The 137,795-nt window shown below is 43.9% G+C and overlaps 1 protein-coding gene, 1 long non-coding RNA gene and 2 pseudogenes across 3 annotated transcripts; 3 read left to right on the top strand and 1 right to left on the bottom strand.

Annotated features, from left to right (window-relative positions):
- The first annotated feature begins 16,110 nt into the window (after window positions 1–16,110).
- On the top strand, window positions 16,111–16,717 carry LOC113936916 (annotated as a pseudogene).
- A 13,463-nt stretch (window positions 16,718–30,180) lies between these two features.
- Window positions 30,181–39,528, bottom strand: LOC113936917. Its single transcript, XR_003524414.1, has 3 exons — window positions 38,726–39,528; window positions 31,391–32,167; window positions 30,181–30,620 (listed from the first exon to the last, which is right to left on the bottom strand). It is a non-coding gene; the product is annotated as an uncharacterized LOC113936917 (long non-coding RNA).
- Window positions 39,529–39,684: 156 nt separating this feature from the next.
- On the top strand, window positions 39,685–67,840 carry B3GNT2 (UDP-GlcNAc:betaGal beta-1,3-N-acetylglucosaminyltransferase 2). Of its 2 annotated transcripts, none has more exons than XM_027620439.2 (2): window positions 39,685–39,942; window positions 65,343–67,840. In XM_027620439.2, exon 2 carries the CDS (start codon window positions 65,352–65,354, stop codon window positions 66,543–66,545), a length of 1,194 nt encoding a protein of 397 aa, XP_027476240.1. In that variant the 5' UTR covers window positions 39,685–39,942; window positions 65,343–65,351; the 3' UTR covers window positions 66,546–67,840. The 2 variants fall into 2 exon arrangements, with proteins under 2 accessions (XP_027476240.1, XP_027476241.1); XM_027620440.2 differs by lacking the exon at window positions 39,685–39,942 and adding an exon at window positions 59,144–59,244.
- Window positions 67,841–71,776: 3,936 nt separating this feature from the next.
- Window positions 71,777–72,522, top strand: LOC113937788 (annotated as a pseudogene).
- The last annotated feature ends 65,273 nt before the right edge of the window (window positions 72,523–137,795 follow it).

The following is a 137,795-nucleotide window of genomic DNA, read 5'->3' as shown; positions in this document are numbered from 1 at the left end:
ATATTCCCCTTCCCCATAGTCCTTTTCTCTATTCCTTCCCCCTCAGATCCCAACTGCTTTTTGTTTCTTAAAAGCAGTCATTTTTTATTCCTGATGGAGGGTAAGGAGAGTGGAAGGTGGAAATTTCTGGCCACTTTGGTCTGGCCTCTTATTCAAGCATCTAAAAATAACCAGATCATTCATACTGAGCCAATTAACCTCCTGCTGGCATCACTCCTGTGTCCTTGTCGTGCTAAAAGAATATCTATCTGTCCCTTTTTGGCTTACATTACAAAAAAACCCTTTTCCCTTAGCTTCACCTTGATAGGCATCATTATCATTATTTCTGGGGACATTGTTATGTCATAGTCAAATACAGGTGCTTTGGAGGGAGCCAGCAATTTTGGATTGAATTCTGACTCTGCTACTTATTAGTTGTGTGGATTAAGGAAAAAGTTAGTTTTAAAAAACTATCATAATTACCCTTAGACGTAACACAAATTTGAGCCCTTTGGTCTAACCTGAATATTCAGGAAAGTAGAATAAAGTCAAAGGCTTTAACAAACCATCTTTTCTTGCAGGATCCACTGTTCTTTTGGGTGACAGCACAGACCACTGGTTTGGTCTGGCTATAATTCTGAACTTTTCTGGTTAGGGTTTTTTTAATTCAAGGCCACGTGATTTAAAATTCCTCTGTCCCCAGTATTTCCTATAACCAGATGTTAGGCCTAGTATCTTGATTAGCTCAAATGATACACTCAGCTCTTCCCATTATACAGAGTCATATTCTATGCTTTTTTTTCATAGCATTTATCACAAGTTATTTCTGGATTTTTTTTTAATTAATACCTGTCTCACTTACTAGACTATAAATTCCTTGGAGGCAGGGACCATATTTGTTTTTGCTTACTGTTGTATCCCCACCACCTAGCATGGTACCTGGCTCCTTTAGCAGTTAGTAAATATATATTGATGAGAAAAGGTGCTACTTCCTTTGTTAATCTCCTTTAGGGCAGGAACTGTCTTACTGATGCTTGTGGCCTCAGTATCTAGTTGGTACTAGTCCCCCCACAAGATTTTGTTGCATACGTACACAAGTCCTATGGTATGAGAAAGAAAGGCAGGAGGATAGGCCTACAGGGAGGCCAACCAGATGGAAAAACAGATCTCCATCACCTGCGAACTGTTCTTGCCAGAAGTGTTTAACCTGAATCTAATCAAGCCTCCAGCCCTAACTTCTAGTTTATAGGAAATAAAGAGAAGAAAATTTGGTAACACTATGAGGAAGCAGTCAGACAAATCCAGAAATTGTAGAATATTCTGCAAGACTATTGGCCTAGACAAAAGGTCATCAAAAGAAAAAGATGGGAAGATTATCCTAATTAAGAAAGAGATTGAGGAGACATAACATCCAAATGTATTAAATGATCCTTGATTGGATCCTGGTCAGAAAAAGGCAATTACAAAAGACATTTGAGTACAACTGGAGAAGTTGGAATATTGACTATATTAGATGATACTTTGGAATTATTGTTACTTTTCTTATATATCTTACATAGAAAAATGTCCTTATTCTTAAAAGATGTATGATAAAATTTTTAGTGATGAAGTGTCATGATGTCTGCAACTTATTTTTAAATGATTCAACAAAAATAAAATACATATATAGATAAAGCAAATGTGGTCAAATATTAACAACCACTGAATCTGGGTAGAAGGTATACAGATGGCCATTGTGTAATGGGTTTTTTTTGTTTATTTATAGTTTATGAATTTAGGGGGATCAGCTTTATTGAGGTATGATTTACATAGACTAAACTTCAATTTTAAAATTTATATACTATAAAGTATTATGAATTTTGACAAACACATGCAATCGTGTAACTACCATCACAATCAAGATCTAGAATATTTATATCACCCTAAAAATTCCCCCTTACCTATTTATAGTCATCCCCTCATCCTAGCCCCAACCCTGGGCACCACTGATCCATTCTCCATCCTTGTAGTTTTGACTTTTCTAGAATGTCATATAAATGCCCTTGAGTCTACTTTAACTTTCCTGGCTTTGCTGTAACAAAGTACCACAAAGTAGGTGGCTTAAGACAACAGATATTTATTACCTCACAGTCTGGATGCCAGATGTCCAAAATCAAGGTGTCAGAAGGGCCATGCTCTCTGAATAGCTTTGGGGAAAAATCTGTGCATGTCTTTCTCTTAGTTTGAGGCATCACCAGCAATCCTTGGCATTGCATATCTTGCAGCTGCATGAACCCCACTCTCTCCCTCTGTCATCCCATGGTATTCTCCCTGTGTGTTGCTTCTGTCACTGCATGGGTTCTCCCTGTGTGTCTCTTATAAGGACACCAGTCAGCTGGAGCAAGGGCTCACTCTACCCTAGTATCTTAACTAATTATATCTGTAATGACCCTGTTTCCAAATAAGTTCACGATTTGAGGTGTTAAGGGGTTAGGACTTAATATTTTCTGATGGGGAAACACAATGGAGCCCATGATGTCTAGCACAGTATGTTTGAGATCCATCCATGTTTTCCCATGCATCAGTAATTTGTACCATTTTATTGCTGTGTAGTAATCCCATTGTATGGATGTACCACAATGCTTATCTATTTATCAGCTGAAGGACTTTTGGTTGTTTACAGTTTTAGGCAATTATGAATAAAGCCACTATAAATATTTGCATATGGATTTTTGTGTGAACACAAATTTTTACTTTTCCTAGGTAAATACCAAGGAGTGGGATGCTTAACTCTTCTATAAGAGACTGCCAAACTTTTCCAAAGTGGTGGTACCATTTTCCATTTCCATCAGCAACATATGAGAGTTTCTGTTCTTCACATTTTTTTTTAAAGATTTTATTTATTTGACAGAGAGTGAGAGACAGCGAGAGATAGTGAGACAGGGAACACAAGCAGGGGGAGAGGGAGAGGGAAGCAGGCTTCCTGCGGAGCAGGGAGCCCGATGCGGGGCTCCATCCCAGGACCCTGGGACCATGACCTGAGCTGAAGGCAGATGCTTAACGACTGAGCCACCCAGGGGCCCTGTTCTTCACATTTTTAACAAGGCTTGGTGTTGTTAGTTTTTCTGATTATAGCCATTTCAGGGCATTATGGTGTCTCATTATGTGTTTTAATTTGCATTTCCCTAATGACTTATGATGTTCAGCATCTTTTCACATGCTCACTTGCCATTTGTATATCTTCTTTGGAAAAATGTCTGAGTCTTTTGCCCATTTTTATTAGGGTATCTGTTGTCTTATTATTCAGTTGTGTGAGCTCTTTATATATTCTGGATGCAAGTTCTTTATCAGATAAAAGTATTTTCTCCCAATTTGTGGCTTATCTTTGTCTTAGCAGTGTCATTTAAAGAGCAGAAGTTTTTAATTTTGATGAAGTCCAGTTTATTTTTATGGATTCTTTTGATTGTCATTGTACATGTTTTTCAACTTTTCTGTGGGTTTGGAATTTTTTCTTTTTTTTTTTTGGCTGCTGAAGAAATGAAACTTTTTATAATAAAAAGTTGGAAGAAAAAGGAAAGCATAGACAGCTTACAAAAAAGCAAATAGTTATTAAAAGGCAAACAATAACAAAAAGATAAAGTTCTTTTTTTTTACTCTCCCAGTTTGCTCCTTTTCACCCTTCAGTCCTTCACAGATGCATCCCTTTCAAACCCTCTGTTTCTTCTTCAGCTTTTTTTTTTTTTAAGATTTATTTATTTGAGAGAGAGAGAGCACAAGCGTGGGTAGGGAGGAGCAGAGGGAGAGGGAGATAGAGTCTCAAGCTGACTCTCTGCTGAGCACAGAGCCCTGCATGGCTCAATCTCATGACCCTGAGATCACGACCTGAGCCAAAACCAAGAGTCCAATGCTTAACGGACTGAGCCACCCAGGCACCCCTCTTCTTCAATTTCTTATTTAATCAGTCTCTGAGAGTTAGAAAGACAGGGTGGAATGCTTCCAGAACATGCCAGAGTTCATGACAGGGAGCTTTAAACCCTTCCTTGGAAGTATCCCTGAGACTAGAGTGGTAATGACCCAGGCTCCTCAGCCTCAGCAACTAAAGTTCATTTTGGCTGTAAAATAAATACTCAGTTCTCATTAAAAGTAAACTCTGAGTTTCCAGAGGGACAGTCAACTCTGCTGGTCTCTGGGGTCTGACTTGGTGCTCCCTCAGCCATTATCCAACCTCAGGCCTCCCTGCCTCAGCCAGACCTGGTGAGAAACTTGCTGAAGTTGCAGAATGTGTGGCCTGAGAAGTAGCCCTCAGGATAGCAACTAGTAACTATTCGTCTTGTTGCATGTAGAAGTCCCCCCAAAAGGAGGATGAGCAATGGGAATTCCAACCTCTGAACTGGCTTTCTCTACACCTTCCTCCCACTTATCTTCCTGCTGTACACATCTCTCCTGGGCAGAGATTTGTCTATCACATCCTATTCAGAGAATGTTGGCCTCTTCCTCAGTTCACCATCTCTGTGATCCTGTGGCGTTGGTTCCAAGGGATAATAAGAATCTAGGACAGGCTCCCTGTAAGGTGTTTTCAATGTAGTAACCCAGGTAGGGAAAGACCTGAGACATTTTTTGGACTCTATGTCATGACCCTCTGGTTTCTCTTGTTTTCCCTGCTGCTGCCAAAGAGAAAAAAGTTGGAAACAGATGGAAGGTTAACTCAGTTTGGGTCCTAATTTTTTTTATTTTTTATTAAAGGATTTTATTTATTCATTTGAGACACAGAGATACAGAGAGAGAGAATGGAAAGCATGAGCAGGGAGAGAGGCAGAGGGAGAGGGAGAAGCAGGCTCCTTGCTGAGCCAGGAGCCTGATGCGGGTCTCGATCCCAGGACCCTGGGATCATGACCTGAGCCGAAGGCAGACGCTTAACCATCTGAGCCACGCAGGCGCCCCTGGGTCCTAATTTTTTGATATCTGGCCTGAGCCTACATCAGAAGTCCTGGGTTGGCCCTGTAATAGATTCCAGATGATCTTTGGAACAGGTCCTTCTGGATGGTCTTTGGAAGACACCAGCCTACCAAAACTATCTTAGGTTAAGCCCAACATTGTCTCTAAAGTAGTCCAAAAGAGGCCCTCTTCCCAGGGCCACAGCTAGCCTCGAACCCTGCTGGCTACCTTTAGTATATGGGTGATAGACAGATGGAAAGGTCCTCCAATGGTCTCCTGATGGTTTTTGTATGTCACTGGGTTCCCAAAGTTTTTGCCCTGCAAATCAGTCACACCCTATCTCATGCCTACTTCAGCCATGTTGGAGTTTCCCTGTGGCCCATGTTCTCTCTTCCCCAGTCAGCTTCGGGTACTTCCCCAGCACTGCCAATTCCTGATCCCGCAGCACCTACTGAGTACAGCCAATCTCTACCTCACTACTGGTACATGGATGCTGCTCCCATTTGAACAGTTGGTCTTCGCATAGCACTTTTAGAAAGCAGCACTAGACACAATCTTACTTAATGCTCACCCTAACCTTGTGAGGTAGGTACTATTATTACCATTTTTCAGGTGAAGAATCTGAGGCTCAAAGAGGTGAGGTGACTTATCCCTGATTGCACAGCTCGTTTTGAGAGGGACAAAACTGGAATTCAAACCCAAGCCCTTCTAAGGAAAATAAGATATATGTCTGTAGTTGCTTTTATAAAATACCCACCTGTTGGGAGAAGAGAACTGGGTGGTAGAGGGACAGGAATGCCAGGGAGGCTTCCTACTATATACAATTCTGTGAATCATGTTACTGTATTATCCATTTAAACAAACAGAAAAGCTTGTCCCTGCCTTACTTCTTTAGCCTGATCTACTGACTCCTCTGTCAGTGACCAGCATAATAAGCCGCTCAGCTGAGTTGATAAAGACAATATGCTTCTGGAATTGGCAGTATTTTTGGTTTAAAATTCAAGTACTGGTTTCAGTCTTCCATCATGAATCCATTTTACATTATCTAACATATCCACTCTCCCTTAGAGGGGAAAAAAAAGATCTATTTTCCTAGTCAAGGCAGACCAGCCCCCAGCTGTCTGGGCGGTGCACTGCTGCCAGCCTACTAGGTTGCCAAGACAGCAGGGAGGCAACAAGCACTTCTAGTGCTGGCCACGGCTACAGGGGATCTGGGATGATCCACTGTTCGAGGAACTGAGAATTCTTTGGCAGGCTGGGGGATTTTCCCCTCTATCAGATTCTTGGTCAAATCAAGAATCAAGCTTGAGGGGTTGGGACTTCCAGAATGGCAGAGTAAAGAGCTCAGTACACCTTCTCCCCAGCAAACAATTTGGTAAAAATTAAAGTCTTTGGAAATTGTCCTTGGGGCATACTGCAAATGAAGAAACATTCATCCAAGAAAATCTACTAAATCTCAGTAAGAAAAAGAAAGGCTATGGCATTTGAGACATGGACCAGCTCCTATACCCCTTCTCCCAGCTTCAGGTTCTGGAAGTTCTGCCTCAGGCTTATACTTCATACAAGTGCAGCCAAGAAAGTGGAGGCTCCTCTCCAGAATCTCTCAGTCTGGGATCACAGTTTAACCCCAGCAGGGACAGCTGCCAGTTTTCTCACCCCTCTCCCACAGCCCCTTGTTGCAAAAGCTCCACAGCAGGCAAGCACAGAAAAGGGGACCAGGTCTCCCTTCCCCCACTCGGTCTTCACGCATAGAAACTAGATCACTCATACGTTGCTGGAAGGAATGTAAAATGATACAGACACTCTGGGAATCGGTTTGGCAGTTTCTTAAAACTGAAACATACAACTACCAAACAACCCAGCAATTGCAATCCTGGGCATTTATCCCAGAGAAATGAAGACATATGTTCAAACCAAAACCTGTACACATATGTTTATAGCAGCTTTATTTGTAATAGCTCAAAACTGGAAACAATCCAAATGTCCTTCAACAGGTGAATGGTTAAACAAACTGGTACATCCATACAAGGGAATATTCCTCAGCAATAAAAGGAAATAAACTATTGATCATGCAACAATCTAGATGAATCTCCAGAGAATTATACTGAGTGGAAAAAAGCAATCCCAAAAGGTTATATACAGTTCTTGAAATGACGAAAGTATAGAAGTGAAGGACAGACTGGTGGTTGCCAGGAGTAAGGAGGGGTAGGGGCAGGAGGGAAGTGGGTGTGGCTATAAAAGGGCACATGAAAGATTGGAGGGGTAATGGAAATGTTCTGTATCTTAACTGTATCAATGTCAATATCCTGACTGTGATACTGTAGTAGTTTTGCAAGATGTTACATGGGGAAAACTGAGTACAGGATATCTAGAATCTCTCTATTTCTTACAGCTCCATGCAAATCTACAATTACTTCAAAATAAAAAGCTTAATTTTTTGAAAACTGGAAAAGATTTGAATAGACATTTGTCCAAAGAAGATATACAGATAGCTAGTAAGTATATGAAAAAGTGCTCAGCGTCATGAGTCATTAAGGAAATGTTATTCAAAACCACAATGAGATAAGATAGCTAATAAGCAAAGCCCGACGGTAAGTGTTGAGGAGGATGCAGAGAAATTAGAACCTTTTTACACTGCTGGTGGGAATGTGAAATGGTATAGTCACCTTTGAAAACAGCTTGGCAGTTCTTCAAAATCATAAACTTAGAGTTATCACATGACCCAGTAACTCTATTCCTAGGAATATACACAAGAGAAATGAAAATATAGGAGCACCTGGGTGGCTCAGTCGGTTAAGCGTCTGCCTTCAGCTCAGGTCATGATCGTGGAGTCCCAGGATCGAGCCCCACATGGGGCTCCCTGCTTAGTAGGAAGTCTGCTTCTCCCTTTGCCCCTCACCCCGGTCATGTTCTCTCTCTCTCTCTCTCAAATAAATAAATAAAACCTTTTTAAAAAAATGAAAATATACATTCACCAAAAACTATCTTTCAGCAATAAAAAGAAATGACTGATACACGCCACAGCATGGATGAACCTTGAAAACATACTAAATAAAAGAAGCCAGTCATAAAAGACCACATATTACATTTACATTTATTACATTTATAATTATATTTAAATGACATATCCAGAACAGGCAAATCTATAGAGACAAGGTAGATTAGTGGTTGCCTGGGGGCAGTCTGTGTGACTGCTAATGGGTAGAGGATTTCCTGGGGGAGAGAATGGAAATGTCTAAAATTAACTATGGTGATGGTTGCACAAATCTGGTTGCACAAACAAAGAACATTGATTTTTACACTTTAAATGGGTCCATAATATAGTATGTGAATTATATCTCAATAAATCTTTAAAAAAAGAAGAAGAATCGAGCTTGAACCCAAGCTATCTCTTTTGCACTGTTTAAAGCAAAAAAGAGCCTTTTTATTTGAAAAAAAAATTCTAAGTTACAGAAAGTTGCAAGATTCACCGATCATTGAAGTTTTGCCTATTTTTAAGATCAAATTCCATCATCAGCTTTGGGTTGATGTATTCATTGACTGTTTTTGTAGGTCTTGGTGTTGGATTGTGTTACTCTCTAACAGTGGTTCTGATCATTCAGGGCATTTGGCAATGTTCGGAGACACTGGGGCTGCCACTGTCTTCTAGTGAGTACAGACCCAGGATGGTGCTAAACATCCTACAATGCACAGGGCAGCGGTCCCAACAAAAACTTATCTTGGGGTGCCTGGCTGGCTCAGTCTCTAGAGCGTGCAACTCTTGATCTTGGGATTGTGAGTTCAAGCCCCACACTGGGTGTAGATATTACTTAGAAATAAAATCTTAAAAAAAAAACTTATCTGGACTAAAATGCCAACAGTAGCAAGATTGAGAAACTTGTTGTACTCTCTTAGTGTGTATTTATCAAAAAGAGAAATATTTTAGTCTGATCAAAATAGTCTGGGGATTTTACTCTCCAGTTAGGGTTTTGGATCATAGTTTGTATATCTCATATGGTTTATTTATTAGTCTTTCAATTGGTTCTCCCACCATAAACCTTTATTTGCCTGTTGCCTAAGAGGGCAGGAGCCAGACATAAAGTGCTATAGCATCTGAGCAGCACTATAAACTAATGGGCACTTAAGTATTTGGAAAAGATGATGGGGCTGCAGCTGGGAAGTCAGGTGGCAGCATTAACATGGCCCAGGGGGTCAGTAAAGCCTGTAGCTTGGGAGATTTGGTCCCAGTTTGAGGCAGCCCTGTCATGGCACTGGGATAAACCACAACCACAAAACTTAGAGAATCTGAGAGGTCATTTGGAACCTATCTTCATGCTACTGTGTTTCCTTCATGAATGGTGGCACTGTGGCCATTCCCAGAGGCTGAATGGTTGAGGGGGTGACTACATGCTAGAATATCCCTTCATGCAACTAGCCAAGGCTTTTCAGAGGATATGGCTCTCCCACTTTCACATGATGGGCCTGTGCAGGGTTTCTATTATCTCCAGAGAAGATGGGAACCACAAAGGGAATCTTAGGTCTTCTGAAAGGCCTTTGCATAGAAAGTTAAAGCTTTTACCCACCACTAAATGAATATACGTGCTGTGATGGGACTTGGGTGTGTATGTGAAGGGTTGCTGGTCATGAACTCTGGAGTCCCTTATTTCTGCATATTCCCAGAATGGCTGAGAAGAGTCTCCTGTGCAGAGAAGGCACTCAGTAATTTTTAGTAAATATTTGAATCTCTATTATGGTTCCAGGCACTGTATGAGGCACATTAGTGGACAAGAGAGACAAGGTCCCTAACCTCAGGTAGCATGGATTAACAGGAGTACCTCGATATATGTTTATTCATCAGCTGATTTTTCTCTCTGAAAAACTGGCTTCATCACATCTTTGCAAGTTATCGTCAGAAAGTTTTTGAAATGAATAATGTTTGTCTGTGGGAGCAACAGAGGGACCATCTGTTGAATTTTCCAGAAGGGTTAATAGCCATCAGCTGGAGTCATAGACTACTGGAAAATCCTTCTTAAGATGTTTATTTAAGTGGATAAGCCACTAAAAGCTCAGTAATTGAAGAATGAAATAGTGAAATGGAAAATATGGGCATATAAATTGAACCTAGAATTTTGAAGACATCATATGGGCAATTCAAATGATAGCTTTCTAAAAGAGTATTGTTGCAGCTGAGTATCAGAAACTAAGAGCATTCTTTAAAGCAAAATATAATTGTTGTGGTTGATAAACACAAATTTGGCCATATCTATTTTTGCTGCTCCTTTTAACTAACTAGTTTTAGTTCTGTTGGTCCTTTTGTTGTTCTGTTATATATAGGAAAATATTTTAATTTTTAAATTTCTTCAAAGCCTTTTTGGAATAGGGTGGGGTATAAATAAATACTTTTTAGCAAAATCAGAGCAGAGTATAGACAATAGATGTCCCCTGGGGTGAAGGTCAGGAAGGGCAGGGGTGGAGAAGGGTATGCCAGGAAGGCCAGAAAGTTCCCTGATAGAATTATGCCTCTATGAGATCCTGAGCACAGTGTTCTGTGTCATTTCAGACAAAATCGACCTTTGTCTAAAGCACTTTTTTTTTTTTTTTTTTTTTTTTTAGAGAGGAGGAGAGAGAGAGGGGAGGGGCAAAGGGAGGGGGAGAGAATCTTAACCAAGCTCCACACCCAGCGTGGAACCTGATGTAGGGCTCTTTCTCACAGCCCTGAGATCATGACCTGAGCTGAAATCAAGAGTTGGATGCTTAACCGACTGAGCCACCCAGGTTCCCCTAAAGCATTATTATTTTTTTTTTAAGGCTAAATATTTTTGGGGCACCTGGGTGGCTCAGTCAAATAAGCATCTGCCTTCAACACAGGTCATGATCTCAGGATCCTGGGATAGAGCCCCTTGTCTGGCTCCCCTGCTTCTCCCTCTCCCTCTGCTCCTTTCTTCCCCCTCCCCCCCTCATGCGCTCTCTCTCTCAAATAAATAAAATCTTAAGAAAAAAGCTAAATATTTTTGATATATCAAGGTCATCTATTCCTTAGATAACCGAGATTCGATAACTGTACAGTCCATATTCACAATTCTCAGTAAATGGAACTTCATGCCCTAGGCTTAATACAATAGACAGAAGCTGAGGACAGTGAGAACTTGGATGATAATCTAGGGCTCTTCTTTAACAGCTACTAGAAAAAGATAGGATGCTTTCATTTTGCCACAGGTGGGCCTTTGTTAGCTTTGTCCTATTTCTTTGCAAAACACAGGCAGAATCTGAAGCTCTTTTTGGAAACCCAGAGAGTAAATGCCATTCTTTTTACCTGGAGTTTCAAACAGCCAGACTGGATCCAATCATTTCCTTCCCCTACCCTTCCACAGAATTGTTGGGTTGTTGTTTTTTCCCCTTCTGAACTCCACAGAGATTTCCCTGACACGGGTTTCTGTTAGGGACTCAGGGTTTATCATCCAACACACAGCATTACTGGTGAACTCACAGGGCTTGTCAGAATGACTTGGGAGGAACTGGCACCCTCTCATACTCTGGTCTTGCTATCCAGTCCTTGCATGTAAGCTGGGTTTCCTCCACACGCAAAGAGCCTAACGTGGAGCTGGGCATACAGGCAATGTTAGCCAGTAGGTACTGACTCAATTGTTTTAAAATATTTATGGCTTTCCCAAAAAAAGTATGTACACATCTATCAGAATGACTGAGACAAAATAGTGATAACACGAAATGCTGGCAAGGATGCGGGAAAACCAAATCACTTATACATTACTGGTGAGGATGTAAAATGGTACAGCTGTTCTGGAAACCAGTCTGGCACTTTCTTACAAACCTAAACATGCACTTACCATATTACCCAGCAATTGCACTCCTTGAATATATATCCTAGAGTGATAAAAACCTATGCTCACACAAAAACTTGTACATGAATGTTTATAGCAGCTTTATTCATAATAGCCAAAAAGCAAAAATAACCCAAATGTCCTTCAACCAGATGAATGGTTAAACAAACTTAGGTTATTCTACATCATGGAATACTATGGAACAATAGAAAACAAACAGACTATTGTTACAGAGAACAACTTGATGGATCTCAAGGAAATGATACTGAATCCAAATAAAAGCCCATCCAAAAAGACATACTGAATGATTCAACTTATATAACATTCTTAAAAAACTAAGTTTTAGAAATGGAGAACAGATTAGTATTTGCCAGTGATTAGGAATATAGAGAAGAGGTGCTGGATAGAAATAGATATGATTGTAAAAGGAAACAAAAGAGATCCTTGGGGTTCTTTAACTCTTTTGTATCTTGACTGTAGTAGTGGATATATAAATGTATTCATGAGATTAAACTGTATAAACACATACACACAAGTGAGTAAAAGTTAAAGAAATCTGAGTAAGATTGGTGAATGTATTAATGTCAATATTCTGGTTTTAATATTGTTTTGCAAGCTGCTAGCACCGGGGTAAACTGGTAAACAATACATGCATCTCTCTGTATTCTTTCTCTCTTTCTTTTCCTTCCCTCCTTTCTTCTTTTTTTCTTTCTTTCCTTCCTTCTTTTCTTTCTTTCTTTCTTTCTTTCTTTCTTTCTTTCTTTCTTTCTTTCTTTCTTTCTTTCTTTCTTTCTTTCTTTCTTTCTTTCTTTCCTTCTTTCTTTCTTTCTTTCCTTTCTTCTTTCAAGATTCCATTTATTTATCTGACAGAGAGAGAGCAAAAAAGCACAAACAGGGAGAGCAGCAGAGGGAAGGGAGAAGCAGGCTCTCTGCTCCACAGGGAGCCAGACATGGGGCTGGATCCCAGGACCCCGGAACCACAACCAAAGCCAAGCTGAAGGCAGACGCTCAACCGACCGAGCCACCCAGGCTCCCCTCTCTTCCTTTCTTTCTTCCTTCCTTCCTTCCTTCCTTCCTTTTTCTTTCTTTCTTTCTTTCTTTTCTTTCTTTCTTTCTTTCTTTCTTTCTTTCTTTCTTTCTTTCTTTCTTTCTTTCTTTCTTTCTTTCTTTCTTTCTTTCTTTCTTTCTTCTTTCTTTCTTTCTTTCTTTCTTTCTTTCTTTCTTTCTTTCTTTCTTTCTTTCTTTCTCTCTCTCTCTCTCTCTCTCTCTCTCTCTCCCCTTCCTGCCTTCCTTCCTTCCCCTCTCTCTCTCTCTTTCTTTCTTTCTTTTAAGATTTTATTTATTTTTTGAGAGAGAGGGCATGAGTGGGGAGGAGAGGGAGAAGCAGGCTCTCTGCTGAGCAGGGAGCCCAATGCAGGCACCATCCCAGGACCCTGGGATCATGACCCGAGCCGAAGGCAGATGGTTAACCAACTAAACCACCCAGGTACCCTCTGTATTCTTTCTTAAAACTGCATGTGAATCTATAATAAATTAAAATTTACAACTGCCATTCATGATAAACTCAGCAAACTGGGAATAAAGGGAGAACTTAAGTAGGCTTACCATATGAGCCAGCAATCATGCTCCTGACTTGAAAACTGATGTTCCAACAGATTTGAAAAATATGGCCACACAAAAACCTGCATGCAAATGTTTATAACAGCTTTATTCATAATCACCCCAAACCAAAAGCCCATCAAGAGGTCCTTCAGTGGGTGAATAAACTAAACAAAGTGGTACATCCATACAGTGGAGTATTAAGCAGCAAGAGAATGAAGTGAGCTGTTCAAGATATTGATGAATCTTAAATGTATACTGCTAAGTGTAAGAAACCAGTCTGAAAAAAAGCACATATTGTATGAGTCCAATTATACAACATTCTGGAAAAGGCAAAACGATACAGATGATAAACAGGTCAGTGGCTGCCAGGGGTTCAGAGGAGGGGAGCCTTGAAAAGGTGAAACACAAATCATTTTTTTTTAGGGCAGTAAAACTATTCTGTATGATGCTCTAATGGCGAATACAAGACATTAAGCATTTTCAGAACCCATAGAACTTTGCATCACAAAGAGTAAATCTTAATGTATGCATATTTAAAAAAATCATTTAGGAAGTTGGAGATCCCACAATGGAATACATAATGTGACCCAAGAATATAAATATATCTCAATAACTTTGGAAATGAGAGGAATTTATAAGACTAACAGCAAAAGGAATTATACATAAGTACCATTTCCCATGGGGGTATGGGTTAGCAATTCTGCAACCACTATATATGTATACTGGAATTGAAGAATTAAATGAATGATGGGTGATAGGAGCCAGGTTGTTGTTGGAGTGGGATGTTACAGATAAGGAAGGGGAAGAAGCTAGAATTAACTCTGTTGTAATGGGTTAGAGTTGGAAATATCAGTATGAACTCATATTTAGCTTAACATTGATACAGATGATTACAGATAGAAATATTTATAGATATGTGTATATATAGGTTAGTATACACACCTATATTTATTTGTTCTGTCAACTGAAAGGGCTTAAAAGAAATGACACCCCAGAGGCGCTTGGGTAGCTCGGTTGATTGGGTGTCCCACTCTTTTTTTTTTTTCCTGAAGATTTTATTTATTTATTTGACAGAGAGAGACACAGTGAGAGAGGGAACACAAGCAGGGGGAGCGGGAGAGGGAGAAGCAGGCTTCCCGTGGAGCAGGGAGCCCAGTGCGGGGCTCGATCCCAGGACCCTGGGATCATGACCTGAGCCGAAGGCAGACGCTTAACTGACCGAGCCACCCAGGTGCCCCAAAGGAAGTGTTTTTAAAAATTTAAAGTAGAGCTTTAACGACTGAGCCACCCAGGCACCCTGGGCGTCCCACTCTTCATTTCGGCTCAGGTCATGATCTCAGGGTTTTGAGATTGAGCCCTGCCTTGGGCTCCATGCTCATCGGTTAGTCTGCTGGAGATTCTCTCTCTCTCCCTCTGCCCTCTGCCCCTCCCCCTGCTTGCACACACTCTCTTTCTCTCTCTCTCTCTAAAGTAAATAAATAAATCTTTAGAAAAAAAAAAGAAGAAGAAAAGAAATGACACCTAGTAGCATGGAACACACCTAGAGCCCAGATCTTGGTTATTAACACCATTATTCAAAAAAAGGAATCAGGGCCCCTTGGAGAAAAGGCTGATTCTAGGAATGGGACAGGAAAGATACAGTTTGATCCTAGAGCATCTAGTAGTGCCAGAAAGTAATAGAGTGCTAAAAAATCCAAAAAACCAACCTCACAGTGATGGTCATATGGGGATATAGGGGCCAACTGGATGAGCTCCTAATGGCCAAAGCTGGAACAATGTGAACAACACAATAAATAAAATAGTATTGTATTGTAACCCCAAGTATAAAATAAATATGCATGAGTCCATACAGATATAAATAGGTGATTAAGTAAATAAATAAATTGAGGAGATTAGAGATATCTCCCATGCAGAACTGCAAATAATTGATAGAGATGTTCTACCCTTAAGGGTGTGAAATATAATTCCCCATTCCTTAAATGTGGGCTGTGCATGGTGACTTTCTTCCAAAGAATACAGTATGGAAAGAAAAAAAAGAGAGAGAGAGAAAGTTTACAGTAGAGAATTCTGACGAACACTATCCCAGCCAATTGATCAAGGGTAAGTAACGTCAGCAGTGATAAGTCATGTTGATAGTATGTACCCTTGATATGATGTGATGATAATGGCGCTTTTTCTCTGTGGTCTTCCTCCCCAAAACACATTTCCCCAGTCTAATCATGAGGGAACATCAGATAAATCACAATTGGAGGACCTTCTACAAATATCTGACCAGAAGTCCTTAACTCTCAAGTGTTGTCAAAAACAGGGGAAGTCTGAGTAATAGTCACAGCCAAAAGGAGCCTGAGGAGACATAACTGCAAAACATCATATAGTATCCTAGATAGGATCCTGATATAGACAAATGACATTAGTGGAAAACTGAGGAAATCTAAAGTATGAACTTCAATTACTAAGAGTGTATCAAGATTGGCCCATTAATTGCACCATACTAATATCCTAATGAGAGATGCTAATGGTAGGGGAAACTGGGTGTGGTGTATATAAGAACTCCCTGTACTATCTAAATAATAAGTCTGTAAATCTAAGACTGTTCTGAAAATAAAAAATTATTTTAAAATAAAGGGAATAGACGTGTCTCCTCTACCACTCCCAGAGAGAGTTCTGGTGCACCTGTGCCTGGGCTAGAGGTACCTTCCTTCACACCTTGGCCTTTCAATTTTCTCTCTTTACCCCCACCCTCTGCAGTGCTTGAACAGAGGACTTAGTGCTGAGACTGCCTAAACCCATCAGGAAAATGGTGGAAAATTCACTATCATCATTGCCAGAAAGAGTGATTTATGGCTTTGCTCTTGAGCTCCCAGTTTGGCTTTATACGATATCTTGTATGGCCTTTTATTCCTGAATCTTGACTAGATTCCTTAGGCTTAACCTTTTGGCCTCAGAAATATTGGGCACTTGCCTTGCCTGTTTACCTCCCACAGTAATCAACTATGTCCTTTTATTTGGAGTTTACATGATGAGCACCTCTCCACTAACACCATTCCTACAGGCACAGATATAACTATGCTAAAAATCAGCAGCAGAAAAATACCAAGAGGCCATCCCAACATTAAGAGAGATTACTGGGGTGCCTGGGTGGCTCAGTCATTAAGCGTCTGCCTTTGGCTTGGGTTGTGGTCCCGGGGTCCTGGGATTGAGCCCCGCATCAGGCTCCCCGCTCCACGGAGGGGCCTGCTTCTCCCTCTTCCACTCCCCCTGCTTGTGTTCCCTCTCTGGCTGTCTCTCTCTCTGTCAAATAAATAAAATCTTAAAAAAAAAAAGAGAGAGAAAGAGAGATTACTGTTAGTAACATAAACCAAATATTCTTTTTTGCAGCCAAAGAACTTTACACCAAAAACTGAATTGTATGTAGATATACTAACACCAAATATTTATTTGTGATCTTTCATGTAATAATTTTGACTATAATTATTTTGACTACCTTTTATTAATACCCAGTATCAAGATGTTAAAAAAAGTAAGTTGAACTTTTCTTAGATTAAGTTCTATTAATATTGTAAATGTTTTTAAATATTAGTTATTAATGGAAAGAGTAAATAAAATGCTGCCTTACCGAAGAAAAATTAAAAATAAATAAAGAGAATGAACTATTGATACATGTGACAACTTGGGTAGATCCTAAGAGAATTATGCTGAGTTAAAAAAACCAACTCAAAAATTACATTTATGTATTATGTAGCAATTTATATTAAGTTTGGAATAACAAAATTATTGAGAGAGAGAACAGACCAGTGGTTGGCAGGGGCTAGGGATGGAGGAGAGGGAGGGCATGAGTAAAACAGGTAGCAGGAAGGACACCTGTGATAATGAAACAGTTTTGTATCTTGATTGTGGTGGTATCTGTATGAATCTACACATGAGAAAATTGCATAGAACTATACACACACACACACACACACACACATACACAAACACACACAAGGGCATGTACAACTGGTGAATCCTAAATAAGCTTTGCGCATTGTACTAATGTCATTTTCCTGGTTGTGATATGGTGTAGAGTTATACACCACAGGGCGAATCTGAGTAAAAGGTAAATGGAATCTCTCATTACATATTTAAAGGCATTAGCTGCTGCTTTTATTCATTCTTTTTTGAATTGACATATAATTCATATAGCACAAAATTAACCTTTTTGAAGTATACAATTCAATGGGCTTTAGTATATTCACAGTCCAATTTAGTATATTGGTCACATATATGTAACCATTACCACTAATTCTAGAACACTTTCATCACCACAAAAGAAACCCTATCCTCAGGAGCAGTCACTCCCCATTTCCCGCTCCTTTATCCTCTAGAAACTACTAATCTACTTTCTGTCTCTGTGGATTTGCCTATTCTTGAAATTTCACTTTCATGGAATCAATACAATATGTGTTCTTTTGTGTCTGGCCTTGTTCACCTAGCATGTTTTTGAGAATCATCCACATTGTAGCATGTTTGAGTTTTACATTCCTTTCTGTGATTGAATAATATTCCATCATATAGACATACCATATTTTGTTAATTCATTCATTACTTAATGGACATCTAGGTGGTTTTTGCTTTTTGACAATTATGAATAATATTGCTATACACATTTATGTCCAGGCTTTTTTGAACATATGTTTTCAATTTTCTTTTTTTTAATTTCCCTCCCATATCACATCTGCTTCATATCATCTCTCTTCTCTCTCTCTCTCTTTTTAAGATTTTATTTATTTGACAGAGACACAGCGAGAGCAGGAACACAAGCAGGGGGAGTGGGAGAGGGAGAAGCAGGCTTCCCGCTGAGCAGGGAGCCCGATGCGGGGCTCGATTCCAGGAGTCTGGGATCAAGACCTGAGCCAAAGGCAGACACTTAACCAACTGGAGCCACCCAGGCGCCCTTGTTTTCAATTTTCTTGAGTATGTACCTATGAGTGGAATTTTTGGGTCATATGATAACTCTCTTTTAACTTTTTGAAGGACTGACACAGTTTTCCAAGATGCGGCCCCATTTTACATTCCCACCATCAGTGTATGAGAATTCCAATTTCTCCACATCCTCACTAACATGTTATTGTCTGTCTTTTTAATTATAGCTATCCAAGTGGGTATGAAGTGATATCTCATTGTGGTTTTGATTTTCTATTTCTTTTTTTTATATTTTATTTATTTAAGAGAGAGAATGAGATAGAGCATGAGGGGGGGAGGGTCAGAGGGAGAAGCAGACTCCCTGCTCAGCAGGGAGCCCGATACGGGACTCGATCCCGGGACTCTAGGATCATGACCCGAGCCGAAGGCAGTATTTATTTGAAAGAGATAAAGAGATTTAGCATGAGCAGGGGAAAGGATAGAGGGAGAGGGAGAGAGAGAGAATCCCAAGCAGACTCCCTGCTGAGCACAGAGCCCCACTCGGGGCTTGATCCACAATCCAGAGATCAGGATCTGAGCCAAAACCAAGAGGGGGATGCCCAACTGGCTGAGCCACCCAGGCACCCCTGATTTTCTATTTCTTACTGACTCAATTTCAGTGGCTTTTGTCATTCTAGGAATTTATCTACGGTATCTATTGTTGGTATACAATTGTTCTTAATTTTTACTTACAGTCCTTTTCATTTTTGTAAAGTTGATAGTAAGGTCCTCTTTCATTTTTGATTTTAGTAATTTGAGTCTTCTTTCCTTTTATCTTCATCAGTCTAGCTAAAGGTTTATCAGTTTTATTGATTTTTTCAAAGAACCAACTTTTGGTTTTCTTGATTTTCTCGATTGTTTTTCTATTCTCTATTTCATTTATTTCCTCTCTAGTCTTTTTTTCTTTCCTTCCTCTTGCCTTGGATTTAGTTTGCTCTTCTTTTTCTAGTTATTTTAGGTGGGAAGTTAGATTACTGATGTAAAATTTTTTCTTCTTTTTAAATACAGGCATTTCTGGCTTTGTATATTTTTTTCAACTTCATGTGAATCAATTATTACTTCGAAATAAAAAATTTAAGAAAAAAGTATGTACTTCTACTATGCCAAGGGAGCTGTGTGTGATGATGACTTGGCCATTGTACCTATCCTCAAGGAGGTTAGTCTAGTGGAGCAAGGTACCAACAGAATGATCTGGAAGATGAGGAAATGGCTGCCTGCTGCAGAGATGAGAGAAGACACTGGGAGATATGGAGGAGATCCCCATGAAGGTACAATTGAGGGCTTGTATGAATTGAAGACCTATGCTTCTACCATGGGAGTTCCATTCTCAGGCCAGTCCCTGACGAGGTTGCCACTTCTTTCTTCTCAGATCTTCAGGGACCACAGCTGAAGCCATTTGGGACAGGGATGGAAGCTTACTCTGATTAAGACTAATATTCCTAGCTGAGGGCTTTTCTCTGCAGCTCAGAATTCTTAAATATACCCCTGTCTCCTACCAAGTCATTCAAAATGTTCAAAATGTGCCTATTGACTTCCTTTATAAAAGATAGGAAGAATGGTGTTAAAACAGGAAGGGAAGGCTAGAAAATTTGTTGGGGTTACTAATAGCGAAAACATTTCAAAGAATTACTATATACCCTCAATGAACTTCCTCAGCTCTACCAAACATTAACACTTTGCTTTGGGTTTCTAACACTTGTTTAACGTTTATTTTGAAATCTTTTTGATCAGACAACACACATTCTTTTAGTTTTTAAAGAGAAATTGTATAAAGAGGTACACAGGTGAAAAGTCTCGTTCTTGCCTCTCCCCTTCCTTTTTTTCTTTTTTGAAGATCTAATTGACTTTATTAAGTGAATCATGAATTGGGCAGCATCCCATCTAGCAAGTAGAGGAAGCCCATCGCCTCTGCCCTTTCTACCCCATTACGCTCACACCTCACAAACACTCACAGGTGACCATCTGTATTTTTCTTTATGCAGACATAAACAAAATATTTTCATACCTCCTCCTTTTCTCTTTCTTCCTGCCCCCAAAAGCTAGCATCCTATGCATACTGTTCTGGACTTTGCATTTATCACTTAACAATGTAGCTTAGAAAGATTCTAGATCAGAACATAGTAATGCTTTAAAAAAAAAATGGTCTTCAGCCCCCTGCCCTCCAGCATCCCCTCAGACATTGCTCATGCTCCCTCTCTTTCCTGTTTAACCTCAATTGTTTGAATCCCAAATTCCCCAAGCGTAGTTCATTCTCTGTGCTAACAAGCTCAGGGCTTACACAGACCCCAGGCTGTGTGACTGGGGCAAAGCCGCAAACCCCCTGTGCCATCAAGACCACAGGGACACATTCAGGAGTGACAGCAGCAGGGTGATGATTGCCTCAGCATGAGCGACACCCCAAAGAGATCACTCTGGGCCAAGGAGAAAAGATGATCGGGAACTAGGCCTTGTTGCTAAGCAACCCCAGAGGGGATGAAATTAACTCAGTCTGTTTTTCATGTAACTGCATCTCAAATGAAAGCTGAGGCCAGAGTTGATCCCATGCAAAATTAATAATTACCACATGATTCTTTCTTTCAAATGGCTGTTGCCAAAAGACGGGGAACTAAAGGAACCAGTCTACCCCTTTTTTAAAGGGTAAGGGGGGGCAGAAAAAGAGAACAAATACATGCAGATCCCATGTTTTTCCATTTGAGTCTTAGGTAGGAAATCAGGCCTTTCTGTCTTAGACTGCTGTTGAATCTCCCTGGTAGGAAACCTGCTTTAAAAGCAGATGCCAAGTAGACAAGATAATATGCACTGAAGAGCTGAGGGAGAATGTTTTTCCTAGAGGTGAGAGAAAGCTTGGATCATATGAGACCCTTTTATAGAAAATTTAAAATGTACTTTTCCCCATTAGTATGTTCAGGGAGGATAAATTGTCACAAAAATAAAAATCTCCCTCCCACCTACTCTGCTGACCCCAGCACCAATAGCTGAAAGAGGGGCACAGCTTGCTATTCCCAATAACTCTTGCTTTTCAAGGGCTTACCACATTTAAAAGGCAAAAATGACATAGAAAAGTAGCTTCCCCCACCCACCGCCCCCTGCTTCTGCTGCATTAATTTGGGTAAATTAACTGTGCGGTCAGAGAGGAGCGGTGGCCTTCTCACCAACAGAACCTTTGATTATTATTTTGTAGTTGTGCAATAAAGCGTAATTCCAAACAAAGGTTTTTTTAGCCAAAGAAACTAATTTTATCTGAGAAGGAAAGCTTTCTTGCCTGACAGAAGGTGAGACTTTGTCCTGGGCAAGGTAGCGACCAGTGGCCTTCCTCATTTAGCATTTATGCAATGTATTTGCTGGTGTTGAGACAGGAGACTCCCTGTTCCCTTCTGCCACTCCACCATCTTCACTTCATACTAGGCCAATTTGAGCAAACCTCCTCCTCCTCTGTGAAGCGATGAGTATTTGCCAACAGACTGGAGCAGAATGTACTGGTACATGGAGAAAACCAGATAGCAAAATGTACACAATTGATTTTTGGAAACTCTGTCAGTCAGGGTCTCAGCAGGAAACAGATGCTACCTTCAAATCGGATGCTTTGAGGAGCTTTTAATAAAGGGGTTACTTAGAAAGGTTGGTGGAGACACCACAAAGGATGGGTATTACCTGGGGCTGATCACACTGGATGGGGAGTCACTCCCATGCCTAAGCCTGTAGAATGAGAGAACTGGCAGGCAGAGAGATGGGATAGAGAGGGCCACCTTACACAGTGTAGCCGTCAGTGGGGGGAGGGATAGCCCTATATCACTTGCCTTCTTCCCTTTAATTTCTGGGAAGGGCTCCCCATTTGGCTGAACCCCACTGGAAGTCCGAGAACCAAGAAACCCTTGAATATAGAAACTATAGGTCAGCCTCCTGGGGCATGGAACCTCAGGTAGAGAGATCGTAACACACAGAAAACAGAATGCTAAACTTAACTTAATCTGCCTGGCTTCTCTCTGTTCATTCAGCCAGCACTTAACTGATCACCAGCTCTGTGCAGGCACTGAGCTAGGAGACACAGCAGTAAGCAAGGCAGCCCTCATGGAGCTGACAGCCCCTCTGGCCATGTCAGGCCTAGGCAAAACTGCAAACTACATCCAGACTGAACGCTCAGGACCACAAGCCCTCCAACTTGTACCATGGTTATTGCCTGACTCCCCTTATCCTCTTTCCTCTTGGTCAGGAATAAAGATTTTCTCGTTATACTTTAAATAAATACAGAGGGGTGCCTAGCTGGCTCAGTTAGTGGAGCATGCGACTCTTGATCTTGGGGTTGTAAGTTCGAGTCCCATATGGGGTGTAGAGATTACACAAAAATAAAATCTTAACTAACTAACTAAATAAATAAAAATTCAAACAAGCAAAAAAAAAAAAAGATTTTCTTGTTACCATAACTACTGGTAGTGTGTATGAGTCAGTGTGTGTTAGGCATGGGTATTAGAAGGGCACATATACAGAGGAACCCAGAAAAAGGAAGGTAACTGGGCCTGAGGAAAGGCAGAAACAGAGGTAAAGCCAGGTCTCAGGAGCTTCTCTACAGGGCATGGACTTGAAGGACCCAGCTCCTACCCATATGTCTGCCCTCTGCCTCCTCCATTTGCACCCAGATTCTAGCTCTTCTTCCCATAGGTTTGGACCAGCTCATCTTTCTATGCTGGCCCACAGAGGCCACTGCCTAGCCTATGGGGGTGGCCCTTGGGCTAACCACCTGGCCCCAGCCTAATAGTGGCCATTCCTGGACATAGAACAGCTTGGTGTTATCTCTCTGAGCAGAGTGCTCTAGGTGGGGCAGTCTCCCCTGTATGGGAGACACCGGGTATGGCGGAGCCCCTGGCTGACATTCCCAGGGCTCCCCTACTACTAGATGACAAACTCCTAGAGGTCAGGAATCTGGGTCTTACATTGGTTTTCCAGTTTTGGAAAATGGCATTGTTTCTTTTAAGTCAGCCACTCAGTCAGTATTTACTGAGTAGCCTGGGCAAAATAACCCCTAAGTTGCAACTAGCTACCTCAACTACATCTGTTCCTGGGAATCTTAAAGCACAAAGACACCTGACATTTGTTGAGAAGGACTTTGTTGATCCACAGGCAGAGAAGCCAACCCATGCTGGGCTGATAAATAGACAGGCTGGCGAAGTGTGCATCCTGTTGGGGACAATGGCTCCCTTTTTCCTGAAATGCCTCCCAGCTGTGTGTCACCAAGCGAGGGCTGGGCTCAGTTCCTTGTACTAAGAAATCTCTTAGTGTAGCCTGAGAGCAAGTGAGGCACTGCCTTCCTGCTATGGTAACCCTCTTATTCCATTTCAGCAATATGAGCTTATTGACATTGTACAGAGAGACTGACGCCATCAATTCTTCCCAGGACAAAGCTAGCCCTTCTGATGGTGAGCATGGTACTCAATGCTGTGTATCAGAGAGGTTTTCTTCTTGATTGTTTTTGAGGGATAGAATTCCTTCGCCTGATAATTGGAGGTGTGAGCTAGAGTAAAAGCTGCTAGTAGAAATGTTTTTGAGGGGCACCTGGGTGGCTCAGTCGGTTAAGCGTCTGCCTTCAGCTTAGGTCATGATCTCAGGGTCCTGGGATCCAGCCCCTCATCGGGCTCCTTGCTCACGGGAAGCCTGCTTCTCCCTCTCCCTCTGCCCCTTCTCTCACTCATGCTCTCTCTCTCTGTCAAATAAATGAATAAAATCTTAAAAAAGAAAAAAGGAATGTTTCTGTGTTTTCCTGCACTGGCCTAGAACCTTTAAGGCAGAAAACAACTGGTTCCCTTGCAGGGACATTTGGCACTTTCCATGTGGCTTAGCTTTCTAAACTAAATTCACCAGTCCTTGGGAGATTTGCTCATCCAGAGACTCAGCGGGATAACAACTTGAAACAGCAGGATTGACCCTTAGGACAGGGGAAGGTTTTAATTAACTTCATCTGAGAACTTTCCAAGGCCTTTTCAAATGTTTTTAGAATGTTGTGTTCCAAGCTGTAGAGGTTAAAACTTCCTTTTTCTGGTATCTAAAAGTGACCTTTAGAAGCAAAATAAGAACAGCTTTTGGCCCCTGATGCCACCGCACATCAGCCAGGCCTGAACCTGCCACTGAAGAAGAGAAACTGTCTCTAGGTTCTTTTTAGGGCCAGAATGGCATGTTTGAACTTAGACATGAGGACCTGGAGGTCTTCGAGCAGACTGCTTGATTAGCCATCAATGCTCGAGTAGGCTCTGGGTCTTTTCCCAATGCCTGGGACATTGGGGGACAGCCAGTGAATGTAATAGCCAGCTGGGCACTGTTGAATATCTAGAGAAGGGAAATGGTGACCCTTGGGTACCATGAGGCCTGGTCTTCCTGACATCTTAGAGCAGAGATTACCTGTTGGGACTAATGGATCTAAAAAAGTCAAGGGAAAGGGCATGAGAACTTCTTTTTCACCCGAAAGGATGTGCTGCATCTTTTCTTTACTTTTTTTTTTCTAAAGATTTATTTATTTGACAGAAAGAGAGAGCAGGGGGAGCAGGCAGAGGGAGAGGGAGAAGCAGGCTCCCCGCTGAGCAGGGAGCCCGACGTGGGGCTCCATCCCAGGACCCTGAGATCATGACCTGAGCTGAAGGCAGACACATACTGAGCCACCCAGGTGCCCCAATGCTATATCTTTTCAAGAACGGACATCTCATTTTTTTTTTTTTTATAAGATTTATAAGAGAGAGGGAATACAAGCAGGGGGAGCGGGAGAGGGAGAAGCAGGCTTCCCGCCAAGCAGGGAGCCCGATGCGGGGCTCGATTCCAGGACCCTGGGATCATGACCTGAGCCAAAGGCAGATGCTTAACAACTGAGCCACCCAGGCGCCCCAATGCTGCATCTTTTCAAGAATGGACATTTCATTCTTTCATTCAGGAAGGCTGACTGAGTCTTTTCTACCCAGGCACCATGCTGGGTATTAGATGATAGAGTAGGAAACAGTCACACATTTTTTTTTTAAAGATTTTATTTATTTGTCAGAGAAAAAGAGAGCACAAGCAGGGGGAGCTGCAGGTAGAGGGAGAAGCAGGCTCCCCACTGAGCAGGAAGGCTGATGCGGGACTCAATCCCAGGACTCAGATCAGGACCTGAGCCCAAGGCAGACGCTTAACTGATTGAGCCACCCAGGCACCCCTGCGACTGAGGTTCTATGTTTATATCAAATAGCACTGGACTGGGACCCTGAGCTCTCAGTTTGACTCCAGGTTTTGTCAGTAACTAACTGTTCCCTTAAAAGAGTCTCTCAGACTCTGTTTATTATATCATTTGTGAAATAATTGTTGATTCGATTATCTCTAAGTTTCTATAAATTGCCCTGACCCATAGTTGAAGAATAAATATTTACTTGGTTAATCTATTTTCTCTCTCCACCATGGTTCTTACACTTTCCACCTTAAAGACCTACCCATTTTACTGTTTCTCATTACCCAGCCCTCCTATTCCTCCCTGTAGAAAGAAGTGAAATGTTCCCTTTTCCAGTTGTTCATGTTGGTGAGCGAACTTGCCATCTCACTTCTTAGTGGTTTTTCGTGCTCTTTCTCTGTGCTCGGTCTGTTGTCTTCCCAGGCTTTTATCTGAAGTGAGGCCTCACAAAAGCAGGTTTGCCTCTCCGATCTATGGCTTTTACTGACATAATTAATTAACAAGTTTTTATCGGGCACCTACAATGAACAAAGCACAGCTCAGTGCTGTTCAAAAGAGAATATAGGTTTAAGACATGTTCTCAGCCTTCTAGAAGACAAGATCTCTGAGGTTGCAAATGCCTTAGCTGGCTTCCGGTCCACCGCCGACCTCCGCACCAGGGCCGATAACCACCCTGCCATGCTGGGCCCTTTCTCCCCTGGGCCGCTGCGTCTCTACACCTCGTTTTCCTCCTCCCCGTCTCACTTCTTCTTGACTTCCTTCTGCTGGATCCTCCCTTGGGCCCATTCCCTACATCTGGTTCCCAGGGGCTCTGTCCTGGGCCCTCTTCTCTTCTCAGTCTCTTCATTCCCTGGACCATCTCTGCCATTCCCATGACTTCAGTTACCATCTATATGCTGATAATTCCCCCAGAATATGTCTTATCATTCATATTAATGTGTCTGCAGCAGCACCTACGATCAAACACATTAACTTATGGGTAGTGAAACAGAATAAATAAAAACTAGAACCACCCTCTCATCAGTTCTCGTCAGATTTTGTTGCCAGTTTAGTTTTAGTGCCATCTCGTTTTCCAGGGCTGTGTGGATTTTGGGTTTGCACAGGATTATGGACCTATATGAGGAGGGGCGGCCTTTGTCACTCCAGAGAGGGAAAAAGGATAAAGAAAAGAGAACTGTTTTGTATTCCCCCTTCCACAGAACAATGAGTATCCACAAGAGGTCTCCACTGCTAGAATGAGGAGTAAGTACAAACTTGCTTTTTCTTGTTAAAATAATAACAAAATAATAAAGTTCTATCACATCTTGGCTCCCCACTACACTGGTGAAGCGCCTCACTTTACTTAGAATTCCTCACTTAGCAGAAACGCTTAGGGTTTCTGTAACACATAGTGTCTGTACTTCCTGCCCTTATATACAACACTCACACTTATGGCTTTAATTCTTGGGTATTTAATTAGGTACATAACAATGAACAAAGTAAATTTCCCAGCTCCTTTCAGTGATGACTATTTTCATACCCTAGCATAACATTTCCTATGAGCTGGCCCTATAGCCAGATAGGTAATAGAGTTAGAGAATGTTCAAGAAGCTAGGGTTGGGGGATGGTGGGACAGAGCCGCACCGGGAGGCCGAATAATACGTTATTTTAGTATTTTCAGGGAGACAGAGAAAAAATTAATGCAACTATCTATACCCCCCCCACCTCTTTTTGTTTTGCAAAGCCTTTCTTTGTCCAAGACTCAATTTTGGATTAGACCCTTGTTGACTATGTCTGTTTAAGTCCTAGATAAAGGCTTATTTGTTTGACCCATCATATCCATAATTGCTCTAACTGCTCGTTTGGATTTTCTTATTGTGTAGACTACACTAGGAAGCTTGGCAGGAAGCACACGGTGGAAACGTGAAACTGAACAGCTTAATGTGTGTAATTTGGGAAGTTCAGCAGATGCTAGGGCTTAGCAGGCTCTCGGCTTGTTCAAGACTAAGCCGGTGGATTTTCATTCTTATGGGCATCATGCCCCTTAAGTCTGAAGGCTTAGGTCCCACCCAAAATCAGTCCACACATCCACCTCCCAGCTGTCCTACTCTTGAAACTAGGCTGGTAGCTGACAAAGGCTCTTCTATCACCCCTTCCAAAGGAACTGGAAGGGTAGTGAGATCACTGGGTTCCAGAGATGGTCCTGGTAAAGGCCGATATACACTGTTTTCTCTGGACATGAGTGTGGACTCCTAGCTGGTCTCTAGGAGACGTGTGGGACCACAAATGCAACATCCATCCCCCCTATAGTGGATGACATGTTGTACCCCCCAGATCTCCCTCCAAGACTGAAGCACTTGTTTCCCCATCTACTGGGAGGGGAGTTGACAGCAGCCACTGGCAGCTGAGTCCCTTTCTGAGACTTCTCTGCCAAAAAGAGCCACTTTGCCCGTGGCCATGTTCCCCTTCCCAAGGGCAGCTCACATCTAATAGCTGCTTGATGCGGGAGTAAAGGCCCAGCTCTGTCACCCCAATTTGGGACAACTCTGAGATATCCCAGAACCAGAGCTCCCTGAAAAATCACATAGGCTTCTTTTCTCTTTTCTTTTCCTCTCCTCTCCTCTCCTCTCTCCTTCCTTTCCCTTCCTTTCCATGCCTTTCTTTTTCTTTTTTAAAGTAGGCTCCATGCCCAACATGGGGCCCAAACTTACAACCCCTAGATCTATAGTCATATGTCCCACTGACTGAGCCAGCCAGGTATCCCCTTTCTGAAAGGTTTGTCAAGATTCTTCCAGAAAGTTTCCTGGTGACCCAAACTCTTTTTTTCTGATTTCTATAATGATCATTAATTTGATTTTGGCTGATCAATTAAACTTGGCTTCCCTTTTCTATAGTTCCATAGCACAAAGTTTCTAGAGTTAATGAAATCCAAAAATGTCTCTGTGCAGCTGGGGGTGGAGTGAGGGTGACTCCTAAAGGGTGCTGCCCCGGGACAACCATGTCCTAGAACAGCTTTAGATGAGAAGTGAAGGAAATGGAATGAAAAGGATTTCAATTTGCAGAGAAACAAGGGCTTAAACCTAATGTGTGGCTCAGAAGAGGATACTAATTTTTAGAAAAATGCATCCTCTCCTATCTGCAGTTGATTTTGACATGTCAGTTTGTAGCTGTCCCATGGTAGTGGGTGGGAGCCCCTTCTTTCTCCCACTTGCCTGTACTTCCCTCCATCTACACACTGTTGCCTTTTTTTTTTTTTGCTAGTTGAGGTCTAATTTATAAACAGTAAAATGCACAAATTCAAAGTATACAGTGTATAGAATTCCTTTGGCTGATAATTGGCAGTATGAGCTAGAGTAAAAGCTGCTAGCAGAAATGTTTTTGAGGTGTGCCTGGGTGGCTCAGTTGGTTAAGTGACTGTCTTCGGCTCAGGTCATGATCCTGGGTCTTGGGGTCGAGTCCCATACTGGGCTCCCCGCTCAGCGGGAAGTCTGCTTCTCCCTCTGACCTTCCCCCTTCTTGTGTTCTCTCTCAAATAAATAAAAATCTTTAAAAAAAAAGTGTACAGTGTGGTAAATTTTGACAATGGTGTGCTCCCACTTAGCCATCATTCCAATCAACAGACGAAACATTTCTCTCATCTCAGAAAGTTTCCTTACACCTCTTTTCATTTAATTCTCTTCTTATCCTTGGGGCAACTGGTGTTCTGATTTCTATCACTATAGGTTAGTTTTTACCTGTTCTTGTACTTCATGTATATTCTTTTGTGTATGGCTTCTTTCACTCAACATGTTTTGAGATTTATCCACCTTGTTACTTGTATCCTGCTTCCCTTTTAAGACTATCCATGGGCGTGCTGGTTTTTTGCCTTAAGCATCTTTGCCTCAAGCATTTCCTCCATATGAGTTACTGGCTGTGAGACAATTTTGACATAAGATAAAATGGCAAAAAATAAAAGAGGGACATTCATTAAAAAGAACATAATGAAACTTGGAAAATGAATAGATTTAAAGACTTTATTGCAAAATATGAAATACTTGAATACCTTCAAAATGTATGTTGATTCATGGTAATACTGCACCAATAACTGATTTTATTTTGTAGATTGTACCTAAGTAGTTGTCTTCAAAGTCTTTCATTCAGAGTATTATACTTTTTTTTTTTCTTGTTGATTTGTTTCCCTGTTTGGCATCATGCTTTTTCTTTTTTTGCTAAAATTTCTTCCTTCATTAAGAGAGGCATCAGATTCCAAAAACTAGGATGCATATCTATAACTGGGCTTCGTATTATGTTGTGAAAGCCTTCTATACTGCTGTTTGTTCTTGGCATATTGTCACTTGTCCATTGATAGATGTTCCAGAATTCTAGGGAAATGTGGGTTCAAAATTCTATGCCACCATATAGACCATTATGAGAGCTAAGATTTACATCATATAAAAATGCGAGGTCTGCCTGGAGAAATGAAACCAAACTGTCAACCAGTTACTTCTTTTTTTTTAAGATCTTAAAAAAGATTTTATTTATTTATTTGAGAGAGAGAGAGAAAGAGGAGAGGGGCAGAGAGGGAGAGGGACAAGCAGACTCCCCACTGAGCACGACCCCGAGATCATGACCTGAGCTGAAACCAGGAGTCAGCCACTTAACCGACTGAGCCACCCAGGTGCTCCTAAGATTTTATTTTTTTAAGTCATCTATACACCCAACATGGGGCTCCAACTTACAACACTGAGATCAAGAGTCGCATGCCCTGCCAAATGAGCCAGCCAAGTACTCCTACTTTTTAATCTTTAATGGCAAAATTGCCTTACTGCTACTTAGTTATTTGACAAAAATGTTCACAGCAAAGATGACTACAGCAAAGACGCTTACAGTGAAAGTAACTAGAACCATCTGTGGGGTCCATTGTTTTCTGATTTCTCTCTGCTTAAGGGAAAGGCCCTGCCCCTCCTGGTGATGGTTTTGCTATGACACATCTTGCCAAGTGAGTTTCATCAGTCACTGGGTCCTAAAAGACCAATCAGGTGGCTCCTCCCAGGTATAGCCAATTGATCTTCCTGTTCTCGATGGTGATGATGATTAATGATATCCAAACACTTTGTAATAAAGAGAGAGTAGCAATTCCTCTTGTGGGCTCCCAGGACAAATGTTGATAATCCCTAGGATTCTATGCCAAGATACCACCTGTACTTCATCCTGATGAGGACTTGGTTCCACTGTCAAAGCCAAAGATGAAACAAACTTATTAAGCACCAGGAATCTATAGGCACTTGGTCATGCATGACCTTATTTCCCCTTCTTGGGAACTCTTCAAGATAGATTTTACTATACCCATGAGGACACACAGAGTGGGATTTGAACTTGGGTTTGTAGATTTCCATACCATGATTTTTCGCCACCAGCAGCCAAGACTTAGGCTCCGGTATCCATCTGAGGTGGCACATGCCTCACCACTATACCCATACCTGGATGGCTGCACAACTGGGGAGGACTTGGAGTTTAGCATACTTACTTTCTCAATAAGAGCCAACTGGAATTGGCAGATAAGTCTTCATTTTTCAGAAATGTTCTCTGTTCTTCTTAGCCGGGCAGCTTTGACCTTTGGTAAAGGTCAGCAGATCTTTGTTATGCGCCCTGCAAATCCCTGTTTTGTAACAGTTCTGTTTACAACTGAGACGGTTTCCAGACCTGGGGTAGCCGGCAGGATGATGCCAGCAATGAGGCATTAGGTTCTCTAATAGGCTTATGCCCTGATAATCATATTAATGGCACTGTCTCATGCTTGATGCTGCAATATGGGCCTCTCCTCTTGAATGTAATTTTGCAGTTTGATAATAATTACAAGTATGATTTTGCATTTCTCTTTAATAAGAGTTCCATTCCCCAAACAATATTACGACCCTAGTAGAGACGGCTGTTTGTGCCCCTTCAAATTACTGACCTTATACACCATCACAACGTCATACACAGGCTGGACTTTACTCACCTGGGAATTCTGAATTCTTCTAGCCTCAGGAGTCTGTGGGAGATGGAGCAAATCCCCTGGGAATCATAACATTGGTTTCTGGTATCTGCATCTGATAATGAGGTTTTCTGTCTTTCTGCTGTTGCAAAGTCAAAGTAATCTTGGGATAAAGGGCCTGCTTTAGAAGCCAGGTGATTTTTAAACTGTGACTTAATTGACCAACATTCAAGAGATTATCTTTAGTATCAGGTGTTTGGCCTCCCAAGATCTACTTTTCAGACCTCCTTTTTCTCATTTGCAAGTTCCAAGGGATTTGGACTGGAGTTCCAAGAATTCCAGTGCCCAGATTCCACACTTTCCATCAGTAATTAATATTTTAGCCATTGATAGAGGTGGCTGTGGTTTTTATGGCCCCAACTGGGACTGATTAACAGACTCGCAAAACACTGCTGTCCTTCTGGAGCAACCTAAGTCCACAGCATATACAAGATTTAGGGATTTCTGCTGCCGCTGCGGCTGCCTGTGTCCGCTTGCCCCTGAAGCATGATGGGAACTTTCCCAGGTCTGCTGGGAAGGAGGAGGGAACTACAGGGCGTGGGCACCAACCAGGCCATGGGGCAAGCTACCAAGGAAGAAGGCCATCGTTCTGAACCACGTCCGGTGGGCTGCAGGAGTTGTCTGGCTCCCGTGGCTCCAGTACAACCAAGGAGGCCGAAGGGAGCTCTGGGCTTGCAGCTCTCGGGCTCTAGGGTGGCAGCTCCGTGGGGTGGTATCCGAATGGTGGGCTTATCGATGCTCCTGGACAATGAAACAGAGGCAGTAAAGAGCAAAGGAGGCAGGTGTGGGAGCTGGTGCGGGCTTTGGTTTGGTGGACGTGCAGGTCCCCTAGGCTGGCTGGGTACAGTGAGGCAAATGGCAGCAAGAGGGGCAGCCGGGATTGCTTCTTCCAAAACCTGCAGTCTGGCCGGGCAAAAATACTGCACGTGTGCAGGCACCAAAGACGGTCCAGGAAACTTGCTGAAGATCAACCTCTGTTTCTTCACCAGGCACACAGGTGACCCAAACATGAGAGACCCAGGACAAAGCCCAGAAGATTAGCCGTGTAGCCCAGGCTGCCCAACCACCTGGGGGGAGCACCAGACTATGACTGAGAAGATGCATGGCCACTGGGGTGACAACAGGTTGGGCAGCAGGGGTGCCAAAAGAGCATCTGTGACCTAGAAGCTTTTTGTGGACCCATGTCAGACTGTCCCATTGACAGTCTTTGTAGCCACAAAGGAACGGGCACTTGCCAATAGTCTTCTCAGCTTCAGTGAGCAGTCTGGGTGCCTTTCACCCCACCTTCTCCAGGAAGCCTCCCAGACTTTCCCAAGTCTGGCTAATTGTTCTCTTTTCTGATCTCAGAGCTCTTACTGTCTGCACCTTACAATTTAGCACTTAATCAGACACAGCTGTGCATTCCTCTCTAATTGTTTCGGGTGTGTTTGTCCCGTCTCTGGGCAAGATTACCGCTTCCTTTAGAGCAAAGGCTCTCGATCTTTTTGGGAGGGCTCCTGGGGGACATACGGATGTATGTGAGGGCATTCTGGACAAAGGAAATCACTCACATTCCTACAGTGATTTATAGTTTAGAAAGTGCTTTTTTTTTTTAAACTAATCTCTACACCCAACATGGGGCTCAAGCTCACAACCCTAAGATCAAGAGTCACATGCTCCACCAACTGAGCCGCCAGGTGCCCCTAGAAAGTGCTTTTACTTAAGTTATCTTCTCTACTCCTTATAGTTGTCCTGAGAAGTGTGTGTGTTTTCGCATCTACAGACAATGAAACTGAGACAGAAGAGGTCAACAACCTGCCTGAGGAAGAGACAAAGTGAGTAGCAGAGGTGAGATAAGCCTGGGATTCCTGACTCGTGGCCAAGAGTCCCATAGGAGCTCATGTGTTGACAGCGAAGTCCCTAGTGGAGAAGAGGGGGAAGGAGAAGGGAGGCCCTTTCCCTGATGGAAATCTTGGGGTGAAACAAGTGAGGGGGATGTGGCCCTGCTTTACAGAGCTACCAGGTCAGGCTTCACTGAGACCACTCATTTCTCTTTCCGTTATCATTCTCTCATGGGTCCTCTGTCCACCATCAGGCACAATCCTCTGCTTCTCCCAGCATTTGACCTCCACCTCTACTCACTCCCACCCTCCAAATCTTTTTTTTTTTTAAGATCGTTTTTTAAGATTTTATTTATTTATCTGACAGAGAGAGACACAGCCAGAGAAGGTACACAAGCAGGGGGAGTGGGAGAGGGAGAAGCAGGCCTCCTGCGGAGCAGGGAGCCTGATGTGGGGCTCGATCCCAGGACCCTGGGACCATGACCTGAGCCGAAGGCAGACGCTTAACAGCTGAGCCACTCAGGCGCCCCCTCCAAATCTTTTTATGTAATCCTCTGGGACTGCAGACTTCAACAAGCAAACTGAATTGAAGGTTGCTCCATCCATCCATCCATCCATCCATCCATCCATCTATCCTTAAGCTCTACTCAGAATGAAATCTCCACCTTCTTTGCTTCCCTGAAGCTCTAGGAGATGAAGGTGCTCATTTTTTCAATCACTGTGTCTCCCAGGGCCCAGAGATGGGGTTAGTACTCTCTCTCATCATTTCTCCTCCACCTCTTGCAAACACTCTTGTTCTTCCACTCTTGAGGAGACCGCTGCCTAGCCACATTCCCTCTTCCTTTCTGGTGGTTCCCATCTTCTGACCTCCTGGTCATTCCCTCTTCCTCACTTTAAGACTTCAGCTCCCAGCTCCATGACCTTCATACCATGACCTTGACTTCAATTCCTGCCCATATCTTCCTGGGTGGCTTCACTGCCCACACAGATGACCTCTCCAATACCCTGCCTCTCATTCCCTTGGCCTCATGTTCTCCAGTGACTTTCTCTTCTACTCTCTCCTATCATATCCTGGCTTTGTCATTAAACCTCTCCACCTCCTGAACCACTAACTTAAGCATCCAGATTGCTGACCCAAGTCTTCCAACATGACTAAACATTTGATAACTCCAGCCCATTGATTTCTGTCCTTTCTCTCTTATCATTCATCATGTCAACCTCACTTTTGCCTTGGCAAAAGAAATTTGCTCCCCTACCCTAGGAATTCCCTCACCTGAGCCTGCATCAGAGCAGACACCTGAGCTCTGCTGGAGGAAATCACATAGGAGGGCCAAAGGGTACCTTATAAGTTCACACTACCAACCTCAAGTGGGTTGTCATACTGCCTTATCATCTGGCCATTTCAACCTTCCCACTTTTTTTTTTTTTTAAGATTTTATTTATTTGACAGAGAGAGACAGCAAGAGAGGGAACACAAGCAGGAGGAGTGCAAAAGGGAGAAGCAGCCTTCTTTTTTTTTTTTTAATTAAAAACATACATAACAATTTAAGTACAAGGATGTTCATCACCAAACTTTTTTAACATAAAAATAAATAAATAAAATAAAGCTCCCCAAACACTAAAAGCAAGCAATTGAACTAATAAACTATGGCACAGTCATTATATGAGGAATTCTATGCAGCAATTGGAAATTATTTGTGTGACAATATTCAGGCACACAAACATGATCATGTGTTGACAAAGTACATGTTCTTGAAAGCAGGTTGTAAAACTTTATGACTATTGGCATTATAGGTAGTTTTTAATTCTTTCTGATTCTTAGCATTTTATCAGTTTTCTGTAGTGAATATCTGCCGTTTTGTAAAAAGGAAAACAATTGAATAGTTACTTATAACATCATAATAAATATTTCAGCCTCAAGTCTCTTTCAATTGTAATAGTAACAGGACCAGTATACAAGAATGCAAAAGATAGACAAGAAGTCCTAAGGGAGAAGCAGGCCTCCCGCCGAGCAGGGAGCCCGATGCGGGGCTCGATCCCAGGACCCTGGGACCATGACTTGAGCTGAAGGCAGACGCTTAACGACTGAGCCACCCAGGTGCCCCTCAACCTTCCCACTTTCTGCAAGGACTCTGTCACACCTTCTCCACTCTCTTCAAATCTGTCAGCTCTCCCTGCCCCATCCCCAGCCTCCTGTATGTCACAGAGCAAGAGAAAGTCATCCTGTGGAAGGATTCAATGTCCCACACCAAACCTGCCTGATTCAGTCCTCCTCCAACTTCCTCCCTCCTGTTATAATAGAGGAGGTAGCCTCCTGCATGAGTTTAGACTTTCCACCCATACTCTGGTTCTGGTCCTCTCCCACCATCACAGGGACCTTTATTGTCCATTGTCCTCTCACTGCTATACCTGCATCTTCCTCTTCTCTATAGGATTCTCCCCATCTGCATTTAAACACACTCAAGTTACTCTATCCTAAACCCAATGCTGATAGAACATTCCTCTCCGGCTGTTTCTCTCTCTAACCCTTCAAAACTTTCTGTCTGCATGAAGTACTGTTCTTCATTTCTTCACCGCTCACTCACTCCTCAATCCACTCCAGTCTATCTCTTTGCCCTTCACTATACCAGTCACTGCTCTGTGAAACTCCCAAATGACACTAAGGTCAGTCAATCCAGGGGATGTTATTTAGTGCTCATCTCCCTTGGGTCTCTCAGCCATTTTGAGTGCTGTTGACTACTGCCTCCTTATAACATGTTCTTTCCCTGGGAAATCCCTCCCTCCCCAAGCTCCTAGTTTTCTTCCTGCCCCTCTCGCAGCTCCTCTGCTTCATCTGCAGATAGTCTGCCTCTGTTCAGCCTTTAGGTTAAGTCCTAGGCCCTCTTCCAGTTGAGCTCTATACTCTCCGAGGAGACCACCTTATTCTCCTGGCTTTATTACCACCTCTACTTACAATTCAGTTTCAGCCCCTCTTCAGAGAACCGGACCGTACAACCAATGACCTACTCAACATCTCCACTTGGACACCTCACAGGCACCTCAGACCCACCTTGACCAAATGTGAACCTTGGGAAGATTTACTCGATTCTCTTCCCTGAGGGTCCCCCAACTGATAAAATGGCATCACTGTCCATCTGGTTGAAGAAGCAGGGAACTGGGAGTTTTCCTTGATTCCTCCCTAGTTAAGCAATCACCAAGTCCTGTTGGTATTCTCTCTGTTTGCTTTACCACTTACACATCCCTTTTTTTTTTAAGATTTTATTTATTTATTTGACAGAGAGAGAGACAGTGAGAGAGGGAATACAAATAAGGGGAGTGGGGGAGGGAGAAGCAGGCTCCCCGCTGAGCAAGGAGCCCAACGCGGGGCTCGATCCCAGGACCCTGGGACCATGACCTGAGCCTAAGGCAGACGCTTAACGACTGAGCCAGCCAGGCGCCCCAACCCTTTCATTTATATTTTGGCAACAGCCTCCTAACTCTCCCTCAACCCCCTTTCCTCCTCTTCCCTATTCCTTCTTCACATTTGGTCAGAGTGATCTTACTGAAAATGGTATTCTAGGCCCTGCAAAACATAGCCCCTGCCTACCTCTCCAACTTCTCCCTCAACCACATCCCTTATATTATAAACCAGCCAGGAAGTCCGTTCCACTTTCCTCTCTGCCTGAGTAAATCCTGCTCACCCTTCAGAGCTCAACTCAAATGTCACCTCCTCTTGGACTCCCCCAAATAGTCCCACCACCTTGTACTTCTGCAATTGTCATTATATAATTGACAGTGCATTGACCTGTGAAGCTGTCTCTCCCAGCGGAACTGTGAGCTCTAAGAGGGAAGAGTTTGTCTATCATGTTCACCACTCCAGTGTCTCCACATATTTGTTAAATAAATAAATAATACATCTTTACCTACTGATGATGGACCCAGGTCCCCACGCAAGAGTAAAGACTACAGCCAAGTGGGTGCAGAACGGTACTTCATGCAGACAGAAAGTTTTGAAGGGTCAGAGAGAGAACCGGCCAGAGAGGAATGTTCTATCAGCATTGGGTTTAGGATAGAGTAACTTGAGTGTGTTTAAATGCAGATGGGGAGAATCCTATAGAGAAGAGGAAGATGCAGGTATAGCAGTGAGAGGACAATGGACAATAAAGGTCCCTGTGATGGTGGGAGAGGACCAGAACCAGAGTATGGGTGGAAAGTCTAACCTCATGCAGGAGGCTACCTCCTCTATTGTAACAGGAGGGAGGAAGTTGGAGGAGGACTGAATCAGGCAGGTTTGGTGTAATTTCCCCAAAGGTACAGTGTTAACTGTTATAAATACACTCCCAGCTGCATTAATTAATGGCAGGATGGAGAAAATGCCCTTATTTTTTAAATTTCAGGGCCTGGGCAGCTACAAAGGACAAAAGCTTAATTTCCTCATTGGATCCCAACTTACGCTGTAGCAGTTCTTTTACTAAAAACTCCTTGGCAGGCAGTCCCTGAAAGTATGTCTGTGGCTACTGGATGCCCATTTAAAGGGAAGACACACGCGCATAGAACCAGTATGTCAGTCTGAGGGCACAGAAAAATCTTCAGATGTCAGTCTTGTCCCACCACAGCATTTAATCAGAACAGCAGCCTAGAGATATTTTTTATTTAAACCAAGGAACATGGACTCAGGAATAATTATTTTGATGCAGAATGAAAGCATAGGCTTTGTTTATTAATTTATACTTTCTCTAGAGTTCTTGAAGAATTTCTAATTTCCGTATTTCTTAAAAATGTTTTATTAGCTTTCTAAATTGACAGTTAATATAACCAGAAAAATACAAAATGCAGAGTCAGTATAAGGGTATAAAATTTATCTCCCTCCTTCCCACACTCCAGTCCCACACTTGGGGTAACGGTGGTTAGCAGTCGGTGTGCATCCTTTCTGTTTTTCTATGAACATACCAAATCCAACTTGTTTCTTTGACTTTTATGTTTCTGTCTTAGGAGAATCATGTGATCAACATAAAAGCAAAAAGGTCTGAAGGCTGAAAATCAAAACTTTCCCAGATCTGACTCTGAATTCCTGTTTCTAAAAGAGTGCACCCACGTGGCTCAGTGCTTCCAGCAGCAAAGTGGTCTTTTGCTCGGAGCTTGGATAAGAGTAAGGGGCCCACAGTCGAGAGAGCTGAACTCCTAGGTGCCCGAAATTCCTACATTTGCATTTCCTTCCCCTTCGGCTAATTCCGCCTCAGAAAGCCTTCTGAAAAATCCAAATATTTGAGGGTGGAGTGTCCTTAATTGCTCGCTCTGGTTGTGTAAAGGGGATCTCTTTCTTCCTTAAGAGATAAGGACCAAGCGAGGGAGGTGCTTTCTGATGGGCTCGGCCAGGCTTGCCTCCCCACGGAGCACGCGCGTGACGAGCTGGCTGCTCCGGGCCTTTCAGACCTGCGCAACCTCCCCATCCGGTTGCGCTAGGCTTACCTGGGGCCCCCAAAGTTGGGCTGGGACTCACCTTAGAATGCAGTGCTCCGGCGAGCCAGCGGGGGCGCTGGGCTAAGAGGGTGCGTCTGTGGTTCCAGGTGTTTCGGCCGGTGGGTGTCCTCACCCAGTAGTGGGGAGCCGAAGGTGTGGGTCAAGAGTTCAGCCCTTCAGGCTGCTCCTAGGTGTCCGCCCTGCGTCTTTGGGCGCCGGGTTGGAGGCGCAGCGTCTGGACACCTTGCCTTTATGGCTTCCAAGACGCGCGTGGAACCTCCAGGAAATTCTCTGCAAGACACCAAAAGGAGAACTAAAACTTCTCCCTCACCAGTTCCTGGGAGGTTTCATAATTTTGAAGATCGGGTGGCAGTGCCAAGTAGGGCATCATTTAGGCCTTGGGCTCTAGGGCGTTATTTGGGGATCTAAGAGGTGGCGGCAAGTAATGGGTGGGCAGAGAGCAACGGTCAAGTCCCACTTTGGCCCTGGTTCCCCCTTGCCCAGTGGAACTCCGGGTTTTGCAGGGGCGCAAGCACCCAAACACTAGAACGCTGGCCGTGGTCCGGTCTAGGCCCAGTCACAAACTGGTTCTGGCCAGAAAAGGTCACTGGAGTCCTACCCAGGCTATGTGCTTAGTCCCCCAACATTAGGCGCCCCGCAAGAGGGGCGACCTGCTGTTGGAGACATTTAGGTTAGACCCGGGTTGGAATAAGGTCGAACTGTCCTGTAGTTCCGAGGGGGTCTACTTCCTGGGGGCCCCTTTCCTCCAGTTTAACCCTTTACTTTCCACATGTGGACCTGGGGGCCCCGGAGGGTCTCTGGAAGCTAGGAGGAGCACCAGCCTGGGCGAATCTTGGGCGCCAACTGGCAGGCAGGCTGGAGCTCGGCCTTCCCCAAACTTGGGGCGCCGGGCTGCGGGCCCCGCTGGGCGGTGACGTGAGGGGTGGTGCCGGGCCTGATTGGCGCGCCGGGCGGGGGCGAAGGCGGGGCCCGACCCGGGCGCCCAGAGGCGGCGGCGGCGCGGGGAGCTGGAGCCGGGAGTGAGAGGCGCAGTGGCGGTGGCGGCAACAAGTGCCGGAGACAAGCGGTGCCGGTGACTTCCCCGCCGCCGACACCACCGGGCCGCCCCTCGCGGAGCAACGTATGGAGCGGGAGCGGCGGCAGTCGCCGGGCTGAGCCGCGCCGAGCGGCCGGGACGTGGATGCGGCCGGGATCTCCCGCCCCCGCCCCGCTGAGCAGGAGCTGCTCCCGGACAAGGTAGGGCCCCCTCCCGCCCCTCTTCCCCTCCCCCCCGTCTCCCCCAGCTCACTCCACCGCCTTTCCATCTCTACTCCCCGCTCCTTCGCACTGACTCCTCTCCCTCGCAGTCCCGTTCCTCGCCGGTTCCGGCTTCGTACCGGCGCGCCACGGGAGGAAACCGTTCCCGGGTGGCTCCCGCCGCATATTTAGGCGTCCCCCCTTCCCTCCGGCTTCCTTACCCTAGAGGAAGGGGAGAACGAAACCAGCAGCGGACTGTCTTTTTAGTCTCTTGCCTATTCCACCCCCACCCCCACGGGGCCCTGGGACATCCCCCCTCCTCGCTGCACCCCAACTTCCGGGGGAGCCCGCGCGGGGGTGATGCAGGCATTGGGAAGGGGCGTCTGGGGCCGTCGTCCTCACTTGGCTTCCACCGCGTTTTGGGTAGGGGGCCGTGCGTATTTTCTCACTCGCACCCCCTCACCCCACCCTCGCACTGCGCTGGTCTCGGTTGCCGCATGGGGAGATCAGGTGTTTTGCGAGCCAAAGAGCCGCCAGCCGCCGCTCCCCACCCCCATCTGCCTTCCGCTGCCACCTCCGGGTCCCCAAAGGCTGGTTTCTGTGAAACTTAGGGAGAACCTTTCGCTTTGACCTCTAAAAAATTGTTCCACGCCGCCGGCGTTGAATGATTAACCAGGCTACTAGTCTGAGACCTGGGGAGGGGGATGGGTGGGTGCTGCCCGGAGCGCGTAAGGCAGGCTTTGGCAAAACACCTCTCTGGAAGGGTGGGCGTGGGGGCGCTCGGTGGGACCCCGCGAGCGGAGATCTTGGAGGCTGCCCGGGAACGGCAGGCGGACCCTTCTGGAGGTAGTAAAATCAAGTCACCTTAATATCTCGGCCACGGTATTTTGCACTTAGGACGGAGGAGCCCCAGAACCCATTATCTCCCTACAAGTGTCAGGGCATGAAAGCTTATCCCTGAAATTAACACATGATAAGCCTGGATTGGCGAGGAGGCTCCCTCTCCTCCTTAAAAACTCAGGGATGGTATGTTTGTCTTTGCTCCCCAACCCCCACGGCCTCGTGAAGCTTCCCAATTTCGTGGAAAGATAGTTTAGAACAATTATACCAAGGGAGGCCCCTCCCTTGTTGGAGCCTTGCTGGAGATTGCAGTTTGCTAAACCAGTTGGTGAATATGGGCGTCTACTTGTTATAACATTTTTCCGGTGTATTTTGCCTCGGGAGGTGGTCAACAGGGTCAGGATCGGGGCCAGGAAGGCGGGGGGATCCGAGCCTCGCCCAGTCTGAGGGCTCTCGAGCCGAGCTGTCTCCTGATCGCGCCCATGAGGATCTGACAGCTTACCCCGGTGGGAGGAAAGGCTGGGGTGGTCACTTCTTCCCACTTTCCTAGTTCTCACTTCTCTTTCTTTTGAATAGAGGTTATTAAGCCTGGTGGAATTTGGGAGTGTTACAGAGTCCTGTGCTCTTAAATCAGATTAGATTTTAAGACCAGGGAATTGCAGAACCCTATAGAATTCTCTACATGAGAAAACCTTTCCCCCCTGCCCAGCTTTACGAATGTCTGTATCTTTGGATCTAATGTTTGAAATTACTTTTTCAGTTTGAAATACTGCTTTTCCCCTTGGCCATCTCCCAACATCAGGGGCTCACTGCTCTTCATTTCATGTGTGTTGTTGAAAGGCCTAATTCCCCATAAAAGTTCAAGTTCCCACCCTCACTGTTCACTGGTCTCGAATCTGCCAACATACGGTCGCGTGACCTCTGGCAGGTTGTTGACCATCCCAGCCTTATTTTCCATAACGGGTTTTGGGGATGGCAGCCCCTGCTCTACAAGATTGTTTTTGACGACAGACAGGATAATGTTTGTCCAACTCCTGGCTCTGCATCATGGGAATTAAGAAGCACTTAATGGATGGTGGTCATTGTGTAATCAGTATAGAAGTTCCTCTAGGCATCAACTTCCCTTTACCAAAAACAGTAACTGGGAACCAGTTAGATTGGTCTAACACTGAAATCAGCCAAATTTGGCAGATGCAGATAAAGTTTTTTAAAATCCAAGAAATGAAGTAACCTTTTGATGAAAAGAAACATAATATGCTTTTTTTCTGGGTTTCTGATGGATAGCTGAGTAATGGCTTGTAGTTTCGAAGAGTTCTGTGTTTAAAAAAACAATTTAGATTTCTCCAATGCTAAGACACTACAGTTTTGCTAAAATAGGAAAGTGGAACTGATAATTCATGGTTGATTTTTCACTATACAATTTGTTCAAATGTGCCTTTTTAATTTTTATTATTTTTAAAATTTTATATATTTATTGGCGAGAGAGAGAGAGAGAGAGAGAATGAGAGAGAAAGCACAAGCAGGGGGAGGGAGAGGGAGAGCTGAGCCGGAAACCTGCCAGTTTGTGAACCGATGGACTGACAGCCCCGGGCGGTGGGCCGGTTGGTCGGAGGAGGGACTGCATCAGGACCCTGGGATCATGACTTGAGCCGAAGGCAGACGCTTAACTGACTGAGCCACCCAGGTGCCTCTAAATGTGTGCCTTTTTTAGAGGTACATTGGAGAAAAAGGAGTTATATTAGGAAATGAGGAATCTAAAAAAAAATGGATCATTCTGCCTTACATGATGCGTTGTTGATACAAAGCTAAGATGTTCTGGATAGAAATGCATGAGGCTTTTTCAGCTGATGCAGGATAAGGGAAAAGATGAATCCATTGTTTCTTAAAGAAACTTTGAAACTTCAAATTTTAATGTTTTCTGGTAATGCCTGTTTTTTTGTTGTTGTTGTTCTGTTTCTTTTGAAACCATAATTTAGGGATCCTGACCCGGTGCTGCGAATGTGCCTGAAGTGTACTGTGTTCTTAACATACTGGGTCAGTGCTTTTAATTCTTTCTAACTTGTTTAATAGCCACAAAATTTGACTTTCCTTAGTTTTTTTGACAGTTTTATTGGACAGTTTGTTAAAGACTTTAACAATTAATAAATGCCAATGGTTACTTTTATAAACATTAAGATTCTTGCAACTGGGATAATACTTGGTTATATAATCTATTGCAACATGCCCAATTGTGGTGTATAACTAACTTACCAATACTGGAAAACTCTCATAAAGGCCTTTTGGTCTTATATGCAGATGCTCAGAGGGAACTAAAATTTCAATCAATTGCCTTGTAATTTTAGTATATACAGAATGTTAAAACATGAATTAAACCAGGCTCTGACAATTTGAAGGTTGGTTTTCCTGGCTGACCTAATCAAAAGCACCCAGGAGGGACCACAGCACATGTAGCCAACAGGTGTGTAGATACAGCTATCTCCTCCCCCACACTCACCCCCAGGGTGGGATAACTGTTAACTAGGTGGCTTGCCAAAGATTTCTCCAAATGGTAGGATGAGTAAATTCCTCTCTCTGGGGAGGCAATTACCGTTCAAATAAGAGGTATATGTGTGTGGTATAAGACTTTAAGAGAATTGATGTAATGATTTCATCATCACCTGGTGATGAGGCTTTGCTAGTCTGAACAGAACTTCAGTGGGAAGCACTTGTACTTGATGGAGAATTTGTTATTAGGGCATTTGTGGTAGTTACTTTACTGCCGGAAAAAGTTCATTGCACCAGTTTTCTATATGTTAGAACTCTGAGCTGAGATTTTGCACTTACTGTGTGTTGCCACTACTGTGAACTTGATGTTCTTTGCCCATCAGCTTTGTCTCCTTGCCTTTCTTAATTTTTGTAACAAAACTCAAATTTCCTCTTTTTTTTTTTAAGTAAGCTCCATGCCCAGCGTGGGGCTTGAACTCACAATCCTGAGATCAAGAGTCTCATGCTCTACTGTCTGAGCCAGCCAGGTGCCCCCAAAATTCAAATTTCTTTTGAGAGTTAGCATTGTTGATAAAGTTATAACATGTCTTGAAATATTTTGTGTAATTTTAGCTTTAGGTGTTTCTATAGATGACTTTGCTACAAATGATTTTCTGTGCATCTGTGAACATTCCCTTAGAGCAGGGTTTAAAATTGTATTCTGATGTGGCTACAGAGGGGAAATTCCCAGTAGCCAGGAAATTGATACTCTACTTTTCATTCTGTGGCATTTAAAAACAGGTTTATTGTTCCAGTATTTTCACTCTGATGTGATTAGGATGTACGTTGCTTACCAGAATACTTTAAAAAAAAAATGATTATCCGAGGGAGTCAATTCTAGAGTGTGGCCAGGTTCTGTCGGAGTGGTGGTTTAGTGGTTAAGAGTATGAACTTGGAGTCAGTCAGATGAGGAATTTTTTTTCTTTAACTTGAGGTATAGCATCCAGTAAAGTGAGAAGTGCTCTGATATTGTATGTACTTGCTGAATGTATATCCACCACCCTGCTCAAGAAGTAAACATTTTCAGGACCCCAAAATGTGCCTGTGCCATTTCTAGTCAGTAACCACCCTCTAGAGGGAACTTTCATATCATCTTAGATGTGACTGCTTTCACATAGATTGGTTTTGCCTGTTCTTGAACCTAATAGAAATGGAATTATAGAATCATACTGTGTATAGTCTTTTGTGAAACAGACCTGGTTTTGAGTTGGTTTTTGCCACTGTGTGACTGTAGTTACTGTGACTAAGTTCCTTAACTTCTCTGAGCCTCAGTTTCTTCATTTGTGAAGTTGGGGGAGATGAAACTCTTATCTCAGATTTACTAGGAAAATTAATGTGATCATGCACCTAAAATATCTAGCACCTCATGCTTGACATGAGGTTTCCTTGTCCCCCTTTTATTTCTTTAAAAAGGTGATAACTAAAGGGGCGCCTGGGTTGCTCATTTAGTTTAGCGTCCAGCTCTTGATTTCAGCTCAGGTCGTGATCTCATGGGCCGTGGGATTGAGCCACACTCAGCAGGGAGTCTGCTTGAGATTCTCTCCCCCTGCCCCCTTCTCCAACTCATGCGTGTGTAGGTCTCTCTCTCTCTCTCAGAATAAATAAATACATCTTTAAAAAAATGTGGTAACGGGTGCCTGGGTGGCTCAGATGGTTAAGCGTCTGCCTTCGGCTCAGGTCATGATCCCAGGGTCCTGGGATCGAGTCCCGCATCGGGCTCCCTACTCCTTGGGAGCCTGCTTCTCCCTCTGCCTCTCTCTCTCTCTGTCTCTCATGAATAAATAAATAAAATCTTTAAAAAAATGGTAACTAAAGCAATTATATCTTCCTTGTTTTAATAATGCTATTTCACTATAAAAGTTATGTTGGTCTTTTGCTGAAAGTTAGAAGCCAAGTCTTTGTTGATTCAACACTTTGTTGATGTAGCTTTCAGCTTAAATAAGACATATTATGTCTTGGTAACTGATTGTCTATTATTTTTTTAAAAATTTATTTATTTTGGAAAGAGAGAGAACGAGCGAGTGGGGGGGAGGGACAGAGGGGAAGAGAGAGAATCTGAAGCAGACTCCCCAAGACCTGAGCCGAAATCAAGAGTCAGACGCTTAATGGACTGAGCACACAGGTGCCCCTCCTGTTATTTTTAATCTACATTTTCTCTATAAGTCATGAAATGACAGTCATTGAAATGTCCCATTTAGAGCCGATCAGTCACTTGCTGTCACTTGCATGGTATAAGCTAGGGTGCAATGGTGACAGTTTACACTTGATTATGAAATCTATGGAAGAGTTTAGATAAGAGGGAACAGTAAGTGCCTGGGATATCCAGAACAATGTTTACTGCTTTATGTTTTGTGAAATAATTATTTCAGAAGTGAAAGCACAGGGCCAGTTGTTAGGCTCAGACCATTGCATGCTCAGACAAACCTTTTAAAACATTCGCAACTTCTATAATCTTCCTCTGCAAGTAGTATATATATTCAGTGTTTCTCATGTTCCCAGTTTTCTGGTGGGCTTTTTGGATATTTTCTATTTTTGGAGCCACTCTTTAAATATAACTCGGGTGGTACTGTGGCATTCTTTCTAAAAGACTTCTTTTTCTTATGATGTTTATTTAGGGGAAAAAAACAAGGTAAGGTAAAGGAAAAGAAAATTTCATCATCTCTTAACACTGTAACTACTCTTAACTTGGTTTGGATCCTTCTAGGTTCTTTTCTCTGCATCTGTACGCTTCCAAAATGGGCTTAGGAAAAACACATTGCTGATGCTTTGGGCAAATTTAAAATGGGTTGTATGGCTTGTCTAGAGATATATCTGACTGAGAGAGGGTGTGAGGTTCAAATCCATCCCCACTCTGGCCCCTCCTTGTGGCTGTACCATTGTCAGGAGTGCTGGGCGTGCCGTCCCCCAACACTCCCATCAGGACCCCTGTCTTCCAGATTACAGTAGCTGAGAGAGAATACCTGTCCTTGGGACCCCCTCCCCCTGAGACCTCAAGATGATGTATAATCAGATGAGCATTTTGTTCACTTAGCCAGCATTAATTGAGCACTTACTGTATGCCTAGCACTGTGCTTGGCCCCATGTGTATTCCTAGGTAGGTCAGATACAGTTCTGCCCTCGAGTTAGCAGTCTGTGGACACTCTAACCCAGAACTGATGAAAAAGTGTTCTTGTAGAGGTGCAAGCAATGTGCAGTTTGGGGGGCAGCTAAGAAAGGCTTCCTGAGGAAGTGGTGTTTAGGCTTAGCCTTAATGGATGAATTAATGACTGTTCGGAGGGCAGAGGCAGGTATTGCAGGCTTATGGCAGTGTGTCAGGGAAATAGCCGGTGATCCTGCGGGTTTGGAGGTCAGGGTGTTTAGGAAGGGGTAATAGGACACGGTGCAACCCTAGTGACCATGCAAAGAAGTGGCACTGGATAGTTATGGAGGTCGTGAGAGCCATGGAAAGTTCCTGCAGAGAGAATGTGGTGACAGGTCAGGGTCAGGCTTGCATTTAGGAAGATGAGCTTGAGCCTGACAGGTCGATGCAAGGCAGGTGTGATCATGGGCCGTCATTTTACAGCCTCCTGATGGGGAATGGTTTTCCCATTTGCCCCTCAGTGGTCTGTTCTCTGAAAGAAGGTGGAGGAATATTTAAAAACTGACATTACTTTATACACTTCTCTAATGACACACCTCCAGTGGCTCCTGCTCTTGTCAGACTAAAGCCAGGGTTCTTCTGTCACCTCCCAGGCTCTTGGTTCCGTTGACTCTAGCCACACTGGTCTCTGCGCTCTCCTGCCTCTGGCTGTTCCCTCTTCCTGCCCCACTCCTGCACCTTCTTTTTGAGAAGAGAGGTTTCGCTTATCTGTACAGTCCTTTGTATTTTGTCTGAGTTCTTACCAACCTTCTGATAATTGGCCACATAACTTTATTCTTGGTTGTCTGTTTTAAACACTGCTCCGTTAGAGTAGGTGCTTGATACGTGCTGAATTCGGTCACTTCATCAATCTTTCTGGAGGAAAAGTGAGTGCCCAAACCAGGCCAGGGATGGTACAGGATTAAAGTGTATATATGTGATTTATTTGAAAGAGAGTGAGAGAGAAAAAGACTCATGTTGGTGGGACGGGATTTGGAAACCAGTACAGGAAAGTATGAAAGGGGTGATCTACAGATAGAGTACATTGGGGATTTTTTTAACATTTAGGACATTGGAGTCTGTAGTGGTGTCTCAGAGGGTCCAGGGGATAGGAGCAACGGAAGACCCAGCAATAAGCTTGAGCCCAGAACTGTGGAGAGCACCCATTTGGGGGCATGAGGCCAGGAGCAAAGCTGCCAAGGTGCAGGAGAACAAGAAAGAGAATCTGGGTTCGGTGGTCTTGAATTTGGGGTGAATTTTGGGGTGTTAGGTGCCCTGGGAAGTCAGGAAAGGCCAAGGACTATGATGATTCTAGAAGATGGAGGGAATTGGGAGGGTCAGGGCATGACAAGGAGCAGAACCTTTTCAGGATGTTGGCAGAGAAGGGAAAGAGGGGCTTGTGTCTGGAGCTACTGGGAGGGAGAGCTTTGAAGGTGAAGGAGAATGGAGATCCACCCTCCGTAGGGTACATCAAACACTGTCACAGGGCACGGTAATCTTACGAGGGCTGGGGAGTGGCTTACTGTAGTGGCCCATGTGGAGAACTTGAAGTAGATTTTGGTTGTAGCGCTGACTTAAAAACAAAAAACCTTTGTAACCATGGCAACCTACTTAGCTTCTTTTACCTCCCCCACCCCCACAAAATAGGAAAAAACCTACACAGCTAACCTCACGTGTTGATTGTTTAAATCCAGTTCAGTCATGAATATGAAAGCGTTAACACTCCAGTAAGGTTATTTCTATGGACCATAAACTTGCTAAGGTTTTTAATTTGTGCTTCAGAATTATGTTGCTTTTTATTTTCTTTGAAAAGCACTTAACATCCAAATGCTTCTCTGAAGTGCTTCTTTTTTGAGTCCCGATCAGAGAGTAACACAATTGTGTTAAAAAACCAAACCAAAACAAAATAAAACCTTCAAGTCTAGCTCTAGATTATTCATTGGGAAGCCTAGTGATGTTTTCAGAATCAAATATAGTTGTTTAGCCTTGCAAGGGTCTAATTGGGTTTGTTACAAATACCGTCTTTTCTTAATATTTAACATTTGGAACTAACGAAATATATTTTACATTTATTATTTTATGGCTGAATCTGACGTTTGTTTATAAGGAATTTATGTAGCTTTTATTCTTAAAGTAAATGAGATGCAGCCGTTTTATTTTTCTTCTCTTTGCCACATAAGGAATTATTTTCTTCAAATGAACTTAAAATATCTCTCATGAATACTTCTATTTTTAACTGACTGTTTCTCTCTTTTGAATTTTTTTTCCTTAAGTTTCTGATGGATCCTTTAAAAAAAAAAATCCTCTTTACAATGGAAATTTTCCAACCAGTGCAGATACAGAGAGTGATAGAATGAAGCCGCAGGTGGCTGTCACTGGGTTCAGCATGATGGCCTCTCTGTTTTTGTCCGTACCCCACGCATGAGTAGGAGGCTGTGTGGGCACCACCCAGAGCGGGAGGGCACATCCTGCTGGACCTCCAGGTCACCAGTTGGAGAAGTAGAAACCATGGGAGTGTTTGGACCCCCCATGGGGAGGGAGAGGCGAGCAGAGAGTGGACCCTGGGTGATACACGATTGCTATGGTCCCTGATATTTCCAAGTAGGTGATAGCCTATGACATGTGAAGGTAACATTCACAGACATACTTAAAATTAGATGATTTAAGCTGCTTGGTAAAAGAGGCCCCGTTTCTAAGCTGCTCTGTCTTGTGCTCATATATTGAGCAAACATAATCTCTTTTATTTTGGCAACATAAATTTTTCTTGGCAGGTGGCCAAAGAAAGAAGTGTTACCATTTCATCTCTTTAAATATGTGGAGGTAAGTCTTGGTTGAACAGCCCCCTTTTAATAGAACATTTGGATTAAAGGCCAAAATGTCTGTTTTGAGGATGTGTATTTTCAATCTATATGATTTATTTTGATATTTGAAAAAGCAACTTTAAAAAACAATCCTTAAGCTTCTTTTAGTAACTTCTTGAAATTTGACATGTGAGGAAGGGAAAAGAGGCAGGAAAGGGAGAGGAGTCTAGGAGAAGGGAACTGGGGAGGGCAGTTTGCTTGTTTGGTACCCCATTCTGAAGTTGCCACCCTAGGGTCACTTGTCACTAGAAAGGTGGTCCTCTGGGATAAGGATGGTCCCTGACTCTGGAGGAGAGGTGGCATCCCAGGGGGAGCCCTGTTTAATTGGATCCTCTGTGTAAGGAGCGGTGGCTGGGGTGCTTTCACCTCGTGATTACAGCACATGTTGGGGGGTGTGCCTTGGTCCCGCCTCCCCCTGGGGTTGAGAAAGAAGGATATTGGCTCACCTGGAACCGTTTAGGCTGGGGAGCATTGCTAGGGGTGAGAGCTGGGTTCTGGGTAGCTAGCTCTTGGTATTCCTTTTGGGAGGTTCCAGTTTTGGGGGAATCCCAAGTGCTGGGAGGGAAGATTCAGTACAGGGCACTAAGGGAATGAGGGTATCCTCGTGGAGGAGGCAGTGGCATTTGAACCTGGGTCTTCCAGGAATGGTGAGGATTTAGAGGCAGGAGAATGGACAGTTCAGGCTGGGGGAAGCTAGCATGTGCAAAGGTGTGGGAGGGGAGGACGGGAGTTGTTCTTAAGGGGTGCAGGTGCCCTAGGAGTTCTCTGAGAGGCGACTGTGAGGGCAGCATACTTGAATCTAGGATCAGGTCTTTGTGAGAGTGCTTAATGAGGATGGGGGTGCCTACCTCCCCTGTACCCTAACCCTGCCAACCGTGCAGCTCCATGTTTGTCTTCAAGTTTGGCAGCAACAGGGATGTAAACCCATCTGGCTTCCCAGTTCCTGCCACTCTCCTTCCCTTCACTCTCCATCTTGGGAACCTTGGGCCAGTTTTGGAAGCAGTTGACTTATCTGTAAAATGAGGATACCTCAGGAACCATTTCACAGGACTCAGTACCCAGTTGGGTCCTTGGCATGCTTCCCGGCCCGTGGACAAGCTCTTTGTGAATGGGTAGGGGCTGGTATGCGCTTGTTAATCTTGTTGTAAGGAGTGTCCCTGGTACCTCTATCCCATTCCTTCGTTTCTTGTCTCCCCTCTCCCCGCAAGGTATTAGGTCTCTTGGGTCCTTCGATTTTAATACAACATGATTTAAATCTCTGCACAAGCCAATTCTGCACAACCTTCTATGATTTTCATTCATTTTTTTAGAACAGTGAGTCAGGCAGTCAACTCAGGGCTGCTCCTCTAAGGGACTCTGAATGGGTATGAATGGAGTCCTGGAAGCAGGGGCGTGGTACTCATGCCCCTTGGTGTCACTTTCATTGTAACTAAGGGCAGGTGCTCTTTACGAAAGTGTGTCGCTGGGAACCTTCATCCTAACAGCCAAGAAATGGAGACTTCCCAGGGCAATTTATTAGATTACTTAACATAAACACAATGAATGTCATTGGTATTGATTTAAATATTAAAGTTACAAAAGAAGTCTGATACATTATTTGCAATCTCAGTTTGCAGCATGTTCAAACAATGTTTTCTTGATTTGGGGAGGTTATATTTTTATATTAGAAGGAAGACAGATGGAAACATTTATTTTGCAGGAAACTGATGGACATGCTCTCAAAGTCTACATTTCGTAAGGTCAAGAGTGGCCAAATATAATTTAATAAAAGTGGGAAGGGCAGTGGTTGATTTGAAAATTTGCCTGTAGAGCTTGTGGGAAGTGACTTAGATAAATCTCTATGCCAGAGAAAATGGAAGATTGGATCTGGCAGTCCAGGTGCTTAACCTTAAGGTGATTGTTTTAAAATAAAGTTCTACTTCTTTTTGTGGTCAGTTATCACAACCCACGGAATTAAGTGGTGGGGGAATGACGTAATTTTGAAAGTCAATTTTAAAACTTTGACGAGAGCCAACTTTTAATTTTGTTAACAAGTTAGTCATTAAATGAAATTTTCATGTATTTTTACTATGTAAAAATGACAGTAATCTCTTTTCCGATACTTCTACGAAAATATTCTCTCTTAACTTGATTTCATCAGCTTTTCTTTATAAGTGTCTGTAGACAAAAGGAGCCCACATAGCAGGCACCAGATTACCTCCTCTCCTCCCTATCTCTTTATACCAAGATTGCCAAGCCATGCTGATGGCCTACTTATTTCCAGAAGCATTTATACAAGGTCAGTTTGATAACTTAGTTTATATAATGGGGTTCTTTTCTAGTCCAGTACTGTAATTTATGCTTGTGCATTTTTATTAATTTGTGATCACCTTCCAACCCTTTGGCCTATGTTTGCTTATAGATTTATTTAATCATTTTTAGTATATGTGCTGCCGAAGTGAGCACATAGATTTATTTAATCATATTAGACTGTTTTCTGAGATGTTTTTAGGTTATGTGCTGCATGGAGATAATGACATCTTTTAATGCTTCCGTGATGGCTTGGGGTGAGGCCTTGAGGGGGAAAGCCCTGGAATTGGAGAAGGCTTAGAGCCCTTGGGAAGAGGAGTGGCCTGATCTCACAAATAGCCAGGGGCCAGGTATGGGACTCTGAGGGGGCTGGAGATGGAGGGCCTGTGTGTGAAATTATTCAACAATGACTTGTTTAGAGTATGTTGACTCTTGATCAAAAAGATAAAAATTTTAGTTAGTCCTGGGACGCCTGGGTGGCTCAGTCGTTAAGCATCTGTCTTTGGCTCAGGTCATGGTCCCAGGATCCTGGGATTGAGCCCCACATCGGGCTCCCTGCTCGGTAGGAAGCCTGCTTCTCCCTCTCCCATCCCCCTGCTTGTGTTCCCTCTCTCGCTGCGTCTCTCTGTGTCAAATAAATAAAATCTTTAAAAAAAATTTTTTTAGTTAGTCTTGTTTCTTTACCGCTCCTCCCCTTTTATGTCCTCCTCATCTTCAGATTCATTGACTAAGTATCAATATACTGTCTGAGCGGCAGACACAAGAGATACAGAAGTGAATGTGGATATGGCCCTGCCCCTGGCCTTGAGGCCCCCCACATCCTGTGGGTGTGTCAGACTTGTTACCAACAAGCGTGGATAAGTCAGATAAACGTGTGTGTTAGGCTTTCCAGCAGCAAAGGGGAAGCAATACACACACATCCGGGAGAGGGGTTTGGGGATGGTGCCACTCTAGCAGTGCTGGAGCAGTTGGCTTCTTTGCCTTTTTCTTATTTATGTTGAAGGCCTAGAACTGAAGCTGCGGACTGTGAGGAAAAGACTTGTCACTAACGGTAATTCTCACTGCTGGACTCACCCACCTGATTCTCCCCGTGGTGGCGGGGGTGGGAGGGGCATCAGCTAAGACTCTGGGCCTCCTGGTACCTTGGTTTCCTTTTCTGAAACTGAGGTGATTGGAGTAGATGAGCTCTCAGGCCCTGGAGAGGAAATTCTTATGGCTTCTTTGTGGTAACAAACTTGGTCTGTGATCTGTGCGTGTGGAATGGGTGTGCTCGTGATAGAGAAAACCAGTGAAAGGGTGAGATGGTACAGTTTGTGGCTAACACTCACTCTTTGATCATCTCTTCTGACATGGGCCGGGATCCTCTCCTCTCCTGACTTCTGGGCCAGCTCTGCACTAACCTGTAGCCGGGTACAGGGCCGTGCTGGGATCCCTCACTTTAGGCCCTGCTGCTGGAGGCGAGGGGGATGAGAAGGCAGCATTTCTCTGTGTAAACAGCTCTCACAAAAGGGTTTGCCTGGATGAGTTTGTGACTGGGCCGGTTTAAGCCCCTGCTGGCCCCTCGTTCTTTAGTGTGGATAAATACCTGACACACCTCTGCAGGGACTTCAGCCCTGGTTGGGAAGGTGCCTGCCTTACCGGATCAGGACCTCTGGCACCTTCAACCAATGAACAGTTCCCAACAGGCGATCTAAAGGATTTCTCTCATGCTGATTAAGATTTTCATTACTAAATTACTTTTTTTTTTTTAAGCCTAACTTTATTTGGGGATTCTTGAAATCTTCTTGAGCACCAACATTGTGTGGTAAGAAAGAGTGAGCTTAGTCTTGGGTCAGGGTCCAGGGTCCAAATGCTGGCTCTTCCAGGATTAGCTCCATAACCTCAGACTAATTGCTTCACATTTTTGAGCTTGCAAAGATTAAATGAGAAGAGAACCACCGACATAGAAAAATGGGAAAGGGCATGAGGAGTAGGAAAATCAGGAAGGAAGCATGTGAAAAGAACAGTGTAAATTAAAACAGGGAGACGTCCTTTCTTTGTAAAGATTAAAAAGGCAGCATCCACGGTCAACTCATCGATAGCTCCGTGTTCTTGGGTGTGTGGTGAAGATAAACCAGTCTGGCCTTTCATTTTGGTGGGGGAATGGAAGGGGAGGAGAGGAGATAATTTGATTGTTTACTTTCTCTCTGTAGTTTTTCCAAAGGAGATAATAAGACAAAAAAGATGCATTTATGAGGTTGTTCATCAATGTTTTTTGATTATGTGGAAAATCACAGACAACTCACTGGTCGTGATTGGTAAGCCAGAACAGATTCCTGTGTTCCAGTAGAGATGCACGAGAGCTCTGCTGATAGGTGACAGACTTCTCAGATCATGCTCTTTCCTCTGTGAACTGCATCTGCTGTACGGAAATTGAATCTCAGTGGGGCACCTGGGTGGCTCAGTTCGTTAAGCATCCGACTCAATTTCGGCTTTTGGCTCAGGTCATGATCTCAGCGTTGTGAGATCGAGCCCTGCATCAGGCTCCGTGCTGTGCGTGGAGCCTGCTGAAGATTCTCTCCCCCTCTGTCCCCTCCCTCTCCTACTAAAACTAAAAATCTCAGTGAATGCAGAAGCCACCTGTTTTGTTTCTCAACGTGGACATCAATTTGGAGTTCTTCATTTTCCCTTATTTCATATTCCTGTGTGATTTAGTGCATTTTCTTTTCTTTATTTTTTTTAAATAGAGGGCCTGTGAAAGAAGGAGAACACATTCCGGCAACCTCTCCAGTGGTTGCACTTGTAAGTGAGGCACAGCTATGGGTCCTCTTCTGGGGAGAGGCCCTGGGCCCACCAGCACTTACCTCCTCTTCCCAGTGTGGTCTCCGAGCCCACAGACTGGCTGTGTTACCTCTGCCTGCAGATGCCCTGTGCCTCACTCAGGCCCTGCCTTGACCTCTGCTGTCCACTCATGGATGGTCACCTATGTGTTGCCTATCTGCTGATTCACCGTATCAGACCCATGTTTTATGATAAACCTTTCCTCCTAACTTCACACTCAGATAAAAGTATGCTTGGAGACGAATTTGGGTCGGTGACTGAGAGACAGAGAACTTGTGCCAGCTCCAGATTCACCCTGTGTTGCTGATATGTGAAAATGGATCAGGGCCTTCAGATATTTTACCTTTGCCTTCTGTAAGTTGAGGCTCTGAAGAGGATGTTGCAGAAGCATGGGATTTTCCTTCCTGGTTCCCAGGGTCTAGAACCAGGCTTCTGTAGAACCTGCTGTTTTGCACGCCTAGGGGCCTACAGGGCATGGCTTTTTCCAGCTCTGGCAACAGTGGTAGGATGGGGGAGACTGGGCTCACCCCAGGTCACTGCTTCCCTTTCCCTCCCCCCTCGTTAGCCCCACGTGTGTTCATACTGGAGCTTCATGATCCTGGCCACCTGGTCTTTGTCCCAGGCTGTGGCCATGAGCTGCTCTCGTCTAAGCCATATGTTGACATGCTAACCTGCCGTAGAAGGGAGTCTCCCCACTTCCTGGTTCCTGCAGCACTCTGGATTCACTGTGCGTGGTGACGCCCTCTGCACCCTTGTTCTCTCTGCATGCCCCCCAAGGCTTGTTTTCTCTCATTCTCCTGATGGGGACCCTGTGTGTTCCAGGGTTTGTTCCTGCACCCCAGAGGGTTGTTCCTGCTTTCCTGGGCACTGGACCATCTTTGGCCTGGGAACCCGGGAACTTTTCTGCCATCCATATCTTCTCAAATAAGCTCTGAACCTCTGTTCCACGTTTGTCCTTTTTCCGGTACTTTTCATCTGCCGAAGCCTACTCTTTAGAATTCTATTCCATCTTAATACTTACTCAGTTACCAGATTCTGAAACTTGTGCTTAAACTTGTGTGGTTTCTGCCTCCTGCTCAGACCCAGACTGACATGCATCCCGTGTAACCCAACTAAGCAAACAGAAGGATGGATCGGAGAGAAATCTGGGGATTTCTCTCAGGGCCTGTTGAGAGCCTGCCAGACTGCACTGTTTGTAGATAGGTCCTGGGGCTTGGAGTGGAAACTTACCAAGGCATAGCCATGTACAGCTCCTAACAGCGGCTTCCAGCACACATTAAGCTCCACAGGGATGGGGCGCCTGGGTGGCTCGGTCAGTTAAGCATCCAACTCTTGATTTTGGCTCAGGTCACAACCTCAGGGTCATGAGATTGAGCCCCGCATAGGGCTCTGCGCTGGGCGAAGAGCCTGCTTAAGATTTTCTCTTTCTTTCTCTCTGTCTCTCTCTCAAAAAAAAGGCCTCCACAGGAAGCAACTGCCTGCCTTTCAGCATTTCTTTTCTAAGATGATTTCCCACCTAGGAAAGTGGGTGCCCCTCAAATTTTAAGTCTGTACCAAGAGCCTTCCTTCCTTGAGGCATGTTCGCCCTAGGCCTCTACTGTCAGAGCCGTGATGGGGGTAACAATTGCTCAAGGTCCTCCCCTCGCCAGGAAGGAGGTGTGGAGGCTCCCCTGTTTGGGGATAGGACAGAGAAGGGTCTGCTGCAGGGGGAGGGACGGAGCCCTCACCTGAATCCCACGCACATGCGTTTCCACCTCCCTCCCCCACCCTGCACAGGGTCATTCCCCATGCATTGGTGGGCCTGGGGCTGACTGTGGGAAATGAGGGGCTGGGCCATAGTGTCCATCCCCGTTTAACTCTTCCGATTTTGTCCCCGAACTCCTAGATTTAATACAGACTCATTACTCCTGCAATTCATCTCTCTCTTAACTCTAGAAAAAATCCTTCAAATTTTTTTCTATTGTACTTTAGTACTTTTTTGAAAAGAGGTTTATATAAATACATGTGCGTGTTATTTATGAGCACTAAGTAAGTGATTTTCCAGTGTTACCTCTTTGGAGAAAAGGTGTATATGTTTAATCCAGTTTCTACTGACTGTCTCACTATATTCAATGAACTTGGCCAGATGACCAAAATATCTGTCCATTTAGCAAATGTGGAATGACTCTCAGGTGCCACGTGGTGGGGCTGGGCTAATGGTGGTATCGTGGGAAGACCTTGTTATGGAATATGCCCAGGTGTAGGCCAACATAATCAGGAGAGGATGCCCTAACTCCTGGGAGGTGGGTGCTCCAGCCAGGAGGTGACACTGGAACTAATTTATTTGGAAGGAAGAGAAGCTCTTCAGAAAGGCCTTTGCAAAAGGAGGGCACTCTGTAGATGGCAGAGCGAAGCTGAGATTTTTCTGGAAGAGAAATGTGTTTGCTGTGTTTTAATGTTCAAGTGTGGATGGTGTGCAGATGGGGGATGTTGGCTGAAGACGGTGGAGGGAAGTCGGAATCATTAGGAAGTGCCCTGGCTGGGACCAGAAGGCCATGTGAGTGAGAGCACTGAGGCTGGTGTTTGGGCTGGGGCATATCCCTTCAAGGGAGGTCTTGTAGAAGAGGGGAAGAGGCCCTGAGGCCCTGAGCTCTAGCCCTGGGAATGGAGAGGAGAGGAGTTTTAGAAGACAACACAGGTAGTTAACTCTTTGAGGGAGCTGTAGCTTGCTGGTGGTGGTTTGACCAAACCAGGGAACAGCATGAGCAGGGAGAGTGTGCATGTACAGGGTAGCTGGTGGGGAGGGTGTATCTGGGAACGTGTTGGACAGTAAGGCAGTAGGCTGTCTGCGGCAGCCAGTGTTAGAGCCTGCACAGAATAGAGGAGAGGTGACGAGGAGGTGCAAGTCATGTGGGAACACGGGCCTCAGCTCCTGGTTGGACGGGGACAGCATAAAGGAGCAGCAGTTCAAAGGAATTCTGGGGTGTACCTCCAGGTGCCTGTGAAATCGACCCATTACAAATAGGGGACCTGGGAAGAGGGACCCTACAAAGCATTTAGAAGCTAATATCTGGAGTTAACTGGGCCGACCTGTGGTCTTCCTTTTGGAGGTGATGTTTAAGGTAGTGGATAGATGGGTTTCTAGAGAGGGAGAATTTATAAAAGGGGCAATGAACGACAAAACTTGAGAAATGTGCTTGGTGTTGGAGGAATCAGAACCCTTGAAGGAGCACTATTGAATGCCCATGGAGTGGTAGACAACAGACTAGAATGGTAGGTTATAGCTTCCCCATTTTACAAATGAGGAAACAGACTCAGGGAAGTCAAGTAACTTGCCCAAGGTCACACAGCTAGTAGGTAGCGTAACCAGAATTTAATTCTGGGCTGACTCCAGATGCCAGGCTGACCTTCAAAGTGAAAATGGATCTGGGACATTTCTATCCTCAAATATCTACCAGCCTTGTTTTATAGCTACATGATCTTTTACACTGAACATCTAAAACTGTTGTCAGTTTTACTAAAGGCAGGGTCAAGATGGCCTCTGGAAGGATTAATTCCCTGTCATCATTTGTTAAGTTTTCTTCTTTCCCCATTTCTGAAAGTTCTGTACATGTTTATTTGAAGAATGAACTTAGTGATAATTTTATCTTAAATGATAAATACCACTTGAGGACATCAGCCGTACTGGGCTTTGGGGAACTGTAATCAGTTGGGGACGAGAACATGTCCTACCACTTTCATGTATAATGTTGCCTGTGGGGATGTATGCGTGAGCAGATTCATTATATGTTCTTTTCCCTTTTAATTTCAAACATGAAGTACTAATACTCATACTAATGACTATGAACCAGATCCCTTGCATGTAGCTGGTAGTTGTTCCGTGACTTAGAGATGGGAAAGCAACGTCAGAGACACATGCGTGTTCCCTCTGCGCCAGCTTCTAGGTGAGGTTATGGGGGAAGTCTTGGACCTCCCTGCCCCAGCCCTGGCAAGAACCCAGGCCGGGCTTCTTGTTCCTATTAAGGAACAGGTTCTAGGTATAGCCCAGCTCTTCTGTTCCCACTGAGCTGCTTCCCTCACACCCTGATCACCCCACTGTCTGCATGAGTTCTCTCCCCCAGAACCACTTAGCTGCAAACTGTCCCTGTCTCTATTTATCAGAGCAGAGCCTGGAAAGGGCTGGCAGGGACCAGGCAACAGATGGGAACAGCCTGGGAGGTAAGGCTTTTAGGAGAGCCACTCTCGCCAGGCTCCTGGAGGGTGGGGGAGAGCAGCGGGCCGACAGAATGATCTGCCAGTCCTCCAAAACGTGTACGTACATCTGTCCTCGTGATATGGCAGTGGACTTGGGCTCTCTGCCCCTTGAGGGTTTGTGTGTCTGCTTTGTGCGGGAGAGTGAGCAGGAAGCAGGGGCTACTGGACACGAAGGCTGCTAACCCATACTGTGGTTGAGTCAAGAGCTTGGATTTCAAGCCTCCTTGCCTTAGCCTGACTGGACAGGGGTGGCTGCTTATTTTACATAATGGTTACCAGAAGGTCTTGCCTTTCTTTTTAAACTTGGCTGTGTGTGTGTGTGTGTGTGTGTGTGTGTGTGTGTGTGTGTGTATGTGTGTGTGTGTGTGTGAGAGAGAGAGAGAGAGAGAGAGAGAGAGAGAGAGAGAATATCCCTGATTTGGAGTTTTGAGAATGAGTCCTTCTGGCTGTTGATGGCCACATTAAAATGTTTTCTGGCCAGCACTTTGTTTCAGTGTTTCTAGGGCGTTCAGAACTGGAGGAAACCTTTTAGGATCATCTCCTTCCATGGTTCCCACTCTAGTGTCCCTGAATGAAATACTGGGATTGCATGGACTGCATACTGGGAAATGAAATGAGGTATGTGAAGGTTTTGCCCAGAATTTTGCTTATACAGGAATCATTAATGAAGTTTACTTATTTACCACCCTGCCTCCCATATCTGGCTTTGACTCATGGTAGTTTTGTAAGTTCGAATGTATAAATGTAAAGCTTTAAAATATTTAATAATTTTTAAGGAAATTAGCCATGGAAAATAAGACTAATGTCCCATTAGTCATAACCCTGTGTGGCAGCGTTCACTTGTATCAGGGTTTAAAACTGCTTGGGTTTGAATCCTGGCTCCGCCATTTACCAACTGTGTGACCTTGGGCAGGTTAAATCACCTCTCTGAGAGTACCTACCTCACGGGATTGCTGGTGCCTGGCAGGTACCTAAGTATTTACTAAAATAGGGCATGTGTGTGTTCGTAGTCCTTCCTAATAGCTGGCTTCAGATAAAGAGCACAGGCCCAAGGAAAGCTGTCAGATGGGCTGGGGATGGACATTGTCACAGAGCCTCTGCTGAACCCTGCGGGGGTGACTGTGGGACTGAGGCCATAACTCAGCTAGCTTCATAAAAATGGGGGCCCAGCATTAGGAATTGTGTGTGTGCTATACTACCCACCCCAACCCCAGGGCTAGATGTGTGCGGTAGAGGCTGTTCAAAGATGGACATGGTGTGGCAGCATTAAAGAATGTTCAAATAACCTACAATCCTACCACCCCGATTAAACCAGTTTGGGTTTTGTGTGGTTATTTTATCTGAATTTTCACATAGTTTAAGCATAATATCTGTGCTGTTTTGTAATCCATTTTCAGCTAACAAGTGAATTTTTCCTGTTTCTACCTTGCTTTTCTAAATATTTTAACTGCAAAATAAAGAAGGAAGTTCTTTTCCATTAAACAGAACCAACTGAAGTGTTTTAGAAATTTCAAAACTGTTCAGACCTTATTGGGGGGAGGCTTTGCTCCCAGGCACAAGGTGAAAAGCTAAGGTTATTCTTTGTTTGCAATATGGGATTTTCTCTTATTTCTGTTACTCACCATAAAAATTCTGTGTTTCACAGTAAGGGTTGTATAACATCTTCCCCAGCTTTGGGGTAAGTTTTCTTACTCAAATTCTTTTTAAGCAATGTAACTTCCTGCTCAGAAAAGGACACGTATTGGTTTTATGTCTGCAATGGGACTATTTAGTCAGATATTCAGAGAGCTTTTTCCCACAGATATTTTTATGGGGGTCACTGTTTTATCCTCCTTTCCATGAACTTTGGTTTGTTTTAAGAGTTCTCACGCGAGGAACCGTGCCCAGGTCACGAATGAAAGAGGGCATTTCAACTTGATGGAAATGTATAATTGAGAATCTTGGTTTTCCCATCCTTCCTTCTCAAGTTGGAAGAAATGCCCCTTAGCAAGTAGTGCTAAGAGTTAGCCTGAGCTGCATGTTTGGGAATTTGGACCTGGGAGGGCTGGCCCATTCTCAGAAGGGGGGCTGGGAGCTTCTAGGCACTCCCATTTCCCATTCTTGGGAGAGTCTTGGTAATGATCAAATGTACCTGGGGTACATTTGAACTAACAAATAGTTTTCCTGTGCTTTGGGTTTTTTTTTTTTTAGTCTTGAGCCAGCCCTTGAGACTTAGCTGTTGACCTACCTGGGTCAGGTTACAAGAATGTGGCCGTGCCTTGTAGAAAAAGGAGATCCAGAGAGCCCTGGGTTGGTAACCAGAAAGCTGCATCATGTCACCCTTGTCACTTAACTCCTGTGTAACATTTAGGCAGCTCAGTTAACCGTCTGTGGGCCCCCACTTTTCTCACTGTTAAGGGGCTCTCCTTTCAGCTTCCCTTAGAGGGTGCAAATGAGAATTGCACAAGAAAACACTCTGCGGTCTGGAATCCTTGAGCAGATAGAAGGTGGGGATGGTGTCCCTTTGAGAGCCACAGAGCCCTGTCTTGGCCAAGGTGATGGAAGTCCTGGCTGGGTCTTGGTCATGGAAATAAAAGCTTGAATTGCAGTGGATGAAGTTGGAAATCTTGGCCACGGTTGGCAAGCCTAATGTATTTCTCAGAGTATTCCCAAAAGAAGGAACGGTGCTTTCCATGACAGAAACTTCAGACTATCACTCAGACAGTTATGGCCGGGTTCCAAATAGCCATAGCCCTGCCCCATAACCTGGATGTACAACCAGCTCATTTATCTACAGTCATCTCATATATTATTCTCCCGGAATCTTTACTTAGGAAAATTAACTCACAGGTTCACAACCTGCTATGTAGAGTTCTGTGCTTCCCTTTTTTCTTCCTTAAGCTGATCTCTCTTACTCTAGAACTTTCAGAAGTAGTCTACTGATACCCATATTCCTTTTCTGAGTTGAAAATTTTAGTAGCTGGCTGTTCACAGTGTGTGCTGTTTTTTCCTGAGTACCTTCCAAATCTTTTTCCTCATTGTAGGCTTTCTCCATTCACCCTCATTCTTTTCCTTATTGCCCTTCCTTCAGGCTGTTTATGTGAAGCACCCAAGATGTAGACATCAGAGATATGGGGCCAAGTGCTACTGTAGCTTTAGGAGAGTTATCCCAATTTAGAGAGAATCACTTGTTTTTGAAAACCATTTTGTCTCATCTAGAAACCAAAAAAATACCCCCCAAAAAACAAAAAAAAAACCCTTAAAATTATGATTTATTTTCTTAAAAGATGGCTATTTCTTTACCTGCATGAGGTACCCCATGCAGGTACATTCTGAGTGTCCATTTGAGTTCTCCTCTCCTTATAAGTAAGGCCCAGAGCAAAGAGGTTTAAGTTGCCAAAGGTGTCTTGGACTGAGACCTTCAGTTTGCTCCTTAGATTTGCCCAAAAGCTCATTTGAAAGGAGCTGACCTAAGGAGGGTATGCACTCTAGACTTGGGTGTGGGTGTTTGAATTATTCAGGTTGTGTGTGCCTTGGGGACCTTTCAAACTGGAATCAAGGAGTAAGAAATGTCTTGTGGTTTTTTTAAACTGCCTTCTCTGGAGGAAGTTTAAGAAGGCCCTTTCTTGGGGTGCCTGGGTGGCTTAGTCAGTTAAGCGGCCAACTCTTTTTTTTTTTTTTTAAGATTTATTTATTTATTTATTTGACAGAGAGAGACAGCGAGAGAGGGAACACAAGCAGGGGGAGTGGGAGAAGGAGAAGCAGGCTTCCCACTGAGTAGGAGCCCAATGCGGGGCACGATCCCAGGACCCTGGGATCATGACCTGAGCCGAAGGCAGACGCTTAATCCTGAGCTACCCATGTGCCCCTAAGTGTCCGACTCTTGATTTTGGCTCAGGTCATGATCTCGGGGGCATGAGATCGAGCCCTGCCTTGGGAGTCTGTTTGGGATTCTCTCCGTCCACCCCCCCCCCCCCGCCCCTGCTTGTTCACTCTCTAAATAAATAAATAAATAAAATATTTTTTAAAATGGCCCTTTCTTGGTGGCTAAGTGGTGGGATTCTTGAGGGGTGGAGGTGGGTAGTGGTTGAGAAGTGAGGGGAGAAATGGGGGTGGCGATGGGGGAGCTGCTTACTGGGTGAGCTGAGGGCTCCCACATTGTCATCTACCTTCTTTTCTAGATATGCAAAAGCTTTAGGGGTGTGGGGGTATGGGATAGGGGATTTTTTTTTTTTTAAGATTTTATTTATTTATTTGACAGAGACACAGCGAGAGAGGGAACACAAGCAGGGGGAGTGGAAGAGGGAGAAGCAGGCTTCCAGCTGAGCAGGAAGCCCGATGCGGGACTCGATCCTAGGACCCCGGGATCATGACCTGAGCTGAAGGCAGATGCTTAACTACTGAGCCACCCAGGTGCCCCGGTTGTTGTTGTTGTTTTAAACATCTTTTACTGCTGTGTCTATAACCAAAGCTATTTAGCAGTGGTAAACACAAGCAACTAGATAGGGATCTACTAGACAGATTTTAAGAGACACAGAAGAACTTGTGAATTCCAACCCATCTAATCTGGGCTGTCCAGCATGTGATAACTTAGCAGCATTCTCAGCATGACAAACATTTCTACCTTGGGACTAGTTGTTAGAACCCAGTAAACCTAAAAATCCTCTTATATTAAAAAATAATAATAAACACTACCCTTGATTAAAATGGGCACCCAGCTTTGTTTCTTTCTAGAGGTCGGAGGAGAGTGGCTACCATTTGACTTGGTGGCCTTGGAACCTCATTGACTTGGTGGCCTTGGAACCCAGCACTGCCCTTTAACAGCGACTTCTTTAAAACTGTTTCCTCAGGTATAAAATGGGAATAAAAGTAACAGCACCTACTTCATAGATTCACCATATCAAAGAGGATACTACACCGTGCCTGGAATGCAATAGTTCTTAGGAATTCTAAATAATAGATTCTCAGTTGTAGAATTAGCCTGATAAGAAAATTCCTTACAGTGTATTGCCGAATGGCTTATCTTTTATTTATTTGTTTATTTATTATTATTTTTTTTATGGCTGTCTTTAAATGTTGAGCTTATCGAAATGGTTGTTCTTGTGGTCGGTCATCTATCTCAGTAGTGCTAGAACTCTGGAGTTATATCCAGCAAACTATTTTATTACTCTTTCTTCTTTTCTGCTGTTGCCCACAGCCTGAAATCTATTCTTGGCCTTTGATATTTCACGAAAATGTCATTTTCATTTTCCTTTTTCATTTTGCTATAAACAGCAGAGCTCTTCAGTATGCAGTTTGAGTTTTGACAAATGTATACATCCATGAAACCCTCGTCCAGGCCAAGACATACATAGTACATTTCTATGCCCTAGAAAGTTCCCTCCTGCCCTTTTCCAGTCAAAACATCGATCCCTATCATTTTCAGATTTCTAGGTCCTAGATTAATCTTGCCTTCTTGAACCTGACATAAATGGAATTTCAGGTCTTCTCTCTCTCTCTCTTTTTAAAAAAATTTATTTGAGAGAGAAAGAGAGCATGAACATGAGGGGGTGGGGGGGGAAGAGTGGGGGAGGGAGAAGCAGATGCCCCGCTGAGCAGGGAGCCCAACGTGGGGCTCGATCCCAGGACCCTGGGATCATGACCTGAGCCGAAGGCAGATGCTTAACGACTGAGCCACCCAGGTGCCCCAAGGTTGTCATCATCATCATCTTTTTTTTTTTAAACACTCTTTGAAGTAATCGCTACACCCAACTTGGGGATCAAATGTAGGACCCCAAGATCAAGAGTCACATGCTCCTCTGACTGAGCCAGCCAGGCGCCCCTGAGGTCTGTCTTTCATGCACAGTGTTGTAGTGTTGCTGCGAGTAGAAGTCATTTCCTTTTTTATTGCTGAGGGTTATTCCAGTGTATGACTATACCACAGTTGATAATCCATTCTTCTGTTGATGGTATTTGGGTCGTTCTCAGTTTTGGGCCAGTCAATTAAAGCCGGTGTGAGGCTTTCCATTTTCTGAATATTTGGTGTGGTTAGTGTCTCCTCCACCTCCTAGCCCTGCAACCCTGGGCAAACATCTTAATCCGTCTCCCTTGCCTTATTTTCTTCATCTGTTAAATGGCGGGTTGAGAAACAATTCAGGGTTGGGACCACCATATTCTAAAAAATGAAATAGAACAAAATGGAAAATTTTTGTGAATTACATGGCAACTCACAGTTGTAACACACATATAAATACAGTTACGTGTGTTTACTGGGTCACGATATAAAATGTATTTGCTATGAATTGTGAGCAAATCAGTTTGCAACACACTGATTTGTATGTGTGTCCTTACAAGCAAGGAAGTTGCACACCTGTGAGGTTATTTAGTAAATGCATCTCTTTGCCCTCAGGTGTCTATAAGACAGCCACACTATTTACAGTCATTTATGTACTGCTTCCTATGGACCAGCCACTGTTTCCAAAGCTTTACATATAAAATCGTAGAGCCCTCGCAACCATCCTATGAAGTGGGTAATTGTCCCCATCTTATAGATGGAGAAACTGAGACGTCAGTTATACAATTTGCCCACAGTCACAGAGCTAGAATGGTAGTGCCCTGATTTGAACCTAGGCAGTACAAGTCTAGAGTCTGTGTTCTCAACCACTATTCCAGAGAAGATAAAGAGGCAAGTGACATATGTCCGCAAATGCAAATTAATAATTATCTAATTAATACAATGCTCCTCCTTTTTATTCCAGATATGAGAAATGAGTGTTGGACGTCGAAGAATAAAATTGTTGGGTATCCTGATGATGGTTAATGTCTTCATTTATTTGATTGTGGAAGTCTCCAGAAGTAGCAGCCAAGAAAAAAATGGAAAAGGGGAAGTAATAATACCCAAAGAAAAGTTCTGGAAGATCTCAGACCCCCCAGTGGCGTACTGGAACAGAGAACAAGAAAAGCTGAACAGGCAGTACAATCCCATCTTGAACGTGTTGGCCAACCACACGGGGGACGTATACGGGTTTTCCAACATAAGCCATCTAAACTTTTGTGAACCTGACCTGAGGGTCATGTCAGTGGTTTCAGGTTTCAGCAATTTGCCAGACAGATTTAAAGACTTTCTGCTGTATTTGAGATGTCGAAATTATTCACTACTTATAGATCAACCGGATAAATGTGCAAAGAAACCCTTCTTAATACTGGCGATAAAGTCCCTCATCCCACATTTTGCTAGAAGGCAAGCAATTCGGGAATCTTGGGGCAGAGGAACCAATGTGGGGAACCAGACGGTGGTGAGAGTCTTCTTACTGGGTCAGACCCCGCCTGAGGACAACCACCCAGACCTGTCAGACATGCTGAAATTTGAGAGTGAGAAGCACCAAGACATTCTTATGTGGAACTACAGAGACACTTTCTTCAACTTGTCCCTGAAAGAAGTGCTCTTTCTCAGGTGGGTGAGCACTTCTTGCCCAAATGCTGAGTTCGTTTTCAAGGGCGATGACGATGTTTTTGTGAACACCCATCACATCCTGAATTACTTGAATAGCTTACCCAAGAACAAAGCCAAAGATTTGTTTATAGGTGATGTGATCCACAATGCTGGACCCCATCGGGATAAGAAACTGAAGTACTACATCCCAGAAGTTGTTTACACTGGCGTCTATCCGCCTTATGCCGGGGGAGGTGGGTTCCTCTACTCTGGCCACCTGGCCCTGAGGCTGTATAACATCACTGACCAGGTCCTTCTTTACCCCATTGATGATGTTTATACTGGAATGTGCCTTCAGAAGCTCGGCCTCGTTCCGGAGAAACACAAAGGCTTCAAAACATTTGATATAGAGGAGAAAAACAAGAATAACATTTGTTCCTATGTAGATTTGATGTTAGTACATAGTAGAAAACCTCAAGAGATGATTAATATTTGGTCTCGGTTGCAAGATGCTCATTTAAATTGCTGAAATACATACGAACTAAGTTCTGCATAGAAAGACTGATCTTGAATAGTTCCCATGTTGTGTTCTTTCACATTAGGGGTAACTTCTATGTTAAACCATCAAAATTGCATTTATTAGTAGTATCCATTTGAGGACCTCTAAACCCTCTAGCGTGGTACCTTCTGAAGAGGTAAAGCAGAAGATTATAATTTTTTTTATGGAGGATGTGGTGGGATGATTGGTTCTGATCCTTCCTGTGGCTAATGGCCATTATTTTCTAATTTGCCTCCCTTCTTATCTGAAATCATAAGTTTCTGGAATTTGACCATTTTAGATTATTTATCTTTTGCCCTCATATCATATTCCTACTTTCCATTATAATGAGTGAATTATCTGCAATTTACGTGTTTATAAACTTACTGGCTACAAAGACTTTGTTTTATACGATCCAGTGGTTTTTGTTGAATGGAATTCCATTTATTTTCATGAAATTTGGATGAATTTTTTCAATTGTCTAGAAAAATTAACTTCTGTCATAATTTCTTGCCACCCCAACGGTGTTTTCTTGTGTTAATCAGGTCAGTTAATTTTGCAAAACGAGAACCAGTGTGTAACATTTATCCGGTTTACCTTGTTATGGTCTTAGGGGCCGTATTAAGGAGAAAGTTTAACTGTTCTTGTATTTGGTGTGCTGGGGGGTATCATGATAGTTCTCAAATTTTAGTATTTGACGGTAATGAGTATGATTCTGTAGTGGTCAGATGAAAATTGAATTGACCCAGGAAAGCATATGTCATTTCTGAACTTTAAGTGAAAAGATGGAAACTGCAGACCTTCTCATGAGTGGATTGTTAGTTTAAAACTCCAGGATTCTATTCTTGCCATATTTTCACATGCCGCTTATACAAAATTATTCTGAGTAGTGACTGCTTCCCTGTCTCAGTGTAGAAGTGCCTGTGTTTTTATTTATTCAGATCAAAGACCAAAACATTTTCTTAAATATATTTTGTGTAATATTTTATTTGTATACAGTGTTGTTGATGAAATATTTAACTAGAGCATGGTATTTTAAGTGTTAAGGTGTAACATATGTTAAATAAAGCTAACTGTTATTTTTGCATTTTAAAACTTGGCTTTTTTGTGGGGGTGGGGGGCTCTGAACTACTAGAGTGGATATAATTCTGCCAAACTGTTGCTTACATATACTCTCTTGTAACATGCTTTCTTGAAAAATTTTTGTGTTTATAGAGATGATGCCTCTTACCACATGTGATACTGGGGACTGTAAAAAGCTGGAAATAAAGTCACTGTATTTTTAATTGTCATGTGTAATGTGTAATAATCTGTGATCTCTTTTTGTTTCCTTTGTTTGATTACATTTTCCCAAAAGAGACCATTTCCCCCCAGAAACTATTACTGTAGTATAATAACTTTTTTTATATAGTAGAATATAACTTTTTCTCTGTCTCAGTGGGTTCTCTGTCTTTGCATTTAAAATTCTTAGAAGTGCTTTCCCATCTAGAGTCTTGAAAGAGGAATATAAATATTTATGCTTCCATTTGTGGTGAGTAGAAAATGTAATTGGAAATAAAGCAGCACCTTTTTAAATTTTTTTGAGTGTAGTTAACATACCATGTTAGTAAGTTTTAGGTGTACAACATAGTGATTAAACTTCTTCATACATTATTCTGTGCTCATCACAAGTGTAGCTTCCGTCTGTCAACCATACAACACTATTATTATATCACTGACTATATTCCCTGTGCTATACCTTTTGTCATTGTGAATTTTATTCATTCCACAATTGGAAACCTGTATCTCCCTCTCCCCTCCCCCCATCTTGCCCATCCTCCCACCTTCTTCCCTCTGACAACCATCAGTTATTCTCTGTGTCTATGGGTCTGTTTCTATGTTTTGTTTATTCGTCTGTTTTTTAGATTGTACCTTTAAGTGAGATCATATGGTACTTACTTAGCATAATACTCTCTAGGTCCATCCGTGTTGTCACAGATGGCGAGATCTCATTCTGTGTTATGGTTGGGTAATCCATTGTGTGTATGTTACCACATCTTTACCCCTTCATCTATGTGCTGACACTTGAGTGTCGTATCTTCGTATCTGGACCTTGGCTACTGTAAATAGTACTGCAGTAAACAGAGAAGTACATAGATCTTTTCTAATTAGTGTTTTTGTTTTCTGTGGGTAAATACCAGTAGTGGAATTACTGGATTGTATGGCATTTGTAAGTTTTTGAGGAACCTCCATACTGTTTTTCCACAGTGGCTCCACCAGTTTGCATTCCCATCAGTGGTGCATGAAGTTTCCTTTTTCTCTGCATCCTCGCCAAAACTGGTTATTTCTTGTCATTTTGATTCTAGCCATTCTGGTAGGTGTGAGGTGCTCTCTTATTGTAGTTTTGATTTGCATTTCCCTGATGATTAGTGATGTTGAGCATCTTTTCATATGTCTGTTGGCCATATGTAGGTCTTCTTTGGAAAAATGTCTATTCATGTCTTGTGCCCATTTATTAATGGGATTTTTTGGGGGGGGTGGTGTAGAAGTTCTTTATATATTTTGGATACTAACCCCTTATTGGATATATCATGCAAATATTTTCTCCTATTTAGTAGGTTGCCTTTTTTGTTTTGTTGATGATTTCCTTGCTGTGCAAAAGCTGCTTATTTTGGGGTAGTCCCTATAGTTTGTTTTGCTTTTCTTTCCCTTGCCTCAGGAGACCGATTAGAAAAATGTTGCTACAGATGTCAAAGAAATTACTGCCAATGTTTTCTTCCAGGATTTTTATGGTTTCGGGTCTCACGTTTAGGTCCTTAATCCATTTTGAGTTTATTTTTGTATATGGTGTAAGAAAGTGGTTCAGTTTCATTCTGTTGCGTGTAGCTGTCCAGTTTTTCCAGCGCCATTTGTTGAAGAGACTGTCTTTTCCCCATTGTATATTCTTGCCTCTAAAGGGGCATCTTAAAAGACTGTATTATCCTAATCCATGTCCATGTTGGGGTTTGTGTCCTTTTTAGCAATGGGATATACTGGGTTTTAGAGCTTTACATGTGCCTTGGGCTCCATTATGATTACCAACTGATCTTTAAGGACATGAAGCCCTCTCTTGGTGCTTACAAGATGGATTCTCCCTTGAGCCTCCACCTCATGGATATAAGCATCACAGTCTAATTCACTGAGAACTGCTCAATTGAGGCTTCAACAGAAACACATTTGGACGTTTTTCTTGGCTACTCCCAAATCATGTTGATTTTACGTTTGAAGGTCAAGGCCGAATGAGCATTGCCTGGTTTTAAATTTTCATGAACCCAGGCAGGTGTTAAGAGGAAAAGGATGAAGGAGACATCCTTGACCCTGGTTTCCTTTCTTGATTTGGTCAAAGGAGAATGGAAAAGAAGGGCAAGAGGTTGAAGGAATACTTTGCATCCCTTGGAAGTTGAATCCAAATTTAAAGGCCTCCCCAAGTGTGACCATCTGCTATTACCCCTGACCCTGACTGAGAGTGGTCTAGAATATTTGGTGTTCTGGGTTGTCTTGGTTCCCTCAGATGCAGAAAGGGGAAAATGCATTTATTAAGGCAAAGGATTACTTATTCTCACAGGAAAAGTGAAATGAATGAAGCCTTTACTTGGGCCAAATGTTAATTCAATATGATTTGCCTTCTTACGAAAAATGTCAGATGAAGTAAAAATTCTTGTTCAGAACAGTTGAAAACATTTCTCATGCTCTGGGCTGTGATTATTGGGTAAATTCAGTTTCTCCTTAATGTTAATTGTATATTGGTTATATTTTTTAAATGCTAGGAACATCTGCCAAGTAATCTTGAAGCAGAACTTCACCTTGTTAGAGTTAACAGTAAATCTAAAAAATTGAAGTATTTGTCCTGATTCATTCAGTTCTTAAAGTAATGCTTTGGAAAGAAGAGGCCAAGAATGAGGCATTTTATATTTAAGGAGCCAAAAAATCTGGTCACATTGGATATGAATTATTAATTTTAAGATGTAATATTTTATTTACCATTAAAAGTTCAATATGATTTATATTGTATGATATGCCTCAATTGCAGAGATATTAAAATGTGAAATATTACATCTTAGAATAATTGAAATACAGCATTACTGTGTGTGCTTTATAGCATATCTATATATATGTGCGTATATGCAACTGAAATGGAAAAAACTCTTAAATTGAAAAAATGGAGTCCTTTTGAGGAATACTTTCTGCTTCTCTCACTTTTTTGTGTGACTTTCCCCGTTTAGCAATTTCCACCCAAGAAACCATGGTGGCTTTTGAGCTTTGGCAGTTGCTTTCTTCCTACCTAGTGTGCATTGTGGAGGTTTTATTGCACTGGCTTCGAAGCAGCAAAAATAAAGTTTCTAATTTGATTGTAATCCAAGGGCTTATTTCTAAGTCAGAGGCCTGGTGGTTGAACAAAGGTGCTTGCGGCTTTGCGACAGCTGCCCTGCATCAGGGAAATGCTGTCGTCCTCGTCATACTCAAGCAGAAGCCACATGAAGAAATTGCATCCTGAGTGTTAGCAAGGGCTTCTCATTGCCCTGGTAACCTACCATCTGTGACATGCCTTTTCTTGGCCTGTCTTCAACTAACATCCCCTTTCTGTTCATCACCAAGCTCCTCCCCAGATTGGCTTCCCTGACCATTCTGTTGAAATGTCATCAGTAACCCTGATCCTTGCACCAACTTGACCACCTCTTCTTAACTTGCAGCAAAATGAAAAAATATTCTGCCCTTGGTTTGGGTTCTTCCAGAAATAGACCTTAAGAGAAGGATTCTACCACGAGTAGTTTTTTGGGTACACGGTTCGGGGAGGAGGTGGTGTTGGGAAGGAAGGCAACCAACAAGGAGTGTTGTTAAGCCAACTGCTACCACGGAGCTGGAGCTCAGCCCATGGGACATCTCGAGAACAGTGTGGAAAACATGCCCCAGAATGATCCCTCTTAAGGCTGAGGGGGCTGGGCTATTGCTTATAATCGCTTTATTGAGGTATAATTTTCCCACCAAGATAGTGACCCATTCTGAGTATACAATGATTTTTTTAGTCAATTAGAGTGTGCTGTAACTTGCACTGCAATCCAATACAAAAATAATTTGGTTTCCAGCAGTGCACCCTGAGGTCCTGGCCATCTGTCTCTTGCTTCAACAGTGTTTGGACAGAACAGACCCAGGGACTCCCCTTCTACCAGCCTCCAACCCCCTTCCAACCTCTTTTCCAATGACAACCTTCAGAGCCATCTTCTCAGCCATCCTCTGCCTCCGGGACCAGCCAACATGCTATTTTGAGTTTAGCTCCTTATTACCGATCAACCGTGAGCTCCCAGATTCCTCAGAATTATTCCACTGAGGTGGAGGCCGCCGTCACCCTTGTGGTCAGCGTGCATCTGCAGGCCTCCTACACCTGCTTCTCTCCGGGTTTCTATGTTGGCCTCCACGATGTGGCTCTGGAGGGCGCGGGCCACTTCTGCATGTTGGCCGAGGAGAAGCACAAGGGTGATGAGCGTCTCTTGAGGATGCAAAATCAGCGAGGAGGCTGTGCCTTCTCCCAGGATGTGCGGAAGCGGTCCAAGAGGAGTGTTGGAAAACCCTGGACACCACGGACGCCGCCCCAGTTCTGGAGAGGAACCTGAACCAGGCGGGTCTGAATCTGCACACCCTGGGTTCTGTGCACACAGGCCCCCATCTCTGTGACTTGCTGGAGAACCACAATGAGAAAGTAATCAAGAAGATGTGCCACCACCTAACGCACCTCCACAGGCCGGGCGAGGATCTCTTGGAGAGGCTCACCCTCGAACACAATGAGGGGCCCAGCAGGCTTTGAGGGGCCCCTCTGGCGTCCCTCCCACCCAGGTGCCAGGGCTGGTGCCAGAACCTCTCCCTGCAGCCACGAGGCAGCTTTTTAGCCACCCTGGAGCCCTCTCCCAAGCCTGGACCAAATGGAAACAATAAAGCTTTTTGCAGCAAAAAGAAAGAAAAATTCGTTTCTAGTCTTAACCATTCTTTTGCTTAGCCCTCTATAGAATTTTTTTTTATTTTGGCCATATTTTTTCCTTTTTAATTTCCCAAATAATATCTTGTTCTTTTATTACTCTTCTTTCCATAGCAGCCTGTTCTTTGTGGATGCAGTGACTTAGATGAGTTAGCTCTGTTTTATTTTGATAATTCTTACTGAAGTATCTCAGGCCTTAATTATGCATTTTTTACCTTAAAGATTTTATTTATTTGAGAGAGAGAGAGCATGAGCGGATGGAGGGGCAGAAGGAGCAGATTCCCTGCTGAGCCAAGGCAGCCTGACCTTGGGCTCAATCCCGGGACCCCGGCATCATGACCTGAGCCGAAGGCAGATGCTTAACCATCTGAGCCACCCAGCGCCTGTTTTTCACCTAAATTTTCATGGAAGAGAAAACTAAATGATCCTTGGCCACTTCTGTGAATGAATGTACTGAACTGACTCCTATAAGTTCCTGGGAAGGGTTTCTTTTCAAGGCTGTTTGCCCCAAAGACTACTTCTCTGCATTGGAAGGCTGAGTGCGGGTCTGTATAAGTAGTGTCCTGTTTAGGCCCATATCCTTTCAGGGATTGAGCAGGTAGACTGGACCCCAGATGCTGGAGCCGCCTTTTCTCCTTTTTGCTTTGGGTCTGTTTCAGGGTGTTCTACTCAGCTTCTCCTCCTACCCTGAACACTATCTCTGCTCAGTTTAGGGAACATTTCTTGGCATGTAAGCATCTGAGCCCATGATCACCCAGCTGTGTGTGTGTGTGTGTGTGTGTGTGTTGTGTTTGGAGGGGTTGGTCCAGCTCTTGTACAGCCAGGCCCTCAGTAAGTCATCCCCAGTGTCTTCTCCAAGCTGGGAGCTTTTGGGGGCTCCCCTGGGAAGGCCAACCCCATATCCCTGCAGCATTCCCTCGTTCATGTTCTGGGCTGTCCTCCCCTTATCCAGTTTGTCCAATAATACAATTGCGTATATTTTCCATCTTTCTGTTGATGGTAACATCCTTGTTGCCAGTGCTGCCTGGGTTTCTTCATTTTTATATCCCTTTATTGTCATTTCAAGGTGATTTTAGTAGGGGGCGGAGGCCAGCACTTACGACTGCCTGCTCTCCTGAACTGGGCCAGGAGGCCCCAGCCCTCGTCATTCTCGTCATTCCTGACCTCTGTAGCATTTCGCCACATTGACCTCCTCCCCTCAACACAGTCCCCTCTGTGCTGTGACATGGTGCCCCTTGTCCTCCCTGTTTGTTCATCTGCTGGTGGTGACAACTGGAACTGGCCTGGAAGGGCCTGGGGGCAGAGCTGTTTGCCTCTACCTTAGGCTTCATGCAGCCCTCTATGCAAAGCTCAGTAGCCAGGGAGGTGACCTTGGAAGGGGGCTCTGGGCTTCATTTGCAGACAGCCGACCCTACCCAGGCTGCACCCCTTCAGCTGCCAAAAATTCCTGGGTGGGTGCAAAGTGATCAAGCCCTGCCAGCCTCACTAGGCCCCACCCAAAATGTCCTTGGATGCTAGAGGAAGGCCCAGCCCTTGCCTCCTTGGAATCAATAGCCCCCCGGGCTCTGCCTCCTCTTGTTCTGGGGTCAGAATTCCTTTGTCCACGTGTCCCATCTCCTTGCAAAATGTGGCACAAGGATGAGGTATTAACTAATCGTTGGATAATTTGTTTCCAGTCTATGGGGTGGACGGAAGGGAATGAAAACAGAACTGTGCTGGCTCAGCACAAAGACAGCCTAGGGGCAGGCTTGCAGGGGCCTAGCAGGAGACCTAACTGGGCAGAGGCCCAGCAGCCAGATGACAGGCGCCAAGGTCCCGCACAGTGACAAGGTACAAGTCTTGCCTGTTTTGCTCACTGGAAACTTGAGGACCAATGTGCCTGCTCCTGGAGCTGCAGTCAGCCCGGAGGCCAGGGCTAAGGATTCTCAGCAGCAACCTCCTATCTGCTGTTGCCAGCCTGGTTGGTGAGATGGCAGAAACCCAGAGAAGCACAAAGAAAGATAAAGAAGATAATCAAACGTAGGCAGACCCCAACCGCTTAGACAGCAAAAGTGTCACACTGGTTTTTCCTCTGTGGGATATGAGAAAGGAGTGGTGGACATTGAGGGATGAAGTTGTCGAGCTTAAAGTTGGTGGGAAATGCCTTTATTTATTTGATTGTGAAAGCCTCCAGAAGTGAGTCACCATGGAAGGAATGAAGAAGGGGGGCTGTGATGCACTGTCAAGAAAGCTGAGAACTTTCTCACTCCCTGAGTCCTGCTGGGTTGAAGAATAAACAGAAGGTGCAGAACAACTTCATTGTGAGCCCGCTGGTGCACGAGGCTGGGGAGGAGCATTTCATGGTCGGAGGCAGCCCATCTTACGGTCACACCTCCAGAAACTGCAGAAATGCTTATTGAAATGGGTGCCAGTACATTCCCTGCACCTGAGGACCCACTTAACAAAAAGGGGCTATTAAAGCAGTAAAATCCCAGTTGTGGTGAATTTCTAACAATATGGCGGACAAAAATACTCTCTGCTTTATCCAAGGTCTGGGCATTTTTCACTGCTGGTAGACCAATTCACTAAAGTTACTCTTCTGAGGGGGATTGATTTGTTTGGGGAAATCTTGCACTTAGAAAACTTTAAATTCAAAAATAATTAAAAATTTTAAATTTTGAATTAATTTTTGACTTACTGGCAAGTTGTAGTACTGGGAGTACCCATCTCCCCCCACCCAACTTTCCCTGACTGTGTTGCAGTGGTCACAGTCAGCACTGGATGAACCAGCAACAGGAAATCAACATTCTATTGCCTACACTGTTTTCTGTTCCAGGATCCTGTTTAAGATCCCACATGGCAAGGAGTTATTTTTCCTTGGACTCCTCCAATCTGTTGCAGTTTCTTCACATTTCCTAGCCTTTTATGACTTTAATACTTTTGAAGAGTGCTTTTGAAGAGTTGAATGTCCTTCATTTTTGGTTTGTTCGATGTTTTCTCACGATTAGAATGAAGTTGTGTATTTTGGGCAAGAATACCACAGAAGTGATGTATTGTCCTCGGTGGATCACGTTGGAGGTTTATGGTGCCAATAATGTCCTATTCCTGGTAATTTTTCACATGTTGACTGGGTTTCTCCTCTGTAAGTTACTATCTTTCTCTACTTTTGTAGTTAAAAAATATCTTGGGGAACATTTGTACATTTAAAAGTTTGTACATTTAAAATGTACAAATAATTAAATAAGTTCACGCATGTGAAGTGCTTAGAGCCTGGCATGTAGTAAGTGCTCAGTGAATTGTGGCTGTTGCTTATTTCATCATCAGTGTTGCTCCCTCTGCCCCTGTCCTTTCTCTGGTTTTCCTCCTCTGGTGTTGGCCACTGTTACTGTTCCTTCATTATCCTCTTCATCCCATGCTGATCTACCTCTCGTTGATCACTTCCTACAGTGCGGTTGGCACTGTCATTCAAAATATCTGAAGCTTTGGGACGCCTTGGGTGCTCAGCCGGTTTAAGTGTCTGACTCTAGGTTTTGACTCAGATTGTGATCTCAGGGCCATGAGATCAAGCCCGGCTTCAGGCTCTGCGCTCAGCGCGGAGTCTGATTCTCTCTCTCCCTCTGCCCCTCCCACTGTGCTCTGTCTCTAAAACAAATAAATACATCTTTAAAAAAGTATCTGAGGGACACCTAGGTGGCTCAGATGGTTAGGCGTCTGCCTTCGGCTCAGGTCATGATCCCAGAGTCCTGGGATCGAGTCCCGCATCGGGCTCCCTGTTCGGTGGGAAGCCTGCTTCTCCCTCTCCCTCTCCCACTCCCCCTGCTTGTGTTCCCTCTCTCGCTGTGTCTCTTTCTGTCAAATAAATAAATAAAATCTTTTTTTAAAAAAAGTATCTGAGCTTTCAAGAAGGGTACAGAGGGCTGAATGCTCCTCAGCATGTGGGGATCAGGTTGGAGTGAGAGCCTACCATTACTCCAGGGTAAGGGCAAAGCCCCTGGGCTGACAGGAGGAAGGGTTCATCTGTCTTCGAAGAATGTGTTTACTACTACTACTACTTCTTCTTCTTCTTTTTCTTCTTCTTTTAAGATTTATTTATTTGAGAGAGAGAGCATGAGCAGGAGGGGCAGAGGGAGAGGGAGAGAGAATTTCAAGCCGACTCCGTGCTGAGCACAGAGCCTACCACAGGCTGAGATCAAGACCTGAACCAAAACCCAGGGTCAGAGGCTTAACTGACTGTGCCACCCAGGCACCCCCAAAATGTGTTTACTTCTGAGGTAATCATAGTTGGGGAGGAAGCTGTCCCATACCCTTGTGGTGGGAGTCTGGACCAGAACCTGACGACCCACAGCCACTCTCCTAATGGACCTGGAATGGGCCAGAGGTGGACCTCATCCTGTAGAAGGTGGTGGAGTTTTCTCCAATGAAGGGGTAGATTGCAGCACTGGGCAACCTTTAGGGGGCCCACCAAAGGAGGAGAGTCACATCAGGGGTGGAAAGAGCACCAAAGTCTGCCCTTTCTTCCCATACTGGGCAAGGATGCCCAAGTTAAAGTAACCTTGTTGCCTCTACATGAGCATGGTCAGGAGATGCCAGGGTACTCAAGGACAGCCTGTTACCGACGGCTTTTCAGGAGTTTCCTTGTCCTACTCTAGCACACAGCACTTTATTTACAGAACGGCTGTTCTTGGCAGCTTTCTGGGCCTTCCAGACGCTTCCTCTACTTTAGAGCATTTAGGCTCTATTTTTACTCCGAGAGGAGAGGTTTCTCATGTTTGAAAACAGCTGCCAGGTAGGGGACTGTTGTGGCTACTATTTTTGCCTGCCCAGAGTGCTTTCCCCTGTGCTTCTCCTCCTCGAGACAGCCCGAGCCCCAGGACTGGAGGGCTGGGCACGTGACCAAGCAGGGCCTGTTGGAGTCCTCCAGTGCTAGGAGAGGCAAGCCGCTCTTTCTCAGGGTTGCTAAATGGGGCTGACAGAGTTACCCTGCCAGGTCCCTGACTATCTGCACAAAGTTTCCCATTGGCCAAAGAATAAAGGAACATGTGTGGAAGCAGAAAGGGGGGAGGAGAGAGAGCAAAGGTGACACATGGGGGCGTGGAGCCCTGGATCCAGCACCACCCCTGCCTCACCAGCCTTGTGAGCCAAGACACCCCCGTTTTTGCTCAGGTTTGCTGGGCTTGGGTTTCTTGGTCCTGGCTGATACGATGAAAGCCTGGCTCCTTCCCTGAGCTTTAGGTTGAGGCCGGCTGCAAGCATCTCCAGGTTCCCACCCTGAGACACTGGTAGGCAGCTGGGGATGGGAGCTTATAGACTTGTCTTAGGACAAAGAATTTGGGCAGACTCAGGAAGCAGGGGAGTCCTTCCTTTCTCCCAGGGTATATTCAGTGTAAGTCTGGAGATCCCCAGATGAGACATTTTACAGCTTCTCGTTCAGGTTCAGTTTAATAGGTTCTGTTTGTGTTTGCTCTGGTGACACATGAAGAGCCAACAACAACAAAAGGTAGCCGGGTGTGTCTGTGTGTGTTTGCATGCGTAAAATCCTGTTCCTTGGGAGAAACTGCCAGTGATGTGGGAAAGGATTGGGCATGGGGAGGTGCTTAGCTGCCCATGCAACCTGAGGGTGGGGTGTGGGTTCCCTGTATGGGGTCCTGTGGTCAAGGGAAGGAGAGCCTGAGTCCAGACCCTGGCTCCTCCATAGTAGGGTAGTGAATAGCCAGGCACAGCTGTGAGGGGGAAGACAGATGGATGCTCATTAGGAAGTTCTGCGCTCCAAGCTGCCCAGGACTCTCCCAGGCCTGAGCCAGCTGGGGCCCAGCAGCACAGCTGCAAATGTTGGGACAGCCAAAGGACAAAGGACAAAGGACAATGCTTTCATAATCAAGTGATCATTCTTTTAAAAATGCTCTTGGTATTGGCAGATATGGGGAGGTGGGACCTTGGTACTGGGGAAAGGGTTGGGGGTCTGTCTGTGTGTCAAGCACTCAGCTGCAGAGGGGGATGTTCTGTGAGCCTGAACACTGCAATCCACCTCTCCCAGTCCTGGTTTCTTCCTCCAGTTGACCAATGAGGAAAGTGAGGCTTGAGAATTTATGTCAGCCCAAATTCACACAACTAGCAAGTGGGGAGCCAGCATTTATACTTGGGGTTTCTGACTCCAAAGCCCCAGAGCTTTATTCCACTGTGGGACTGTCTCCCTGGGCCTTCCAGAAGATGATTTGGGGAGGCTATCATGATCCACCAAAGTGCCACTGGTGCTATGGCATTTCTGCCAGTCCTTTGACCCTGCTGTCCAGGGACTTTTGCCTCCATCAGCTGCTTCACTCAGGCTTTGTCATCCCAAAGTCTGATCCACACCCCGCCCTGGTGACTCACTGTTCAAAGCCTGTTGTTCTACTCACAGACTTGCCTGTTTGTGGAAGGTTTGTGGCCACTGAGAAGTGTTATTAGGTGAGACAACTGAGACCCACAGAGCATCTGGCCTTTTAATTTCAGAAAAGCTGTGAAAGGTAAAGCAGGATAGTGATTGCCTAGGGCTTGGAGGTGCTGCTGGAGGGAAATGGGTCATGTCTACTAAGGAGTGTGGGATTTCTTTTGGGGATGATGAAAATGATCTAAAATTCATTGTGATAATTGTTGCACAACTCTGTGGATATGCTAAAAACCATTGACTTTGTACACTTTAAATAGGTGAATTGTATGGTGTTTGAGTTATATCTCAAGAAACTTTTCAAGAAATAAAGTTTCACTGAATCTAAGGGGAAAAAAGGTAAGGCAGGGACTCAGTTCCAATTCTTGCAAAGAAATAGACCAAATGAGTCAATTCTGAGCTCTCCCCCAATACCAGTAAAAGACAAAACCTTCACATTAGCCTACACTGGATTTACTGCCCACTAGGAGTGTCCTTTTAATGCTTTCCCCCTGCAGGGGGGGGCCTTCCCTGAATTGTCCATATACTCCTTCCCAGTGCTGGTGATAAAATAAAGGCCTAAGGGCTTTCCTGATGCTGAAATTCCATAATTCTGATCCCATGATGCCATGAGACCCCTGCCTGTCTGTGAGCTAGTTGTGTGGAATTGGGGTGCATTCTGGGCAAAGGGTTGTAGTTCACTGGGCATGGTCAGTTTGCTGCCCTGGCATCTGACACCTGTTGGACTAGGTGGTCACTCAGGGTAGAGGCCAGTTCTGTCCTGTCCATCTGGAGCTCCTAGTGCCTGCTGTCTTGTTACTCCCTTAGTCTTCAAAGCACTGGTTTCTTTGCTTGCATATTGTCTCCCACCAACTGAAGTAATAGTTCTAATAGGGCAGAGGAGTGACTGTCCTTTTCACCTCTGTACCTTACCCATGATGGGAGCTCAAGAAGTAGTTGTTGAATGAATGCATAAATGCAGAGAATATTTAACGAAGAAGTATGTGAGTGAATAGGTAGTGGTTTCAGATTTCCAAAGTGTTTTTCCGAAGGTTTTGTACTAACCAGATTGGCTGATTTAATTTGAATTTAATCTTTTGTTTTTTCCACTCAGTTTTCTTGGGATGAAAAGTTCTTGAAGGGCAGGTATCTGTTGTGTTCACCTCTATACCTTTCCATGGTAGGAGCTCAGTAGAGAGTTGTTGGCTGAATGAATAGATGAACATGGTAATATTTGTTGAAAGTTAGAGGGGCGCTCTGAAGGTCTCCAGAGAGGGGAGGAAGAACAAGCAGGGAAGTGTTTGCTCCACATGGGTGCTAACTCTTCACTCTGTCCTTTCTGTCTCTATCCCAGCCTCTTACTGGACCCACTGCCTATGCAGAGATAACCTGAGGACAGGTAAGCACTCTGCCATAGGTGCTGGCCACTTACCTAAAGGACTATCTGAATTTCTTCTCATCCAGCTCCCATGTGCCTCTGTTCTTGGCTTTGATATCTGTCCCAGTCTTGCATTTACTGACTCCTTTTGAGATCTGAATCTCAGCGTGAGCCATTTGGACTGGAGTCTGGCATTCCATCCCCACCACTTCCCTTGTCTAGAGCGTTTAAGAGTCACTCCTACTTCCTGCCACACCCTGTAGGCCAACCAGGCAGCTTGTGTCCTGCCTGGTGTCCCTGCCAGTGGAGAGAGACTGAAAATTTTTCTAGAGACCAGCTTGCTTCATGGAGTCTCCAAGAGTCTAAACTTCGTGACTTGCTTGTAACCAATAGAGGACAGCAAAGATAATGAGATGTCACTTCCATGTCACGAAATGATTGTGACTCCTGTCATGTTAGTAAACTCTCTCTTTTCTAGTTTTAATGAAGCAAGCTGCCATGTTGCAAAGGGCTGTGTGGCAAGGAACTGAGGGTGGTCTCTGGCCATCTACCAACTAGGAAATGAGGCCACTCGTCTAAGAGTCCTCAAGGAAGTGAATCCTGCCAACAACGGCATGAATGACTTAGCAGCCACTCTTACCCCAGTTGAGTCTTCAGATGAAACTGCAGAACCTAGGCCAACACCTTGACTGCAGCCTTGTGAGAGACCATGAAGCGGAGGACCCAACTGAGCTATGCCTGGATTCCTGACCCTCAGAAACTGAGATAATAAATGTATGTGGTTTGAAAGCACTAAGTTTTGGTATAATTTGTTACTCAAGATAATTAATATAGTGTGTATGTGGTTTTTGTTTTATGCTCTCCCCCAAGAGATGAATGTACTATGAAACTAGAGAAACTTAAGTTTCTGGGCTCCTCCCTTGCATAAGCCCCTTGCATGGCCCTGGGAGAGTCCCTAGCAATGTGTTCATGTGGTCATATGTTTTTGTAGGATTTGCAGAAAACTTTTTAACTGCAGTCAGTTAGGGCTTGGTGCCCCTTACTACTTTAGCTTCCCCTCCCTCATACTTCCTCTTGAGTCTGGTGGTGTGGGAATGGCTGGGGTATTTTAAGGAGTTGGCTAAGGGAAAGTTGACTTGGAGGTACCATTAGTGGGATTTAGGGGCATACATTCACCTGATTTACAGTCGTTTCTGTGTAAAGTCATGTTGTTGCTAGCAAAGTTTCATAGGCTGGTACTTGGCAGAGTTAGGATTCATTCCAAGTTTCATCTCATGGACTTAACACTAGACTACGTTGGCTTTCTTATTCTCAGTGATTCATCAGAGGCTTTGATTCTTATTCTTAAAGACATGAGAGTCTGTCCTCAGATATTTGCTTTGTTTGACACTATTTTCCACTTTCCAGCCTGGTCTAACACCCTAGTCTTTATTACCCATCACCACTATCCATGTACCCTTTGCTTCATCCATGGAACTCTTGTCTTTTCTAGGCCTGCTTGTGCTCAGACTGCTTTCCAGCCTGAAATGCATCACCTAAGCACATCTATATACATTCTTACTAAGTTTTTGCTGTCCTGATATAAAACATTGACATAACATAAAAGGATATATAGCTCATAATAAGCCACTGTGAAGATATTGGTGGCAAACTGGATAGTGAGTGTAGTCAATTCAAAGAATAAGATGAGTCACTGAACAAGAAAACTTGAAAGTCCCTGAAATTATATATAGCTCCTATACGAAATGAACTTGACAGTGTTCCCCAAATTTGGGAAAAATCCAACCATATACATGATATTACAAATAATGAATTGTGAAGCTGAGCTGTAGAAGTTGAAAGAGACTTTCAACTGTCAACGAAAAGCAAGTTTTGTTCAAACATGGTAGAGGAAAGACTAAATTATCCTTCTGTTTTTTCTATAAAAAAATTATTTCACAAATTTATTGTTATATGAAGGAGCAACCAGAGAGTGTGTGGACCAAAAAATGTAGGGAAAAAGTATTAAAGAGATATATCCAGTTTAAGAAAATATGTAACTTTTCTGGGTTTCATGATCCTTATATTTCTAAAGTTTATATAATTTTTAATTTGTTGTGATTTTCTTCCTTATTTTAAGAAAAAAAATTTGTGTGTTTTGGGAGTTTTGTATTCTTTCTCTTAGAAGCCCACAAAATTGCATAAGCTTCAGGATCCATTGAGCCTGGATCTACTCCACTTCCCATCAAGTAGGAAAAAAATTCCTTGATGCAGAGATCAGGATTCCTTCTTCCTATTTTTTTACCTCTGAGTCCAGCTGTATCTTACATATCCTTAGTAGGGCTCAATGATTTTTTTCTAGGTTTCATTCAACTGAAAATGTTGTGGTTTTGAGGAGAGAAGGCAAAAGGGACACACGATCAAAAAAGTCTTCTGTCTGAAGGGTGGTTGGATGGAGGGGAAAGGAGGGAAGTTCTGTGTGAATTGAGAACCTTGGGTGGAAATCATATTCAGAGACACTTCAATTAATTGAGAGAAACACTAATAGCTGACCATATATCGAGGACCCTGCCTGGGCAGGCAGGTGGATTTCATCCGGAGTCTCCTCTTTCAACACCTGGGTGCTGATGGCAACAGTTCAGGCCCGACTAGAGGATCTGGTACCCGGAGATTGGACTTGCCAGTGGGCAGGATGGAGACTGGGTGGCAGGCCCTAGCATAAGTCTGGTCCAGCTCGCAGACTGCTGGCCCTTGAGTAGTGTCAGGGAGACTTGGTAAGGAGTAGCAGAGGGGAATCTGGTGTGGGAAATGTGGAGAAGGCTACTGGTCTAACTTGGTCACTGTGACAGATTTGAGGCTCCAGGTAAAACAGAAGGCTGGCCTGAAGGAGGGTATTGTGCTGAAAGAAGCGAAGTCAAATCTCAGACTCTGGGGCAACCAGATGGGGAATCCTGTGGTTCAAGAGCAGCTTGCAGGCCTGATGTGTGGTCTTGTTGACAATACAAGTTCCTACTGACACTTAGGAGGCTTTCCAGCTATGGGCCCCCTGCCAATGACTGGGTAACCATGGCCACATAGTGCATAAAATCTCATTTAAACAGTTCAGCATTCTAAAATTTCAGTTATTTACTGGTTGCTCTATGTGGCAGTTCTTTCTTCCTTAACATAAGGACAGCTGCTTGAGGCCATCAGGAACAGTAGGTTTAAGGGGCGCCTGGGTAGCTCAGTCAGGTAATCGTCTGCCTTCGGCTCAGGTCATGATCCCAGGGTCCTGGGATTGAGCCCCGTGTCGGGCTCCCTGCTCAGAGAGGGAGAACTCTCCTCCCCCTGCTTGTGTTCTCTGTCAAATAAATAAATAAAATGTTAAAAAAAAAACAGTAGGTTTAAGGGGAAGGCGGTATCCTTAATCTCATCTTTGTCATTATGCTGGGCTCTCATGCTTTTTATGCTGGCTGAGAAATACTAATAGGAAGGCCGGAGGCCCCAGGCATTTTCTGACTCTCAGTCCCAATGCAGATTGCCAATCACAGGCTGAGAAAGCCTCTTACAGCAGGCCTCCCTGCTGTGCTTGGAGCCTGCTTAGGATTCTCTCTCTCTCCCTCTCCCTCTGCTCCCCCATCCCACAACATGCATGCTCTCTCTTTCTCTTAAAAAAAAAATAAATAATGTCAGATTAGTTATCAAAACAAGACCAAGTGATATGCTGCCTACATGAAACACACTTAAATATAAAGTTACTTAGAGGAGCACCTGGGTGGCTCAGTCGGTTAAGCATCTACCTTCAGCTCAGGTCATGATCTCAGGGTCCTGGGATCGAGCCCCGCCTTGGGCTCCCTGCTCAGCAGGGAGTCTGCTTCTCCCTCTGCCTCTGCCCCTCTCCCTGCTTGTGCTGTTTCTCAAATAAATAAATAAAATCTTAAAAAAAAAACCCTGAAGGCTTTAAAAAAAAGAAAGTTACTTAGGGTAAAAGTAAAAGAATGGGAAAATATATACATGCATATTCTAGTCAGGAGAAAGCTGGGGTGGCTATATTAATATCAGACAAAGTTGATTTCATAGAGATAAAGTCATTTTATAATGACAAAGTGGTCAATTCATCAAGAAGATATAAAAATCATAAATGTTTCTGTGCCTAACAGATCTTCATTTTTTTAATAAAGATTTTATTTATTTATTTATTTGACAGACACAGCGAGAGAGGGAACACAAGCAGGGGGAGTGGGAGAGGGAGAAGCAGGCCTCCTGCCAAGCAGGGAGCCCGATGCGGGGCTTGATCCCAGGAAGCTGGGATCATGAACTGAGCTGAAGGCAGATGCTTAACGACTGAGCCACCCAGGCGCCCCTCTTTCTTTTTTTTTTTATTCAAGTATAATTAACATACAGTGTTACGTTAGTTTTAGGTGTAAAATATAATGACTCAACACTTCTATACATTACTCCGTGCTCATCACAAGTGTATTTTTAATTCCTTTCACCTATTTGACCCATCCCCCCACCTATCTCCCCTCTGGTAACCACTAGTTTATTCTCTATATTTAAGAGTTTGTTTTTTATTTTTATCATTGTTTGTTTTGTTTCTTAAATTCCACATATGAGTGAAATCATATGCTGTTTGTCTTTCTCTGATTGACTTATTTCACAGCATTATACTCTCTAGATCCATCCCTGTTGTTGCAAATGGCAAGATTTCATTCTTTTTTACAGCTGAGTAATATTCCATTGTATGTATACACCACTTCTTTATTGATTCATCTGTAGATGGACCTTGGGCTGCTTCCGTATCTTGACTATTATAAATAAGGCTTCAGTAAACATAAGAGTGCATATATCTTTTTGAATTAGTGTTTTTGTTTTCTTTGGGTAAATACCCAGTAGTGGAATTACTGGATCATATGGTAATTCTATTTTTAATTTTTTGAGGAAGCTCCATGCTGTTTTCCACAGTGGCTACACCAGCTTGCATTCCCACCAATAGTGCCCGACGGTTCCTTCTTCTTCATATGCTGGCCAACACTTATTTCTTGTCTTTTTGATTCTAGCCATTCTGACAGGTGTGAGATGATATCTCATTGTGGTTTTGATTTATATTTCCCTGATGATTAGTGATGTTGAGCATCTTTTCTTGTGTCTATTGGCCATCTTTATGTCTTCTTTGGAGAAATGTCTGTTCATGTCTTCTGCTCATTTTTTAATTGGATTGTTTTGTGTTCAGTTGTATAAGTTATTTATATATTTTGGATATTAACTTCTTATCAGATATATCATTTGCAAATATTTTCTCCCATTCAGTAGGTTGCCTTTTTGTTTTGTTGATGATTTCCTTCTCTGTGTGAAAGCTTTCTATTTTGGTATAGACACAATAGTTTAATTTTGCTTTTGTTTCCCTTACCAAAGGAGACATATCTAGAAAAATGTTTCTCTGGCAGGCATCAGAGAGATTACTGCCTATGTTTTCTTCTAGGAATTTATGGTTTCAGATCTCACACTTAGGTCTTTAATCCATTTTGAGTTTATTTTTGTATATGGTGTAAGAAAACAAAACAACATTTTCAAGTGCACATGGAAAATTTACCAAGGTAGGCCATATTTTGGGCCATAAAACAAGTCTCAATAAGTTTTATAAGATTAAAGTCATACTAAGTATCTTCTCTGGTTATAATGGAATTAAATGGGAAATCAATTACAGACCTCTGGAACATTCTCAAATACTTATAAACTAAATAACATACTTCTAAATAAGCCATAGGTAATAGGAGAAATTAAAAGGGACATTAGAAAGTCTTCTTTGAACTGAATGAAAATGAAAACATGACAGAATTTGTGGGATGTTGCAAAAGGAGCAGTAGGGGGAAATTTGTAGCATTAAATGCCTATAGTAGAATAAAAGAGAGGGCTCAAATCGATGACCTCGGTATCCACCTTAAGAAACTAGAAAAATGAGACAAATTAAACTAAAGGAAGCAAAAGAAAGGAAATAATGAAGATCAAGGCAGAAATAAATGAAACGGAAAACAATAGAGAAAATCATTGAAATCAAAAGCTGGTTATTAGAGATCAATAATATTGATAAACCTCCTGCCAGACCATAAAGGAAATAAGATACCAATTACCAATCAGGCATGAAAGAGGTGAAATCACTACCGATTCTGCAGATATTAGCAAGAACATAAGGAAGAATGAACAACTTTATGTCAACAAGTTTGGCAACTCAGATGAAAAGGAAAAATTTCTTAAAAGACACAAACTACCAAAGAAGAAATGGATTATCTAATAGCGCTATATCTATTAGAGAAATTGAATTTGTAGTTTAAAACCTTCCCACAAAGAAAGATGCAGACCCAGATGGCTTTACTGGTGAATTTTACCAAACATATGAGGCAGAAATACAACTCCACACAAATTCTTTGAGAAAATTCCACACAAATTCTTTGAGAAAATTGAAGAGGAGGGCACATTTCCCAACTCATTTTATGAGATCAACATTATTCTAATATCAAAACTGGGCAAAGACAGTACAAGAAAACTACAGACCAGTATTCACCATGATGATAGGTGCAAACATGCTAAATAAAATTTTAACAAATTGATCCAACAGTACCTAAAAACAATAAGTATAACCGAGTAGGGTTTATTCCAGGATTGCAAAATTGGTTAACATTAATAAAGGAATCAACATTAAGTCACCATATTAACAAATTAAAACAGAAAAACAGTATGATTATTTTAATAGATAATCTCTCAAGACAAAAACATTTAATTAACAAAGAAAGATGACAAGGGAGACAAGACCTTGAGGTCTTGGGCCCTGTGCTATTACCACACCTGCCTGAGCAAAATCAGTCCCAGGGCTACCCAAGCCTCTGCACAGGGTGGATCCTCAAAGTGCATTGCCTGTCTTTGGGGACTTGGAAGGGGGCTTATGGTTGGTTTGAGATAAGTGGAGATTGGTGGACTGTTCCCCAAACTTTATTGCTAAGAAGTTTAAGGTATTTAGGAACTCTAGGAATAAGAAGACTGGAATTCCAGGAATCAAGAAACTTTTGGATAATGTGTTCATCCCACTGAAGAGATCCACTCTAATGTGGCCACATTCTGACCCACTGATAACATATCAAGGCCAGCAGATGACAGAATTGCTATTTACCTAGCACTGATTCATTTTTAGTGACATTGTATAGATAGCTACCCTCCACTCTTGGCCAAAGAAGACAGTCTTTGCCTGTTTAAAATGTGAAAGGGGGGGGCGCCTGGGTGGCTCAATCGGTTAAGCGGCTGCCTTTGGCTCAGGTCATTATCCTGGGGTCCTGGGATCGAGCCCCACGTCCGGCTTCCTGCTCAGCAGAGAGCCTGCTTCTCCCTCTCCCTTTGCCTGCTTGTGCTCTCTATCTCTCTGTCAAATAAATAAATAAAATCTTAAAATCAATAAATAAGTAAATAAAATGTGAAAGGATTTGATGCCAACATGTGTCCTTTTGTTCTCTCTCAGAGCTGCCAGTGATGGTGATGGGGGCCTCTTTATGTGCCTCTTACCTCTGTGTCCGTTACTTCTTATGCCCATACTGCTTTTTCTTTTTTCCTTTTTTTTTTTTTTTAAGATTTTATTTATTTATTTGAGAGGGAGGAAGAGAGAGAAAGAGCACAAGAGAAGGGTGAGGGCCAGAGGGAGAAGCAGACTCCCTGCTGAGCAGGGAGCCCTGCACAGGGCTCAATTCCCAAGATCAGGACCCGAGCCAAAGTCAGACACTTAACCAACTGAGCCACCCAGGCGCCCTGCTCACACTGCTTTTTCAGAGAAGTTTTATGTGCGCATATTGGTGTAAGAGCATTTTGTGCATGGTATCAAACTACATCACACTGAGGTCATGTTTTACTTTCACACCCAGATAAGATGATTTTAAGCTACCCTGCCAATGTGCCCCAGGTATTTCTGGGAATGCCCAGGGTTTGGTCCCAGATTGTTTGCAGCCAGTCTGTTCATATTCTTCCACTCAGTTTGAAGGAGCTTCTATGGATGGTGCCCTCATGATAACATGATAAATACATACATACTATTTCTTGGGGTACCCCTTCTACCCCTCTCCACCAGAATGCGGAACAGTTTTCAGGTGAGGAAAATTTTTAAACCATGGTTAAGCAATACACACACATATTCCAAAACAAACAAACAAAAAAGGGAACAAACTCTGAAGAGATAGGTCTATGCAAAAGCACAGATGCCCTCTTACATTATAATAAGCAATTTAGCTCAAACATTTCCTGCTTAAAATTTACATAACATTAATGAACTAGGGAGGTGGTTTTCCAAGAACTAAGGGAGAGTCCATGTCTTCACTTACTGCAAAACAGAAAAGTATTCTCAGCTTTGGAATGACAGTTAAAAAATTTTTTTTTTGGTTTTCTGCCTTTTCCAAAGCTCTGGGCAGCCTCCTCCAGCAGTCTCTGAAAGAAGGCAGTTCCTCCCAAGCACTTAGTCTGGGCCTGGGAACTCAGCCCGAGGCATCAACAGAAACTTTGATACCCCTCAGCACCTGCTCTGGAGATTCCTACTGCCATATCCTAGGGCTGCAGGGTCTCCATTATTCTAGAACAATCCATTAAAGGAAGTACCTTCGTGAGATCTGGATGCTTATGCTCAACTCTAGTTGGTAGGGCCAATGTAGAACTCATCCACCTGCTGGGTATGGCCTGTGCTAGGACCTGAAAGCTGCAAAAATGAACAAGGTAGAACAGGGTGTCACTCCACAAGTTCTTTACTCATTGCAAAGAGAGATGTCTGCTGATCAGCACTTTAACCATGCAGTTCAACCTAGTCACTAAGAGTGGGACACCTGATATGTACATTCTGATGAGATACTCTATGACATATAAAGCATCACCTGTGAAACAATTTTACCAAAAAGTTTTAACCTGAATCACCCAACCTCAGTATTTAATAAGAAACACAGGTGGTAGAAGGACACATTACACTGCATCACACATGCATACACACACACGTACACACACACACACACACACAAACACAATCAGATAGTGGAACATTCTGTAAGACATAAATATGGCTTGTACTTTTAAAAAGTAAATATCATAAATAATTAAAATAATTGAGGGACTGTTCTATATTGAAAGAAGCTAACGAGAAATAATGAAATGTAATGTGTAAACCTTAATTAGATCTTAGTTGAATAAAACAAAACAAAATCTAGTTGTAAAAGACATTTTTGGGGGTTGTTGAGGAAACTTGCATTTGAATTGGATAATGTTAGGAAATTATTTTTATTATTGATAATATTATTATGGTTATGTAGGAGTATATCCTTATTTTTAGGAGATGCATGCTGAAATAATCAGTGGTGGTGTCTGGATGTACAATTTATTTTCAAATTGTTCAGAAAAAAAAGGCAAAAAATGTTAACAACTAATGAATATAGATGAAATTCATTCTACTATTTCAACTTTTTGATTCAACTTTTTGACAATTTCCATAATAACATTTGAAGAAAAAGGGAATATAACATTATCCCCTCAAAGTTTTCTTTCATTCCTTATGTACTAAGTTTTTTGGTTTTTAATATATCTGTTTGTTGTTATTGTTACTCCTATCAAGAATAGCTACTGGAGGGGAGGCAGCAGGAGCCAACATTCTATGGAAAAGTGCAGTTACGTTCTCAGGTCCATCTAGTTCAGCCGTTAGGTAGTGTAGGGCAGGGAAGAAAACCTTTTCCTTCTACTCTTCTAGGTTCTTGGCTGGGGCCTCTGTTATGAAAGACTGATGCACAAAAGAAAAACAAACCCAAGTTTATTAACATGTGTATCTCAGATATATGGGGGAAACTTAGGGAAGAATAAATCAAAGAAGTGGTGAGAACTTGAGCTGAAATACCATCTTTAGCTAAAACAAAGGAAGTGTGGGGAGGCAAGTTATGGGAAAGTGACCAGGAAGAGCACAGTCACAAGGGTAAGGTTTATTAATATAGATTTAAGGCAGGGCCTTCTCTTTTGGTAAGTCTCTTGTGATCTAAAGTCTTCCTTCTCTTTCTGGTATACCCTTTCCTTTGGAGATTTCCTTTATAAATGTAAATTTCCCCTATAAAATGGTAACTTCTACCCTGCTTTCAGAGCTTCTTCTGTATCTGCTGTTTCTCAAAAAACACAAGCTCAAAACAAACCTTAAAACTAAGGAGATATTTGGGGTGGCATATTCTGGTCTCTTACAGTGGTCCTTGTTCTGGGCCTCAGTCAGCTCCCCTTTACATAGCAGTCACTGTGCTCAACCTTTATACAAGCATGAATTCATTAAAAACAAGCCAACAAATAAGCAAATGATGCCTGTCTTCAGAGAGCTGATAATCTACTTAAGAGGTCTTTTATCATCAACCTGCAAACCAAGGAGGAAGAAAATCAGAATCATGATAGGAGAATCCAGAAAGAGCCATTAATCCTGTTGGACGATTTGGGAGGGATTTACAGAAAAGGGAGCTTTTGATTCCCCCTTGAAGGATTTTCATTAGTGGGGGTGGGGGGAGCATTCTTGGATGAAGGGCCAGTATGTTAAAAGTGCCAGTTAGTGTTGGAAAACCATGTTGTCAGGTACCTGTTGTGGAATCAGAGAGTCTGGGATTTTTGTAATTATTAGTGAGATTGGACACTTTTTCCCATGTTCATAGTCTGCTCACCCATTTACATTTTATATATTTGGTCTAGGTCCTAGAACTTGTCCTTAGAGCTTGGTCCTAGAGCTTGATGTTTCTCTATTTCTGTGAATCACAGAAAGGCTTCCCTTTTGTTGTTGCCAAAAGAAAATGTTTGCTTAGTAGAAGTGCAGAGTTTGCTTTGGTTTTAGACCCTCCTGATGAATATTCAGGTATTTGACCATCCTACCCTTATTTGATTAAAGATAATTTGAAAAGAAAAAGGAATTCTTGAGCCATAAAGCCCAAGTCATGGTTTCTCACAATTTGTTCCAGATGGGATAGGGAGTTCTGAATCACAACGATGTGTAAATGATGTTATATAAAGCTGTTATTTTATTATTTTTTTAATATTTTATTTATTTATTTGGCAGAGAGAGACACAGCAAGAGAGGGAACACAAGCAGGGGGAGTGGAGAGAAGCAGGCTTCCCGCTGAGCAGGGAGCCCGATGCGGGGCTTGATCACAGGACCCCAGGATTATGACCCGAGCTGAAGGCAGAGGCTTAATGACTGAGCCACCTAGGCGCCCCATAAAGCTGTTATTTTAAAGATTTTATTTATTTACTTATTAGAGAGAGAGAGAGAGCAGGGGGGGAGCAGAAGAGAGGGACAAGCAGACTCTGTGCTGAGCGTGAGCCCCAGAGAGGGCTTGAATCCCATGACCCTGACACCATGACCCAAACCGAAATCAAGAGTCAGATGCTCAAAAGACTGAGCTACCTATGCACCCCTAAAGCTGTTATTTTTTAATTCAAAAGTTATTTTTGTTACTAAATATAGGTTTAATAAAATACTGGCTGACTACTGACTGTGTGTCTTAATTAAAAAGTAGAGAACACAGGTTTGGGAATCAAGCTGACTTGGGTTGGAATCTTGGCTCTCCACTTATTAGCTATGAGCCCGGGGGTAAGTAACTTAGCTTATCTGAGGTTCAATTTTATCTGTAAAATGCATGTAACTAAAATATAGTCAAGGGGTGCCTGGGTGGCTCAGTTGGTTAAGCATCTGCCTTTGGCTTAGGTCATGATCCCAGGGTCCTGGGATCGAGTCCCACATCCAGCTCCCTGCTCCTACGGGAAGCATGCTTCTCCCTCTCCCACTCCCTCTGCTTGTGTTCCCTCTCTTGCTGTGTCTCTCTCTGTCAAATAAATAAATAAAATCTTTAAAAAATAAAAAAATTTTAAAAATAAAATACAGTCAAGCCTTCCTGGGCAGCTCAGATCCGATCTCACCAAATAATGTTGCATTAAAAAAAGAAGAAAACCCATAAATCTGAGAGAGGATTACAGAATAATCTATGCGTTTCTTTAAAATCAGGACATGTTTTCAAATGATGTGGACTTGTAATTTCTCCTTCCCTCCCTCCCTCTCTCCCTCCCTCCCTCTCTCCCTCCCTACCTTTTTGCTGGCACATAAAATAATGATGTACACTGCCATTGTTTATATCTTATAGGCAGTGGTGTTTTAGATTAGATGAAATATGGCAGAGTCTATATTGAGGCTTTCTTGGAACCATGAAGGAGTAAGTTATACTTTGTGTACCTGAACTGTGAAAAATCCTCTCCAAATCTCCCACTCTTTCCCCAAATTCTTCTCCTTTCTGTAGTGACCATGGCATGTAGCTCTTTTTCTCTCTAGCCTTCTCTTGCAGCCTGCTGGCCCTTGCCAGGCTCCTCCTATCCCTCCTACTCACCCTCACTTTCTCTTCACTCATCCCTTTCAGCCCTCAGTCTGCCCCACTTCCTCCAGTTCCTCAGAGTCTCCATATCTTTATTTCACATTAGCCCCCTCTTTCCTGGCTTCTTCATTTCCTGTCCCCAACAGTACCCACCAAGGAAAATGAATCCTCTGACGAAACTAGCTTCCTAAGAGGTGAAGAGCAGGGAGGCAATTATAAATACTTAACATTTAACTTTTTGGGTGTGGTTTCATAGACAATAACAATATCTACCTCGTGGGGCTTTGGTGAGGCTTAAAAGAGGTAGGGAGTGTAAATACTTGGCATATTGCTGGCACATGCTAAGAATTCAACCAATGTTAGCTATCATTATTTACTATTGTTCTAGAAATAAATGTACAATTAACATGGTAACAACACAGGAAAGAAAAAAAAGACCAAAGGAGAAAGAATCACCCACTGTTTTAACACTGCATATTTTCCTAGTAGCAATTATAAATATGCCATGGTGAAATTTGATTTTTGTGCTTTTCCAGTGACAGAGCATTCTTATGTATGAATCACAGTCCATAAATGGAGATATAGGGATGAAAAGAAAGTCATTGTGCATTTTTAATGCATTTTAACATGCAGCATTCTGTGCTATTTTTAGATCGCCACAGAGAGGAACTTACTGTCATCTTCTTCCTGTATTTAGCATGAATTTCTTTTTCTCCAGTAGAAGGACATTTGGCAGAAACTTGTTGATATTCAGAAGAATGCTACTACCTACTATTCTAATGAAGCATTTGAAGAGGATTGTAAAAAAAAAAAAAAAAAAAAAAAAACCTTAAAAACGAGGGTAATAGTTTTAATACGCTTTCCTATTTATAGTCACGGAAGATAAGAGGAAAACTTTGCAGAGCTTAAGATGCAACCTGTGGCCTTGGTTGTCACTTCGCATCACAGGATTGGGATTTGGAGAGACTGTCCCAAAGGCTGAGGCCCTGCTATAGACTAAATGTTGTCTTCCCCCACACCCACCCAAATTCATGGGTTAAAGCCCTAACCGGCAATGGGATGGTATTTGGAGGTGGGGTCTTCAGGAGGTGTTTAGGATTAGATGAAGTCATGAGGATGGGGCCCTCGTGAGGGGATGAGTACCCTTAAAGAAGAGACACTGGAGAGCTCTCTCTGTCGCTGTGCACACAAAAGGAAGAGAGCTCGCAGTGAGAAGGCAGCCTCCTTCAAGGCCAGAGAAGGAGCCTCAGAATGAAACCTACATTGCTGGCACCTCGGTCTTGGTCTTCCCAGCCTCCAGAGCTGGGAAATAAGTTTCTGTGGTTTAGACCGCCCAGTCACTGGTATTCTGTTATGGTGGCCCAAAGAGACTAATACAGTCTGGTATCCTCCTATATTGAAGGTCAGCAGGAAGCTTTCAGAGGCCAATCTTTCTACAAAAGGGAAGTTTCCTAAAAGCAGTATGAAAGTTGAGACAATGTAAGAAGTAGGAACACATATGTAACATTGCAAAACCAAACCTAAGGCTTGGTGAAACTCGAAATTAGGAAGTTTTATTTTTAAGAAATTGCAACCTGCAACTTAACTGCGGGGACTGCTTGGCTGGCTAACATATGGAGATGATGAATTGATACCCAGCACAGGAGTGTTTTGCTGTCTTTGACAGGTTTCATGCTGCTGTTTCAGGAGTGAACAGCCTAAAAGCTGCTGAGAGCATCTCCTGAGGCCCCCATCATTTTGTGGTACAGCAAAGAGCCCTTGGACTATGTGCCTGGGGGAGGACACAATCTGTGCCCGAAAGACTTGCTCTGCCTTTCGGAAAACTGTGTTCTTCCCTAAAGGGCAATTCTGAATCCAGCTCTTTTTTCAGGCTCTGAGAGAGAGAAAATATAAATATGGCAAATTTAGGAACAATTTCCCTGAGAGCCATGTGACAGAAAAAAATTCCCTTTTCCCTCCCTCCATTTTGCTATATATTTGTATTATTCTCTCCCATGTGCAGTGGGAGAAGAAAATTTTACTTTTTAAAACAAGAACCAGCCGCTGCCACCTTCCATTGTAGAGAAATGTCTTATTTTGTCCCAGGCGACCACCTTCCTGGCCTCCATGCTAAAGGTGAACTCTAGGTCAGATCCAGGCTGAAAGCTCAGGGCTACACTTTCCCCAGAAAGAGCCCTGAGGGGTCGGAAGAGAAGAGAGGGGTAGGGAGAGGTTTAGAGAAAGGAACTGGGAGGGACTTAGCATCCAGATAGCACAGCGTGAGGCCCGAGATCGGAGAGCCAGGGAAACACTCAGAAGGCAGGAAGCCCTGTGGGCTCTACTAGTAAATGTGAAAATGGCGGCCATGCAGTGTTGTAAAGTAACCACCTCCAAACCTGTATGAGGGTCTGCTGCACACCACTGCTTAGGCAGGTGATGGGAAAGCAAGAGGGTACTGGGTTCCTGGGCTGGGACCAAAGAAGGAAACAGCCACCATGCATGACACAGGCATTCAATGGGAACAGGAAATTGGAGTGAAGTGGCCATGAGAAGGAAAACCCCGGGAAGGCACAGCTTGAGCCATGTGAATGGAAAGGTTAAAGGACAGGGTGACTCCCTGAGGCTGAGGACTTCCCAGCCCACCCCTGAGACGTGCATAGTAAGGGTGCAGTAGACTGTTGGGCGCTGGAAGAGTCAGAGTGCCGTCCGACCAGGGTGGGAGAAGGGGTCCAAAGGAGGGAGGACACAGCCACGACGAGCCTCTTCAGTCCTGCTCAACATCTGGGGGAAAGTCAAGTCCCAAACTGCAAAACAGGGTCCAAACATGAGTGGTAGGTTTTGATGTTCTCAGAGCCTGGATTTGGAGGTGCCAGAGGGCCTGGAGTTGGCAGCTGGTCAGATGTCCCTGTCTCTGCAGGTGGTGTAGGGCTAGGAAGGAAATGCAGGAGGGTCACCACGGCCTTCTGCAGCAGCCACTTGTCATTTCTGGGGACAAGGTGTGAAGTAGGTAACACCTTAACTACGATAGGATCAGAAGCCAGACTGTTTTCCTGCTTCGTAAATTCCTCCTGTTATTCCCTTCCTTTCATATTTAGCAAAGTCATTGTGAAAGCCTGCGACAGCGGGGCTAAGAATATCAAAGTATCATTTTCCAAAAGGTAAAGACATAGTTCTCATACAAACATATAGTGAGGCCTTGTCAAAGATTTATTTAGCTCGTTAATGAGAGAACCGGCATGATGACAAAGCTAGTTCCAAGGAGAATCGACAGAAGTATATCTGGTCAGTGAAGAGATTGCCAGGATAAGATGGCTGAGTTAGATACGGAACAAGCGGATCACCTCACAGAGCAATCAAACTGCGCATCTTTTCTAAGAGACAGAAATCATTTGCATCTCTACCAGGGAAAAGGTCATTTGCAAAAGATGCCTCTCTTTTACACATTCGATGTAACTTTACAGAGCTCAGCCTAATTAGGTCAAATGGTTACCTCCCTCAGAAAAATCAGATGACTTGTAGGCCGATTGTTACACAGACTCACAGTCATGTGGCTTTGAAAGAGTGCCCAGTGATCTTTTTGCTGAATTTCTGATTTTTGGATAATTTTTCTTAACAAAGGGAAGTGAGGGACTAGACTATTGTTCTCACTTCAGCCACAGAACTAAAGTGTCAGAGTCTGGGAGCAAGCACAATGGGTTGGTTATACCTGGGGAAAGGAGCCCAGAGCTGGTGGCCCCTCCAGGAAAATAAGGCAGTGCCTGCTGAGTCCTCCCCTCCCGGGGATTCTTTTAGTCCTAAGACCGCACCTTTCTGTTGCTGATCTTATAAAGATATTGCTGGTCTCCTAAATCTACCAAGACCCTCACTGCCACTTGGGGACCCTTGATCTAGCACTATGCTCAAAACATGGAGAACCCTAGCACTGCCCTATCCACTGAGGGGTGGGAGAGTTAAATGCTAATGCCTCTTTGAGGACAATTTAGCAATATCTACCAACATTTTTTTTTATTGTGATAAAATATACATAACCTAAAATTTACCGATTTAACCATTTTCACGTGTACAGGTTAGTGGTATTAAGTTCATTCACACTGTTGTGCAAACCATCACCACTGTCCATCTCCAGAACTCTTCATTCTCCCCAGCTGAAACTTCAACAGTAACTCTCCATTCCTCATCCCTGTAGACCCTGGCAACCCCCATTCTACTTTCTGTGTCTACAAATTTGACTACTCTAGGTACCTCATATAAGTGGAATTATACAATATTTGTCTTTTTCGCTCTGGCTTATTTCTCTGAGCATAATGTCTTCAATGGTCTGTCCCTGTTGTAGCATGTGCTGGAATTTCATCTTTTTTAATGCTGAATAATATTCTATTTTATGTGTGTGCCATATTTTGTTGACCCAGTCATCCATTGGTGTCTATCAACATTTTGAAAGAACAAACTCTTTTGACCCAGCAAGTCTATTGCAGAGACTTTGTCCTGTGAATATACTGGTATATATACATTCAGCTGGATGTAAGAGTGTTAGTGGAGGACCCTCTCGGTTGCTACCCAATAGACATTTCACCTTTTCTTATTGCTGATAGGACCTTGAGTTTGGTTCATGTATCAGGAAGCACCATGCTCAGGCAAAGCATGTCCTTCCTCAGCCCTGGGGGATCAGGTTTGACTGGAATAAGCCAATAATGATAGTTCTATCATTATCCCCCTTTGCCAGTGACTGGTTTATGGATGGCACATTCTAGTCAATGATATGTGATGGGAAGTCTACAGCACGGCTTCTGGGAAGAGTTTTCCTTCTGGAGAAAAGGAGATGTGTAAGGAGACATTTACTTCTTCTCTTTGAACAGAGTTGGATGATGGTAGAATGTCTGGAGCTGTAGCAGTCATCTTACTTCCAAACCCAGGGCAATAAATAAATACATACATGCATACATGCATACATACAAACATACAAACACACATGCATGCATACACACAAACATACATGTAAACAAACATTCATACATACAAACACACACATACAAACATACGAACATACATACAAACATACATACATACATACATACATACATACATACAAACCCCATCACTCTGAGGATGGCAAGAGAAAAGGGAAAGCATCTGTCCCTTAATGACATTGTTATGACTCTGAATTAATCTACCCTGAGACCACCTAGCTCTAGATCTCTTATTACATAAGATAATAAATCCTGTGGTTTAAACTACCTTTAGTTGGGTATTCTGTTACTTTCACCCTAAAACATTCCAATTGAAATGGTGTTTATTGCATTTGTAATAGCACACACCCTGTTACTCAATAGAGGATTCATTAAATAAATTATGGTACATCCATACAATGGAATGCTACACAGTTGTAAAAAAGGAAGTAAATTCATATGCAGATATGGAACAAGTTGTAGTAGTGAGTGGGAATAATGAAGTGCATACATATATGCAAGTAGTCTCCTATATATGTTAAAAAATATAGAGATCTATACATGCATATATACACATATGTGTGTTTGTGTAAGAAAAAATGTATGCAAAATTATGTGACAAATTTTTTTAAAAGATTTTATTTGTTTATTTGAGAGAGAGAACGTGAGTGAGAGAGGGAAAGAATCTGAAGCAGATTTCACGCTGAGCACAGAGCCAGACGCAGGGCTCAATCCCACTAATGTGAGATCACAACCTGGGCCAAAACTAAGAGTCTAACTCTTAACCAACTGAGCCACCTGGGCACCCCACAAATTGTTAATAATATATCTCTGGGGGTGCTAGGATGGAAGGGAGACTCACTTATTATTATTCATTTTTTATCTTTGTAAAGTTTGCATTTTTACACCAACACCATGCATTACTTTTTAAATAATTTTTTTAAAAAACCAACAGTTTAAAACCACCACCACCACCACATTAATAGCAGTTCAGTGTATAAACTGACAACTTCCAGACGCCGTCTTTTGAGTTGAACCAGCCGCTAACCCACTTCAAGCTGATAGAAGGCTTGGCTTCAAGAAGGTAGAGCCAGGACGTCCAGAGAGGCACATTGTAGGGAATCTGGTCCAAGACAATTCATCCCCAAACATAGGTTTAATTATGTCTCCCAATTTGCCTTTTGTAACTATTCTGAGGCTGATATTCAGCTGGGCCACACTGGCAGGGCATATCAATTATTTATGGCTCATGTGCATTCTTACGGGGCCAGTGCCCTTTCAGATTTCTTTGTGTCCATGATGGACCAGTTGTTAAATATTTAAAATATCATCTCTGACTTATCCCATTGAACATGGCTTTTCCTAGCTTTTCTAGTGGCTTCAACCATCTGAATACATCCTCAACTCCTGGTTTCTAACCTTATCTCTTGATAGTGAATATTATCTAGGACGTATTTGGTGGCAGATAATAGAATATCAACTAAAATAGCTTCAACAACATAGACTCAATTATTTCATATATCAAATCTGGTAGTTGGCAGTTTCAGGGTGAATTTGTTGGCTCAGTGATGTCATTGAAGATCTGAAGCCTTCTCATCTTTTCTTTCTCTCATCTCAGCATGTTGACAATGTCTCCTGTCATGGTAAAGATGGCTGCTGTAGCACCAAGTATTATCTTCATAGGACAGCATCCTAACATGAAGGTTAAGGAGGAGGCCATAGGGAGGCTTTTCCTTTTTTGATTCTCTCTCTTATTTATTTATTTTTTTTTTGGCTGGCTCCATGTCCAGTGTGGAGCCCAACACAGGGCTTGTGCTCACAAGCCTGAGATTGAGACCTGAACTGAGATCAATAGTCATACGTTTAATGGAGTGAGTCACTCAGGCGCCCCTCCTTTTTATTTTTAACCAAAAAGTAAAATCTTCCTTAATAGCCACCAGCAGGCTTCCACTTACGTTTTGTTGGCCAGACGGGGTCATGTGCCTACCCTTACAACAATTACTGAAAAGAGGATGAACTTTGGACCAATTATAGTTAACCTTCTTCAGCTGGGCATACTGACCTTGAATCAAATCAGCTTTCTATTAACAAGAAAGAAGAGGAAATGGTAACTGAGTAACAACCAGCTATGACTGCCACTCATAGCTCTTTAGTTGGCGTTCTTTTTAATTTGGAATTCTGCCAACAGTCTGTTCCTCCTTTTTCTCATTTAAAAGTAATGTCTATGTGTTTCTTATTATAAAAGTAATGTATGCTGATTGCTCATTGGGGAGAATATAGAATACATGGAAGAAAAAAATCACTATGTGTGTTTACGTATGGATATATATAGATTACACAAAATTGGGACTCTATTATATATAATTTAGTTTAGTTTCTATTTTCACTTAACATTTTATGATAAACTTGTTGTTTCTGTTTCCCTTTTGGTCCCAGCCCTTCTCCACACATGTCCAAAAGAAGGGTAAAGAAGCACATCCTGAGTTTCCATGAAGTGATTAATGAGCTAAAATTCACTTTTGATTTGGGAAGGTCCTGACTTCCCAGCTCCTAACTGGTCTCCACATGGGGCATACATACCATCTTATCATTCTCCAACCTAGAGTTCCCTCGCAGACTCCCAGGACATCAGGACACCTAGGTTGAGAAAGAAAGAGACAGAGGGAGAGAGAGAAAATATACTCTATTCTTATCCATCTGACTAAGGCTTGACACTGGGAGTGACCTCACCCTCTTTGAGAATCCTGGCCTCACCCTTGCAGGTCTCAGCAGGACACCTCTATCTTCATACAACCAGTGGGTGATAGCACCAACTGTTGTGCAAGGAATAAATACACCTAGTGTTGGTGACAAGGATAATCTCTATCTCCATAGAGCATTGCTTATACGTTTGTCCTGGGGGTCATTATGTTGACAATAGGGAGGCATATATGGGAGAACCTCTCCTGTTGAGCTTGATCTTTGGGACCTCCAGATGAAGAGCCATTTGTCCTTGACAAAAGTTCCCTGATTGCTCAGTATACCCACAGAACATTATTAACCTCGGGTGGTCTTGCTTTAGAAAAAACAGTGTCTACAGTGGTGCTATGGAGTATTTGTTATCCTTATTTGTAGCTTGCTTTGGTCATGGTATCAGCAGAGATGAATGCCTATTGTTAATAGGGCTTAGAGCTACTGTTTGAGGACAGTGGGCCTCAAAGCCCAACATGAACGAGAAAAAATATAAAGATGGCAAAAGAGATAATTTTTTTTTCTCAATTCTATCCACCCAGGCCATAAAACTTGAATGCTATTTTTGAGGTGGTAGAGAGCCATGAAAGTCTCTACTGAACTTTGTGAGGAACCACATGGTCACAGGTGGCAGATTGTATTTTCCAAAGATGGCCTCAACAATATCTTCCATCCCACGTACTCTTCCGCAATGTGACCTTGCTACTCCCTCATCAAGAGATGGGTCTAGTGCGTCACCTCTCCTTGAATCTGACTCCCATGTAAGGTTGCCAGGTTTAGCAAATAAAAATACAAGATGCTCAGTTAAATTTTGATTTCATATAAACAATGAATGATTTTTTTAATGTAAGTATGTCCCATGCAATGTTTGTATTTTTTCTAGTACCCCTCTTTGCATGTAACCAATAGAATGTGACGGAAGGGTTGCACGTGACTTCTAAGGCTAGGTTAGAGGAAGCCTTGAAGTGTCTGTCTTGGTCTCTTAGAACACTTGCTCAATTGATGCTGCCTCTTGGGACACACCCTCTTGGAAACCATTGTGAGAAGCCTGAACCTCATGTAGATTCTCCACTCAAAGATCCCAGCCTAGGTGCCAGGCATATGGGTAAAGACACCTCCTCCAGAGCAGACTTACCAACAGAACTTTCTATGATGATGGAAATGTTCTATATCAGTATTGTCCAATACGATAGCTACTAGCCCATGTGGGCTTAAAATGTGGGCAGTGCAACTGAGTGAGTAATTTAAATTTTTTAAAAAAGATTTTATTTATTTATTTGTCAGAGAGAGAGTGTGCACAAGCAGGGCGAGCAGGCGGCAGAGGGAGAAGCAGACTCCCCGCTGAACAAGGAGCCTGAGATGGGACTCAATCCCAGGACCCCGGGATCATGACCTGAGCTGAAGGCAGGCGCTTAACGGACTGAGCCACCCAGGTACCCCAAAATTTTATTTAATTTTAATTAATTTTTAAAAATATTTTATTTATTTGACAGAGAGAGATGCAGTGAGAGAGGGAACACAAGCAGGGGGAGTGGGAGAGGGTGAAGCAGGTTTCCCACTGAGCAGGGAGCCCGATGCGGGGCTCTATCCTAGGACCCTGGGATCCTGACCTGAGCTGAAGGCGGATGCTTAACGGCTGAGCCACCCAGGCACCCCTAATTTTAATTACTTTAAATGTACACTTAAATAGCCACATGTGGCTACTGTTTGGACACTGTAGTTGTAAATGATTTAGGTACCCAGCCCTTGGAGTCACCCCGACTTGTTTGAGTCTTTCTAGTTGAGGCCTCAGTTCTTTAGGTACAGAACAAAGACACCTCAACAATGCTCTGTCCAAATCCCAACCCACAGAATCCAGAACATTAATAAAAAGGTTGTTTTATGTTGCCAAGTTTGGGGGGGTTTATTATGCAGCAGATTATCAGAACAAAGTGAAATAGTAGTACTAAGAAAGACTCTATAGAGGAGGGTTCCAAATCCAAAGGCCCCAGGGCCAGGAAGGAAGTAAATGAAGAGAACAGTCCCAGGTGATTGTAGCCAAGACCCATGAAAAGGGCAAGGATCAGTAATCTAGATAAACAAATTTTTCTCCAGTTCCAGGTGTCCCAGAAAGGCCTCAGGCCTGGAGGGTGAAGATTTCCGCTGCCCAGACTCTATTTACCAGGGGTGATGTCTCAAGTCACTTTTAACTCTGAGCGCCAATTTCTTAACCTATAAAGTAGGATTAAAATGACCTACCCACACAGGTTGGCTTAGCATGTTGTTGGAGGACCCAAGGAGCCTGTGGAACGAGGGCACAATGTTTGCCCCCCACCCTGGAATCCATCCCTCATACACCTGCTCTGTCCTCTGCTCTGTAACAGCTTTGCAAACCAACTACAGTGGCTCCTGTTTTCCTTACAGGAGCTCTGTGGTCTTAGGAACCAAATCTTGTTAAACACACATTGGTCTTGAATTGAGTTGCTCTGGAAAATTACCAGCTGCCCCAGAAAAATCAACATTTGGGGGCACAATTTAGATGAAACCTCACTGTTTAAGAAACCTCATGGTTTTTCTAGGTATGTTGTGGGGCTCCGTTTCTGTGGGGGCGTTTAGCTCTGAGTTGCACACTTTGCTGAAGCTGGTTTTCAATGATGATCATCCAAATGGACCCGGGGTATAAGGCTCGCCTCGGGGCCTAGACATCTGAGGGAGGGTCTCAATGTTCTCCCAGATGTAGGGGATGTCAAGGGAACTGTTGTTGGAAGTAAATTCTGGCCAACAAGGAGCAGTGAGCCTGTGTATGATATCTGGGGAAGAGCATGTGGTGTGTGTGTAGCCAGTGTGCCCTGGACTTCAGGAAGGGAGATTTCAAGAAAGTTCAGAGGAATGATGGGCACGATCCCATGTCCTGAGTGAAAAGAGGGGAGACGTTAGCATGAGACAGCATGGGCTTGAATCCAGGCTCTGCCACTTACAAGGTCAATGATCTCTGCGACTCAGTTATCTTATCTGTGAAAGGGGTATGATACCTACCTCCCAGGGTGTTGTGAAGAGTGAACTGGGGTACAACAAAACAGACATGTAGTCAATATGAAAAAGAATGTCAAAATATTCGAAAGATAATAAAATATAGCAAATACATATTCAGTGAGTAAATATCCATAAATTAACAGATATTTGATAAATAGCTCAAAGGAGAAGCTGGCTTAGGAGGATTGGGGGACTTCAGAAAATGGCACGTGACAACTTTGCAGCAAGTTCTCTGGGTGCCGAGTGAAAGGGCAGGCGGTGAAAGTGTTAGACATCAAACAGGGATATGCTGCCACTTTTCTACCTGCAAATAAGCAAAGAGGAAAGTGAGTAAAAGAACCGATTTGGGAGCTTAGATTCCCTCACATTTCCGGGTGTCAGGGAAGTTACACAAACTTGTGGGAGAGGCAGTTTAACAGTTTCTCCACATCTTAAAAATGCAGCAGCTGTCCTCTTGAAATTTACCATGCTGTTGGTAAAGAGTAAAAACTGGCAACAGCCTAAATATTGAGTAATAAGAGATGGCTAAATAATTATTGTAACCCTATAATAGCACATACATAGCCGTAAGACATTGTAAGTCTATGTATATTGACATGGACAGATATTAAAAAAACTATTATGTGACAAATGCATGTTAACAAATAATATAAGTAGTATAGTCTCCCCCCTTGTAAAAATTTAATTTAATTTTATTTAAGTTCAATTAATTAACATATAGTATATTATTAGTTTCAGAGGTAGAGTTCGGTGATTCATCAGTTGCATATAACACCCAGTGCTCATTACATCACATGCCCTCCTTAATGTCCATCAGCCAGTTACCCTATCCTCCTGCCTGTTTGTTTCCTAGAGTTCAGTATCTCTTATGGTTTGTCCCCCTCTCTGATTTTGTCTTATTTTATTTTTCCCTCCCTTCCCCTATGATCCTCTGTTTTGTTTCTTAAATTCTACGTATGAGTGAGATCACATGATAATTGTCTTTCTCTGATTGAATTATTTTGTTTAGCCTAATACCCTCTAGTTCCAACCACCTTGTTGCAAATGGTAAGATTCCGTTCTTTTTGATGGCTGAGTAGTATTCCATTGTATATAAATACCACATCTTCTTTATGCATTCATCTGTCGATGGACATCTGGGATCTTTCCATAGTTTGGTATAGTCACCCTTTTTAAAGTGCATAGTATTTATGTAACACAGACCTGGAAAGATATCTGTCTAAATATTCAGTGCTTATGATTGGTTGGTTGCTGGATGTGACTGAAATATAATTCACATACCATAAACTTCACCATTTTAAAGTGTACGGTTCAGTAGTTTTTAGTATATTCAGAGTTGTGCACAATCTTCACCATCTTAATTCCACAACATTTTCCTCACCTGAACATTTCATCACCCACATCCATTAGTGGTCACTCTTCTCCCCAGTCCTTGGCAACCACGAATCTTTTCTGTCTCTATCGATTTGTGTATTCTGGACATTTCATATAAATGGAATCCTACAGTATGTGGTCTTTAGTGTCTGGCCTCATTTAGCGTAATGTCTTCAAGAATTACCCTTGTTGTAGCACCTGTCAGTGCCTTATTGCTTTTCACTGCTGAATATTACATGGTAATATGACATATGCCACACCTTATTTATCTGTTCATCAGTTCCTGGACATGGGGTTGATTCCCCTTTTTGGCTATCATGAAGAATGCTGCTATGAACATTTGAATACAATTTTTGTATGAACATAAGTTTTCAGTTCTTTTGGGGGATATGCTTAGGAGTGCAACTGCTGCATCATATGGTAATTCTATTTTTTAACTCTTTAAGTAATGACCAAATTGTTTTCCACGGCAGTCACACCAATTCACATTCCCATCAGGAATATATGAGGTTTCCAATTTCTCCACATCCTCGCCAACACTTGTTTTTTGTTTTATTTTGTTTTCTGGCTTTTTTTTTTTTTTTAATAACCATTCTAATGGATGTGAAGTTGTATCTCACTGTGGCTTCGAATTGCATTTCCCTAATGAACCGTGATGTTGAGCGTCTTTGCATGTGTTTATTGGTCATTTATGTATCTTCTTCAGAGAAATGTCTATTCAAATCTTTTGCCAGTTGGTGGGATTTGGGTTTTTTTTTTCTGTTTTTCCACATTTCTGATTTATAGGCATGACGACTTGATTGTGTAATAATGAATGAAAGAATCAGGAGAAAGTCTGGTGTGGCTGCACAGCGGCCTTTTCTGAGCCCCTTGAAGGCAGAGCCGCTAGTTTGGGCCCAGGCACCCTGGCAGGATTCATCTCACTTAGACGGGGTGACTCTCCTAGAGGAGCAGAGACCCTTCTGGCCCTGGCTAAGGGGCATGTTATCAGGAGGAAAAGACCATAATCAGAGGTGGGTCCTGATTATAGAGAGAAACTTCAGGATCTGACCGAGGGTCCTGGGGGCAGGTGGAGCAGGGTCAGGGCTAGGCATGTCTTGGCAGCAGGGCTGGGTGTAGCCACGGAGGAGAGGTTCCTCTGAGGCAGCTGTGCGAACTCCCGCCTAACGTGGGCCAGATGTGGGCCAGATGTGAGCCGTACTCTCCAAAACAGAGAAGGCATCCTTCCTTCTGTTAGAATTCTCATTTTGAAGGCACCCCTGCAATAACTACTTATTTCGCCTAGAACAGTTCCCCTCCTCTTCCTTATGATGTGAACTGACCTAGGCTGATTTGGTCACTTAGCAGTCCTCAGGTTCTTTTGGTTAGTCTGGAATCCTTCAAAGGTCACACCAACCTCCTACTGGGATGTTTGCTCCACTGAAAGCAAGCCTGACACCAAAGTCTACCAAATACATACATGCTTTCCAGCAAATAGCCAGCCAAACAGTTGATACAACCTGTTGGGAAGTCCTGTTTTCTGCCCTGAGAACCCACCTGACCCCTTTATTGCAAGGTCCTCTCTGAGATAATGTCACAGTCTCTAGGCTACAGGGTCAGCTAGCCTTGTGGTTGAGGCAGATAACAGGCCCCTCGGTGAAGTGGGGGGGGGGGGGGGACTCAGGACCATCAGGGCCCAGGCCTTAAATGCTCAATGAAGGTAGACAATAGAGGCCAGCCTGCTAGACCCTATAACTCCTCTTGCAGCCTGTGCTACTTATTAGCCAACTGTAGTATCTTGACCGACTATGATGTGACTTGATGTGACTATGATACGGTACATCTCCTGAAAATGCATTTCTAATGCCTTAGTCCCATTGACAAACCCTCTGGTATAGATTTTTATAGCATTTTTAAACAGCTAAATAATCGCCTCTGGACTGTTATTCATAATTAGGGTGTTTCAAATATTAACGAATCATCCTTGAGGTATGTTCAAGTTAAAAGTAAGTAACAAAAATGTGCAGAAGCAAACAGGATAAATTCACAAACTTGTGATAGGCAAAACTTCACTTGTCAGGATACACAAAAAAGCACTGCCATAAAAGAAAACTGACAAGTTGAAATTCACTAAAATAGAAAATGTCCAAAAAATCATCTGCTCTTTGGAAAACACATTTAGAAAATTAAGAAATACACTGGAGACTGGAAGAAAATATTTGCAATGCATATATCTGACTTGTATTCAGAATATGTAACAGATTCTTACAATTCAATAATATAATAAGGAAAACAACCCAATTTATAAAGTGACCAAAAGGGTAAAAGATATATTGGAGCTTTTTAATATTAGCTTTACAACTTTTCTGTATATCTGAAGTTATTCCAAAATAAAGTTTATTTTAAAAATATGAACAAAAGACTTCGCCACTTTACAAAAGAAGATATATGAATGCCCAATAAGTATGTGAAAAGATGCTCAACATCATTAGTCATCAGAAAGATGTACATTAAAATCACACTACAACATACCCTCTAGAGTGACTAATATTAAAAAGACTGACAAGGGGCGCCTGGGTGGCTCAGTCGTTAAGCGTCTGCCTTCGGCTCAGGTCATGATCCCAGGGTCCTGGGATCGAGCCCCGCACTGGGCTCCCTGCTCCGCGGGAAGCCTGCTTCTCCCTCTCCCGCTCCCCCTGCTTGTGTTCCCTCTCTCGCTGGTTCCCTCAGATTTTATTTATTTATTTATTTAATTGACAGAGAGAGAGAGAGAGCCCCAAGCTGAAAACAACCCAAATTTCTAACAACAGGTGAATGAAGAAACAAATTGTGATGTAGTCATAAAAGGGGTTACTACTCAGCAATAAGAATGAACCATACATGAAGAACATGGATACTTCTCCAGAACATCATGCTAAGCCAGGGAAGCCAGATACAAAAAGAGAGCATGCTGTATAATTCCACTGATACGAAATTGCCCGGGGCTGAGGGCTGGGTAAAGGCACTGACTGCAAAGGGGGACAAGGGAACTTTTGGGGATGAGGTGAATATTCTGTAACTTGATTGTGATGGGGGTCACATGACTCGATAAGACTTAACAGAGCTGTACACTGAAAAAGGTGCATTTCACTGTGTGTAAATTACACGTGAAAAGGTTACTTTTTAGAAGAAATGGAAGAGGACTAGGAAGAAGAAGGAAAGGGAGGAGGGACGAGGAGGAAGAGCAGAAGGGGCAGGGTGAGGAGGAGAGGGACGGAGGAAGAACGTGAGCACACAGAAATGATGATATTCCCAGTCAAGCCATCATCGACCTTGTGTCTGTCACTGTTAAGTGCTGGGGCAGGACTTTGAAAGTACCAATCCCCGGTCTATAGGAGCTTACAGTCCATTGGAGACGTGAAATTTTTGTCAAGCTCTCCCAAAGTGTGAGGAATGACAAAGCAAATCTCACCTGGCCCCGCCCATTGGGACTGGAAAGGGCGTCTGTGGTTTGTTAGGGTTCTGTCCTTCCTCTCCTACATCATCCCCCAACCCTCCTCACCCCCCCAGCCCCCCACAGCCTGTGGGTGCACAGGACCCCAGGCTGCACAGGCTTGGGAAGAGCCATTTCTAGTGCAGCACGGGCTGGTCTCCCAGTGCCCTTTGTCCCCAGCCTGGGGATCTCTCCCAGGCTGTGTGACTCCTCCTCTTTCAAACTGAGCTAGGACACAGCTTTGTGGGGCTACTCAGGTCACCAGCCTGGTGCCTCTGTCTCTCACCCTCAAGGTACCTCTACTCTTGGGATGCAGATCCCTTTGTGTTATGGGACCTGTGAAGCCCCCTTCTTTTCCTGCACCTGGGGCAGCTCCCCTCCCTGGCTGCTTCTAAGCCCTCCCCCCAACCCTTTACCTCCTTGATAAAAATAATAAAGCCTTGCCTCTCTGAGTCAGGGCGACCGAAACCCACAGAAGTAAGCCCTGGTGATCCATTAGGAGGAGGGGGGATACTTTATTTCTTATGACGAGCTTATAGCCCAGAAAACAAGGGATGGGTGAGTTTCTCAGCCTGGCTTTTCTATCATCCAGCTGCAGAGGCCTTGTTCTAAAACAAAAAGGAGAGAGAGAGAGAAGGTGCTGGATGTCCGGAGGGGTGGAGGGCCCCAGAGCTCGGTCAGTGCATGTCAGTGGAGGGGGTGCCTTCATGAGGGTGGGGCCGCTGGTGGGCAGCCTGAGCTCCAGAAGCTGACGCCACCTCAGTGTCCTGGCGCTGTGCCCGGCGCGAGGCCAGCATCTCGCTGCCTCACATGTATGTGGTTACAGGAGAAAGGCAACAGGGCTGGGTGACAGAGTAGGCGGTTTGGGGAGGTTGAGTCCAGAGGAATTCCAGCTTGGGGGCATCCGAGGGAGGTGGCCGTAGCAGCGAATCAGGAAGGTGGCCCGTAATTCAGAATCGGCTGAGGGAGGGCACCAACTGGGTGGGAAAGGGAAGCAGGTGTATTCCTTGTTGTGTGTAACCTTCTCACCCCCAGGATTTCTAAGAAATGCTTGGCCTGTATTTCTTGGTTCTCCTGGGAGCCAGACGTATAGTAATTTGGGTACATTTTAACCTGAAAATGCAAAAACATCCTTCCAGCTGCATCCTCCTTTTCCTTCCAGGGCCAGAAGAGTGTAGGGGGAGAGCTTGGTTCAAAAATCAAATAAAAAGTGCTTCTGTTTCTGGAGATTAGGAAAGAATTATCAGAGCCAAGTCCTCATCTCTAAAAAGAAAACGTAAATGTGCTGTAAGTCCTGCTTAATAATTCAGACACCAAACTGAGCCAACTAGAAGCTGAAGTGATAGATCGGCTATACCCACACTCTTTCCTTTTTATCAATTTGCAAATGTCCTGGTTGGCCCCTGGTTGGAGAGAAACAATCAATGGCAAATGGAGCTGGACCATTCATTTGTTCGTTCATTCATTCATTCATTCATTCATTCAATAAAATTTTCATGATTTCTTACCATATACCAAGCAGACACAGCTAAAAGCTGAGGATACACATTGCAACAAGGCATATGTCCCTATGCCACAGGGACCTTAGGATCTATGCCATGGTTCTCAAACTTTAATGTGCTTCAGACTCCCCTAGATGGCTTAAAACACAGATTGCTGGGCCCCATTCCTGGAGTTTCCAATTCAGTAGATCTGGGGTAACCCAAGAATTTGCATTTCTAACAAGTTCCCATGTGATTCTGATACTGCTGGTCCTGGGGCCACCCTTTGAGAACCACTGGTCTAGGCAATCATTTCACCCAATTTTTTTTTTTTAAGATTTATTTATTTCTTAGAAGGGGAAGGGAGGAGGGGCAGAGAGAGAAAGAGAATCTTTAAGCAGACTCCCCACTGAGCAGGGAGCTCAACTCGGGGCTTGATCTCTTGACTCATGAGATCATGACCCAAGCCAAAACCAAGAGTCAGATGCCACCCAGGCATCCCTCACCCAACTATTTTTACCTCTTAGCACAACATGGATTACTTGGGTAAACTGGAGGAAATTTGGAAACTCGGACCAGGTTGCAAACAGTCTGAGGTTACCAGCCCAAGAGCTGTGGTCATTCCAGGCCCCACAGAGCAAAGGGAATCAATGTCTTAGGGAAACCATCCAAAGGCCTTGGCACCGACGCTAAGGTCGGAGGACATGCAGTTTTGAGAGATCTCCTGTTGTCTTCTCTTAGGGAATGAAGGCCTCATTTTACCACTAGCCCAGTGCAAGTCCATAGCTCTGGGTGGCCAAGTCTGGGGTAGGGTGCAAGGCAGTCTTCTACCGTTTCAGCCTCCCTCCCCCTGGAACCTCTGCGGCTTTCCGGTCACATTCTTAACAATCCAGGCTAGCTCATTCCTCTCTACCCTCACAGACAGAGCAGGCAGGGGAGGTGCCGCTTGGGCCCTTGTGCTCTTCTCCACGTGAGTGGACACAAGAGCATCAGAGGGAGCTCTGTGGGGCCCTGCTGCCCCTGAGGCCAGTGTCCCCGCTGGGAGTAAGGGCAGGGAATGAGGGTGAGGGTGGATGACAGCAAACCTTCACACCAGGAGCTTTTAAAATGCAGCCAAGGAGGGGCACCTGGGTGGCTGGGTCGGTTAAGCATCCAACTGGTGATTTTGGCTCAGGTCATGATCTCATGTGGGGGGTCTGGAGATTCTCTCCCTCTGCCCCTTCCCCCCTTGCATGTGCTCGCGCGCATGCTCTCTCTCTCTCAAATAAATAAATAAATCTTAAAAAAAAATAGAATAAAATGCATCCAAGGAGGAGGACATGCTGGTCAGAGTGACAGCTGGCCTGACGGTGGATGCAGAGCCCATACCCCAATGGCAAACCATCTTGTGAGTCACAATCTGTCAAAATTATTTATTTTCTAACAGCTTTATTGAAATATAATTCACATCTATCTAAATTCACCCATCTTAAGTATACAATAGAGGGGCGCCTGACTGGCTCAGTTGGAAGAGCATGTGACTCTTGATCTTGGGGTCATGAATTTGTGCCCCATGTTTGTTGTAGAGATTCCTTAAATAAGTAAATAAAAACTTAAAAAAATAAAGTATACAATTCAATGGTTTTTAGTATATTCAGAGTTGTACAACCATCTTCCCAATCAATTTTTGAATATTTTTCATCCAAAACAGGAAACCCTGTACCCTTTAGGCCCTCAACTCCCCCAGTCCTCCTCCAGCCCTAGGCAACCACCATCTACTTTCTGTCTCTATAGATCTGCCTATTCTGGACATTCCATAGCAATGGAATCACATTCTATGTGGTCTTTTGTCATAGGCTTCAAAATTACCTCTACCAGGGAAATATGACAACCCACATTTGGGTCCAAAACATGATTAACAGAAACCCAAGGTGGAGAGAGGTAATTTAAAAGTCATTGCTTAACCTTGGAGCCTCCATTACCTCAGGCTGCCGATTCCCCCCTCCCAAGGCTGGGGTGAGGATGTGAAGGTCCAGGCCAGGCCTGGCCCCCAGCTGCTGAGCAGAGGGGGACCTCTCTAGTGAGAAGGAGGCCTAGTGATAAGAAGACTGACTGTGGAGCAGCCTCAGATAAAGTAATCTTATGAATCAGTGGCATGCTGTGGCTTTCAAAAAGCTAAACCATAAACTAAGTTATGTAAGAGGTATTTTCCCTGCCTCCCACCCAGGAGGTTCTGTCTGGGTGCCAAAGTCAGCAAAGCTTGGCTCTAGGCTCTTTCTCGTAGAAGAGGCACAGAAATTTTCAGTCCCCTTGAGATGGTTCCTGCTGCCCAAGAGAGAGGAGACCTTCCAGGGACCCCGGTCTCCTCTGCATTCCCAGATTTCTCCTGACTGTTGCCCAGGCCTCTCCTGATTCCTCTGCAGGCCTGAGGTGCGGCCTGCCAGGCCTCTGTTGGCAACTATGCGTGCCAAGGCAGAAGGCTTCTTACCTGTTCCACGTGAACTGTTTGTTTGTTTTGTTGTTGCTACAGCAACAGCTTTGTTCTGGCTTCTGGTGAAAAGTGCCACCACCTGGAGTCCTCTCCTTCTGCTCTGTTCAGACCCCTGCTTGTCCCCGGTATGGTGCATGGTGGGGGGCCCAGAACCCAGGGCTGCGACTGACCCTCTGCCCCAGCCTGTGTCTGGGGTGGAGACGCTTTCAGTGGCTACTTCTCCTGGCTCAGCCCCTGACAGGAATGCCAGGAACCTGCCCCTTCTTTTGCCCTCCCTAGAGGGAATGAGGTCCCACGGGATCCTTCTCAGCTCAGCCCACACACTCAGGCCACAGGACCATCGCCCCCCGCCCCCATCCCCACCACCACATCAGGAGTCTGGGGCTTTCCTGACAGTTGCAGAACAGAGTCTGGGGTCTCAAGGGAAAGGAGGTACTGGAGGCCTGCCCTCTGCCTCGTGGGTCCCCCTACGTAGCAGTGAGCTCAGGCCTGGGAATGGAGGAGGCTGGGGCAGGGGGGTGAGGTGGAGGGGAGCATGAAGAGGACAGAGGGAGAGGGGTGAGTCATGAGAACTTCCCTTCCTTGAACTGCATCCAGTGAGGTGTGACTCCAGCATCCCTGGGGGCTGGGCGCAGGGTGGGGGCGAGTGACAGAGAGAACAGTAACCAGAGCTGTGGGACAGCACCCCAGGGACGGGCCGGGAAAGCAGGCTGAGACATGGCTGAAGGTCAGTGAGGGCTACCGGGGCTGGCGGGTGTGCCCAAGGAGGGTCTTCTCAGTGACAACCTTAACCTGAGACCTCCCCCAACAACTCCCATAAGTTCAGTGTGGGGAGGCAGGCCCGGGGAGCTCGTGCGGGAGGCAGCAAGGGAAACAGAAACCACAGGCCTCAGCTCAAGCTCCGCTGCAGGCCTGGGGCCCACTAGGCTGACAGATCTGAATTATTAAGCCCTGGGAAGAAGGCTGGCTGGCATGCATGCCAAGGGGCAAGCGATCCCCTCTCTCGTGTTCTCTTCACCGTTGCCCGGGAGGTGAAGAATTCAGCTTCCAGTTCCGGCTGCCCCAGTGTGACCAGGGTGTAAACAGGGCATCTGGCTGCCCTTGGAGGGGCCCTGGCCTAGGCTGTCCCTGTCCCTACACCCTGAAGTTATCAGGGCCTTTTGTTCAGATGCTCCAGCAGCCCCTCTCTGCCTGCTCTGAGCGCCGCCCCCCCCCATACACACACATTTTCTGCATTCCCCTTCCTGGAAAGCAGCTTTGCTCCTCCCTTTCCCAGAGGAAGACCCTGCAGCTGCCCAGGGGCCACGGTTTCCAGAGCTTTGGATTTTGTGGGGCCAGTCACAGGGATCCACCTGCACTAAGATGTCAGCCTAAGGCTGGCTGGCAAGACCCCCCTCCCGTTCTGCCGGAGATCTCCAGAGGAGGCCAAATCCACTTCCACATCTGCTCCAGGCTTTCTCTGGGGCTCCCCTCTGAGCGGATAGGGTTAATAAAGCCCCATAGGCGTTCCATTTCCAGTGCCTGGAAGAAAAAGGCAGAGGGATCCACCTGAAGTCACAGAGGTCGGAATGGTGTCTGTGACACCTGGAAGGACAGATGCCAGGCCCCACGCTGGTGCCCCTCTGCCATGAGTCTAGAACCCGGGGGCAAGGATGAGCCTGGTGGGCCTGAGAATGATCTGGGTGGCTTGTGGAGCCAGACACTTCTTCTCGGTTTTTGTTTCTACAGTGGATTCTCTAAATGCCTGTGTTCCTGGAAACTGCTGATCCCCTCCTAGGACAAGAACCAGCTGGCTTCCTCAGGACCACAGGGCATCCCTAGGCCCATCGCTTCTTTGAGAGCACCATGCGCTGTTAACTCCCTGGCACAGCTCTGGGTCTCACATTTCCCTGCTTCCCCTCATCTGGACAGTTAGGAGAAATTGTCCAGGATTTGGAAATGGGACAAAGGGATTCCTGCAAGCCCTTGAGTCATGCTGGGCTTGGGCACTGTCCACACTCCTGCGGGGGGGGTGGGGGTGGGGGGTGGGGGATAATGATCTGGCTTCCTAGGGTTGTGGACCTTTTTCTGATGTGCCTATTAACTATCAGTTAAGGTATTTTACAACTTTATAAGGAAGGCGTAGAAAACCGATAGCAATTATTGTATAGTGATGCAAATAAAAATATTAGTCAAAAGGCTAAGGTTTTATTTTCTATGATGCAGTTCAACAAACTTATTTCAATACTCTTTCTTTCAGTTATTATTACAAAGACTTAAGTGTCTTCTGTACTTTTTTGAACCAGCTTTACCATCCTGATTCTCTCATTAGTTAATTAAATTCACTTTTGAGACATGTTCAGTCTACGTTTGTATGACTATGTTTTAAAATGTTTCTTTTTTTTTTAAGATTTTATTTATTTGACAGAGAAGGGGGTAGAGAACACAAGCAGGGGGAGTGACAGGCAGAGGGGGAAGCAGGCTCCTCACTAAGCAGAGAACCTGACTTGGGGCTCTATCCCAGGACCCTGGGATCATGACCTGAGGTGAAAGCAGATGCTTAACCAATTGAGCCAGCCAGGCGCCCTCTGTTTTAAAAATTTTCATTAAAAAAATTAACATATAGCAACATTGACTCTTTTCATGTACAATTCTATGAATCTTACCCGTAGAGAAGTTGTGCAGCTACTCCCACCATCGAGATAGAACAACTTCATCATGCTGAAAAACTCCCTTGTGCTCTCCCTGCAGAATCATGTTTGTGAGTATGTATGTGGTAAAAAGAAAAACAAAAACAAAAAACTCATACATCAGAAAATGTACCATCTTAAGCATTTTTAAGTGTAAAGTTCAGTAGTTTTAAGAATATTTACATTGTTGTAAAACAGAACTTTGTCATCTTGCAGAACAGAAACTTTCACACCCATTAAACAACTCCCCTCCCTGACCCCCAGCCCCTGGCAACCACTGTTGTACTCCTTGCCTCTATGAATTTGACTATTTTAGATATATCACGTTAAGTGGAATCATACAGGACTTGTCCTTTTGTGACTGGCTTATTTCCCTTAGCATCATGTCCTCAATGTTCATCCATGTTGTGCCATGTTTTTGACTTTTTGAAAATTCTTCTTTGACAATTTGCAGAAGGATGTCAGTGACTAGGGTGTTGCTGGCCTGCCTGTCTTCCTTCCTGTGGGGATTTTCTTTGTCCCTGTCCCAGGGAAAGGCTTGGGGTCTCAGAATTTGGCTCTGCCCTGCCGCCCCCATTGCCTGCTCTCCCATTCAAGGCTTCCAGGAGCCACTAGAATTAGACACGAGAACACAGAGGAAAGCCCCTGATCAGCAGGGTGCTTGGGGGACATGTCAAGATATGAGTGGGGTTAACCACCCGAAGGATAAATAACTGAACTGAATATAGGCACCCAAGCCAGATATCCCATTAGCTCTTATTTCAGACAAAGGCAGATGCTGGGGATAACAGAGCCTTTACCTGTTGCCTTCACACTATAAAAACCGTGGCCCCTGGGAGGAGCGGGGCAAACCTGGGGGGTGAGCGAGTGCATAGCAATGACAAGGCAGGCACAGGGGGGTAGGTGTCCCGGGACAAAACTAAATAATTTAACTGGGCCTCTAAAATGCAGTCAGATCGACATGTACATCCTCTCTTTCTCTTTCTCCCTCTCAATCTCTCTCTCACATACACAAAGACCCTAAGCATCTTTCCACTCAGCATCCAAATCTGTGGTATGTGTGAATGCCAAGTAGTCTTCATAGCTTTAAAATCCATCACACTCTCTAATGCCCCCTTAAAAATATTTAAAAACCTTTTATTTGTCTTTATAAGCGACAGAAGCAGACTTCCTTGGGGTGCACTGTGTCTACCCCATGTGTCTCCCCCGACCCCCGCCACTCTCCAGAAGCCCCATTTTCTCTGCTGGGAAGGGTGTGTGGAAGGGCTGGTAAGGAAATAGCCATAGATACTGGCTCCAGAGATCCCCAGCAGGCCTCATGGTCCAGGAAGCTACTTCAACCCTTGGACCCTCTGTTTCCTAAAAAGCACTGTGACAGCCCTTTACCCAGCACTTGATAGCGTGTTCCCCCCTGGATTTCTAAGCTTTTTTTTTTCATGTGAAAATGTCTTATCTCTATGGTGACTCTATAACTCTTAGCCTCCAAACTGTGACATTTTTAAGAGTGAAAAGCAATATAAATACTAATTACACTGGGACACGATGTGTAAACTGGGATGGTGGCAAGCAAACAGCAAAATTGGTGACTCTTCTTTTTTTCCTGAAAGATTTATTTATTTATTTATTTATTTATTTGCGAGAGAGTGAGAGCAGGGAAGTTGAGGGGCAGACAGAGAAGGAGAATCTCCAGCGGATTCCATGCTGAGTGCAGAGCCCAAGGCAGGGCTCAATGTCGCAACCCTAAGATCATGACGTGAGCCAAAATCAAGAGTCGGCTGCTCAACTGGCTGAGCCACCCAGGCGCCCCAGTATGGTGACTCTTCTCATCTTCCAGATTAAACCAGAAAGCTTCTTCTGCCCTCTGCCTCGTGGAGGCACACTGCAAGGCCCATGAATAGGCCTTGACTATCCACCTTAGGTCCCCTTCTGTGTCTATCCTAGAGCGCTGTTCATAAAGATGCTCAGTGAACACTGATGTCTTCCTTAAGATGCTCTTTTCCCAACAAATCTAAGCTAGTGCAAATGCAGAGGGAAAGGGCTTCTTGGTTTAGTGTAAACACCTTATTGTAGGGCTTTGGTTGTTAAATAGCATCCATTGTGAATCGGAGACAACGTGGCCCATGATTGGAAGTAGACCATTTTGGAGCAGGTCAGGATTGGGCTCCTGAGGGTAGGGTATGTCTGACCAATCCCAATCATGTGGCAGAGGCTTCTGGGACCACAGCCTTAAGCAAAGGAAGGGATGTATGTTGGCATACCCAAATGGGATTTCAGGTATCCACTTTGCACAAGAATGTGCTAGGACTGCCAGAAGAAATGAAAAGAATTTTAAGGATTAACTGCTGGCCCCTAGGGGAGCAGGTTTATATCGCTGGGGTGGGGCGGGGGGTGGGGGGTGGTGGTGGTGGGGAGACAAAGGTGACTTTGACTTCTTAACAGTATGCCTGGTGGGCAAAAAGTTCCCTTCAAATTAGAAGGCTGTGGTTTGAAATTGTGGAAAGGAATCTTTTGAATGTTCCCCTGGATGGTTGATGGTGGTTGATGGCTGATAAGTTGTGACCCAGCCCTGGGTGAAAGAAGCAAGGAAGCCTTAAGAAAATGGAAGGAACAGTGCTGTTCTTTTTGGAGCCATGTAAACAAGCTGTGAATACTGCTGAAGAGACACAGTCCCCAAGGGTGGTTAGAGAGCTGTGTAGACTGTGCTGAGCCATTTCCAAAGGACCGTCTATATCCCATGACAGACACTACAGACAAATCTTTACAGGAAATGGCAGCCAAGTATTGTATCCTAACAAAATCAGAATATCATGACGGTTTCAGATAGAGGAAGTCCAGTGTCTTGAGGAAGGGCACGCTTTGGTCTAATTGGCACAAGGGCACAATATGGGGTAATGGAGACCATGGTCAGAATATGTGGTGATGTCCTCGCTGGGCAGTTATGGCAGCTACAAAAACCTGGGAGTTGTGCTGCTCATGGCCAATGTCCCAGTGACGTATGGATTGGACAACATTGCTCTGGGTGATGGCTGGGTTGGCACTCATAGCAAAGTCCTCTGCTGGTCCCACTGAAGCAAAGAGGAGGTGGCACCAAAGAGAAGTACAGAAAGGCTTTATCTGCTGAGGTAGTAGTGATGAAATACCAGAGCCCTGCCAGGGGAAGGAAGGAACTGTGGGCAGGGGCCTGGAGTAGAAGATTTTTCTGTCACACTGTAGTTGTGACTCATTCCCTTAGGATGCTATGTCCTGGGAAAACACATTACAGTGGGATTGGAAAACATCTGTTTAGGTTATGTTCTTTAAATCATTTTGATTTATTACTAGCGGCCTTATGTGATGTTGCTCATTAGTCATCATTAAATAAATAACCTTTGTTTCTCCTCACCCACAAGATACCCATGTGAGAGGCAGTGATTTGTCAGTGATTGAGTTTTGGGCACCTGCCTCTGTGACTTTTGATGTGGACTCAGAATCAGAACTACTACAATTGACCCTTGAACAACACAGGTTTGAACTGCACTTATAGATTTTTTCAATAAATACAGTACAGGTGCTGTAAATGTATTTTCTCTTCCTTATGACTTCTTAATGGCATTTCTTTTCTCTAGCTTACTTCATTATAAGAGTACAGTACATAATACATTTATATAATACATATAACATACAAAATACATGTTAACCAACTGTTTATGTTATTGGTAAGGCTTCGTGTCAATGATAGGCTATTAGTAAAGTTTTTGGTGAAAGATCCAAATCCTATCTCCCAGATCACCAGGGACCCACACTGGCAGAGTCAAAAGGTATACATGGATTTTCAACTGTGTGGATGTTGGTGCCCCTAAGCCCTGCGTTACTCAGCTGTACATATTTCCTATTGTAAATCACAATATTATACTATCTTTGAAGTGACTTATCTTGGGTATGACATTTAGTCTGTATAAAGGCAGACTATCCCAAATATATTCTAAACATTTGCCCCAAATTTATTTAACTATTTTCATGTGATAAAATTTTATTAATTTCTCATGGTTTAATTCATGATTATTTTGTACTCAGTGACATAGGCTGAACCAGAAGCCCTACCAACACCCATCATTTTAAAATTAAAATGTGTCAGGGTGCCTGAGTGCCTCAGTCAGTTGAGTGGCTGACTCTTGATTTCGGCTCAGGTCATGATCTCAGAGTGGAGGGATTGAGGCCCACATCAGCCTCCGAGCTCAGCGGGGGCGTCTGCTTGGGATTCTCCCTCTCCTTCTGCCTCTCTCCCTGCTCAAGCACTCTCTCTCTCTCCAATAAATAAATAAATCTTTTTAAAAAGTCAAAAAATTAAATTAAAATATGTCTTTTATTTATTTTTCTTTTGATAGAAACATTACATATTCACTGTAAAAAAAAAAAAAAAAAGGAGACACAGATAGGCAAAAAGAAGAAAATACCCCCAGCCCATTCTCAGAGTTAACTGCTATTCACAACTTGATGCATATTCTTCTGCATCTTTTTCTGTGTATGTCCATGTGAATGCTTGAGTATAAAGAAACACTCATACGCCTGGAAAACACAAATAAGGCTTTGTCCAGTTAATAACTACATCACTTGTTTCTATTATTTCTACTTTGTAGAATATTTGCCTGCTTTCATTTCATAATTACCTATTCTTTTTTTTTAAAGATTTTATTTATTTATTTGAAGAGAGATAGAGAGAGAGCACAAGTAGGCAGAGAGGCAGGCAGAGGGAGAAGGAGAAGCAGGCTCTCTGCTGAGCAGGGAGCCTGATGCAGGATTCGATTCCAGGACTCTGGGATCATGACCTGAGCCGAAGGCAGACACTTAACCGACTGAGCCACCCAGGTGCCCCATAATTACCTGTTCTTATTTATGGTGGCTATTCTCTCATTTAGTTCTCTGAAGTTTTATATACATTTTTATTTAAAATCTCTTCAAGATTGTCTATTATCTGTAGTTCCTAAAATCTAAATTTTTCTTGCTTTGGGGGTCTAAAAACTACGTTTAGTGTTCTTAGTCTTTCTTATAGATTTCATAATTCTTGTTCATGGCTTATCTACCGTGGCGTCATCTTTCTTGGGACTTCTCCTTCTTGTGCTCTGGGTTATGGAGGAAGGACTTCCTTAAGGGACGTTTTGGTGTTGTCCTATGGAGTGCGGCACTGCCTTCAGACCAAGGCTTAGGCTAGTGGGTCAAAACTATTGACTCTATTTCCACACAATGCTGGGCAGATGGCTTGTGTTTGGCCACACAATCTTTGGTTCTTTGGTTCTTTGGTTCTTTGGCCATTTGGCCCGAAGGCAAGTCCAGCGCTCTTCCAGACCCTGCTGGTTTCCTTGATGGGGCTCTAGGGCCAGCCGTCCCCAAATGTGCCACTTTTGGCATATTGATTATTTTGAATTAAAGTTACTTAAGAAATAGCCAGTGCAAGAAGAACACTCAGTCTTCCCTCACCTTTGTCTCCAGAAAGCAGGAAATAAATCTCCCATGTGAAAGGTGCCCTCTCTGTACCAGGAGGTAAAAGGACAGTCTATCACAGGGTCCCCAGCAGGCCCAGGGACTCCTCTCTAGGATTTCTCTATGACTTTTCCCAAACTGCCTGTATAGCTTCTCGGCCCTCCTTGTGCCAAACTGAGGTATTGGTGACTCTTCTTGGGATCTTATTTTTTAACCTTCTCCTCTCATTCAGCTCCAGATGTGTAGGGGTGGGGAGAGACAACTAACATTCCATTCTGGGATCCTCTGTTTCTTTCCTCTTGACACTTTTTAAGTCTTATGTGGTTGTACTATTTTCCATATTTGGTTGCCTCTGGCTAACTTTTGGCCCTTTTCTTTTTTTTTTAATCATTGATTACTTTAAGGAGTGTGGGCTAGAAGGAGGTTGTGTGCTCAGCCTCACTTGTACCACCTTTCCCCAAAGTCTAAGCAGGTGCATCTCTCAAGAACTCACAAGACCCCAGGGTCTCCCGGGTTATTGCTACTGTCAGAAGGTGGTACGTGCCCCGCAGGCAGCAGATCTCACATTCTGTCTGTCCATCTCTCTTTCTTTTTCTCTCAGGTCCTCCAACTCTCAATTTCTTCATCTGTGAAATGAGTCTGTTGTAATATGCCGGTAACCTATGTTGAAACTCGATCTCTCTAAAAAGAAATTAAACTTCCTTCCCACACCCAAACATAGAGTTTCCTTCCCCAGGATTTCTGGTACAAATTCCAGAAGTCTCTTCTACTCCAGCCTTCTCATCTTACTGCCATCAATCTGCCTCTGTAGCTCAGGAGACTAATGACTTGGTGACTGCCAGGCCTCAGGGAGAGGACATGACCCTCCTTCCCCCCTCAGCTCATCTGAAGACAGGCTCCACTGACTGGGGAGGAGAGAAAGGAGCCTGAGGAGAGTCATTTCCGTCTGCCTCAGAGGAGAAGTGACTGCTACCCACAGGCCTCCATCTGGAGGGGCCACGTCAGCCCCCACCAAGGGCAATTCCCAGGCCTGCTTACTCCCTAGAGAGAGGAGGAAATCCTTCCCTCCCTCCATTCTTTGCTGCCACAGGATGACAGTGAGAATACCCCTTTCTGTTAGGGGCAGTCTCCTAGTAGAGAAGGGCAAAGACTGCCTCTTTTCTCACCTACCTGGGGTCTCTCAGAACATTTTTCTTTTTTTTTTTAAGATTTTATTTATTTATTCATGAGAGAGAGAGAGAGGCAGAGGGAGAAGCAGGCTCCCAAGGAGCAGGGAGCCCGATGCGGGACTCGATGGCAGGACTCTGGGATCATGACCTGAGCCGAAGTCAGATGATTAACCATCTGAGCCACCCAGGCGCCCCTCTCAGAACATTTTAATCACTCAAGAAAGACAGGAACAATGGGTGATTCAAGGCCAATTAAAGTTTCAGCCCAGCTCCCTACCACCTGACCCATTACCACCTCTACAAATATCACCTTTTGGGACAGAGGTGGGCAGGAAGGGGTTGGCTTCGATTCCTACCACTGCCTTGGAGAGGCTGCTGTGGCTGTTGCTGCCTTCTTTGTTCTGGGCAGAGAAGGAAGCCAAATACCCGAGCCAGATCTTAGTACACTGACCAGGCGAGGGGCTTCAGGCCCCCTCAGGGCCTTGAACCTGGACTCAAGAGCCAGAGAGAATGAGGAACAGTTACGGGTCCTCTTTGGAGTTAGGACCAGAAACTTCTCTTTATAGCCAGAGAAACATTACCATTCCAGAGGAAACTGGAAATGGTCTTCGGACCTGAACCTCTCTCTTCCTGCCTTTCTTCAGGTGTTGGCATGTTCTGCAGCACTGACCTCAGGCAGGTGAGAAAAGGGGCAGCCCAGTCAGACTCGGAGCTCACAAAAGCCAGACTGGAAGGGGCAAGCTGGAGCTCCTGAGTCTGGTTATCCAACCAGGGGTGGTGTGGGTGGGATTCATGCCTATCTGTGGAGAGGCCTCCAGAAATCTACCTTACCTTGACCTTTCCTGTGAGCCAGGCACCCCTGCACTCAAATTTTAACAAACATCATGACCTTTACTTAATAAAGCCTTGGGGGAAAGCCAGGGCAAATGTCCCGCGTTGAAGTGCTGTGTAAACAACATAAACGACGTGGCCTGTTCCATATATGAGGATGACAGAGTAGCCCACTGTCACCTGAGTCATTTTTTCCAGATGCGGTGAGGGGAAAGCAGCCAGCTGGTGTCATGGGGAAAGTGCTGGGTTCGAGTCTCCGTCAGAGTGTTGGCTAACCACACTGTGTGGCTGGGCTCGCCACATGCCCCTGCACTGCCAGTTCTCCCATGCCATGTGTTGATGGGGAGGGGAAGGAGTCGTGCCTGCACTCGCAGAAGTGAGAGCCCTTGAAAAGACCCCATGCCAAGGACTTGACAGGCCATGTAGGGGAATATACACTGGACTTACAGTTTGAAGACTCAGGTTGGATCTGAGCTACTTCTTAGCCATGTAAATTTAGGCAAGTTGCCTAATGGTGCAAGGCCTCAGTTTCTTCACCTGTCAAATGGGTATAATCACCCTGGCCCTGACCCCCTTGAGAGGTGGATTAAGTGAGATGGAAATGCGCAGGGAGGGCTGTTATTGGATTCTGTCCTAGCTAAAGTTCTCCTATTTGGGCCCACAGAGCAGGGTACATCTTGACTTCCATCCTCTCTGAAGGGAGAAGAGCCTCTGCTGGTTGCCCCAGTAACCTGGAGCAACGGCTGGCTTCCTGCAGGGGCTTTCCTACTGGTGCACAGTCTCAGTTTCCCCTCTCTGCCCCTGCCAGCAGCGGCAAGCATGGCGGGGGAGTGCAGATTGCTCAAGCGCACCGTGCTCCCTCCATTGGCAATGCTTGCCACAACTTTTCCCCACTTTGTGGAACCGAAAAGAGAACCTGGTTACACATCTCACTGGTTTTTCTGCTTTCTTTTCATGACTCATTTTTGGGGGTATTTCAGGTAAAACACTTGTGGTGAAGATGCTTCTTGGCTCGGTTTTCTCCTCCCCTGTTTCCTCTGCGCCAGGCTGACCAATCTTCCTTCCACATCCAGTCTACCCTCCCCAGAAAACAGGCCAGGCCGCCCGAAATCACCAGTTGCCTGGACTGTCTTCAGTGGGGACCTGAGGGGATTTGGAGATCTCCGCAGTGGTAAAATTCACTCACTGGGTGTCCTCTGTGAAAAGAGGAAACCACCTGTCTCCCCTCTGACTTTCCTTACAAGCCACTGGCACTGGCTGAAATCTCTTCGTTGGTGACTCACTTCTTTGTGTCTGAGTCCCTTATTCAATGCCAAAGCCCTGGGTGTTGCTACAGTTTTCAGGAGTAACTGTTCCCAGAAAGTCAGGGAGCAGCCTGACAGGGCTTTGTAACTTCCCCCGGGTTGCTGTTTTTACCATTCTGTGTTTCCTATAATCATTAGCGATGAAACCTATAAAACAAAAAAAAGGCCTGTGTGTTTATCTATGGGGCAGCCATAAAAAAGATTTTGAACCAGAGTCCTCTATATATGCAGGTTTTCTTGAGGGGTAGGTAGACCAGCTGCCTGCTGAGAAGGAGGCAAGAAGTCTGGAGCATTGACAGGGAAACCGGCAGGGCCTCTAAGACTGACCTGTAGGGGGGCTATAGGAGAGTTTCTGATCTTTCCTAGCCAGGTACTTAGAAAGAGCAGGGAGCAATTCCCACTTAGGAATCGTCTCTGAGATTGGTTTGAGAGAGACCTTTTATCTAGTGATGAGAGAGCTATCAAAACTCTGATTCCTCACATTAACACTGGGAGGTGGTCCTATTCTATTATCTTCATTTTACAGATAGGGAAACCAAGGAGCAACCACCTGGGTTAGGAATCTCAGATTCAACTGGCTTTTATGGAAGTGTGCTGCATGTCAGGGGCTAGATGTTTTCCCAAGGACTACCTTCTGTAATCCTTTCACAAGAGCTTGGTAGGGTAGGCTCTATTTTCCCCATTTTATGGGTGAGGCCCTTGTGGTCCTCTGATACTGTGATTTATACTAAGAAATATATCTTTGATCTTTGTCATTTCTCTGAAACATCTATTGTGCTGTTGATTCCCTCTACTATAGTTTTCATTTGTTTGTTTGTTTTAGCTCTGATTCATTCTTTCTTACATTTTCTATCTCTGTTCAGGTTCTCACTGTGTTCATCTGTCCTTCTCCCAAGTTCGGTAGTATCTTTATGTCCATTACTTTGAAGTCTTTATCTAGTAGATTGCTTCTCTCCATTTCATTTAGTTCTTTTTCTGAGGTTTTGTCTTGTTCTTTTGTTTGGACTATATTCCTCTCTCCATATTTTGCCTAATTCTGTTTGTTTCTATGTATTAGGTAGATCAGTTAGGTCCCCTGGTCTTGAAGGACTAGCTGTATGCAGAAGGTGTCCTGTGGCACCCAGTAGTGAAAACCCCCCCTATGTCACTGGAGCAGGGTGCCCTAGGGGTATCCCCTGTGTGGGCTACATGCATCCTCCTGTTGTAGCTGGGCCAAGAATGGTGCCAACTGGCCAGTGCAAGGGGCTGTCCCTCAGCTCGGCTGTCTGCAAGGACTGGCTATGACTGCCACCAGTGTGCTGGTGGGTGGGGCAGTCCTTCCAGGCAACTGGCTGTTGGGCCTGGTTGCAGGTGCTCCAGGGTGCAGGGGCTCCAGGGTGCAGGGCTAGCTTCCCCTGCACTGGAGCGGGGTGGGCGCTGCTAGCAAGGTGGACGGATGGTGTTGCAATTGGCTCCCACCTGTGCTGGCCTGGCTAGGTAGAAAGAGAGTGAAAAAAATAATAGTGCCTACCAGTACTTCTGTCCCCAGAGGCTGTGCCAACAGATCCCTGCTTTTCCAGCACATGCCCTAAAATTAGTAAATAAATCTCCTTCATGTACAACCCGGGTGCTTTTCAATCTGCCGCCTTTATGCTGTGGCGCTCCCAGAGAGTGAGGTTGTGTGCGCCCCTCGAGAACAGTCTTCATTGCCCACTGCACTCTGGCTCTTCAAGAACATAAGCCCTGTGGTTTTTCAAAGCCAGACTCTGCGGGGCTCATCTTCCTGGAGCAGGTGCCCTGGGCTCCAACACATCATTACTCAGGGAGGCACCCTGCTGTTGTGATAGCCCTCCTGCTTGTGGGTCTCAGCACTAGGGGTGTGGGTCCTGACTGGACCACATCTCTGCCCGGACCACATCTCTGCCCCTCCTATCCCACGCCATGTGGCTTTTTCTTTATCTCCTCTGTTGTGGCAAATCTGTTCTGCTAGTCTTCAGTTCATGCTCAGAGACGGCTGTTCTATGTGTAGCTGTACTTCTGGTACGTCTGTGGGAGGAGGTGAGCCCAGGATCTCCTGCTCCACCCTCTTGACCTTGCCTCAAGACTGTTTCTTACACTGACTGAAATCGACTGTTAGTCTTCTTCTCGATGATTTTTATTTTCTGTAGCTAAGGTCTTGTCAGATCTGGAGAGAGCATCCTATTTTTGATAATCACAAGAGCTAGCTTTTATTGAGTGTTTGCTCTGTGCTAGGGCTATTCCCAGCGTGTTACAGCATTAACTCAGTCCTCACCAAGACTCTCTGAGGTGGGAGCTATTATGCCCATTTTACAGCTAGGGAAACAAAGGCCCAGGGATTAGTTAACAACTCTTACAGCTGGAAAGAGGCACAGCTGGGGGGAACTCTGGCAGTTAAGCCCCAGAGCCCATTCTGTAGCCACCACCTCTGCCCCCTTGCTTAGCTAGGCCTCATGTCAGAAGCACATGCTCATATACTCTCCTTGAGGGAAACAAAGCTGCCATAATCCTATGAGGCAAGGCTGTGCTAAGGGTGCCAACCCTGAGACTCCTGCCTGCTTCTAGTTCTGAGCTAGGCAAGAAGGCACTCTCTTTTTGAGCGTGGCCATTTAACTAAGGCTCACTAACCTCTCGGTTTTATCATTTAAATCAGCCTCTCTTCATAGGGTTACTGTGAGGAGGAGAGGAGGTATTTCTGCCAAACACTTAGCAGGGTTGGTGGGCAGAAAGCATTTGATGAGGAGGCAGTAAAGCTCATGGGGTCTCAGTCCACATGGCTCGGTTTCGTGCTGGAGCTCCCAGGCTGCCAAGAGACTATGAAACCAAAAGTAATCTAAAAATAACTCGTCTTTCACTTGCATTTCTCATCACTAAGTGAACACATAGTCCTCAGCAATACTTTTGATTTCTCCCAGTGGCAGCTCCAGATCCTCAGTGGTTCTCACACTTGCCCTTCTGCCTTCTCCCACCATGGCTCTCACCTGCCTCGGGTGCTTCTGCTCTCCACTGGCTCTCAGACCCTCCCGCCCCTGGCTGTTTCCGTTCCCTCCTCCCTTCCCATGATTTTTATCTCAAGAATGGCTGACAGAGCCAGGCTCTTGCCCTCAGAGGAGGGGTCTAGGAGAGACCAAGGAGAGTGGAGCCAGGACCATCAAGTCTGAAAACTTGTCCGTCATTGTTATCAACCCGCATCAACCATTGCTATTGTTTGGTAAAGCCTAGAAGTCAGAAATCAGTTGGTAGCAGGGCCGTGGTCTGGCTGAAGGCTCTGGAGAGGATCCTTTCTTGCCTCTTCCCAGTTTCTCATGGTTGTTGGCACTCTTTGGCTTGTAGATGCATCATTCCAATCGCTAACTCCATGTTCACACGGCCTTCTCCCCTGTGTGCCAGTGTTCAAATTTCCCTCTTTTATCAGAATACCAATTGTTGGATTAAGTCCTGCTTTAATCCAATATGACCTCATCTTAACTTGATTACATCTGCAAAGACCCTATTATTAAATAAGGTCATATTCCCAGATTCAGAGGCTAAGACCTATCTTAAGGAACACAATTCAACTCAACCCATGACAGTGCCCTATTGTTCAGACTGATTCTAAGCTAGCCCCTTCCGAGACTAGCATCCCCAGAACTGGTTTCCCCAGATGTTTGAAGTTGTCTCTGACTTTAGTCCAGATGAACCTGTGAGTCCTCAGCTGACCAATAGCAGGTCCTCTCCCTGGCTCCAGCCTCCGGTGGACCAATCAGGTGCTGGCCTGATGCTGTGAGGAAAGCTGAGGAGGAAAAGGACAGAAGCGGAGCCAGTGAGGAATCCATTTTCTGGAAGTGATAACTTTTCAACAGTTTTTTGCAAAGGTAATATATTGACATGTTTTACAGGTAATATGCTAACATAATGTTATATTAAGACTAGGAGTGAAAAATGTTGTTCTCCTATGAAGAATCAGTGTGAAGTACAATATTTTAATTATTTTTTTATTATTATGTTATGTTAATCACCATACATCACATCATTAGTTTTTGATGTCGTGTTCCATGATTCATTGTTTGCGTATAACACCCAGTGCTCCATGCAGAATGTGCCCTCTTTAATACCCATCACCAGGCTAACCCATCCCCCTACCCCCTTCCCCTCTAGAACCCTCAGTTTGTTTCTCAGAGTCCATCGTCTCTCATGGTTCGTCTCCCCCTCTGATTTCTCCCCTTCATTTTTCCCTTCCTGCTATCTTCTTTTTTTTTTTTTTAACATATAATGTATTATTTGTTTCAGAGGTACAGGTCTGTGATTCAACAGTCTTACACAATTCACAGTGCTCACCATAGCACATACTCTCCCCAATGTCGATCACCCAACCACCCCATCCCTCCCACCTCCTCACCACTCCAGCAACCCTCAGTTTATTTCTTGAGATTAAGAATTCCTCATATCAGTGAGGTCATATGATACATGTCTTTCTCTGATTGACTTATTTCACTCAGCATAACACCCTCCAGTTCCATCCACGTCGTTGCAAATGGCAAGATTTCATTCCTTTTGATGGCTGCATAATATTCCATTCTATATATATACCACATCTTCTTTATCCATTCATCTGTCGATGGACATCTTGGCTCTTTCCACACTTTGGCTATTGTGGACATTGCTGCTATAAACATCGGGGTGCACGTACCCCTTCGGATCCCTACATTTGTATCTTTGGGGTAAATACCCAGTAGTGCAATTGCTGGATTGTATGGTAGCTCTATTTTCAACTTTTTGAGGAACTTCCATACTGTTTTCCAGAGTGGCTGCACAAGCTTGCATTTCTACCAACAGTGTAGGAGGGTTCCCCTAGTGTGAAGTACAATATTAATAGCTATGTCATATTAGTGGGGAAAAGAGGAACAATTCAATAACTGGAACTAGAAAAACATACATATGGATAAAAATGAAACAGGATCCCCATTTAACGCCACACACAAGGTCAACTCTGGTGTCAAAACATGTCTTTGTATGTTTACCTTGGTAGAAAAGATAGATGGCTATCTTTCTTGCACTGAAGAAAGGAAAATTTCTTGGAGTGCCTGCCTGGCTCAGTCAGTGGAGCATGGGACTCTTGACCTCGGGGCTGTGAGTTTGAGCCTCACCTTGGGTGTAGAGATTACTTAAAAATAAAATCTTTAGGGATGCCTGGGTGGCTCATTCAGTTAAGCATCTGCCTTCGGCTCAGGTCATGGTCCCAGGGTCCTGGGATCGAGCCCCGCATCGGGCTCCCTGCTCAGCGGGGAGCCTGCCTCTCCCTCTGCCTACAGCTGCCCCTGCTTGTGCTCTTGCTCTCACAAATAAATAAATAAAACCTTTATTTAAAAAAATAAAAAATAAAAAAATAAAATCTTTAAAGAAAAATGTCTTTAATAAAGTATAAAAAAAGCACCAACCAAAAAGAGAAAAGATTGATAAATTTGACCATATCAACTATATTATAAAATTAGTCACATTCTCCAAGATTCAACATGTGCATCAGGATACACATATAAGATTATTCTTAGCAGTGCCGTACATAATAACAAAAATAAACAAGCATAAATGAACCCAAAAATATTCAAATTGTCCACTGAAAGGTAAACAGATAAACTCCTATATTCTCACAGTGAGATATTATACAGTGAAAACAATGAACTACCAGCGCATGCAACCGAGTTCTGACAATATAATTTGGTTAAATATGCTGAGTGATATAAAAGGTGATATAACTAATGCCTTTTCTATAAAGTTTAAAAACAACCAAAACTAAATATTAATTAAGCATTACATTCATTAGATGTAATGGAACATTAATTAAACATAGCATTAAACTACATAAACTACTAGCAAGAAGGAAATTATAAATACAAAATGAAAGTAAAGGGATGGGGAGAAGCACTTAGGTAAAGGTAAATTATTAATATTTTATTTTATTTTTTAAAGATTTTATTTATTTATTTGACAGAGACAGACACAGCGAGAGAGGGAACACAAACAGGGGGAGTGGGAGAGGGAGAAGCAGGCTTTCCGTGGAACAGGGAGCCCGATGCGGGGCTTGATCCAGGACCCTGGGATCATGACCTGAGCTGAAGGCAGACGCTTAACCGACTGAGCCACCCAGGTGCCCCAAGTTATTAATATTTTAGATCTTAGGTTGAGAGATGTGTTCACAGATGTTTATATACACATAATTTTGAAATAATGATAAAAGAAAGCCATGCTAAAAAAAAAAAAAAACACCCAACAACAAACCAAGAAAATAACAATGGCCCGTGGTCAGGTTCTATGATGCAAAGAAAAGTTAATCCAAGGGAAATACCTTTTTAAATGTGTTCTATCACCCACCAGCCAGTGGTGCCAACTGCATCTCTGACTCAGATAAGCCAGTTCTGCTTCCTCTGGGCCTTGGGCCCTGCCATCTGGGAGTCCCCATTTGGCTGAGGAGCTGCAGAGGAAGGGTATGTTTCTGTGGCCTGAGGACTGAAGCACACCTGCTTGTTGGAGGAATTTCTTCCACTTCCAGAGAGGTCACCTGGGTAGTAGCTACACTGAACACAACGGCAGAGAAGATGTCACAGCTGTTGCCATTCAGGGGCTCCTCCTTTTCACTGACAGGTTTTGTGTTGGGCCCGAAGGGAAACACTTGCCAGTTACTTAATCATTTGTACTTGATCTTACATAGTAAGGCTTTCCCACAACACACATGCTCACTGAGCTGGGGCAGAAGGGACCAGGAAGCAGGCCCCCTGAGTGCTGGGATTATAGGGCCTGCACCTGCAGCCACACCCACACACTGAGATTCTGCAGAAGGGGTAGGGGATGTGGTGGTTAAGAGACAGAGAACAGAGAAGTATTATTATTATCTCCAGATTTTTCCCCAAAATACGAGATTTGCAAGTGACTCTGGGGCCCTATTTTTTCCCTCCCCGTGCCACTCCCAGACCTAATATGCTTAACAAGATGGATGACGAAGGTTCTTTACAGTTTGCAAAATGCAAACTGAACATCATTGCATTGGGTCCTCCTTAGAAAAGAAAAGATAAAAACAACCACCCTGTGAGGTGGTTGTGATAGTTTCCTTTATTTTACTGGGGCTCAGAGAGGTACAGTGACTTGTCTAAGGTCACAGACTTAGGGGCAGAGCTGAAGGTAAGACTTCTGACTCCCTGTCCAGTGTTCTTACACCATGTTGTTTATTTTTCACTGAGATCTTTGCGGTTCCCAGAAGGAAAGCTAGGAAAGCATGTCATCTCAGCAGGGAATGGCCGCCTACCCCCTCAGCTGGCACCTGGCCCTTTCCCACCAAGGCAGAATGGAAACAGAGGAACAGGGGCGACATCCTGGCCCTCTGCAGCTGGGAGGAAGTGGTGGCTCTGAAAGGAAATATCCAGAGAATGGCCTTCCTGCCGCTTGAGCCAAAGGCCAGGGCTGAAGAAACGGTGTCCTTCGAACAGCAGAGCTCTTTGCATTTGTTGCGTGGACCTTCCAGACAGTATCCCCCCAGTGCCCCTGACCATGCTGTTTCCTCCGGTGAGTCTAGAAAAGGGTCTCTCAGGAATTGTCACACTGTCATTTAAAACAATTATTTGAAGGAAATGCTTCGAAGTTTAGCGTTCTAGTTGTTTCTATCAAGTAGTGATTGCTCATTGTAAAAATAATTTGGGAAAATACAGTCAAATAAGAAGGAGGAAGAAAGAGTCCCACCATCCAGAACTAATCACTTGTTGACTACCGACTTAACCCCTGGCAGGGAATCTGTACCCAGACACAGCATTCTTACCTCCCCTCAAGGCCCCAAATAAATTCTAACAGAAAGAGTTATGTTTCAGGGCGCCTGGGTGACTTGGTTGGTTGGGTGTCTGACTCGTGATTTCGGCTCAGGTCATGATCTCACGGGTTGTGGGATCCAGCCCCTCATTAGACCCACGCTCAGCCAGGGAGTCTGCTTGAGAAACTCTCCCTCTGCCTCTCCCCCCATGACTGCTCTCTCTCTCTCTCTCTCTCAAATAAATAAATAAATCCTTAAAAAAAAAAGAGTTATGTTTCCACTTAGGATGTAGAAAGCTGCCCCAGCCTTTGCCATTTTGGACTCACTCTAAAGGAACAATCCCCTATGTAGAAGTTTCCAGCTCATGCAAGGGGGGAAAAGGGATGACAGAACCATATGAAGACTCTTGAAACTTGTTTTCAGAAGTGGCCTATGTGGGTCCTGCTCACATTTCACTGGCTAAAGCAAGTCACCTCTCAAGTGTGATGTCAATGGAGTTGAAAACTATCAGCACCTTGCAGGGAGGAGCAGTGAATAATTGAGACTGGTGATACCATCTACCCCAGGAGCATTTAAGAAGATAGAGATGTAGCATTAAAATTTTCTGGAACTAAAAACATGATGTCCTAATTAAAAACAGTGGATTAATTGAAGAGCATAAGGGCAAACTGGAAAAATGAATTAATGGCCCGGAACATCAAGTGGAAGAAAATCTCAAACCATAGCATAGGACTACAAAGAGATGAGGGAAAACAATAACTGTATTATTATCAAAACTTACATATATTAACACACTTTTTACCAAAACCTAGGCATTAAGTACGATTATTCTTCAACCCATATTACAGCTGAAGAAACTGAGGCCCCGGAAAGTTAAGGTACTCTCCCAAGATCACACAGCTGTGGCAGAGCTGTATTCAGTCCCAGGTTGAATGGTTTCTGTGACTGTGCTGTTAAGTACCGCTGTTAACCACATTTTCTGCCTTTTTTTTTTTTTTAAGTAGGCTCCACACCCAGCATGGAGCCTAACTCAGGACTTGAACTCATGACCCTGAGATCAAGACCTGATCTGAGATCAAGAGTCAGACACTCAATCAACTGAGCCACCAAGGTGCCCCATATTTTTTGCTTCTTAATGGCCATCCTATTTTGCCATGATAAGAGTTGGAGGATAGATCTAGGACACCTAATGTGAGAAATAGGAACTCATGAAGGCAAAAAGGAATTGCTGGAGTTGGTATAGGAATTTAATAAATGATAAAACAAAATGCCTCTAACTTTAAGAAAGACTTGCAATTTCAAAGAGCTCGCTGAGTTCCAGGATGAGATTGAGAAAAAAGACACACACCAAGTAACATCCTGTAAAATTCCTCAATTCCCAGGGTTAGGAGAATTTGTATAAGCTTCCAGACAAAAAGAACAAATAACTTATAAAGGAGCCTCAGACTGTTCATTGGGCTTTTCATTTACAACACTGGAAGCTAGAAGACTGTGAACAACATCTAATGACAACTCTAAGTAAATGACCTTCGCCTAAGAATTCTACAATCCCATCTGACAAGTCTCACCCGTCTGGGTGAGAGTTATTTGTGGGTATGATGTCATGAAGAGAGTATATCACCCACACACTCCATTTAAGGAATGTATTCAAAAGAAGAGCCTCTTTCTAAGCAACACATGAATCAAAGCAAAAATCTCAGGATAGGGGTAGATGAAGACCAAGGAAACAGTAATGGTAAGAAATAAGGCTAATATATAATATAGATTTATGTACCTAAATCTGAATGAATAATGACAGAGTGACTAGCAATTTATCCCCTAAGTTTGTATTGACAATTATGATGGAGACTTAAAAACACTGCCTTACAATCAGACAGATCTAGCAGGAAAAAGAAAAGTAAAATCCTAGAGGAATGGACTATTTCATTAACAAATTGCAGTGCAGAAAGGTAACAAGGCACCCTGTGATTCCAGAGAGGGAGCAAGGAAAAGAGCAGCTCTTCATGGGTAGGATAGGACCCCATCATTTCAGGGACACTGAATGCTGATCTCTGCAAACATTCTTCTCCTGTCTGCTCACTGACCTTTCAACCAAGATGAGAAATGAGTTCTTTGAGGCTTTGTTCTCTGCTCAGAGATCTCCTAGGACCTGAAAATGTCTTTATTTTAAATGATGGCCATCACTGTCCCTCAGCGGAAGTTTGCTTTTTAAATTTTATCCTGAGAAGAGCTTTAGTAAGGAATTTACAAGGCAGAGCACAAATTCCAGGAAAGGGTGCATGAGGGGGTAAGAGAGGTGGGCAAAGGACCTGGAAGGAATTCAAGGGGGTAGTTTTGCTCCATGTCAAGCCTATGGATCTGCCTCACACGTCAGGGTACCAACTCCTAGCCTTTCCCTTCCCCTCCTCTCTTCCTGTCCTTTGCCATCATTTCTCCATGACAGCATTGAAATTGTTAGTAACATGGGTGATGGGACAGAGCATTTCTTTTTCTTTTTAAAAATATTTATTTATTTATTTATTTATTTATTTATTTATTTATTTATCAGAGAGAGAGAGCACAAGCAGGGGGAGCAGGCAGAGGGAGAGGGAGAAGCAGACTCGCAGCTGAACAGGGAGCCCCTTGCGGGGCTTAATCCCAGGACCCTGGGATCATGACCTGAGCCAAAGGCAGACGCTTAACTGACTGAGCCACCCAAGCACCCCATCATTTCTTTTTCTTTCAGCCTAATTCCTGAGACAAGCAACTGCTACTCATGGGATTTCTCAAGCTCAGAGCATAATTAAATATGACTTTTAGCCCTGAACAATTACATTGGGGAGCTCCTGGGTGAGCAGTCCCCTTGACATTTAGAAGTGTGAACCTTATCTGGAGCAGCCCTTTGCAGGCTGATAGACCTTATTGCCTTATTGAACCTGAGCCATTTCAGCCCCACTGTAGTTATTTCTCATTTCTGTTTTTCAATTACACAGCAGCAGAAGATTCAGTTTGAATATAAGGGCTTTTTCTCATTAATTCAGAGAACCAACTTTAAGCTTAAGTGGTCATAGTTTACAGAGAATCCAGGGAAATAAATATTGCATTGGTTTTCTTGCTTGTGTTAATCTCCTCTTGTTATTACTGATATGCAAGGAACACAGACCTGAGGCCTGAGAGTTCTCTCAGGTTCTCAAATCTCTGGCCTCAAGTGTATCTTGTTGCATGGTTCCTCTGCTCTGTTGTGACTTTCAATAGCCCCAGTGTTCAACCAGCTGGCCTCTTTCTGCCTTTTTCCTTGCCACATTTGTACAGATTGCAAAAATGACCTCATTGTAGGTGTCAGTTATTTTTCAATTATAAAAATTTGTCCATTTGGGTGCGATTACACAGACATATCATTTTTATTACAAATATCTACTATAAAGTGCAAAAGCATTGTGTTAGGCATTTAATACACATTATCTCTGTTCTCATGCCACCATGTAAACTTGGTATTATTATTCCCATTTCACAGATGACATTTTGGTTATCCATTGCTGTGTAACAATCACCGCCCAAACTTTGGTGGATTAAAATAACTATTTATAATTATATGCTTAGACTTCTGTTGGTTGGGTCAGCTGGGTGGTTCTCTCTTGGACTTTCACATGTGATTGCATTCAGATGGTGGCTAGGGCTCGAGTCCTTGAGACTGGACGTCTAAGGTGGCTTCTTTACTCGTGTGTCTGATGCCTCAGCTCAGATGACAGGACAGCTGGAGGCTGGCTAAGTATCTGTATCTCCACACAGTCTCTCCCCTGTTGGGCTTCCTCACAACAGCATAGTATCAGGCCAGTTGGACTTCTTACATGACTCTGGCTTTGCCAGAGGTAGTATTCCAAGAGACCAAGGCTTCTTATGACCTAGCATTATGTCTGCTGCATCACATTGGTCATAACATGCAGCCAAGTTCAATGTGGGACTACAGAAGAATGTGAGACAGGGTTCACTGTTGAGTGGAGGGCATCTTTGCAGACTAGCTACTGGAGGTGAGGAAATTGAGGGTCTGACAGGTTATATAATGTGCCAATAAGTTGCAAAATTGAGATTTGAACCTAAGAGGTCTATCTGACCCCCAAACTCTTTTTCTTTCTTTTTTTTTATTATGTTATGTTAATCACCATACATTACATCATTAGTTTTTGATGTAGTGTTCCATGATTCATTGTTTGCATATAACACCCACTGCACCATGCAGTACATGCCCTCTTTAATACCCATCACCAGGCTAACGCATCCCCCCACACCCTTCCCCTCTAGAACCCTCAGTTTGTTTCTCACAGTCCCTAGTCTCTCATGGTTTCTTTATCATTCTATTTCTTGTGTTTGGCTACTTTGGTTCTGTAGTATAGCATATTATATACTGTCTCTAGGATGGTCTCAACTTTTGCCAGGCTGCTGACAGCATCAAGAGTGGCTTTGCTGAGTTAACAGGAAGATATCAGGTAAAATGAGTAGCACAACTACTCAAAACTCTTTGGGGGCTTTATTTGTAGGATGAAGCCACTCAGATGTTCTTCAAATCAAGATATTTCAATAGTGGCTGGTCAGTTTTGCTGCCACCCCCAAAAGAATCCAAAATGTCTCTCGTTAGTTGCACTCTGGGGACCGTGCAAATGATCAAATTCCTACATTGATCTTTGGGGACCCTGATGAGCAATCATCCATTTAGACAGAGTATACACTGTCCCAATGTGAAGACTTTGTCAAAGTCAGGAAAAGCTGCAGTAAGAGTACAGTTGGGGTAATGACAATCCCTTATATTTGTAAGTGTCCTGTAGCTTTTAAAGCATATCCACATATTTTATCAGTCAAGATAGGCTGGGTTTTGCTGCAAAAAAAGAAAAAAAAATCCTGGTACCTTAAAACAACAAAGTTTTATTTCTCACTCCCAGTGCAAGTTCATTACAGATGCATTAGGTATTCTGCTCCCATGCCTTTTGCCTCCTAACTCTAAGACCCGGGGCAATGGAGCTGCCACTATTCAGAACATTGCTAGTGGTCATGGCGATGCCACAGTAACTCACTCAGAAATTAAACATTTGGCCCAAAAGTGCCATGAATCACTTCTGCTCAAAATTTATTAGCCAAAGAAAATAATTGGCTATAACTGATCACATGGCTCTACCCAACCACAAGGACATCAGTGTAGGATGTCAGAACAGATAACCCTAAGATGTGCCACTTTGGCATGTGAATTATTTTGAGCTGAAAATAATCAAGGTCCAAAAGACTTGGGAAGAAACTGACCGTCCCCTTGACTGCCTAAAGGAATTTAGATAGAGGACCTCTTCCAGGAAGGAAAGCTATCACTGTAATAACCACAGCATAATATGAAGTAGGGGTGGTAGACAGGGAGACAATTAGCATAATCTGTTAAAATTCTTCTCTCTGTCCCACTATTTCTGTATGGCCCAGCAAACATTTGTTTGCCAAACATTTACTCTTTTTCATCTTCCTGTAATTTTTCTTCCTTCTCTTTGAAGTCCCAGACCCCTACACCCTTCTCCTTGGCTCAGAATGGCTTATGTACATAATTCTGCCTGATTTTGGAATCTCTCATGTTTATATGGGTTCCTTGTATGTACATAATTAATTTGATTTTCTCCTCTTAATTTGACTCATGTCAGTTTGATTCTTAGAGCAGCCAGAAGAATCTTGAATAGTAGTGTAAATTTTTTCCTTCCCAATATCAAGAAGTATAATCTAGCATGTCTAGAAGGGGATAAAATGGAAATGACTATTTGGCAATAGCACCGATAATTACCACATATAAATGGCCTTCTGGTTTTTCTTAGCAATCCCATGATGGAAGGAGTTGTGGAATTATTTTCATTTTCCAGAAGTATGGAAAAGGCAGAAACGTCAGAAGAGCCTATTACATAGTATGTGAATTTATGTCTCAATGAATATTGTAGGGGCAGAAAAGTTTTCACTTCTTCCCTTCTAGTTTCTTTGGCTGGTCTAATAATTTTTAAATTGATATAACATAGATTGACAGGAGAAGAACAAACAAATTTCATACATACAGGAGCCCCATAAAAATATGACACCAAAGGACAACCAGGTGATTGAGGTTTATATAGCATCCTGAGTTAAGGAAAAGGGTGGGGGTCTGGGAATACAAAGGGAAGGAAGGCCACTCACAGGAAGGTAAGAGGAGATGTTGGTAAAACAAAGGTTGCCTTGTTATGCAGATAAGTTTCTTAGGTAAAAAAGTATCTCTAGTAATAGCTCTCCTTCTGGTATAGGCCCACTTTCCAAAGTAAATTTAGGCAGTGAGGGGGAGGTAAAGAACTTTCCCTGAATCTGCTGGGTTTTGTTTGCCTTTAGCTCAAAATAATCCTTATGCCAGAGAGACATATTTTGAGGTGGTAAAATCTGCTCCCCTTCAAGCTGTTATAAAAAATTAAAAGTGGGTGAAAGATGAGGCAGAGTGTATGACTTATAGGGAGAATAAACCCTCTCTTTTACCAGCCTGGTTAATAT

This window comes from Zalophus californianus, chromosome 8 (assembly GCF_009762305.2).
Source record: "Zalophus californianus isolate mZalCal1 chromosome 8, mZalCal1.pri.v2, whole genome shotgun sequence".
Lineage (NCBI taxonomy): Eukaryota > Metazoa > Chordata > Mammalia > Carnivora > Otariidae > Zalophus > Zalophus californianus.
Note: the sequence above shows the minus strand (reverse complement) of the source record. Positions and strands in the feature narration are given on the sequence as shown.

Bases quoted from the DNA above. Each gene is read 5' to 3' on its own strand.
- B3GNT2 (XM_027620439.2), top strand. From the start codon at position 65,352: ATGAGTGTTGGACGTCGAAGAATAAAATTGTTGGGTATCCTGATGATG.